Source organism: Pimephales promelas, chromosome 5 (genome assembly GCF_988280905.1).
Source record: "Pimephales promelas chromosome 5, fPimPro1.hap1.1, whole genome shotgun sequence".
NCBI classification, from domain to species: Eukaryota; Metazoa; Chordata; class Actinopteri; order Cypriniformes; family Leuciscidae; genus Pimephales; species Pimephales promelas.
Window position 1 is genome coordinate 6,078,385 of NC_142773.1, and position 136,266 is coordinate 6,214,650.

A 136,266-nucleotide genomic window follows, 5' to 3' on the forward strand; every position below is an offset into this window, starting at 1 on the left:
GACCAGAAATATGAGGAGCAGAAGCAGAAGGCCATGCCTGAGCTACAGAAAACGGACGGTATGAGTCTAACTGCAGATATGTGGACCTCTATTAATATGGATGTATATCTGGCCGTTACATGCCATTATGTAGACGACAAGGATAAGCTTGCCACAGTACTTCTCGGGGTACGGTCATTTCCTAAAGCTCACACTGCAGAGAACCTTGCAGAGGCCAAGAGGTTGCTTTTTGAAGAATGGGGTTTCCAGAACAATGTAACATCCTTGGTGAATGATGCTGCTTCAAATATGATAGCCACTGCCACAACTTGAAGATTAGGCATGTTATATGCATTGCACATGCCTTGAATTTGGTGGTCAAGAAGTCCCTTGATGCAACTCCTGGTCTGGAAGATGTCAGAACAAGAGCGCAAAGGATGTGGACTTACTTTAAGACCAGTACCACAGCAAAAGAGAGGCTAAGAGAGAAACAGGAACAAATGGGACATCCTGTGAAGAAGCTGATTCTGGAGGTTGATACACGCTGGAACAGTACCTATTTAATGCTTCAGCGTATACATGAAGAGAGAGAACCAGTAGCTACACTGAGAACTGATGTGGCTCCTCTGACATCAGAAGAATATCAGGCAATATCTGGGGCTCGCATGAAAGTGCTAAACCCATTCCAGGTGACTACCGTTGAACTTTCTGAGGAGAAGAGAGTATCTGACTCTAAGGTCATTTCCATGATGAAAATGTTGCGATATACAATAAATGAAACCCTCAAAAACTTACCAATTACTCTGCAATCCAACTGGGACAGAATCTGTCAAGAAGATTAGCAGATACATTTTCAGCTCTTGAATCAACAAGTGTTTTGACATTAGCTACACTTTTAGATCCATGAACCATTTTCAACACAATAGTACCAGAAAGCAATAATGCTTCAAAACGCTTCATTTGGCCATCACTACAAAAAGGGGCAGACACAGCAGAGAATATAAAGGAAAATGACACAAGCGACAGGTGTGGGAAATCAACTTGTAATCTGTGCGCAGCTGCACAGAATCAGCACTGATTGCCCAGGTCACAAGCTGCAGAAAATGACAGGACAAACACAGACGACAGGAAGAATCCGATGATGCACCCTGATCCGTGAAGATCAAAATGACATACAGTATATTCACAATTCAGCACAATACCATTCAATGCAAAATACACCTCAAATTATATCCAGAATGAAATTATCAAAAACATGAGTAAAATTGTAACAGAAGAGATGAGTTGCACATATTAAAAATGAAAGGCACCAAAGATCCCACTGGATGTGAGAACATTTCAATTGTGCTGCATTATATGGACAAGACACATTGTGTGGAAGAGAGCCTTGTTTCATTGGCAACGACTCAACAATTTGATGCCATGTCTCTGACCAAGTTGATCTTGTCACAACTTAAAAATAATGGATTAAGCACTGACAAAATTGTAAGCCAGTGCAATGATGGGGCAAGTGTCATGTAAGGAACAAAAGATGGAGTACAGAAACTCTTGCAAGAGGAATTACAAAAAAAAAGTCAAGTCAAGTCACCTTTACTTATGTAACAAATTTTACAATACAGATTTTTTTCAAAGCAGCTTTACAGTGATAACAGGAAAATAATGCAACAAAGTTTGTTTCGGCTGTACAGCAGATCTATAAGAGAATACTCTCATTGTTCAGCTTAAATAAGTTTGGTGTTCATTCATTTCTGTTGTAAAAACTTATTAATTTAATTAATTAATCTATACAGGCGCTCTGGAGAAAACAGTTATGTCATGGTCATCATCAAGCTCAGTTCAGTTCTCATGTAAAGGTGTCAATGAAGACAGAACAATAATATTGTTGAATATTAAGTGTCCCAAACTAAGCAAGCAAAATGCCAAACGCCAAAGGCAACAGTGGTAAGAAACCCAAACTCTATCAGGAGACAGAAAAAAAACCTTGGGAGAAACCAGGCTCAGTCTCAGCCGCAGTTATCCTCTGGCCAATGAACGAACCGTATATGATTATGATTCAGGCAGCTTTATAGGTCAAAAGTCAGATTGGATTGGCAGATTCAGAATATCATCCAGTTCTATCTGGTCAAAGATTGCAGTCACAGCGGTGTGGAGACGGGTCGTGTCGATTAGGCCTTCACAGGGGAGATTCTAGTTGGCACAATCTCTGCTGACACTTCAAGGATGCGTTGTGGTCGTGTCAAGGCGCAGGTCCACCATCTGATCTGGATCCGGCCCGGATCCGGCTGACTACAGTAAACCTCGGGACAAAGAGACTAATATTAGCGTAGATGCCATTCTTCTTATGATGTGACGAGTACATCCGGATTCACTACTTGAACTTGATGGATATACGCTGGTGCACACAGATCGCTCCATTAAGTCTGGTAAAAAGAATGGAGGAGGAGTTTGTATTTGTGATGGATAGTGTAACAACACTAGCCTGGCAAGCCAGACCTATCAAGATGTTAGTATACTGTTGTTAGTATACAATACTGTTGTATAAAGAAAATAAAAAGCAAATATGACTATCACAAAGATGTTGTGTATAAGAAAAAGACAAAGAAAGTTTGTAAAATTAACTTCAACTGTCAGAAGGACAGCTCATGAAGAACCAATCATGTACAGAAAGGAATGTTCAAATTCAGAGGAACAGTTCAGAAGAAACGTTAATAATAAAGATTGAGAAGATTTTTTGGAATACTTGATGCAGCCCGGCCTGACCCAGACTCTATCTCCAGCGGCCCCCATTTAAGTTGAGTTTGAGACCCCTGATTTAAGGACTTCATCCTTTCAGCACTGTTGATCTGCCATCATTTAAAGAGCTGATTACTACATTGTAGCCTGGCAGTTCTGTCATTACAAGGTCTACTTTAAGCTCCAAGATAGTTGATGCTGCTCTGATCACAAAACAGAAAGTAACCACTGCCATGAGTGAAGTTGAATGGATTGCAACCACAGAGGATTGTTGGACTGTACTTAAAAAGTCATTCATTGGTGTAACTGCTCACTGGATCAACCCTGAAAGTCTTGAAAGACATTCCGAAAAATGCCTGCAAAAGAAAAAAGGTCTCTCATTCTTTTGAGGGACTGGCCAGTGCTATGAATGATATCCACTCAGAGTATTGAGTCCACAAACTGTGGTTCCAACTTCCTGAAGGCTTTCAGAGTTTTTGGTGTGGAAAACAATGATATTGAGACTGAGGCAAGAAGGTGTGAAAGTGATGACACTGATTCTGAAGGCTGTGGTGAGGGAAGTGATGGTGTGGAATTCTAAGACACCTCTCGAGTCCTGGACCATGACGATGGCTTCGAATTCCAGCTACCAACACATCAAAAGTTTGCCTGCCACATACTTAACCTATTCTCAAGCGTCGATGCCCAAAAAGCTCTCTCAAATGATCACTACAAGAAACTCTACAGATCTTTCTTTGGCAATTGCCAAGCTCTTATGGAATAAAAGCAGCTGATCAGCTCTAGCAGCTGAAGCAGAAAGCAGGCTTCAGCTTTTAACGCCAAACCAAACGCGGTAGAATTAAACTTTTATGACTGTTGACAGATTTCTTCAAATTTGCAAAGAAGCAGGAGAAGGCGCACTTATATGCAATATATGCATGTTGAATATTCTTTGATTGTGCCGACTGACTGAAGTGGCACTTCAGTGTTGTGTACAAAGCACTACAATGATGTCAACCCAAAATGGTTGCCCTCAACCAATGAATCAGCCAATAGTGAGCCTGCAAAGGTGAAGTCACAGCAGAATGACACAATTCATTCATTATTTAAATAATACATTATAATTATTTAAATAAAAAATATTTAGGGACAAAAAAACCTTACCATCTGGAATCTTTTCAAGAAACATAACCTTTCATGTTACCTGCATTTCCTATAATGCGTATGTGGTACTTTGCCCAGTCTGCTCCAGGAGTTATTTGTTTTTTTACAGCCTTGCTGATACAGAGAGTTCTACCTAGGGATGCACCGATACCACTTTTTTGGAAAACGAGTACGAGTACGAGTACTTGCATTTCAGTACTCGCCGATACCGATACCGAGTACTTAATAAAAAATAAAAAAAAACATGATTTAAATATTTTTATATACAGGTTTTTAGGTCCTTGATTAAATTACTTGGGTAACACTTTATTTCGATAGTCCACTTTACTAACTATAAGTAACTTTTCAATTACATGTCAACTAACTGTCATTAGAGTATTAGTAGACTAGAGTATTAGTACGATCAGCTTAATATCTGATAACACTTTATTTATTTGGTCCCCTAACAGCCATTCAAGTATAATGGTGTGCCTGATGAAGGTCGTGAGACCGAAACGTTGTTGAATAAAAAGTTTGTGATATGCAAGTTTTGATAGTGTGGGGGATCTTCTCTTTGGCAAAAGAAAACCACTTTTCCTAAAGTAAAACACTGTCTTCTTTTCAATGAATGATATAAGCATTCTTTATAACTACTTGCATACATCATTCTTTATTCTTTCAAGCAGACATATTTATTTGTATGAATATAATTAATCATTATTAAAGCTATTAAACGAGAACTCCTTGTCAATTTTTACATTGAGCTCATTTTTTTTTTGTACATTTGGAGTGGTCAGTACACACAAAAACGTCAAGAATCGGTGTTGCCTACACTGTGTTATCGTCTTTTTAAAATCGCACCCTGTTGACTTCAATGGGACATTTTCTAAACCTGCTTTTAGCCTCTCCTTGATAACATCCTCTTACCATCCTTGTAACTTTGTTTTCGTTTTGTGTTAGTTGCAAAATTTCCGTTCCGTGTGGAACAGGAAATTGTAGCATAGTCTTTACTAGTAATTAACCGTGACGTTTAAAGGACAACTCCGTCGCAAACTGAACCTTTGGTATAATTACACATTGCTACCTAGTCAACCGTTATTTGAGATTTGTTTTCATGATTGCCGAAAGTAAATAGTTTTATCTCTAAAAACAGTTTAGCCTATAACGCTAGTATAATGCTAGTATATAGGGCATAGAGTAATGACAAATAAAAATCGCTTGTTATTACCACTAACAAGGCTCAAAATAGCCCCGCATCAACACGACAGCATAACACGGGCCCCTACATTCAAACAGAAGCATTGAGAACTTTGTCAGTGTCCATGCAGTTTAATAAGAAGATATTTTTATACACACAGTCAACTTCGCGAATACAGGAAGAAGCCATCTTTGAAAAATAGTCTCTACCAGTCGATCTACGAGCACCGATCCAAGTCCGCTGAACTGTGCAGAATCTCATATGGTCCGTTGTTTCCAGAAGAAACACAAACACAAACCGTTTACTTGTCGTCAATATGTACACGTAGCCTACTGTTCGCGCTCACCTGATCACCTTATTAACATCTCACCAGCGCACTTGGATCGGGGTTCGTAGATCGACTGGTAGAGACTATTTTTCCAAGATGGCTTCTTCCTGTATTCGCGAAATTTACTGTGTGTATAAAATATCTGCTTATTAAACTGTATGGACACTGACAAAGTTCTCAATGCTTCGGTTTGAATGTAGGGACCCTTGTTATGCTTTAATTTTAATTTTTGAATTGCGTTTTGCAGGTGGTGGAGGGAGAGAGGACACAGGTGGTGGAGGGAGAGAGGAGGACCCAGATGGTGGAGGGAGAGAGGACTCAGCATAAGGCAAAATTATAAAGAAATAACCGTCAGTAGTTGTCACTGCCAGAGAAGTGGTGGTGATAGCACCCAGCTGGTGTAGAAACACTGAAGCCAGAATTTTACCACATTTAATTAGTTAAGCTGAAATCTGACCTTTAATTTTACGTTTTGAATTGCGTTTTGCAGGTGGTGGAGGGAGAGAAGACACAGGTGGTGGAGGGAGAGAGGACACAGGAGCTGGAGGGAGAGAGGAGGACTCAGGTGGTGGAGGGAGAGAGGAATCAATAGAAGGCAAAACTAAGAAGAAAAAAAAACCTCATTAATGACCACTGGCTCATCCACCACCTCCTCCTCTGGAGGGTTTGCTTCCTCTCCAGATGGGATTGGATCCACCCCCTCCACTTCTTGTTGGTTTTCCTCCACCACCTCCTCCTCTGGAGGGTTTGTTTCCTCTCCAGATGGGATTGGATCCCCCCCCCCCCCCTCCACTTCTTGTTGGTTTTCCTCCACCACCTCCTCTTGAGATGGGTTTGGATCCACCTCCTCAGGGGCATCCTTTTGAGCAAGCAATTCTGCAAAAGGTTAATATTAAATGTTAATAACAACTGGATTAAGAATGTTAAGAAAAAGTGAAAATAAAAGTAGCTGTGTATCTGCAAGTAGCTAAGTTTTCCTATGGCTTAAAGTTGTAAATATAGAACATGACCTATACAGGTGCATCTAAGAAAATTTGAAAATAGTGAAAAAAATCCATTGTCTGTCCTACCCTGATTGGATGATTAAATCCTCAAGAAACCATTGCCAGTGTTTATACCTAATTAGCTGATCAGAGCTCTTCTCAGGTCGACAATTTACATTTTACAGCTCATGGAAATAAAAAAATCCAGCATCTCAAAATATTCCATTTAATACAATCAAGATTAAAAAACAAAAAAGGCTTGGAAGAATTTACTGGATGTGTAATGAATGTAGAATATAAAGTTTCAAGTTTTGAAATAAATAACAAAAAACAAAAATCACAACATACTACATAGACGAAGATGGATCTTTAGTTTTCCTTCTGAATGTGTACACATTGTAATTATACTAGTCGCAACATGTAAATAGGGCACAGTTGGGAGTTCTTTTGTCAATTTTGGGAGATAGGTTAGTTGGTTTTGCCACCTCAGTGAGCTATACTAAGATAGGCTAAAGGTGGGTCTGATTATGGGTGTCATGCGTTGAGAGTGAAGGCAGGCGGTGTCAATTCGTCTTGTTGTGATGTTAATGCAATGGACGAGAAGGGTATGTATAATCTTATCTCACTTTAAAGTTTTTAGGGTCACACTGTACTTGGATAGTTTTTCCACAGACTATCTATAGATGCTCAGATTACCTAACTATCTGTTGACACTGTAAACAGTGTCGATAATTATGTAGAATATAAGTTCGTATCACTGTGTTCATGTTGAAAATAACAGGAAATCTTACTGCTTAGAAGGTGCCCATAAAGATTTTTCATTTTTTTTTATAATTAAAGAAAGCTCAGCATTCCCTGGGTTCTCAAGGCAATGCATAATGTCTGCTGACATTCCCCCTTTCTTGTCCTTATGTCCCAAGAAAAGAATTGGGCAATAGTCCAAATCACTGAGTTTGGACACCTACAAGAACAATAAAAACAAGACAAATATTTGGATTATAAACAATTATGCAGTTAGTGTCACTGTAGTAATATACTGACTAGACAATGAGAATACACAGACATTGTTCTTATTATATAATGTTATGAATCACAGATCAATGTGATTTTTTAGGCTGGATCAATGATTTTAAAGTTAATGGTGATTGTTTATGCTGGACAAATGAAATCCAAGCTAACGCAAACTTTATGTTCATTAGAATGCTAAAATTGGAAACATTTCAAAATGGAGTGTACCCAGACCCTATCCACAAAGGGACACATCAAGTTTCCTGGCAGAAGGGAGGAGATTGAAATAGGTTGTGTTTATTCTAAATGTCCCTTTGCGCCACCTGGTGGTCATTTCGCCACCGACTTTGAAATACGGCTGGTTTATTTTTGCCGTGGTAGATTTACCGCGGCACTTGCCGCGGCGGTAAACGACATTCTGGTTGTCCACCTACTGTATATAAGCCCAAGCGCGTCCTGTAAAACGCGGGTGGCTGCATTTGAAAGAGCGTCTCTGACACACGATAAAGGATGTGTGTTGAATTTGCCTAATATACTCCTACGGGCAATTTAGTGATGATGGAACCTATATGGTTGTGTTTTTAGTTAGGATACTTAGCACACAGTCACATTTTAATTGATTAGGCTACCAGAGGCTAATTTAAAACTTAACGAAATTGTAGCACACACACGCTACTGATGCTGAAAGCGCCTGATTTCACGCACTTGGATTGGCTATATAAGCCCAAGCGCGTCCTGTAAAACGCGGGTGGGTTGCATCGGAGGTGGTTTAACCGAGCGTCTCTCACAGACGATAAGGGTGTTGAAAATGGCAAATAGACTCCTCTTGAAAGATAAATTATGGAAAACAGTGACCTCCTGTAGGTCGAAGGCAATCCTAATAAGCAAACATACGTCGTTGATGCTGAAAACGTCTTTAGTCTGTGCAGTCGGTCAATGTGGAGGTGAATTGATGACTGGCGAAGCCCTGAGCGTGTAATAACATCGCGGATGGTTTTACATCAGTGGCGGCTGGTGAAAATGATTGTAGGGGGGGCTGAATAAGAGGGGGGTCTGGGGGGTCTGAGGGCCATGCCCTTACCTATACCAATAAAATAACTTAAACCAGTCAATACCAATGGTCAAATAATACAATAATAATAATAATAACAGTTTTACAGTTAATGATAATGAACAAGTTGCATTATTATGCTCTGTGTGCTGACAGAAAAAGTGCAAATGCATAATATTGATAAATTATAATATAGGTAATACAAAAAATAATAGGTAATACAACAATCTAGTTTAATCAATCCCCAGCTGTAGTAATCTAGCTCAGAACTTAAAAACATCAAAAAAACAAAGCAAACACACAGGTATTAATATTCCTATAACTATTTTAATATCAAATGTGTGTGAAACAGTGTTTATGTGTGTGTGAGTGAGTGAGTGACAGAGACAGACAGGTCAATTCCCACGACTAACTTTACATTATTTCCACTCGACATCACTGGCGCTGCCATTCTGCTCTCATCTGAGGTAAAAAAAAATGTCCCGTGGTGCGCGTGCACGGTGCACTCCCCTAATCTGATACTGTGGGCGATATTTTCAGCGCCCCCAAACCATAAAATTTGACGCCGCTGATTGGCGAAATATAAACTTTTTTGCATAGCAACCGGGGAACCATTGGCTTAAATTCCAGCACTGTGGGGCTGAGCGAACTGGCGCCCTGAGAAGACAGCCTATTGGCTATACTACTACACCAACATGATAAAAGTAACGAAAGTGAATGCAAATATCATTCTGGTGAGTTCAAAACACTTTTCAAAGTAAAACCATTATTAGCATATAATTAACAGATTATTTTTCAAAATGCTAAATTATAATATATATTAAAAAAACAGACAGACAGGTCGGAGGGAGGGCGGCGCCCCAGCGCCCTCTATGGGCAAGCCGCCCCTGTTTTACATTGAAGTTGGTTGAAAGCCATGTGCGTGTCATGTGTACGGAAAAGGGTGCTATATGCGTGGGAAGAAAATGCAGAAGGACGTGACAAAACGGCCTTATATGACGCCCTGAGATGAGAACGGGTTGCCATATGTTAATGAAACAGCACAGCCAGTGTTCTCTATAACATTGTGACAGTGTTAAATGTGAGTGTTATTTTCAAATGAACACAAAATGAAGTAAATCTAAGCCATGCCTCAGGAGCGCAGGTAAGACAGTAACCATACAGTCTACTTGATTATTAAGAGTTAAACTAGTTTTCATTAGAAATAATAATTTAAAAAAAACATTGAAATGTAACCGAAATCAGGGCAGTTAATAGTGGGCAAGGATAAGCTAGCTTGTTCAGAGTTTATCTCTCTATTTTTGAGATACAGCATACAAAATTAGTGAAATAATTATTTTATAACACCTGTACTTTGGTGCTTCAAATATATGTCCGCCAATATAACTGACTTTGATATTCTGAGCTGCGCTCACGTTTAGCAGTGCTCGTCAATGTCATATGTTTAAGATGACAAATCATATCAAGGAACCTTACTAAGGTGGGCTGAGAAGGTGCGGGCGCAAATTCCAGACCAGCGTGATGCTTCAGTTGTAACAGTCAAAGAGTGCGATGTAAGTAGCTAAACATTTAAATATTTTACTTTTTTTGTTTTTGTGATAGATATGTTAAACGACCAGTAAAGTTATTCCTGTTTGCATGGCTGTACTTTAACTGTTTACATGCCTGTAATTACTAGGCTATATCGTATTTAATATAATTTTGTCTTTAATATAACTAAGATATTTGAAAATTGTGCATATTTATGCGACCCCATGTAATGTAATTCATAATTTTCAATGTGACGAGATAAAACAGTATCGATGTTCAGGTTTTAGACCCAAACCACGCGTAAGTTAGGCCTAACGTACCTGAGCCATCTTCAATAAATCGCGGTTGTACAAATTGCGCCAATAAGCAAAAGTAGTAAAACATTTTGAAATAAAAATGTGAATAGAGTTATCATTGTTTAATTACTTCCATTATCTCACAAATTGTAGCGTATATCATTATCAACAAAAGAAAATGGATTTGAAGTTTCATAGTAACTGTTACACAGGTAGCAAAGCTACAAGGGAATGAATCAGCCATCAAATTAGATGGCTAAAATACCAGAAAGAGTTGAATGTTGAAAATGCAATATGTAACGTTAGGCCTATGCAAGCTTGGTGAAACACCAAATTAACTAACTAGATACGCATGGCTGTCTAAGGCTAACACAGAGAGGTGTGCTTCATTCCCAAGAAATGCTGGTTCAGGTGGAGTTTGAGGGGAGTCTGAAATGGGTCATTTATTTGTTTATTTGTGAAGGTAAGTTAACATCTTTTTGGATAATTTCACATTTAAATCTTGATGTATTTATTTCAATCTTCAAAAGTTAAACTGTCGTTTGTCATTTTGAACTGTAATATTAGGCAACAATAAACACTAAAAAGGTATAGTTTTATTCACTGTAATGCTTTTGAACTTGATATTTAAATGTATTTGTTTCTTCCTTTAGCTTCGTCCAAGTTCAACCTGCCAAACGAAACTAAGGTTATCCTGAAAGACTCAGCCAGAGTTGATGTGGATGCAGATATTTTTGATGAATTGATGAGGTCATCGAAGGTTTCTCTCAAGGTTTTAGTTTAGGGAGAGTAAAACTAAACTTTAGTTTTAGTTTAGTTTAATTTAGGGAGAGTAATTACAGACAGAATTTTCATTTTGGGGTGAACTAACCCTTTAAATTGTTCCAAACCTGTAAGATGTGTTCATCTTCAGAACATTTTTTTTTTTTTTTTTTATGAAATCTGAGAGATTTCTGTCCCTCCAATGACAGTCTACGTAACTACCACTTCAACGCTTCAGTAAAGTTGGTAAAATAGATTGTAAAACTACCATATGAATAGATTAATCAAAATTTTCTGAAGGGACTCTATCGCTTTATATGGCAAAAATAATTAATTTAAGCTTATATTCGCATATAAACATTCATCAACTCCCGCACAACAGATATGGTAAGCTGATGCTAAAACATGTTTGGTTGACTTGTGAGAAACCAATGAGGTTAATTCTTGTGTGTCAAGCAGGTTCAGTTGGAAAAACAAGAGCCTAAATTCAGTCTGTTCATAAAAAAGTGGATTAAATTGCCCCATTCATATGGGTTAATTATCTCATTTTGAACTTTTTGAAGTGTCAAATTGTTAGATACATATATATCAATGGAGGGAAAAATCTCAAATTTTTATAAAGAAATATCTTTAATTGGTGTTCCAAATATTAAAGAAATTCTTCACGGTTTAGAACGTCGTGAGGGTCAGTAATTAATGACAGAATTAAAATTTTTGGGTGAACTAAACCTTTAAATTTTGGCACAATTCTTTTGAGCTGAGCGTGATATAGGTATACAATTACTATATTTTTCATATTTTCCACTGTATTCTGTATATGTCTTTATTCACATATTTAGTTTGAAATTACTAAATAGGGTGCATTTTTTTTCAAGACAACCATAATTTAGGACAAATTGCTAAGTACATATCTACAACACAGACAAATCTAATCAAGAATTAACACGGGAACAAAGACATTCAAGCATGTTTATTTAACACAAAATGTTTATAGTGAAATAAAACATCTGCCACTTGTGAAAGTATAAGAGTTTTGCAGCATTTTACTTGTTTTTAGCCAAAGTATATAAACTGGTTCTAATTTTTTTTTTCATGTTCCCCTTGCAACTGAGAATGAAAATACATTTGAAGTTGAAAATGTTAGACCTGTCTATTGGGCTGAGTTTCTTAGGTGGAAACAAGCTTTGTGACGCTTCTTGACCAACACAGATTGGATCAACACAGCCCTTCCTCCTTTGTGTTGGGGAAAAGAGGAGTAGTATCCAGAAGTTTTACATCATACTGGATCAGAAGGCCATACCCTGCATGACGCAGACAGCTGTTGCAGCCTTCGACGAACTCTTTAAGCAACACTTTGTGTTTGCAGTATCCTATGATGAGGCCTTGTGCAACTTCTTCACTTTCATACAAACAACTGTATATGGCATTGATGTGGGCGGTGCCAAGGAGAGTCCAAGGGTCAAGGAAATCCGAGTGAGAATTCACAACACCGAGATTTGAATACTTTTTGCTGTCTTCCTGAAACATGTTCCCATGTTACAATTGTAAAGTACATCACAGAAGTTGTTCTGCAATTTTTTTATTTTATTTCAGCATTTGAAGTTTCATCAGGGTTTGTACCCAGGGCATTCATTGCGTTTGAAATGTGGCGAACCTGGTTGTTCATCGGTGTTCTATACATATTACGGTTTTAAGAAACATTTAAGAGTGCATGGAAACTGTGTTGCTGGAGACTGTCTTAGATATTGTTAGATATACTTCAGATATTGTTGAGAGCTTGGGAAGGGATGACACTCTACCCGTTTCTAATTCACAGGAAAGTGAGGATGCTCCTGTCTCTTTCCCAACTCCGGTTGACAACAGGCGACTGTTAGACATGTGTAGCTCTATTGTTGCTCAGGTACAAGCATCTGGAGTTTCAGAAAGTACTGTTCAGTGTTTAGTTGGTTCTATGGAGGAACTTGTCGGTGATGTTCATGCTCAAGCACGTGATGCTGTTCTTAAATGCATTTCGTCTGAGGCATCTAGCCAAGCCCTGGACAAAGTTGATGAGTGTTTTCAGCAGCTTGAAAATCCTTTCTCACTCCTCAATACTGAAGCAAAGAGACAGAAACATTTTGAGAATAAATGGAAAATCGTTGAACCAGTAGAATAGGTTCTCGGCGTGCATTACGATGTCTGAAGAGACAGAACTACAGGTGTATACAGCCAAGTCCCTGTGAATGATAAATTTATGTATGTTCCCATTTTAAGAACTCTTCACCAACTCTTAACTTAGCCACTGTTTTCAGCATGTAAAGCTTCATCAAGATGGTATTAACAAAGACATTAATGATGGTTCATACTTTCAAAACCATACATTATTTAGACACAAAGAAAAAGCTCTCCAGATACAACTATATTCTGACGACTTCGAAACTGCAAATCCGCTCGAATCAAAAAAAGGGATACACAAACTTGGTTGTGTTGACTTAATTTTAAGAAATTTGACCCCCAAGCTCAATTCTGTTTTGATGAACATTTATCTTGTGGCTCTTTTTCATTCAGAGGACTTAAAAAAATATGACTTTGGTCCAATCCTCCAGCCTCTCATCGACGATGTAATAATTCTTGAGACAGAGGGGATCTGTGTACCCTTTTCAGATGCTTCCTTAAAGGGTTCTGTTATTCAGGTTACTGGTGACAATTTAGCAATACATGGACTTTTTGGTATGGTTGAGTCATTCAGTGCAACCTACTGTTGCCGATTTTGCTTAACTGACAAAAGAAAGTTGCAGTCAGTCTTCAGTGAGGATGAGTCAGACTTGATTCTCCGCACAAAGGAACTCTACTTAGAACATTGCAATGCTATACCACAAGATCCCACTCCTGTTTCAGTGTATGGTGTTAAGAGGACTTGTCCTCTCAATTCATTGCAGTTTTTTCATTCTTCAGACAATTTTGCTGTTGACATTATGCACAATTTACTTGAAGGGGTTGTACAGTACCTCTTATACCTCGTACCCCTTAAGCTCTTATTTCAGTACCTAGTTACACACTGCATGTCTGTAAGCAGCCTTATAGAACGAATACAGAGCTTTAACTATGGATACAGTGAAAGAAAGAACAGGCCAAGTGGAGTCAAAGTTAATGATGCGAGCAAGGACCTTGGCCTCAATGCCATTCAGTCGTGGTGCCTCCTTCACAATACCCCTTTGATTTTTTGATCTAGTTAACAGAGACAACAGTTATTGGAATTTGATACAACTTATAATCCAAATTGTGAATATTTTTTCTCACCAACTGTATCAGATGGTATGACTCTTTTTTTTTTGATTCATTGAAGCATTTAATTTTTGATCATCATAAACTTTTCAAGTCTATTTTTCCAGGGGGAAAAAATCTGATTCCAGAGCATCATCTGATGCTTCACTTTCCCAGGTGTATTAGGAAAATAGGTCCACTAATACATGTGTGGTGTTGGCGATGTGAGGGTAAACACAACTTCTTCAAGAGGTCTGTTAAGAATTTCAAAAATATAACCAAAACATTGGTAAAGAAACATCAGAATCAGTTGGCCTTTCATTGGGAAAATTTTTCTTTCAAAAGATTTCAGTTTGGTCCTGTTAGTGTGGTCTATACGTGCAGTCTGGAAGGTAGTTAAGTTTTAATTGAAGCTTTCAATGTGTCAACTATTTCGACAACATCTTGGGTAATACACTTCATAACTGAATACCAAGTTGGAATTTATGTTTGTTCTGCTGTAAAAAATGAAATGCCAGTTTTTAATAACATAGTTAAAGAGCCCCTAACATAGCATTTGAAATGTTCCTATTTTTGTTTTAGGAGTTCCCAAAAACAGTTTAACGTGCATGAAAGGATAAAAAACACTTTATTTGTCTTATAATCTGCATTTATTTTTAACTGATTTGCTCAACGACTCCCAAATGATTCGTTCGACGATTCATTTTCCCAAACACCTCCTTTGATTGACGCGAATATGCGGTGATTGGTCAAATGACCCAGTCAGTTGTTATTGGTAAACCGTAGGCAGAGAATGTCGGCAATGGAACGCCCATAACCAGCATTATAGCTTGTCAAGTGTTGAAAATTGTATATAGTGTTTGAACAAACGTGTCAGAAAAAGTGCACTTTCCACACGGTCCCTTACTCGCGTCTCCGTCAAGAGCAAGCTTTCCCGGCGAAACTCACATTGCGGCGGCTTTTGAGGGGCAGTGCTTATTATATAGAGCAAAGTCATATTTGGCTAAGTCGTTTAGGAGGTAATTGCCATTTTTCAATTAATGTCTGCTGAATATCAAAAACAAAACTAGCTTTACCCCGCTTAGAAGCTGCGCGGAGTGCCCACTACACCTGGGCCGGATTATCCATATGTGACACTGGGCGAGTGCCCAGGGGCACCAGCCAATGGGGGGCACTATCATTAAAACAAATACTATACCTTTAAAAAATGTCATATTTTATAAACGTATATGTATTCACTACTGTATATAGTTATATATTTGATACATATATATTTAATACATACATATTTATGCATTTAAAAAGAAAGAAATATAATTGCAATTTGGTAAGTACCCCCTACCCCTCCCCCGATATTGGTCCATTCCACAGTGACACACTGCTGCCCAATTAGCCAATCAGACTAATACAAAATGGACAGGCATCGGTTAAGCGGTTGTGCTAAGAGAAAACTTAAAAAAGAAAAACAATCACGGCACATTGCCACTATTCATAATGTACCTGCAATCGCAAGCTTTTTTATTCAGAAACTGGCGGCAGGAGCAGAAGTAATGTTAACTAGCACAGGCCCTGAAGCTAACATATGCAACGAAGCTAATGTCCGCTCAACTGAAACAGCTCAGGAAGACGCAGCAGCTAATGGGAACCAGGTGACGGAGAGCAGCGAGGATGACGCCAATATCACACCTTGGCCGGATAAGCAGCAGCAGTCGCTGGAGGATTTTACCGTCTCACTCTCAACAGACTCTGAACTATGGGGAGACATCACGGAGCATGTCAGAGAAGTGGCCATTTCTCAAGGTCCTGCAGCTTTTCAGAATAGGGCGCCAAAATACCCAGCATCCATACGGAACATTGATTTTGGAGGTAAAACGCGGTCACTTACCAATGATTTATTGCATTGTCGCCTCCCAAACAACGAGGTAGTTTCTAGAGAGTGGTTAATTTACTCAACATCAGCAGGTATGGTTTACTGCTTTGCCTGTAAACTGCTGTCCTCACAACAGAATGTTTTTACGTCCGGGTTCTGTGACTGGAAACATCCTGAGTGGATTATGGACCACGAGAAAATTGCAAACCATAGTCACAGCATGATCGCTTTATTGCTCACATCAAAAAATGTCGGCAAAGTGGACGCTTCACTCAGGCGACAGATTGATACAGAGGGGAAATACTGGAAGGAGGTCTTAAGGAGTGTTGTGGCGGTAATCAAATTGTTGAGCGAGAGAGGCCTAGCATTTAGGGGCGATGACGAACTTTTGGACTCCCCAAGTAATGGCAATTACCTTGGACTGCTGGAACTTATTGCACAGTTCAATCCTTTTTTAAAAGAACACATAGAGAAGTATGGCCAAAAGGGACGAGGGACAACATTATACCTGTCATCTACTGTGTGTGAGGAGTTCATTTGCTTAATGGGTGAGAAAGTAAAAAAAAAAAAAAAAAACGATTCCAGCAGGGAAAGTAGTGGAGAGATTCATTGGTTTTGAGCCTATTCACAGCCACACTGGAGCAAGTCTTGCTGAATCTGTAATTAAAATGGTTCAGCATCTGGGTTTAGACTTGTCAAATTGCCGGGGACAAAGTTATGACAATGCCAGTAACATGGCCGGTAAATATAACGGCCTTCAGGCGCATCTGAAAAAAGTAAATCCCCTTATTCATTACGTGCCTTGTGCTGGACATTCACTTAATCTCATCCGGGTAAACAGCATTGACAACAGCTGTAAAGAAGTGAGCGATTTTCTTTGACCTACTTCAGTCACTGTGTGCTTTTTGTGCCGCATCAACTAACCGCTGAAATCAGATATTTAACAATAAGGATGTGAAAATCAGCAGGACTCTAAAACCACTGTCTAGTACTAGATGGAGTTGTAGAGCTGACTCGACCAGTGCTTTGAGAGAAAACTATAGTGCAACAAGAGAGGCCTTGGGAAGGTTTGCAACAGATGTGGACGAGAAGGACGAAGCCAAACGCGAGGCTGCTGCGCTCTATTGTAAACTTGATAAACTGGAGACTGCGATAATGGCGAATCTATGCGATACCGTGCTGACTACCCAGACAGCAAACTTACATTGAATCAACGTGGAAACGACGTCTCTCATGACATTGAAACAACGTTGATTTGCTCATCGAATTAACGTTGAACCAACGTCAGACGCGGCATTCTTCAAAGCTAAATGAAATCGAAAATTGGTTTGCTTTCATAACGTTAAAACAACGCGTTGATTTCAAGTTGATTTTCCGTTAGTTTTGAAAGAATGACGCGTCTGACGTTGGTTCAACGTTAATTCGATGAGCAAAACAATGTCAGATCAACGTTGTTTCGATGTCATATTTCCACGTTGATTCAATGTCAGTTTGCTATCTGGGTAGAATCAAAGCCACAAGTGACACGTTGCAAAAGCGCGAAATAAACTTAGATTCTGCACAGCGACTACTGGAATCTCTGCATTTGTTTGTGGCGTCACTCAGAGATCAATTTTCTCGTTTTGAAAAGGTATCTCGGGATGTGAAGGGTGTGACACAGGTTTATCACTCCGAGACACAGCGGGTGAGAAAAAGGAAAACCTTTGCAGATGAGTTCACTGTGAATGACACGATACTAAATGTGAGTCAACGATTTAAGGTGGAAACGTATAATGTGATAATCGACAGGTTGCTCTCCTGTCTTGCGAAACGAATTGATGCATACAAGGATTTAAATGAACTCTTTGGCGTTTTGTTCGATTCTTCCGACTGCGATGGTGTGCGTGAACGCGCTGCTGCGCTCTCCTCCACGTATCCAGATGACCTGGACAAAGATTTTGGAGATGAACTTCTTCTTTGTGCGGGAAGAGAAAACCTGTTCACCAGAGGAGATGTTGCAAATTCTGCTAAACAACGGGCTACAAACTACTTTCGCAAGCGTGTTCATTGCACTCAGGCTGTTCTTAACCCTGCCCGTTACCAACTGCGAGGGCGAAATATCCTTCTCTCAACTTAAGAGAGTAAAGAATGAACTCAGGACAACAATGAGACAGTGGCGGCTGTCTGCACTTTCACTGCTGGCAATTGAATCTGAACTAGTCCAGGGATTGTACTTTAAGGATTTAATTAACGACTTTGCATGCCGAAAGTCAAGGAAAAAGGTGTTCTGTTAAAAGTAAGCCTTTATTTACCATTAATTCGGGGAAATATGTGACACTGTGGTTCTTTCATATTTGTGGAACAATCTCTTTTAACTGGTTGCTCAGCTACCGTTACTTGTAAAGTCTGGGTTCGTTAGTTAACATTAGTTAACTACATTAACAAAGATCAATAAATGTTGTATATGTGCAGTTCATATTAACTAATGTTCATCATTTCAACAGTATTTTATTTAAAACTTGTTAACATTAGTTAATGCACCGTGAACTAATAGGATCAAACAATGAACAGCTGTATTTAATTTAAAAAAAAGTAGTGAAAACATATATGGAGGGAAAATAGCCAATAAACATCCTGTTTACAATGGTATTATTATTATTTTTACTATTATAATAATAATTATATACTTTTATGTTTGAATTATTATATATATATTTTAAAATAAATGTTTAAATAAGAGTTTTCCAACATCTTAAAATTTTTCGTTTTAGGACAATCTTTAAAGTACATATTGTAAAGTACAAAAATTCATACATATTGTACCTTTTAAGCTCATCTAGTGGTATCTGGTAGCTGAAGAACGTAAACTTTGAAAAAGGTTCCAAGGTGCAAGCCTTGCAAAAGTTTGAAAAAAGTTTATCTTTGCGCAACCCTCAAAAACTCAGACCCGTGAAAAAGCAGATGGTTTAAATAGTTTTAACATTATTGAGTTAATTTATGTTTTATTTTGTATTTGCACTATATTACTGTCATGATCCTGGTATCCTTCTCTTTTACTCTGTCTCCCTCTTCTGGTCATACTCGTTACATCCTCTTACACTCTCTCATTCACACTCATTATCGCATTCATCTCTAGTCGTTTCTTACTATTCCATCTCTCCTCCCTCTTCTCCGCACCTGTTTCCCACTTTCTCTGATTCCACTCCCTATTTCTAGGCTTTCCTTTTCCGTTGTTCTTTGTCAGATTATTGCCAAATGCTGTGTGTATACCTGCTCATTTATCCAGGAGTGTTGCACCCTGTTCTGTCCTGTCCTATCTCGTCAGCTGCTAGAATTATTCTGATGACATTGTTTCCTCGCCTCTGCTTAATCCAACCTCAGCAATGAGTGGTCTTCGGTTTGGCGCTCCTGTTCTATCTCTCTACGGACCCAGCCTACTGGGATTCCTGTTTCGGCGTTTGCCGAGAATTTCTGTTTCATTAACTGAGAGACTTTCTGTTTCACTTACCAAAGACTGTCTTATGTTGAAATTTTGCCAAGCGGCCACCTGTGTTGTCTCTCCTGAACTGCTATTTAAGATTTTCAGTCCACCTCTGCGTTTGTGTCCTCTCTACACACACCTGACAATTACACTTTTACAGATGATAGAAATATGCCATTACACATGAACCACTACAGCCAGATGGTAAAGGAAGCTGGTCCTTCAAGGTCAGAATAGGGAAAAAAAGTATATGAGTATAGCTGTGTCCCAATGTGAAGGCTGCAGACTTCGAAGGATGGACTTCGAAAGCAGTATAATATAAAAACGTTGTTACTCCCGCTCATCATCGGCAGCTGTCAGTCACAGTTTCTAGGCAACAAGAACAACAATTCTCCGCAGGCTAGACCGGTCAGGGGTGCGTTTCCCGAAAGCATCTTTAGCCAAGTATGGTCGCAAGTTCCGTCATTATCAGCATAGTTCAACGAATCGGTGTTTCCCGAAACAATCATTCCAACGAACATTCGCAAACAGCATCACAAAGTTGTGTGGTTTGAGCGACAGCTCTCGACCTGTGGTTAGAGGCATCGTTTCTATATTGTATGACATTTGGAGGTAATAAATCCTTATCTTGAGCAAAATAAGCAAGCTGACATTCAGTACAACTGGTGTCTTTTATTTAGAATACATACAAATGGAATTTACGTCTTTTTGTCAAAAGATTTGAAGTAACGTGTTTGAAGAGTGCGCATTCTCAAGGTCGGACATCCAGGACTTTTACTCCTGTGCGCGCATAGCAACGCGGCAAAGGGTAAAACAAACGAGCGCCCGCCATTAAGCAAACCGAAAGCGGAAGAGTAACAAGCGGAGAATCATGCCTAAAAACTGTTGTGTTGTTAGTTGCACAAACAACAGCATAAAGAGGAGTGACCTCTCATTTTACATGATTCCTAGCGAGGCAACTGAGCCAGAAAGGGGAGAGAACGAGGTGTTAGTTCACACAGCACGAAGCTATGGCGGCCTACATCAGATTACCATTATGTTCCTCTCATTTCCTGGAAGGTATGTTGCTATCAGGATTCTTCACATGTTTCTGTAGTTACCTGTTAATGTGGTCGCCGTTTGCCCATCAGGAACATTTAGATGTTGTCACTTTGCTCCTCAAAACAGGAAAAAAGAACAACAACCCCGCGCACCCAGATTACACTCCATCCATTTTCCCACAAGCAGTACTTGGGAAAATGGTATAACGTTACACTATATCAAACATCAAAAAAGAAAAACATCAATCTGGAGTGTGACACAATAGATTAACATGTATCTAACGTTAGTTTGCACCTAGCTCAATGAACGTGGTCTGAATTTTAATTTAAAGTATCTGCGGATGCTGAGCTGTTAAAAAATTAAAGGATTCCATATTGCAGTGAGGTCATGTGCAACAATTGCTACTAGCACCTCATGTTGTCTAGCCTGGTAATACCAGACTCTGCTACTTCACTTTGCTTCGTAGACAGAGTCTGGAATGGCATAATAGAGAAGTGTTTTCTCTCTCGCAAGGGGGCACTTCTCTGAAGTTTAAAATCATTGGTTACCCATAAGCCAATCAGATACGTTTATTTATGACGTATGTTATGCTCCGACACGGCGGCATCGAGACATTATGCATCGAACTCAAATCTATAATCGAACTTCCACTGTAGACAGGGAGCGGCGCTTTTGTAAGGGCTGCAAAATGTGTGCCAACCGGGAATGAACAATTAACAAACTAGGTTATTTATATGAATTACTGAGTTGCGGCCGCCCCGCAACGTCGGCGTGCCCACTGCCCCGCTCTCACGAGTCATGACTGATTTAGCTTCCGCCGCCCCGCAGCGCCACAAGGACGAGCCCGAGCATAGACATATGGAGACCGAGCCGCTGCTCTCGCGAGTCATGAATAGGAAGTTCATTTTACTGATTTGCTGAGTCATTCGAGTCATTTCGTTTATTTAAGTGGCTTAATGTTATAATTTTAACAGCCAAATTCCCCGATCACATCCATCTACGCAATGTTGATCATATTCTGAATTAAGAAATCATAATGCAGTAAAAAATGATTTACAGGGAACATAAATAATCACTTTACCTTCCAAGTCTTACGTTCATTTGTCACGTGACATATGTAATGAACAGATTGTTCATGAATCACATATCTGGGACTAATGCAGCAGGATGTCGAAACGAAATATGGTGGATTATTATTATGATAATAATAATATGAGCGCGGATTATGCATATAGTTATGGCCAAACAGGTCTGATCCATCATTACTACAATTATTAGCCTGAAAAAAGTGGGTAGTCTAAATGCCTAAGCTTGAAGTGTTAATATTTTTCCTTGTTATAATGATTTGCAAAAATAAAAACGGCTGCATCTGTGTTGATGAGAGAATCAAAAGTGTATGCGCGTTGTGCAAGCTACATAACGGCCAAGCATGCTGGTTTTTGCTGGTATACGTTGCAAATAGAGGGGCAGAAGTGCACGCGCCGGTCCTAGCTGTAAACACTGATGATGCGAGCAAAATACCGGAGTGAACATGGCTGTAAACGACCTTTGCTTCAGTTTGAAAAACCCCGGAATGTTCTCCATAACAGAGCGATTTGCATCCCGTGTCTTGTTTCCCATTTCTGCGGTTGTTTCGGTTTTCGATTTCTCTAACCTACAATGCACACTCGGCACTTAGCGTCTACGTCACGGCTCTCAGCCCACCCTCTGTTCGTTGATTGGCCGGCTGTTTTCAGGCCGGTGGAAAACTGAAAGATAGGCCGCTATCTCAGACTCACTACAGGAGCGAAATGAAATTAGCCGAAGTAGGACGTAGTCAGGCTACATGTTGTCCCCCATATAAAATACATGTTGATTTCTAATGACAAATTTGAAAAACTAGTACTTGGGAGGTAACATTAGTACTTGGGAGGTTAACTGCTGCAAAAATGGTAATTCATGTCAAAATATAGATCTTGGAGGTACAAATTGAATCTGTAAGGCGTGAAGATACATTAAATGTTTCTGAAAAGAACAGATTATTTTGCCTGATAAATATTTTCCTTGCAAACAAAATTAACTCTACATGAAAAATACAGTCATTGCATCTACAAAGTAACTAGTTATGCAGATTTTTGTACATAATGCTTTTTTCCTCTAAATTCCTGGTAAAATATTATTTATTGTACCCAACTAGTCTACTGGTCGCTGCTTCCTAGTCATAGTTGACTATTGTGACTAGTCGTCTCAATCCTACTCAATACTTAATATGAGGCCAGTAAATGATTTAGTGCCATAACATTTCATTTGCAAAATATATACTATATTATATATTTATATAATATTATTTATTTATGTATTTATTTATTTATTTATTTCAGCACCATCCACTACATCATCGCAAAAGGAAAGGAAGTCAACTGAGACCAGCGTCCCAGAAGAGTTGCAACAAGAAGTGTCAATACCCTGCATGGAAATACAAGACCTGCAGCAGACGGAATTAGGTAATGACAAAATTAGCGATGATTCGGTCTCCACCGTCACGCCACCCGCCATTACACCACAGGTGTGTACACTACCTGAAACATCAGGACTTTCCACCCCTTTGATTCCTGGGGAACGGAAAATGTTATATAGAGAAATGGACAGTGTTTGGAGAGAAAGAGATGAGGCCATAGCAAAAGCCGAGCTGGCAGAGAAAAAACTGGAAGGCTCCACTTTATCAGCTGCTGCAGTTGAGGGAAACAAGGAAAAGTGCAAAATGATGACTGGCATCAGTTGGACAGTTTTTGAGAAATTATACCAGTTTCTTTCAACATGCCTGTCTGTGAAGTCAAAAAACATTGCAAGTATGCCACTGCGTGAGGTATTTCCAAAAGCACAGCTGTTGACTACTTTTGGAAATGGGTAAATTTAATGGACACAAACATAACGTTTCTTATCAGATGGCAGGATCGAGAAATTATATTCCGGACAATTCCACCAGTTTTCAAACTGTTTTGAGATTTTTATAGATGCCCCAAAAAATCTCAAGGCAAGGGCACAGACTTGGAGCAAATTGTTCGTCAATCCGGATTTATAAGCCGCACATATCACTTGCCTGGTGACCAGATATTGGCTGACCGTGGGTTTACATTGCACGAGGACTTTGCAGCTGAGTGTGGGGCTTTACTGTTGACACCTGCCTTCACCAAGGGGAAAAAGCAGTTATCTGCAGAGGAGGTTGAAACGTCCCGAAAGATTTCCTCGGTTCGCATTCATATAGAACGTGTCATAGAGCTACTGAAAAATAGGTACACCATTTTAAAGGGACCTCTCCCCATCTCGATGATACAAAGCCTTGCTAATGAAGCTGTGGAATCACCATTGGCCTCTATAGATAAGATAGTGAAAGTGTGTGGTGCACTCATAAATCTTGGTGAGAGTGTGGTGTAAAGGAGACACAGGAGGGAGGGAGCGAGGGGGTGGGAGGGAAGTTGGGGGTGGTGAGGGTATTGTATTTTTTTTTATTGGGGGTGGTGAGGGTATTGTATTTTTTTTATTGTCTTTATTGTACAGCACTTTGGGGAACCTTGTTGTTTTTACGAGATGATTGCATATGATAATATGTGTCTTATTTAACAACCACTTTGTAGGCGAAAAGACGCGAACACGCATGGCCTTCATCAGCTGGCCGGATACCGGAAGCATCATGGACCGAGCGAGCTGTTTTTACAGTACTTTCTACTTCATAACATTTTTTAAAATTGGGTATTATTTCCTAAGTGACCTCTGGTTTAGTGGTTTAATCTTTTAGACCTGTTTTAGTCCTGATTTAGTGGTGTACCCATTTAGACCTTGTTTAGATCAGGTTTAGACCTGGTTTTAGTCATGGTTTGATTCAAAGGATTAAAAAAAAATCCTGCACAATAATCTCTTAAGAAATACTTTTACTTTGTAATTATATTTAATAACTCTGTATCAGAGCCATGGACACTTTAAATAATAAAGCAATACTCTATGTTAACAACACAAAGCTAAAAAAAAAACATGTTTAAAAAAAATAACAAAACAGCAAATTAGCACAACACAAAACAGCAGCATAAATGGAGAATTTATAGATGTACATTAGCAGTAATGTGATTGTGGGCATACCACATAATGCAAATAGAGCAGTACAAATGGAACAGGTTATTCAGTTTACATTAGTCTTATACAGAGTTATTAAAGGGATACTCCACTTTAAAATAAAAATTCTGTCATCATATACTCCTAACAACATAACCCTCATGTTGTTTCAAACATGTATGAATTTCTTTCTTCTGCTGAACAGAAAGTAAGATATTTAGAAGAATGTCAGTAACCAGACAGTTTCTTGTCTCATTGACTTCCATAGTATATATTTTTTTCCTACTATGAAAGTCAATAGCCCCTTTCACACAGAGATCACACACGGATAATGTGACCCGGCATTTCTCACGGGATTGTTTGATTTCGGTTCATTCACACTGCCAGTGATTTGCCGGGATCTGTGAGTGCTTTCACACACATCCCGTAAAAATCCCGTATAGACTCGTGACGTCAGGATGTGACGTATAAGGTACGCGTCGAAGAGCGGAAGTGTTTGCATTGTTTTGAACAACATGGCAGCTGATCGCGCTGTAGATGTTGAACTCCAAACTTTGTTGTTTATGTACAGCATGTTTTGTGGTCAAATTACAATTCTTTTTTCGATTATTACTTCTTTTCAACGGGTTAATTCGATACGGAATACGCTGGAAGAAAAATTGGCAGCAAGTAGGAAACGAAATGAAGCAGCGAGACGTAAAGCACGGAGACGCCATCGGATGCTGAAAGCTACAGTTCTTTGTACACGGCTCATGTACATGGGTGTTTCGAAGAGAAGATTGTGGATGGTACAAAGACCTCAAGGGGCTGTCTTCTGGTCTAATGTCCTTGAAAACTTTAACGAAGATCAGTGGCGGCAGCACTTTCGAATGTCCCGGGACACGTTTGAGTTTGTTCTGCAACTTGTTGAGCTAAGCCTGAGACGCAAGCCTACTAACTGGAGAAAGCCCATTGAACCACGCCGTAGACTGGCTATTGTTTTGTGGTGGTATGCTACCCCTGGCGAGTACCGTACAATCAGTTGCCTTTTTGGTGTGGGGCTGTCCACTGTTTGTACACTGGTTCACGAAGTCACTGCAACATTGAAGAGAAAGCTTTTGAAACGTTTCATCTCCTTGCCCAAAGGAGAAGCTCTTCAAATGACTTTAAATGGGTTCGCTGAACGCGGGTATCCTTTGTGTGCTGGTGCCATAGACGGGAGCCACATCCCTATAATTGCTCCCCAAGATGATGCTGCAGCTTACTACAATCGTAAGGGATGGCATAATTTTTTTAACTACATTAAAATATCATTCCAATAAGTTCTTAAAGCTAAAACCTAAAGATGAAGTGAAAGATTTGCTGTCACCTGGTGTCTTGATTTGGCTTATTTTAGAAAGAATTTTTTTTTCCCATTCATTTCTATGGGTGCCCATTTTTGACCCAAAAACAAGATTAAGGAGTTTTTTTTCACCCACTTTACATTTTTGAATGAAAAAATAGTGTGTTCAGGAGGCAAACTTAGGAAATGTAGCCAAGTCTTGTACCTATCTAATATTTTTTGGTTTTGGTTTTACGCTTCAGCTTATATATCTCAATATTAATTACAGTCTGGTAAATTTTGAGTTTTGAAATGTAAACTCTAAAGTGTTGGCTTACTAAATATATGTTGGTTATGCGTCTATTCAGAATGACTTATAAGCAGGAACATTTTTATTTTGTGTATGTCATGCATGCATCACTTCCCAAAATTGGGGCCGATTAGTAAGGGGTTAAATATGTAATTTATGTATTATGGAACAGTACACAAATGTTATTGAAAAAGCAGGACTGAAGCACACACCAGTAAGTGTTAAACAAAGGTTTATATGCAATAAAACTTAAATATACATTAAATCAAACGATACAAAGTGTTTTAAAGTAGAGTGCAAATATAAAATAGAGTGCAAATATAAATTAGAGTGCAGATGAAAAAAAAAATGAAAAAATATATTTAAAAAAAATTAACTATATACACTATTCCTAATCCAGCTGTAGAAACGAAGACGATGACAATGGTGTGAATGTGCGGTTTTCCGTTTCCTCTGGTGTGCTCGGGATGTTTAAGTGGGCGTGGCGTGGGGGCACATAATAATGTGTGGGTGCCGGAGCTGGCATGTGGCGTAGGAGTTCACCCAAAAAGCGGTTTTGGTTCTCTTGTAGCTCACGCAGCATCGACATCTGCCTTGCCAGTTCTTCCTCTCTTGAAAGACTTGCCTCCCTCCTCAGTCGATCCTCGTATTCCCTCTGCTCTACCAAACGAACACGCTCCCTCTCTTCAAAGTCCCTGTCCATTTCAAAAAAGAGGTCCTTCACCTCTTTTACAATAGTTTGAGTCCTGGACAGGGGCTTTCTGGCCTTTTTTGCAGGAGGTGGTTGAGGTGATTCTGTGAAGACAAACCCAAAAGTTGTATTATTAACCAGGAATACACACGTGATGCATGGCAGACAAAACACAAAGTAAAAGACTGCAACCATGGGGACATTGTAAACTTGGCTTGATGAATTAACACTAATATTAGTGGACCACATTTACTATAAAGCTTATTTATTAATGCTGTTTGCAATATAAAATGGAAGAATTTCACGTTAGCGTTTTCTCTAGTGTTTTCTTCAATGGTCTCCGGACTGGAGGCAACGGAGTTCAATGAAGAAGCAGAAGAAGAGGAAAATGCCGAGGAATTGGACGGTTCTGGTGATAACTCCTCGACTGCGCCATTTCTGGAAGACGAGTCCATACTCCCCAGTAGCGCCACTGGGTTTGCCGAGTGGCTCGTTCCCCATATGCTGTAGCACAGGTCGAATAAAGGCCAGTCTAATCTCCCGCTACCGCTCTTTCCATTGTGATCATGCACTTGATGGAATTTTTTACGCAGCGTCTTAAGTTTGCTAATGATCTGTGGTTTCGATCTAGAGAAACCACGCTCGATCATTTTTTTCCGGATTCTATCGTATACCAACGCATCGCGTACAGTTCCACAAAGCTGGCAGACGATCTCAGCTTCAGCGCAAATAGAAAGGAGCTCACGGGTCTCAGCTTCATTCCAGTTCGAAGACATTTTTTCGACCTTTCTTGTATCGATGACGAGCACAAACTTTCTTCTTGAAACTAAAGCAACAGAGTCGCAGTCGCACTATAAATACGTCACTGTATTGGCACGTGCGTCGTCACTACGACACGCCCCTTACGGCATTGGTCCTGGTTTTTGTTCACACAGCGCGGCTTCCGGGACTGATTACGGCAATGTTACTAGGTCCCCAACACGGGATCAATCCCAGAATCAATGCCAGGTCGTGTTTGCGTTCACACAGAAGGCGTTCTGGCAATTTCCCTGCAATTTTCTGGGATCAACTCTCTGTGTGAATGGGGCTAATGAGACCAGAGACTGCCTGTTTACTGACATTCTTCTAAACATCTTCCTTTCTGTTCAGCAGAAAAGTGGAGTATCCCTTTAATAACAGATTAGTATCAGAGTAATGTAAACTGAATAATCTGTTCCATTTGTACTGCTCTATTTGCACTATATGGAATGTACAACCCAATTCCATAAAAGTTGGGACACTGTACAAATTGTGAATAAAAACAGAATGCAATGATGTGGAAGTTTCAAATTTCAATATTATATTTAGAATACAATATAAATGACATATCAAATGTTGAAAGTGAGACATTTTGAATTGCCATGCCAAATATTGGCTCCTTTTGGATTTCATGAGAGCTACAAATTCCAAAAAAGTTGGGACAGGTAGCAATAAGAGGCCAGAAAAGTTAGATGTACATATAAGGAACTGCTGGAGGACCAATTTGCAACTTATTATGTCAATTGGCAACATGATTGGGTATAAAAAGAGCCTCTCAGAGTGGCAGTGTCTCTCAGAAGTCAAGATGGGCAGAGGATCACCAATTCCCCCAATGCTGAGGCAAAAAATAGTGGAGCAATATCAGAAAGGAGTTTCTCAGAGAAAAATTGCAAAGAGTTTGAAGTTATCATCATCAACAGTGCATAATATCATCCAAAGATTCAGAGAATCTGGAACAATCTCTGTGCATAAGGGTAAAGGCCGGAAAACCATACTGAATGCCCGTGATCAAGTGCGTCACCGTATTTGCAGCGGAACTGCCAAATAAGGACATTGACAACCGGTCCAACACTTCGAGCAATCCGCCATTATTATTTCTCGCTCCGATTTTGTAGTCCGAGCTCAATGATGTAGAAGTTACGACAGGGTAAGTCAAAATGTTCGGTTGTTGGATGTACGTTAGTGACCTGAAGCACTTCAAGGATTCCCACTTCAACAACCTCCGCCAATATAAAGAAGGGTTTGCCGATTGACTTCGTCTGAATGAGAGGTAAATTCCTTCTATCTTTGGAGATGACGAACAGAGCATTTCGATAAGCTGTAAATATCGTTAATAAAAATAAAGTACTTTACTTTCTTAAAACACATGGTGGTCATGGTTTAGCTTTGTCTTTCTTTGTTTTTGTTTTGAAGTAACGTTACACGTCTGCAGTATTATTGTTCTTGAGTTTCATCAATTTTCATTTACGTTAGCTGCGTTGTTTTCAGATGCTTTTCTAAACGTATCATATTGTCAATACAGATTTTTTTTGTGGTAAGATTAGACCGTAGTCATTTATCTTGTCAGTGTGCTTGTTTTAACAAGAGAAATAGTCGACTTTCACTAATAACACAAAACAGTTAACTCACATACCAATATATCCATATGAAGAAGTGGTTGTCCTGCAGGTTCATCGTCATCTTTATCAACTCGCTCGCTCTGGCTCGAATATGTAAGGCTTGATGGACAAGTCTTCTGTTGTTGACATTTTATTAACGTGTGAATAAAAATGTTCTTTGAAGGTATCGTATATAATCGTATATCTCTAATCAAACTACAATAATGGCCGAACGTGGGGAGTTGAACTGACCGTGAACTCATCGACCTGGAGAGCGGGCGGGGTATGACGCATCTCCTTTTTATTTAAAGGGGACGCATTGAAACGGGTCGCTCAAAGACGCACATCAGAAAAGGGGTAGAAATAGGGGCTTGTGGAGCTATAATTATGAGGAATTCAGACCCAAGCATCGCAGTTATGTTTTATATAGACCACAACGGTATGATTTATATGTAAAAATGAATGATTTAAAAGCATGATATGTACCCTTTAAGATGGAGAAGGTATGTAGATACACATGAATTGCACTCAAGTACAATCTTGATACACTTTATTTTATGTTACACACATGTAATGCTACAAAACGTACACATTTGCCATGTGTAACTGCAGACCTTAGTAGCCTAATATAGTCAAATACTTCTTGTCACATTGTGTGGTACTACAGTAAGTACTTTCTTACATAGTTACAGTGTACCAAGTTTGTAACACGTATGTAACAGACTCGCCTTGTTACACATGTGTAACAGTAGCTGCCTATATTTGTGTAATTACAATCTGTAAGTACAGGCTGTACCATAACTTAGTTATATGGTAATTACATTTTTGTACATGTAATTACAGTTTTTATTACAAAGTAATTAACTAAGTAATTACTCTGTATCAAGGACACCATAGGCGTGTCTTAACCGAACCAGGAAAAAAAAACTCTGCACTCAATTGGATAATCAGTAGACCTACAACCAATCAGAGCAACGTAGGAAGTCAACTACTTTGCATACAGTTGTCAACTACAGAACTTAGTTATTTTAGAAGTTAAATAACGAGTGTTGCTTCTTTTACTTGGTCCTCCATGAGTGCGACCAAAGGAGAAACCACAACGACCACAGGCTTTTCATTACGTCCCATCTTCTTAGCGACCGTCAGAGCCAGCTGATAAGTTACCAGCTGAAGATTTTGCCGAATCATGTAGGAAGGACGGCAAAAATATCTTTTTGATCGACAAATGCCTTGATTGCAGTTATCTGTTTGTCTATTAAAATGAATGCGCTCTCGATTTATTTCACAACAGACGCGACAGCGGAATCTATACATCTCAATTCTCCAGCTGCAGTCATCTTTGAGGGAAACCAGCGCTCTTTGTTAACGTGATGATTACGTCCCTGAAGATCATCTGTCCATCATCGTATAAAGCCTGTCCTGGCAATTTGATTGGCCCGAACATTTTTTGCCTGATTATAATTACTCCTCAATGGATCGAGTCCAGACCGAACTTCCCGACCAAAAAAATGTTGTGGGCGGAGTTCGGGCTGGCATCCAGGCTAGTAATATTCTACTGCAAGTGGTCAATTTGCCTGCCTCCATTCCTGTTGCTCCCGTATACCTCTCCCACCAGTACAGGTACTCCCCACTGCTGCACCATCACAGCATGGCCCTCAACATCATTACGAATTGCCTCAAAGTACAGCAGGACAAGCAGTGGTCAAGAGGAAGTCTGCAGCTCCAGCCCAACAGACAGATTCTCTCCAGTCTGTCTGGCCAAGGTTGCCAGCACAGAGCCAGTTGTTCCCTCAGCATGCATCTCCACCTGCATCAAACACTGTCCCTTTGTCTTTAGCCCCAGCCCTGCCAGTAACCCTCTTGGTGTTTGTATTTTTAACCCCACAAGCCTAAGCATCCAATCGCATTACTCCTGCTTGCCCGCTTTCTTTCCCACCACCTGCCCGGAGGACTTGGAATCGGAGAGTTGACAAAAATAAATGCAGTCAGTGCCAACAGCCCCGCAACAAAGAAAGTGGCCTCAGCCAGTATTATGGGAACATATACTTTACCCAAAATGCTGGTATTTCACTTGACCAGTGGATGGAGGAGATGCGGAGGAAGAGGGCAGATAAGAAATAAACTGTTCAATATTCATCCCACATAGGTCTGGTCTGGCATTTCAAATATAATTAACATAACAGAAAAAAAACACTGTATATTTCAGTTTTTGGTGTGAGCCTGATTTTGTCTTTTATATATATTTTTAACCAGTTGATCAGAATCTTCTACCTTTATTACTTTTTTATTTGGTTTATTTATTTATTTTATATTAGTATTTTATATTTAATTATTCAATTCTTGTTTTATATGTGCCATGCTTATTGTGTGTAAGAGAGAAAGAGGTAATTAAGATGAATATTTTGTAATAATTGTTTAATATATTTAAACAGCAGCCAACATTCACTCAGAGAAGACAATTACATTGTTGCAGTTTTTTTCAATTCTAATTTATTTCATGTTTAAATTAGATTGTGTTAATGAATTGGGTATTTTTTCTCAAACAAATATGTAAAATACATACATACAAATATGAATATAGTAATAAATTTTTATCATTAATCATTCTGCTTATCAATCGTCATTATTTAATAAATCATCATTAATCATTCAAAACACAGATTTTGCAAAAACGCAGCTTAACTATTATTATTATTAATATTATTATTATTATTATAGGCCTATATATCTAATATACATTTCATGGAACTCCATTTTCATATGGGTAATAAATAAATATAAACATGTATCCATAGAATGAGAAATACATTTTTATAAAATAAGTGTTAAGGCATAAAAGCACATGAAATTTACAAATATATGTTCATTCATTAAGAAAAGATTAGAAAAGATATTGGGTGATTTCAACCTTATAAGGTGGGATTCGAACCAATGTCGTTCACGTCAGTGATTTACCTATGAAACAAATAAAATGGCAATTTTCTATAAAATATAAATACCAATCTACCAAAAATCAAACAAATGGGTCAAAGGTGGATTTATCTTTTCCCTTTCCTTTCATTTTTTCATCTTTTCCCTTTTTCTGTTCCTCAAACAGACTATTGATCCCCAGCTTACTGACAAGGAAATGGATGTGTGACTGTTTTTGTGAAAAAATGTAATTTGAATTTGAGAAGGACAAAGTGTAGTTGTGCTCATATTTCCTCATTGATAAACAGATAACCTCTATGAACACCACAACACACACACACACACACATATTTCCTTCAGTTGTGTTGGGTGAGGATCACGGTGTATCAGCTTATATCAGGTAAGATCATTTTAATCCATATGTATTTTTTTCTATATAGAATTGTTGGTTCATTCAACGAATGAAATGACTCGAAAAAATATTCGTTACTTTTGACGAACGAGTTCGAACTGGAGAGTCATGAACGCACATCACAGAACAGGAGAAGGCGAGCATTTGTGCTTACAAAACTTAAAGTTTTTTTATTTTTTATTTTCTTATTTATTTTTGAAATGACTGATCATTTCGCTAGATAAGACCCTTATTCATCATCTGGTATCATTTTTTTAAGTGAACTACTCCTTTAACTCTTGTAAATGTGAAATGTTTTTCATGTGTGTTTGAAATAAAAAAAATAAAAAAAAGCTTTTTTTTTTTTTAAAAAAAGTCACGTCAATGCAATGGCTAATTAGTTTATTCTCTAACTGCAAAGGAATCTCTTCCTCTGAACTGGTTTGTGGATAAACAGAAATACACCGGATTGTCAAATGGTTTCCATCTTTCATAAAACTAGAAGTAAGTATTTTTCTTGTCTTTAGTTCCTATTGCCCCCAAAACTTGTATAACATGAACTGCTGTCAGATGATAAATGGAGTTATCCCAAGCTCAAAATAACACTCCAGGAAACTGTATTTTGTGACAGGTTTTACAAGAACAGCAGCTACCATCTCTGTAATGTTCTGTAAGTAAGCAGTGTTTTTTTTTTTGTTTGTTTGTTTGTTTTTTTGCTTGTTGCTTTTTTCTGTTGTAATGAATATAACACAAACGAGCCCATGTTTTATTAAAATATTTTCCAAAATCTGTTCATGCTCTTAGCTCTCTTTAAAACATTTTACCTTGTTTAAATTATTTATGCAAAACCCAGATACACTAACGCATGCACTGAAGAAAAGAAGAAAAAAAACAAAAGTACTACAACTCTGTTCCAGACACAGCATTTGATGAAATTAACTGAAAAGACATGAAATCTCTCTTTTTACAAATGAGTTTGACCTTATTTCTGTCATTCATCTACAGAAGATGTTTTTGAGAATTAAAAGAGATTTAGATGTTGATGTTTTATTGAAAAAGTTTGGTGTGTCGCTTAGTTGGGAGGTTTGACTCTTTATAGTGATTTATGTTAGTTTTTTTCTCTTTGTGACAGTTTTCAATTAAACAAATATTTTTTTGCAAAGGAAACTTTAAACAAAGATGTTAGTTTATATATATATATATATATATATGTCATCATAAAGAAAAAAACTTTGACCAATGTCATCACTGCTCAAAAAAAGGTTTCTTATTATTAACCGATTTTTATCATCAACGTTTTTATTGCCAGAGATTCTGAATTTTAATTTCTAAATAAAGAGAAAATAAAATATAGAAACACACACACTAACATCAATAATCATCTTACGAATCTCAACAATGGTGGCATGCTGTAATTCAGGCTGGGAGCCTTTAGTTTTACTGTATGGTGGGTCCCAGCATGCATTGAAGCATGAAGCATGTCACCATTGTTAAAACTCATATGCTAATTCTTGTTGTGTGTGTCAAATATATTTTTCACCACAATGTATATATAAAATCACAAATCAGAATGTCTGATATGTGTTGTAGTTCTTTTGTTTAAGAGTACAGAGTTGTAGTTCTTTTGTTTCTCTTTTCTTCAGTGCATGCTTTAGTGTATCTGGGTTTTGCATAAAGAATTTAAACAAGGTATATATATATGTTTTGTTAAACACTGGCTTGCATAAAAACATCAAGAGTCAAACTGCCCAATTAAAATACACACTGATCACCATAATCACTATTATTTCCAATAAAACATCAACATCTACACGTATATTCATTGTAATTGGTAATAAGTTTAGCTGGTAATGCTGTTTGTGGAGTTGTTTAATCCTCCTCTGCTGAGATCTTCAGATATTTAAAGTTGTCTTTTATCTTCAGTATTCTCCGGAAGTTAATTGTAGTTCTTGTGTTTCTCTTTTTTTCAGTGATTCTGCTTGTTATCATTTGTTGTCTTCAATGCTCAATCATCACTCAATGTATCTGTTAATTATCTCATTAACTCTAACACTGCTTCAGTGTTTCTTTTAACACCCAGCAGGTGGTTCCCAAATAAACACAGACCGGTTTAAAATTTAACATCGGCAGAGGTGGAAAGTCCAGGGGTCAGAAAGTAAAAGTCCTGCCATATTTTTATTCCACCCACAGCAAAAACTCCAGCGTTAAATGAACTTTACTGGGAGTTATTTGGATCCAGACTCAAGAGTGTTAAAGTTAATGAGATAATTAAGTGAATAATTGAGTGATGATTGAGATATTATTGAAGACACCAGATGTTAACTAGCAGAATCACTGAAGGAGAAAATCTATATTTTAGTCACCGTTATGGTGATCAGTGTTTGCTTTAGTTGGGTAGGTTATCTTTAAATGTTTAAATGTCATTTGACCTGAATCACCAAACTTGTTTAAAGCCTATACTCTCTGATTTAAATGTATAATGATCATAACAGCATCACAGTGATTCTATAACATTAGATCCAGATTTTTCAAAATAAACCAAATGATATCTTAAACATTGTTCTGATAAATAAAAATCTTTCTTTTAGGCACACTCAGACATCAAGATACAGTGTATGAATCACAACAATTGTGACAAACAGAATATTCAATTAGGGAAAGGAAATTAATAAGACAATTCTGATCATAATTTATTCATGCAGCAATGCATGATAGGAGCCATGAATGAATTTTGATTGGTGGCACCTAGAATGCACTGCAACATGCTATATAATTGTCACCATTGTTGAGATTCACAGGCTGATTCTTGATGTCTGTGTGTGCCCATACAGTATTTAGAATATAACAGCTTTTAAGAAATCGTTTGGATTATATTTACACTTATGAATGTGTTATACTATGTAATCAAAAGGTTTAACTCTCAAAATGAGTTTTGTGACAAATGATGATTATGTCAAAACATAACCAAACCCAGCACATCAGCTTTCCTTGTTGTTCATCTGGCTGTTATAGACCATTTCACAAGATGTAAACAACACTGGTCCAGAAGCACTTCCTGTTTCAGTTTGTAACTGTTTTCTTTATTTCACATGTAAAGAAAACATCTTAAAGATGTTTGTTTAACTTTTTGATTCAGTTTTAAATGTTCTGTTGGTTGTATTTTATCCCAGCTTTTATGCAGTGTTAAAAAACTGAAACAGGAAGTGCTTCTGGACCAGTGTTGTTTACATCTTGTGAAATGGTCTATAACTCATGTACAACAGCCAAACAACACCTATAGTTAATGCTTTATGGGCTAAGAGTCCAACTAAAGCAGACACTGATCACCATAATGGTGACTTAAAAAATGTGACATTCTCCTCTAGTGATTCTGCTTGTTATCATCAGGTGTCTTCAATAATTCTCAATCATCACTCAATTATTCACTTAATCATCTCATTACCTTTAACACTTTTGAGTCTGGATCCAAATAAACTCTCAGTAAAGTTAATTTAACACTGGAGTTTTTGCTGTGGGTGGAAAATGTGGCAGTACTTTTAATGTCTGACCCCTGGACTTTCCACCTCTGAACATGGGGGAATTTACTGTGTATGACTTGCAGATTATATGTCAATTGTGCATTGTGTGAGAAACACTGAAAACGTAAGTTGTTTCCTGCTCATTAATCTTCCTCTTCTGGTGCTCTGAACTAGACAGAAGTTGTGTGGACTGCAAACCATATTTCACTGATCTCACATGAACCAGCTGTTTGTTTGTTAAATGCAGTTGAAGTAGCTTTTTTATAGTCAATCACACAACTTTTCTAGTTCATTTCAGATCATTGGAGGAAAGTAATTTATGAGTAATACAATTTTTGTCTGTTGCTCCAGAAGAGTCAGGGCATTAAGCTTCATCCCCATTTTTATTATGTGGAAAAGATGGGTTATCTTAAAAAAAATCTCTTTTTGTGTTCTTGGATTTGAGATGACATGAGGATGAGTAAATGATGAAAGAATATTCATTTCTGAGTCAACATTGTGAAAGCCTTGCAAAGGCAATTTTTATGTGTTTGTTATGTCAACTAATTCATGTTTCAAACATTAAGCTGTTTTTATGTTGTTGATTTATTTATATTTTTTTTCTCAAGGTGTCTTAACACTTAACTTGGCCGTTACATCTGTCGCACAAGAGACGACCACAATTGGTAATGTTTATTGTGTCATTTGTTGGTATTTTGGCAGTGTACAATGGGCATGTCTATCACTTTTGATTTGTTGTTTGTTTTGTAATGTTTTCATTTTCAGAAATATACTTTTCAAATGCTATTTTATGTTTGTTCTTTTGGAAATGGACATTCGATATACATTACATTACATTTAGTCATTTAGCAGACGTTTTTATCCAAATTCTTTAAATTCAGAATAGCATGAACTGAAGTGAGATTTTTAGTGATTATAAACTGAGAGCCCTTTATGCTGTTTCTTGGATATATAATCCATTAAAAAATTATAATGAACATTATATTTTAAATAAACTCCAAATTATGAGATGGCAAATAAGAATAACAAAAGTAAAAGAGCACATAGTTGTAGTGTTGGGGTCCCATATCAGGAATTTGCTTAGGGCCCCCAAACTACTAAGTCTCCCCTGACAACACGATTGCTCTGACAACCACAAAGTATTATACCAAGATGTCACACTCATATTAATATGAATGGGAGTATGTGCAAAGTGGAAAAAGGTGGAATAAGAAGTACTGCCTTTTAAATAACGCCAATTGGTAAAGTCATCACTGCAGCTGCGGTTAGATGCTGGTTTTGAGACATACTTAGGAATGTACATTAGCACAACCAGCCTGAAAAATAATCGTTTTAACATTGTTTGAACATAAACACATTTAGCTTAACATAACAACATTTGTGGGGCAGCTACTGTAATGTCAGTATTGGCTGCTGATTTTAAACATTGTTATTTAAATGTGAATATGGAAAACACAAAGTAAATTCCCCAGTGTTAAAGATCGTGGCCAAAACTGGTACTGCAATCACCTTCAAATTACTGTAAAGCGGTGTATCACCTCCCCCTCCTCGGTGTTCATATGGGAACCACCAGCAGGGTGTTAAATGTGAAATACTGAAACAGTGTTAGAGATTTAGAGAATTAAGTTATAAAAGGGATAGTTCACTTTGAAATTAATGTTTGGTATGTTTTAGCTTACCTTGAGGGCACCCAAGATGTAGGAGTCTTTGTTTCCACAGAAGTTTCAATTTTGATATTTTTTAGTTCAAACCGTTCATGTTTATAAGTCATATACAGTTGGTGGACAACCAGAATGACACTTACCGCTGCGACAACTGCCGTGGCAAAAATTAACTAGTTGTATTTCAAAGTCGTTCGCGAAATGACCACCAGGTGGAGCAAAGGGACATTTAGGGAAAGCAAAACATAATTATGTAAAAGTAGCCTAAATTTTAAATAGAATATAGCGAACTTTTATGGCAGAACATTTTATGAATCAAAAGTTAAAATAGGCCTATCTCGCAGTCAGTGAAATTAAATTGGGTGCAATCAATGATGCTAAACTATTGAGGAATGAGAATATTGAAGAGCGCTTCTCTCACGAGCGCACACTGACTGCTGAACAACCAAACTTCTGGGCATTTCTCTGTGAGAAAAGTTGTGGCAAGTGGTAGAACTTTGGTTTCAATTATTTTGATGACACTGTTTCAAATCCCGAACAAACATGGTATTTATAAAATTACCATGCATTTCCATTTTACACTAAGGAACAAATCTCATCCAACAGATTAACTTGAGTTTACATCTTCAAAAGCAGTTCTGTTAAAAAAAAAAAAGAAAATTAAATTTAATGGAATTTTATGCATAAAGATTTTTTTTAAAAAACAATCTAATGCTATAATTAGCTATATATATATATATATATATATATATATATATATATATATATATATATTATTGCAGAGTAGCACCTCTAGCAATGTTTGTGAATTTACAGTTCTGTAGGCGGACAATTATGGACAGTGATTCCCGTAAGAAAATCAGGCACGTCAGAAGTATATCTTCATCAAACTTCTCTTTAATAATACTTGTCAGGTAGTAAGTGACATCCATTTACACTCTCAGGATGGTAAGGAGAGTTATATGATGCAATCATGTTGTGTTGTGGTCTGTAGAATTTGCACGTTTAAACAACAAACAATAAAATCTGAATCAGCGGTTCTGCTCCTGTATTGAGAGATAACATGCAGCGTGTTTCAGTTACGATCCTGTTTCCAGTGGCCTTAATACATTTATTCACGGCTTTTGAAAAATGTCACAAAGAGTTTTGAACAAAATATTGAATTTTACAATTAAAGCAGAACTAAGTAACTTTTTTTACTTTAACTGAACAGCTTTGGAGTCATTGTAATGTTAATATTACTGATTTCGTGTTGAATGGTGATCATCTCGCACCCCCCTGGTGCCTGTGAGCCGCAAAACCACCCTTGCAACTTTAGGCCGGCGGCTCGCCGGCCTCAGTGTTAGGAAGTATCGTGAGATTTCAGGTCTCGCGAGGTAACGAATTGCTTTACGGCACTATACGCGCACACGCATGCGTACACGTCCCCATCCATCCAGGAGCCGGCTAGCTATAAGAAAAAGGTAACGCTAGATATTGAATTCTTCACGTTTTCGTGATGGCTGATGTAAAAGAAGAAGAAGAAAGCTCGGAAGTGTTTATCAGAGGAACAAAGAAAGAGAAAACGGACCGGCTTTTTCAGAATAGAGAGAACTGAAAGAAAGTGAAGCCTGCAAAACCGATGCTGACCTGGCCTTCTTGCTGTTGCACTTGTAAGTATCTTTATAATAAACTGTGTTTAATGTTTGTATTTCTTGTAATTGTGACCTCGGGAGTCGGGATGTTTGCTATTGTCTGTTTTTTTTTTTATTATTATGCTCGCTGTCTGTTACCGGCTTACTAGTACGTTAGATGTTAGCATTTTCATTAGCAAACAAACTTGTTTTCTGTAAGTAAGTGTTTTGTCCGTTCCTCTAGCAGGGTTTATTTGTGTTTCTCAGATCGCCTATAAATCGATATGAAATTCTACAATATATGCATTAGTTTAGCTTGTCGTCAGCCTCAGAATTAGTAACGTTATACTGTGCTGCTGACTTGATATATAATGCATAAACCGACACGAGAGCAGCTAGCTAATAATGCAACTTTTTTATATTTATTTACCCACATTTACACAAACAGAACTATAAGTAAACGAGAAATTGCATTGCAACTTCACACATGCAACTCCATCTGTGCTAGTTTGACCTTGTGTATAAATGATATGTTGATAAAAAAAATTGATACATTTTCTTTTTCCTTTTTAGCTACAAGCGTTGGCAAGTGTTATCAACTCCGAGGCACCCCAGACCACCAGTACCACCGGTCTCAAGCTTCAATAATAAAATAAACAATCTTGTAATAAACAAATTAAACGTGTTTGACTTTCTTTGGTCAATCGTTACGATAGACAACTCGGATCACCAGAAAAATGATATAAGAATGTAACGTAACATGTATTTTGATAATGCATAATCAAAGTAGCTATAGCTGTAGGCTAAACTAAAAATAAATAAATAGCGGAAATATTTCTTATAGTATTATTGATTTTTAACCATAATGTTACTGATTAGGTTTGGTAACACAATAAAAATATACACTATCTCAACATTTGAATAATATTGTTCTGAGAATCATACCTCAGTGGACATGGCTCGGGCGTCAGTTTTGTTTGAAATGTGCTGGGGACAGAGACGCATTCGGAAGGGCATTTTCAAAAGTGCTGGTGTCACGGAGCCATCGGCGTCAGCACCAGACACCATCACTCCGCCCACTCGTTCTGGTTCCCCGGACTACTAATCACCTTCACCTGCCGTCACCACCTGTCTTCACTTCCCATTCCCAATCACCAGCAACATAAAAGACTCACTCACTCAGTCCCTCATTGTCTGGTCTCGTCTATACTCGACTACAGACTCCGTACCCGCTGTATAGCATTACCGCTACTTACCCGCTTTGGAAGCCACACTCTCCGGTCCGTCTTCAACCAGTTCCCGTTCCCGGTGCCGCCCGGATCCCCTCGACTCCAGTCAGCCCCTCCGATCCATCCAGCCTCCACTCCCGGTCATCCCACCCTGCCTAGAGATAAGAGACTGCCTTTCTGTCTACATTCGCTCATTGACATAATCTGCATCCTTACTACTCACCCTGCTGTGTTCATAGACTGTTCATTCCAATAAACCCCATTGATACTTACCTGTCTGTGTTCTTCTGGTTCGAGACAGAAGACCAGACCTACAATATGCTTCAACCACCACCCAGCACTACTTCCGCGGCGAATCCGCCACCACCACCCGCCGTACCCCGGACCAGTTCATCGACGCTCGCTACAGCCACCGCGTCCACTTCTTCCGCATCTGCCTCTGTATGTCCCATGGCCCAACCAGCGCCCTTCGCAGGCGAGGAGGGGGGATGCAGCGGCTTCCTATTGCAGTGCGAGCTGTATATGGAGATGAATCCTGCCTCGTTCCCCACTGAGCGCTCCAAGGTGGCTTTTTTCATCTCTCTGCTCCGTGATCGAGCCCTGAGCTGGGCTCACGCCCTATGGAAGGATCGTGGCCCCGTCACTCAAACTTTTGCTGCCTTTACCAATCATTTCATCGAGGTCTTCTCCCAGTCTGCGCACGCCATCTCCGTGCAAGATCAATTATACCGTCTAAGGCAAGGGAGATCATCAGTTTCCTCATATGCACTCCAATTCAGAACACTCGCAGCCACCTTGGGATGGAACGAATCCGCACTCATCACCGCCTATCGGCACGGCCTCAACCCCGAGATACGTATGCAATTGGCCATTTACGATGACAACGTTGGCATCGAAAGCATCATACAGCGTTCCATCCGTATTGACCAACGCCGCACTGCATGCCAGCTAGATAGCCCTGCATACCCACCTCCTCGCCCTACAACATCTCACAGCCCTCCAGCACCCGAACCTATGGAGATTGGTTCCGCCCGTCTCCCGCTCTCTGAGAGAAATCGTCGGATCACCAATGGCCTCTGCCTGTACTGCGGCACTGCGGGACACCTGTTGGCCACATGTCCGGTTCGTCCACCACGACCCACCGTGAGTACTATGCAGTTACCCCTACCCATTGCTACAGTTAAATATACTTCTGCCACTATCACTTATCGTGACCGTTCTCTTCCAGTTCAAGCGCTGATTGATTCTGGGTCTGCTGGTAACTTCATCGCCCTGTCCACACTCCGTCGACTCAATATCCATCAAAGAGCCATTCCGCACCCCCTCCAAGTCCAGTCCATCCTAGGAAAACCCCTTGGTCGCGGGCGAATCGGACATCGTAGCCCAGACTTGAGGATGGAGATTGGCTGGTTACATCGGGAAGTCATCTCGTTTTTGGTGCTGGAGGGCTCCACGGCCGAGATCATCCTGGGACGCCCCTGGCTGGAAGCTCACTCACCCATCGTCCAATGGTCCACGGGGGAGATACTGCGGTGGGGCCAGGAATGTTTCCAGAACTGTTTCCCCATCCTTCCGAAGCCTTCTTCTCCGTCCCCCACACCAGTTATGACCGTACCTGTGTCTACCACCTCTATCGAAAGCCCCCCCGTCGAAGTCCAACCGCGACTCCCCCCACCTTACCAGGCGTTCCAGGATGTATTCGACAAACAGCTAGCGACCGTCTTACCACCTCATCGGCCATGGGACTGTGCGATCGACCTGCTGCCTGGGGCGGTGTTACCGCGAGGTAAGATCTACCCTCTGTCCATCCCCGAGCAGAAGGCCATGGAGGAGTACATCCAAGAGGCTTTAGATCAAGGATATATCCGACCGTCCACCTCCCCTGCCGCGTCCAGCTTCTTCTTTGTGGGAAAAAAGGACGGAGGCTTGCGCCCCTGCATCGATTATCGCACTCTCAACCAATCCACCGTCAAGTTCCGATATCCCCTTCCTCTGGTCCCGGCCGCTCTGGAACAACTTCGTGGCGCCAAGGTTTTTACCAAACTCGACCTCCGCAGCGCCTACAACCTAATACGGATTCGTGATGGGGACGAATGGAAGACGGCGTTCATCACCCCTGCAGGGCACTATGAGTACTGCGTGATGCCCTTCGGCCTAGCCAACTCACCAGCCGTCTTCCAGGGGTTCATGAATGAAGTGTTCCGGGATCTTCTCAACCGGTTTGTCATAATCTACATTGACGACATACTCATCTATTCACCCGACCTGTCGACCCACATCCATCATGTCCAAACCGTCCTTCACCGTCTTCGTACCCACCAGCTTTTCCTGAAACTCGAAAAGTGCGAGTTCCATCAACACACCATTCAGTTCCTGGGCTACTACATCACCCCGCAAGGTATCTCCATGGACCAGAGGAAGGTGTCCGCAGTTACCAACTGGCCACTACCCTCCACTGTGAAAGAACTCCAACGCTTCCTCGGATTCGCCAACTTCTACCGCCGCTTCATTCAGAACTTCAGCCACATTAGCTCACCGCTCACCTCTCTCCTCAAGAACGGGGCCAAGTCTCTGTCCTGGACCTCCCTCGCCACACAAGCCTTCACGGACTTGAAGAGAGCCTTCAGTTCCGCTCCTACCCTATCACTTCCTGATCCGGCGTTGCCCTTCCTCGTGGAAGTGGATGCATCCCTCACCGGGGTAGGAGCGGTTCTCTCCCAGCGGCAGGGGAATCCACCACGACTCCATCCATGCGCCTTCTACTCCAAGAAACTGTCCCCGGCGGAGCAGAACTACGACATCGGCAACCGGGAGCTATTAGCGATCAAGCTCGCCTTGGAAGAATGGAGGCACTGGCTGGAGGGAGCTCAGCATCCGTTCACCGTCATTACTGATCACCGCAACCTGGAATATCTCCGTGAGGCACGCAGACTCAGTCCTCGTCAAGCCCGCTGGTCCTTATTCTTCACTCGATTTAACTTCTCCGTCACCTACCGTCCCGGTCACAAGAATACTAAGGCTGATGCACTCTCCCGTATGTTTCAGCCGGATTCTACGCCTGCACGCCCCGAGACCATCCTCCCTCCAGCCATAGTCGTGAGCCCCATTCATTGGAGTCTGGACGACCACATCGCCGAGGCCACCCAGCGCGAACCTGCTCCGCCGGGAGGTCCGGAGGGACGGGTTTACGTGCCCTCTCGCCTACGCTTGTCCCTCCTGGACTCAGTCCACACATCCCCGGGCTCTGGACACCCAGGCAGCCATCAGACTCTCTCGCTCGTTCAACAGCGTTACTGGTGGCCCGGTATGACCCAGGATGTTTCCCGATACGTCAACGGCTGCTCAGTCTGTGCCATGGCCAAGGTACCCCGTCACCTCCCAGAGGGCAAACTGGTCCCACTTCCTATACCCACCCGGCCATGGTCCCATCTCGGGGTGGACTTTGTCACCGACCTGCCTGAATCAGACCGTCACACCTGCATCCTCGTAGTGGTCGATCGCTTTTCCAAAGCCTGCAAACTGATCCCCCTACCTGGACTGCCCACCGCTTTCGAAACCGCTGAAGCACTGTTCCAGCAAATCTTCAGGCACTTCGGCATCCCTGAAGACATCGTCTCAGACCGCGGACCCCAGTTCATCTCCCGAGTCTGGAAGGCCTTCTTCAACCTCTTGGGCGTTACCATCAGCTTGACTTCGGGGTACCACCCCCAGTCCAACGGCCAGACTGAGCGGAAGATCCAGGAAATCGGGAGATACCTGCGGTCATACTGCCACGATCAACAAGACTGCTGGAGCCGGTATCTTCCATGGGCCGAGTATGCACAGAACTCCCTCCGTCAGACTACCACCGGACTTACCCCCTTCCAGTGCATACTCGGTTACCAACCACCCCTATTCCCCTGGTCTGGCGAACCCTCCGACGTTCCAGCAGTCCACCACTGGTTCCAGACGAGCGAGAGGGTCTGGGACTCAGCTCATATTCATCTTCAGCGGGCCGTCCGGAGACACAAGAACCAGGCCGATGCTCGAAGAGCCACCACTCCACTATACCAACCTGGGCAATTGGTCTGGCTCTCGACCCGGGACATCCGTCTCCGACAGCCTTGCCGTAAGCTGAGTCCCAGATACATAGGTCCGTTCGCCATACAGAGGCAGATTAACCCCGTCACCTATCGGTTATCCCTACCGGCTCACTACCGCATTGCACCCACCTTCCATGTATCCCTTCTCAAACCCCATACTAATCCTCTCACTCCTTCCTCCCCAGGGTCTGGTGCGGCGGACGTGCCCCCCCCTCCGGTAGATCCTGAAGACAACAACATATACCGAGTCCATAACATCCTGGACTCCCGACGACGGGGCGGCCGCCTGGAGTACCTCGTCGACTGGGAGGGGTTCGGTCCGGAGGAAAGATCTTGGGTGCCCCGGGAGGATATACTGGATCCCACTCTACTCCAGGATTTCCATAATACTCACCCGGAGCGTCCAGCACCCAGAGGCCGTGGTCGTCCCCGTCGTCGGTCCTTTCCGCCAGCTGGAGCTGGCCGTGGGGGGGGGGGTACTGTCACGGAGCCATCGGCGTCAGCACCAGACACCATCACTCCGCCCACTCGTTCTGGTTCCCCGGACTACTAATCACCTTCACCTGCCGTCACCACCTGTCTTCACTTCCCATTCCCAATCACCAGCAACATAAAAGACTCACTCACTCAGTCCCTCATTGTCTGGTCTCGTCTATACTCGACTACAGACTCCGTACCCGCTGTATAGCATTACCGCTACTTACCCGCTTTGGAAGCCACACTCTCCGGTCCGTCTTCAACCAGTTCCCGTTCCCGGTGCCGCCCGGATCCCCTCGACTCCAGTCAGCCCCTCCGATCCATCCAGCCTCCACTCCCGGTCATCCCACCCTGCCTAGAGATAAGAGACTGCCTTTCTGTCTACATTCGCTCATTGACATAATCTGCATCCTTACTACTCACCCTGCTGTGTTCATAGACTGTTCATTCCAATAAACCCCATTGATACTTACCTGTCTGTGTTCTTCTGGTTCGAGACAGCTGGGTAAAGCATTCATTCTTTTTTTCTCTTTCGAGTAGGTAATGTTTTGAAAGACGATGTCCTGTAGCTTCCTGATGCACATAAATAAAAATGAGCACAATGTCCGAGTATAGTGGGTATATAGAAAATATTCGCCCTTGATATGTACAGTGGTGGTCCGTCCAGAGGTAGAATTCCGCACTCGAATAGTTTTTATTTCCCCCTCATCAAAACCAATAATGTTTATCAGTGGTTGAATTGATATAATGTTTATCAGTGGTTTTATATGTTTTGATGAGGGGGAAAAATATACGAGAGAGGAATTAGAAACTATGAGAAAAAGGGACACATTTGTGTGCATTTTGATTTGTGATTTCACCGGAAAGAATCTCCGCAACGGATTGAAGCGCGTTTCTGAGAGAAGCCAACACATTTCAGTGCTAGATCGCCTGTTATTTAACAAACAAATGAAACGAATGCTGTTAACTGGAGATGTTTTATTTGCATTGGTACATCTGTGCCGCGAGATGTTTCAAAAATGGTGGGGACAAAATCCGTTTGTTCGCCGGCTTCTCTGAAAACAAATGCACATGGCCTGCCTGAACGAGATGGGAGGGGGAGTTGACAACGAGTTTACGACAGTTTTCTCATATATATATACTCCGAAACTGTAGGGGGAGCTCGAAAGAGAAACCTGCGAGAAAACAGCAAAGAAGTTCCCTATCGAGGGAACTCAACACTGCGTCGATAAAATCGACTCTTTGGGGACGCTCCCTAAGCGTGCGCCTCTGAAGTATGAATGAAACTAATCCAATCCTGATTGGTGTTGCGTCGTGACGTAACATGTGACGGCATACCCGGAAGTATAAAAGTGACGCTGTCACAACACACACTAGCTTTCGCTCTTCAGCAAGCGCTTTATGTTGAAACTGTCTGTCTTATTTGGTGTTGTTTGTCTTATTATTGAAAGAAAGTATGGCCAGTGAACAATTCAAGAGGTGTGTGCATCCCTGCCCTCGTTTCATCACGGGTGGGGACGCACACGCTCTATGTGTGTATTGTTTGGGAGTGCAGCACGCACGGGCAGCTCTCGAGGGGGCTGCTTGTGAAATGTGTGAGGCTTTGCCTATTAGAGTGCTGCGCTCCCGGCTGGCGTGCTTTGACGAGCACGGTCAGGCTCGCGTTCCCCAGGGTTCCGGTCCCGCATATGTCGAGGCGATGCGGCGACTGAGATCCTGGGGTTCGCAGCGGGATCTGGCGGAGGAGAGTGAGAATGCTGAGGCATTTTCTCGCTCGCCATCGGCTGGTCCCGCAGCCTCTGAGAGTGGTGTGGGAGCCCGCGCTGCGGTTTCTCCTACCCGCGATCAGGTCCCGGTGCTTGAGCTGTCTACTTCTGAGGAAGGGGATGTGCTCAGCATCGATGCGGACGACCGTGATCTCAGCACGCCATCACGCGGCCTGGGTTATGAGGAGCTGGTGGAGGTTGTGACACGCGCTGTGGCCAGACTAAACATCAGCTGGCCACAACATGAGCAGGAAACGCAAGTCACCAGTAAAATGGACGAGCGTTACCTGCAGCGCAGGTCACAGCCTCACCGCCGGGGTCTGCCGTTTTTCCCTGATCTCCATAAAGAGATCTCGAGAACGTGGGAAAGACCGCATTCGTCCCGTATTTCGAGTCCCAATGTAATAGATTACAGCAATGTTATGGGGGCTCGAGATATGGGATATGGGAAGATGCCGAAGGTGGAGGAGGCTTTAGCGAGCTATCTCTCTCCCGAATCGGCGTCTTCCCTAAAGACCCCGGTGTTGCCTAGTAAGCCCTGCAGAGAGACATCTGCATTGGTGGGCAGGGCTTACATGGCGGCGGGTCGGGCTGGTTCGTGTCTGCACTCAATGGCGATTTTGCAGGCATACCAGGCCGACCTCCTGAAAGATTTGGATGAGGGGGAGGGGCCTACTCCTGAAGATGTCGCGGAGTTGAGGAAGGCCGCAGATTTGTCTCTCCGGGCCACTAGGGAAGCGGCCAGCGCTATTGGCCGCTCTATGGCGGCCATGGTGGCCACGGAGAGGCATCTGTGGCTGAACTTATCCGGTATTAAAGAAAAGGATAGGTCCTTCCTGCTGGATGCGCCGCTTTCGGCTTCTGGCCTGTTCGGCGACGCCGTTAATTCGGTTGTCGACAGGTTTCAGGAGTCGAGAAAACAATCTGCGGCGTTCCAGCAGTACCTACCCCGGAAAGCGAAGGCCAAATCTAGTAGGGGGGGGGAAAGCAATCAGCCCCAGCCATCAGCCAGCTCCTCCCACAGGGCAGAGCAGAAGGAGAGCGTTTCCTCTAGAGCCCCCCCTCCGGGGTCTTGGCAACAGAGGAAACGCTCCCAAAAACCGAAGTCCTCCAGCCAGAGGGGCGACCTGAGGGACGTCATTCAGGCTAAGAGGACTTCGGAAAAGAGGTCCTAGCCAAGGCAGGACTTCAGAGGGCTGCCCCCTCCGCAGTGAGACAACCGAGGTTGTTCTCACAACGGGGCCCTCTAGGAAAAGATGCAGGTCCGCCGTTAACAGCGCTTCGGGCCGCATCAATTTCCAGCGAAAAGACACCAGAGGCCAGCCTCGAGAGGCTGGTACCCTTAGCAGATTTTGTAGAGGGATGGTATCATCTTCCCAACATATCTCCATGGGTCCTGCAGATAATACGAGTTGGGTACAGACTGCAGTTCGCGCACCGCCCCCCCAAGTTCTCTGGGGTGGTGCTCACTGCGGTGGTCCCAGAGCAGGCTCAGGTGTTGGAACAAGAAGTACAGACTCTGCTGTCGAAAGGAGCCATAGAACGTGTTCTTCCGGTAGACAGGGAGTCCGGGTTTTACAGCCGGTACTTTATAGTTCCAAAGAAGGATGGGGGGTTAAGGCCAATTTTGGATCTCAGGGTGTTGAACCGGTCTCTGAGAAGGTTCAAATTCAGAATGTTGACCATTCCAACAATCGTGAGTCAAATCAGATCCGAGGACTGGTTTGTCACGATAGATCTGAAAGACGCCTATTTTCACATCTCCATCCTTCCTTGTCACAGGAGGTACCTGAGGTTCGCTTTCGGGGGCGAAGCATACCAATATCGGGTTCTTCCGTTCGGCCTAGCACTCTCTCCCCGCACATTTACCAAGTGTATGGACGTGGCCCTTGCTCCACTGAGACTTCAGGGGATTCGCGTATCGAATTATCTCGACGACTGGCTTATTTTGGCCCAGTCTCGGGAGATGGAAGTTCGGCATCGAGATGTCGTTCTTGGCCATATTCAAAAATTGGGGTTAAGACTCAATTTGAAGAAGAGTGTGCTAGAACCGTCCCAGGGCACGACCTTTTTGGGAGTCGTGTGGAACTCGATTACAATGCAGGCACGTATGTCTCCCGCACGTATCGAGTCAATTCTGGCAATGGTGTCCAGGGTGAGGCTAGGTCAGGCCGTCACTGTGAAACACTTTCAAAGGATGCTGGGCCTCATGGCAGCGGCATCCAACATTATTCCTCTGGGCCTCCTTCACATGAGGCCCCTCCAGTGGTGGTTGAAGACCAAGGGGTTCTCACCCAAAGGAAATCCGTTCCGTATGATCAGAGTAACGCGCAAGTGCCTTCAGTCTCTGCAAATATGGAAGAAGCCTTGGTTCCTATCCCAAGGGCCAGTGTTGGGGGTGTCATGTCGCCGGGAAACCGTTTCGACAGACGCCTCCCTTACGGGCTGGGGCGCGGTCATGGACGGCCGCTTTACCAGGGGTCTGTGGCAGGACCATCATCGCACTTGGCATATAAATTGCCTGGAGATGATGGCGGTATTCAAGGCTTTGAGGAGCTTCCTCCCAGACATCGAGGGTCGCCACGTCCTTATACGGACAGACAATACGTCAGTGGTGGCCTATCTGAACCGACAGGGGGGACTCAGATCGCGCCCTCTGTGCAAACTGGCGCATCAGATTATCCTTTGGTCCCAGGGAAAGATATTGTCAATAAGGGCAATGTATATCCCAGGGGTTCAGAATCGGGGAGCAGACATCCTGTCGAGGCAGGGGCTGAGGCCCGGGGAATGGAGACTTCATCCGGATGTGGTGAAGTCGATATGGGAGAGGTTCGGACCGATGGAAGTGGATCTGTTTGCGTCTCGAGAGACGTCCCACTGTCCACTTTGGTTCTCCCTCTCACATCCAGCCCCACTGGGGTTGGATGCCATGGTACAGGCTTGGCCGAGGCTTCGCCTGTATGCTTTCCCCCCGATCGCTCTGCTCCCAGGGGTCCTGGAGAGGGTCCGTCAAGAGGGCATCAGTCTACTTCTGGTTGCCCCGAGATGGCCGACACGAGTATGGTTCTCGGATATAATATCACTCCTCATAGCTCCGCCATGGCCGATTCCTCTGAGGAGGGATCTATTGTCTCAGGCGGAGGGCACAATCTTCCACCCTCGCCCAGAGTTGTGGAAGCTGTGGGTCTGGCCTCTGAGGGGGTTCAGTACCTAAATGCTGGCTTATCAGCTGAGGTGGTTGAAACCATACTTAGCTCTAGGGCCCCATCTACCAGGAGATTATATGGCCTCAAGTGGAAGGTGTTTCACACTTGGTGTGGAGAACGAAGGTTGGATCCAGTAAACTGCCCAGTGGCTTCAGTTCTGGAATTCCTTCAGGATCGTTTCTCTGCGGGTCTCTCCCCGTCCACTCTTAAGGTGTACGTGGCTGCCGTTTCGGCTTTCCACGCGCCAGTAGATGGTGGACCTCTGGGGAGGCACCAGTTGGTCATTAGGTTTCTCCGTGGTGCTTGGAGGATGAGGCCGGCGATCAGGTCCAGGGTGCCTGCCTGGGATCTGGCAATAGTTCTGGAAGGGTTGTCCCTCGCTCCCTTCGAACCTTTAGAGTCGGCTTCGCCTAAGGACTTAACGTTGAAAATGGTCTTTCTCTTAGCGATTACCTCTCTTAAGAGGGTGGGAGATCTCCAGGCCCTGGCGGTAACGCCAGCTTGCTTGGAGTTTGCCCCTGGCGAAGTAAAGGCCTTTTTGCACCCGAGTCCGGGCTACGTGCCTAAAGTTCCTTCGAGTACGGCTCGCTCTGTAGTCCTTCAGGCATTCCATCCTCCACCTCATGTGTCGGCGGGAGAAGAGAGGCTTCACTTGCTCTGCCCCGTCAGAGCTTTGAGTGTATACTTGGAAAAGTCTGCTTCTTGGAGAAGATCTGACCAGTTGTTAGTATGCTTTGGGTCACCTAAGAGGGGGCTCCCGGCGACCAAACAAACTATAAGTAACTGGATTGTCCAGGCTATTACTGAGGCTTACAAGGTGCGTGGGGTTCCTTCACCTTTGGCCTTAAGGGCTCACTCGACTAGAGGCATGGCTTCCTCTAGGGCCCTTCTGTCGGGAGTACCTCTGCAGGAGATTTGTGAGGCAGCCGGCTGGGCTACCCCGCATACTTTCATCAGGTTTTACAGTCTCAGCCTTCCCAGTACGCCCGGTGCACACGTACTCGGCCCTTGCTGAGTGCCTAATCAGTTTCACTCTGGGGCGGGTCTGTTCGGTGCGTGGCCTAGTGGGTACTCGTTCCCCAAAGAGTCGATTTTATCGACGCAGTGTTGAGTTCCCTCGATAGGGAACGTCTCGGGTTATGACTATAACCCTTGTTCCCTGAGAAGGGAACGAGACACTGCGTCGTGTTGCCACGCCCCCTTTTCAGACCCTTGAGCGTCTTGCTTCATCGCGAGGCTAGTGTGTGTTGTGACAGCGTCACTTTTATACTTCCGGGTATGCCGTCACATGTTACGTCACGACGCAACACCAATCAGGATTGGATTAGTTTCATTCATACTTCAGAGGCGCACGCTTAGGGAGCGTCCCCAAAGAGTCGATTTTATCGACGCAGTGTCTCGTTCCCTTCTCAGGGAACAAGGGTTATAGTCATAACCCGAGACGTTTCCAGTCTTACTGAGCGCTGCTTTAAGTATTTTTACACACCACACCAAGTGCGTATTCTAAAATCGGATTTTATTCTGGCATTAATTAGAGTTCGACAAACACAGTGTCTCGTTTGCTTGCATTTATTTTTCTCATGATAGGTAAAATAATCATCTTTTAAAACTGTAAAAGTTCTTTTTTCATGTAAAGTAGGCCTACACTCATAGGCTAATGACAAAACGTTTTCGCGCTCAATTTCTTAGTGAGTGAAGACATGGCCGGGTGGTAGAACTTATGGTTCGAACATTAAAAATGACATGGGTTCGAAGCCCGATCAAAGTTACATTTTATATTTAGGCTATTAATGCAGAGAGATTTGTAAAACTCTGTTACACCATTTAGTTTTTTGTTTATATTTAGGCTATAAATTAAAATTGCATGCATTTCCATTTTACACTAAGGAACAAATACTATCCAACCAAACGACTTTACATCTAATAATACCAAACGTAATTTCAAAAGCAGTATATATATATATATATAGCCTTTGATTCCCTATAGCCTATAGAGTTTTAGAGAATTATTTTAATCCCCACATCCTTCCCTTCACAGTAATCAATGCTATATAGGCTACTTCACCAATAGACCATAAATATATAAAATAAAGATAGCCTATGCAACAGGCATGTTTAAACGACAAACAATAAAGCCAAAACCAGCTTTTCAGTTGTGCATTAGTTCCAGGGACCTTAAAGTGGCCGCGAGGGCCGGTCTGATAAAATGTATTCATTGCAAGTTTGCCATGCGCACTTGGGGCCAAAGTGAGGGGAAGAAAAATTGTTTTTTGTTTTTTTACATATTTGATAACGAAGCGTATATTTGCACTAATTGCTAGTACTAAAGACACCCGTCACGAAATAGCCACAGTGGCGTAGATCGTAGCGTGAAGAGCTTAAAAAGCAGCTTTTGATGCGCTCGACCCGAGTTCGAATGGCGAATAAGGGTCTTATCAAGCGAAACAATCGCTCATTAAAAAAAAAAAAGAAAAACAAAGTTTAAGTTTTATACACTCAAATGGTTGCCTTGCTCTGTTCTGTGATGCGCGTTCATGACTCTCCTGTTGTAACACGTTTATCAGAATGAACAAATCTTTTTTCGTGTCATTTGGTTCATTCAACGAACGAAATGAACAAACTGACTCTGAAAAAGATTCGTTCATTTTCATGAACGAGTTGTATGTCGTGTGTTCTGTTAAGTGAAGTGACAGAGTTGCTGCTACGATCCATGCTGTCAAACTTGACGTTCTTAATGTGAATAAAATGGCAGAGAAAAAAAATATTATAAATTTGAATAAAACATGTGTCTGTAGTTGCCCAGAGATTTCCACACATGGCTAGCAGTGACGGCAAACGGATCAAGCAGGGTGAACAAATTTCTATGCTCCCTGAGGAATACTGTTGCGCACCGACGTCTACAATATTTGAAATTGTAGTTCATCTTTTTTTTTTGGTCTAATTTTTTTTTCTATTCGGTTTAAAATGTTTTTGTACATTTATCCTACATTTGGCTTTGGTTAAATTTAATTAGCCTATGTTGTAGCTACTATTTTAATTTATTTATCTGTCTTAAAAGTTTGTTATATTCTTTTTTGTTTGTTTGTTTATTTTTAACATCTGGCTCTTTACTGTCTCGTTCTTGTCAAAATTATTTGTTGAAAAAGATTACATTTCTCTCATTCTTTTCTCATTTTTTTTTTTTTTTACAAGATCTTGTGCTCTTTTTTCCCCTTTAATAATCAGATAGTAAACTTACATTTTAAAATGGAGCAATTGCTGCTGTTTTGCACAATGTCCCTTTGACAATGTCCCAAACGACTTTGAAATGTGACTAGTTTTTGCCACGGTAGACTACCAACTGCACACGTTTTGATGAAAAATATTTTCAATATTTATTAAAGAAATTAATTGACAATCATGACCTGTAAGCCCATTTAATTCTTAGTATAACAAAGTACACAAATGCTGCCGAGTAACATCGTTTAGTAACTGCAAGCCCTGAAAATGTTTTAATTTTATGATCATTTGGTTTAATTTATTACACTTATGTTTCAGTTAATAAATCTACTAACAAATTAAAATAACACAAAGTAAAAGACAAGTAACCTATTGACATCGCCTTTCTAAATTATAGAAAAACTACACAGCCTAATATCAAAGTGTGCCTACTTTGCTTAAATTTGATGCAATAATGGAGGCCTATTTTTACGTCACATTTATTTTATTTGAATTGACTTTTTTCAGTATTGTGATTATGAATTTGTTTAACTACAATGTTTAACTTGAATTTATCTGCGACCTCAGCTCTCAATGAGCAGTGGCAGATTATGTCATACAGAGAATTAATGGATACTTTAAATAAATAAACAGTTAATAAACTCACAAATAAACAGTTACCTATTTAAGCATCAAGAACGGTAAAAGATTAAAGCTGTCGGCCAACATCGGTTAATGCATGCTATAAGGAGGTCGATCTTGGGTCGTCGTGGAAGCTCCAGGTTGATGTACAGTAGTTGCATTAAACACAGAGCTAAGTAACCGTTAGAATGTGATTGCATTATCGTCATATCCGTTTGTAAAGCCTCATTGATGTAGCCTAATATGTTCCTACTGCAATGTTTTAAGTTTTCATTATTTATTCAATTTAATTTTCGTTTTGTGATTATTAAGTGATTTAACTATTAATTAATTTAGTTTCACTTGAATTAATCCGCTACCAGCTTTCAATGGCTCTGAATGAGCCGCGGCACTGCTGCAGATTACGCATTAGAGAGATAAAAGGACACTTTCAAAGTCTGTGATTGTAGCGGCTCTTAGCGGCAAAAGGCAGCAAATACACCCCAAATTGTGCAGGTTTTGAAATTTAGATTTTTCCAGTCTGATTCTGAAGTTAAATTTGTTATTTTACATTAGAATAGCTTGTAGATTAGATTAGAAGATGACATATTTGTCTATAATATAAAGTCCAGTTTGAATGTTTTGTTAATACTTAATAAAAGACAAGTTAAATAGTAAAACATAATACAATCATTTATTAGAACAATGCATTTCTTTCAAAATACATTATTTTTCATAACAGATTCTCATCCTGTTGACCCCTGCTTCAACTACAATGTGCTGGATAATGCGTGGAGAGCCACCAACAGACAATCTTACATCCCCATGTGTGACGAATCTGTCTCCTGGAGCGGCTGGTACCGTCTCTTCCTTTATGGCTTTAGTGTTCAAATCCCAGACACTTGTGTTGAGAAGTATCGCTGTAGCACTGCTGTCCCGCTGTGGATACGTGGTGGACACCCAAAAGTGGAGGATGGAGTCGTCAGTCGCGATGTCTGCGGTCACTGGGACAATTACTGCTGCTATTACGGGTCTTTTCCCATTAAAGTCAAAGCCTGTCCAGGAAATTATTATGTCTATGAGCTGGTTAGACCAACTCGCTGCAATTTTGCATACTGTTCAGGTAATTGTGTTCATACAAGCTCTTTCTACACATTCATGATATTTGTGTCTCTGTTCATTAATCATTATTCATCCATACTTTCAGATGTTAGCAGCATTAACACCAGCTCTGCAGCTGTCTTACCAGCGCCCATCTCAACTGGTAATGTAACACACTGTGTCTCTTAGGTTATTTTTCTGGCCTGATGACTGTGATGATCTCTGCACAGCAAAATCCCTAGTGTTAAATTAACACTGCAGTGTTTATATAGAGTCCACAGTCAGAGAGTGTTAAATGAAAACTGAAGCAGTGTTAAAGTTAATGAGATAATTAAGTAATTAATTCAGTATTATTGAAGACACCTAATGTTGACAAGCAGAATCACTGAAGGAAAAAATTATGTTGCCATAATGTTACATTTACTTTATTGATTATAGCAGCACTGATCTTGAAAAGCATTTTTTACTTTTACAATATAATCCAAATAATTTAATCAAACTTAATCAAATTTTTTTAAAGACATCAGCCTGTGAATCTCAACAATGATGACAATTGCAAAGCATTTTGCTGTGCATTTTGGATGCCACCAATCAAAACTCATTCATGGCTCCCATCATGCATTGCTGCATGATTAAATAATGACCTCATGTTCAGGGGTGATCTGCTTGTTACCATTGTTGGGATTCATAGGCTAATTATTGATGTCTGTATCAGAGATGGGCAGTATTTTAATTACATACATTTGACATAAGTATTTCATAACTTTTGAGTATTTTGTAATTCGTTTTTTTTCCTAACATAAAAAAATCTAATGAAATTTGTATAAGTTCTTTGAGAGACTGTATTTTAAATACTTATTTAACCCTTTCACACGTAAGTTTAAAATATTCTAACTGACCCCCCAGCGTGAGTTTTTCAAGGCGACCGTTACTTAGAATTTGCCACTTTAATGTTTCCATGGTGAGGCATCATTGCTTGTCACGTGACACACCACAACCACAACAGAGTGCAGAATGAATGATGATCTGCTTTTTTGTAATTTTTCCTTTTTTTATTAAAGATATTCACAAATGTATTAGCTATAACATGAAATACTGATATTCCGATTGTCAAATATGGGCGATCATGTTAGTTGAGCTGTATGCACAATGGGCGGCGCCATTTTATTTATTTTTTTTTCAGTTCAGAGAATCGGATCTGTTAGATTTACATCGTCAATTCCTCCACTTCTCACGAAATACATGATAGTAAGTGGCTGGTGAACTGGGAGAAGAATAGGGTCAAATGTTAAGCTACTTACACAATGTGTATCTGATAGGAATAAAACGTGTCATCTTATTATAATTGAAAGGATTATTATTGCTGCTTCCATAGACATCAGTGTGTATTTTACAAACTCAAACCCACACTAACGCAGTAACATAATGAGGCTCCATACATGCAAAACAAAGCATTGAGAACTTTGTAAGTGTACAGACTGTTTAATAAGAAGATACGTTATAAAGACAGTATGTATACAGACAGGAGCCATCTTAGAAAATAGTCTCGATAAGTCAAACCACGACCGTCGTGCTGAGTGAGCTGAACTGTATGAAGTTCAGCGAACTTCTGAACTGTATGAACGGCGTTATTGAACCATTTGCAAACCACAACCATTCAAGAAAATCTAGTCCTGCCCTACAGTTTCATTATCGCAATTCCAATTGCATGTCTTTTAAATAAACAAAGTTTTAGATTGTTAAAATGAAATAATAGTTTCCACACAAAACTTTTTCGAAACTGTATAATTAAAGCAACAGATTCTCGTGTTTTCACAACAGATTTTCATTCCACTGACCCCTGCTACCACTACACTGTGCTGGATGATCCTTGGAGAGCCAACAGCAGACAATATTACTCCTATTACAACAACTACTACTACTATAACTACAACTGCAACAACTACTACAAGTGTGACACCAATGTTATTTGGAGCGGCTGGTATCGTCTCTTCATTAACGGCCTGAACGCTCATATCCCAGACACGTGTGTTGAGAAGTACAGCTGTGGCACTGAAGTCCCACTGTGGATCCATGGTGGACACCCAACAGTTGAGGATGGAGTCGTCACTCGAGATGTCTGCGGTCACTATAACGATTACTGCTGCTATTACGGGTCTCTTCCCATTAAAGTCAAAGCCTGTCCAGGCAATTACTATGTCTATGAGCTGGTTAGACCAACTTACTGCTGTTCAACATACTGTGCAGGTAATTATAATCACATGAGCTCTTTCTACACATTCATGATATTTGTGTTTCTGTTGATTAATCATTATTCATCCAAACTTTCAGACACTGGCAGCATTAACACCAGCTCTACAACTGTCACACCAGTGACCATCGCAACTGGTAACAGAGTTTATACAGAGATTCTTAAATTGAATTTACTACCTTCTTACACCTATTTTACTACCATCACAATATTCTTACTACCAACACGGCTTCAAACTTTAACATAATTCAACCCACAAGAGCAAAAATAAGACCTGCTCCAAACAGTAGCACCCTGGCAAAAAAAGGAAATGACATTAAAGGTTAATTTAGGGAAAGTCTGATATTCACAATATTTGAAAAATATTCAATATTTTTCACTGGCAATATTTGAAAAATGCAGGATAAGTGGATAGACCCCAGCAGAGATAGAGGGGGCGTGCACCTGAGACCTGCTGTCAGACTCTCTAAAATGGAGAGTGGAGAATTCAACTGCAGTAGCCACCGTTCAACCTGAAGAGGGCCGCACTAAGACGTTTTAAATGTCAAAAAAGTTACTCGAATCAATAAACAGCACTAATAAGGCCCTATTCTTACAGATCATTAACTAAAAAAATTGGTTTAGGTTTTAGCTACCCTTTAATCAGTAAAATAGTTTCACTTCTGAAAAGCTATTGATATAGAATATAGTAACGTTAAACTAGTAACAGCGCTGTTTTGAATGCCGCTACTGCCCCTAACCAATAACTATATAAAAATAAACTTACTTTGATGTGCTGCAACAGATCCTCAGCTCTTCCATGTCCCAGAAATTGTGAGCCAAAATACCTCGAGCGGACACAGCCATCCTCCAAAAAAACGAATCTGTATGTCCATTTGTTTTTTCTTTGACGATTCATTCAGACTCTCATCAAACATAAGTACGTATGGTCCGGCATGATTTATAGCTTCAACCGTTCACTTTGGCCAAAGACAAGACCAGCTACATGATCAAATTTGGCATCACCCCCTATTTTAAGAAGCAACTGGATGAAGCTATAAATCATGCCGGACCATACGTACTTATGTTTTATACGCAAGTACGTATGGTCCGGGAACATCATGCTAAACAGGTCTCGTATGCCATCATTGGACTTGAACAAGTGGTGTTTCACTGCCAAGTCTAAACACCATAGTACTTCAGCCTGTAGCATAGCAGTGGTGGTACAGATCGACTGTATGCTGGTGGTAGGATTACTGGCAGTGGACTGCGAGGAGCAAGCAGGCAAGGTTGGGGGAGCAGTGGAGGTTGATGGCGTCGATGTAGCCGCTGGTTCAGTGTAAAACAGCGACAGCGGTAGCTGGGTGTTATGTCTTACGCGCATCCTGGCTTGGTGGCTAGTCGACTCCCTGTGGGAATTAACTGCCTTCACCCCCATCCAAGTAATATTTATCGTTTTCTTGCAAACGTAGCAAAAACCTTCTCGACTGTTTCCAACTACTGGCCTAAGCCAGTCTTTAAACCGAGCGTCCTCCAGCCAGAGGTCCGAAAACTTGCACTTGCCCATATTTATTTGGTAAACTCACGCGGAGCACAGGTTTACCGCCAAGCTAAGGTAACGTAGCTTGAACCACCCAATGTACACATCGCGTGACGTCGTTCCGTTCACTCACATCCGACCTTTCTTTTTGCTGTCTTTGCGTCCGACTCAAAATAAATTCATGTAAGTTTAAAGTTTAAATAGGCCTGCACTCGTAAATTACCCTGATTGAAAACCATTTAGACCCAGTTAGATGGGGCTTTGAAAATTTACTACCTCGTCAGATGACGTTTACTACTTTTTACTACTTTTTACTGGCCTTAATTTGGCATAATTTAAGTTACTACCTTTTACAACCCCGCGGAAACCCTGGGTAAAGTAACACATTGTGTTTCTAATAGCTTATTTTCTAAGCAAGCCGTTAATCAGCAGTTCATGCAATAGACCAGTTATCTTTCTTCTAGGTTGTAGTGCTTGCCTGTTTGTTCGTGACTCAGGCACGTTCAGGGAAAGGACACATATACAGCATTATGGGAAATCAAGGTCAATTAAAACACAACAATTATAAACCTCCAATGAATTTGTGTACTTTGTTCACTGAGGGGAATATCTTTGATGTGTTCTGTGTTTTTCTATTGTGTGTTTATAATTACAATTTGTAAACTCAGAATTTTTGGAGAGCTCCAACTTGTACCATTGGACTGCTTCAGAGTCACTTTCCCATTCATACTGTTCCCATAAAGGCATAATATTCAATCCAAGGACGTGAATATTATGCAACACTTTTTGTCAAGTTTCAGCAACACATTTTGTCTTCTTTCTTTATTTTTAATGTTTTCATTACAGTTCTCTCTGTTGACCCCTGCTACAACTACACTGTGCTGGATGATCCAAGGAGAGCCACCAGTTACACATATACCTCCTCCATGTGTGACATCTCCGTTTCCTGGAGCGGCTGGTATCGTCTGTTCTATTACGGCTTGAATGTTCAGATCCCAGACACATGTGTTGCAACATACAGGTGTGGCACTGCTGCCCCGCTGTGGATACGTGGTGGACACCCAACAATTGAGGATGGAGTCGTCACTCGAGATGTTTGCAGTCACTGGAGCAATAACTGCTGCATTTTTGGATCTTTTCCCATTAAAATCAAAGCCTGTCCAGGCAATTATTATGTCTATGAGCTGGTTAGTCCAACTTTATGCAATTCAGCATACTGTGCAGGTAATTATCTTTACATGAGTTCTTTCTACACATTCATGATTGTTGTGTTTCTGTTTATTAATCATTATTCATCCAAACTTTCAGACACTGGCAGCATCTACAACAGCTCTCCAGCTGTTACATCAGCGAGCAACTCAACTGGTAATGCAACACACTGTGTCTCCTTGGTTATTTTCTGGCCTGGTGAATGCACAGCAAAATCCCCAGTGTCAAATTAACGCCCCTTGTGTACATAAAGTCATATAAGTTCTGAAAGTTAAAATAGGATAGGTGTTTAAAGAAAGAATTCACACAAACATGTTGTTCTAAAGCCGCATGAAGTTCAGATTTGTATAGTAAATACTCTGTCACTGTAAATAGTTGCATAATTCTATTCTTTTGAATTTCAAACCAGTCTGAATAATACATTTTGAGAATCACAAGAAAATAATCCATGACAATGTAGATTTCAACTGGTGCATCTAAAGAGAAGAAAATGACACCGAAAGCATCCAATAAATGTAATTTAGTAATAACTCACTGTTTATTATATCTACATTAGCTATTTTAATTGGATGTTTGTTGATTCATTGGTATTCATATGTCATTATTTTTTTCAGCTGTTAATAACATCAGCAGCACTGACACAACAGTCACACCACAGAATACCTCAGCTGGTAATGTAGTCTGATGTTTCCTCTTTTGGATTGTGTTTTGTCTGAATAATTGTGGACCACTGAATTGAACTGGTGTGTTTGTGTGTCTATAGATAAAGATGAGCTGATGAAAATGTGTGTTTCAAACTGTTTATGGTTTCAGTTTCTTTGCTGGTCACTTCCTCACCATCTACCAGTTCTACTTCCAGTTAGACTGGACTGTATTGAAATATAATAATATCTTAATAAGAACACAGCACTTAATCTGATTCTGACTTAGCATCTCTTTTAATCTTGTTAATGTTACAGATCATTTACTGTCAGTCACTTCCTCTACATCTACCAGTCCCACTACTGAAGGTGAGCATGTTTCTGGGCTAAATGTGACTTTCAAGAGATCCTCCTTCATAATTGGTGTATTTTTAAAAAAAACACAGTAATTCAGCATTCAAGTCTGATTTATCATGTGTTATTGTTTCAGTTTCTTTACAGCCGGACACTTCCACACCAACTACCAGTTCAACATCTACAGGTGAGGATGATTCTGGACTCAGTGTGGCTGTTTAAAAGAAATCCATCAATATGGTTTTCCTCATGAAGAACACATTAGTTCATTATCCCAGTCTGGTTTAATATAGTTCCCTTTCGTGGGAACTCACGATGAGTCAATGACGCTTTGGGAACGCTCCCAGTGTGAATGCGTCAACTATGTCAACTTGTCCAATTGAAGGAATTAACATTCAGGAAGTGATAAAAGAGCATCCGGAATCTAAAGTTAAACATGTAAAGGTCAACTGCCAAGGGGGTAATCCATCGACCGGAAGTTGAAGCTGGATGGGTGCCGCCATCTTGTAGCAGAACTTCACTTGCGATAGCATTTCCATTGACTCCCATTCATTTGGGCGTCACTTTGACAGCGAATAACTTTACTTCTGAGGCCTTTGAAGACTCCATTTGTCCATTATTTATTTCTGAAGAAACACGACAATGTATAAAAATGCTCCATTTTCTTGTAGCTTATGTTATGGCCCCGTAGAAGCAGTCTTTGTGCAAGTAGGCTAACGATTGTGTCATAACCACGCAACTCTCTGTCGCACAGTAGAGAGATTACCATATGGACAGGAGGAGAAGCTTGCGGGCAATCTGGGTAACGTGGAGGACAAATGACAAAATAATTAATCAGAATACCTAGCAAAAGTGTCTCCTGCTCCTAGCTCATGAACAGCTCCTTCTCACACTGTCCACCTCTGCAAGTTTTGGAAGGGAATGATTCAGATTTCTCATGCCACAGCCACCAGAAGACAGACGGATTGCTCACATCACATCTACATTGTCAAGCTTTGTTTGAGTCAGTTTGAGTCTGCGCATTAGGAACGGAAGTCCTAAAAAATGGGCTTCACTTGTCTCAGTTGAGTTCCAGTGAGATGGCTCTGTCGACTCCTTATACTGTCTACTGCTCAACTAAAACAAACACTGATCCCCATAATGGTGACTAAAATTGTTTGTAAATAATGCTCAATCATCACTCAATCAATAACTTAAATTGCATATTAACGTTAACACTCTTCAGTGTTAATTTAACACGCAATGTTAAAATTATAACACTATTGAGTCCTTAACACTCTTGAGTTTTTGCTGTGTAGTAACATTCAGGAAACTGGACATTTGTATGTTCTTGGAATGTTAGAAATCAACATTAGTATCATGTTGAATTTTTAATCGAAAAATTACATTTAAAGAACGTTTGAGGAACATTATACATTTTAAAACATGTTCCTCTAACATCAAGAAAACTGGACATAGCGTCGGTCTTTACAGTCGTTACCTCATTGTTCCATAAAAAGATAGAGAACTGCGCCACATACTAGATCTTCGTCTGTTGAAGTGTTCGGTGCTAAAACTCAATTTCAAGATACTGACACTCAAACAGATTGTGACTCAAATCAAATCCGAGGACTGGTTTGTCACAATAGATCTAAACAACGCATACTTCCATATCTCCATCCTCCCTCAGCACAGGAGGTTCCTGAAGGTTTCTTTCAGGGGCAAAGCACACCAGTTTCAGGCACTTCCTTTCGGTCTAACCATATCACCCCACACATTCACAAAGCGCATAGATGCAGCTCTGGCCCCGAATTGCATGAAAAACTGGTTGATTCTAGGGGAATCAGAACAGTTAGCAGTTCGGCATCGAGATGTCGTCCTAGCATTTTAGGGTTGGGGTTATGGCTTAATGCCAAGAAGAATGTACTTTCTCCAGTACAGATGATCACTTTTCTTGGAGTGGTCTGAGACGTTCTGTCGCCCGCTCATGCAGCTGCTATACTGCCACAAAAGAGCTAAAGTTAGTGAATCTTAACAGAATCACTTATACGGCCGAGTAAATGACTCCTCCAGCGTTCATTTGAAAGGGCCGTAACTATAATCTCTGCAGCGGATATAAATATCCAAACTACAGTGAAACACTATTTATTAGCAGGGTAACCTAGATCATCAGTTTAAGACATTAAATATGTAAGCAAACAACACAAGAACAATTCTGTTTGAAATATAAACAAGACTTTGATTATTCTAACACATAAAACTAATATCTAACACAATCACACACACACACACACACACATTCATACGAGTTGTAGAAAGAAAGAGAGTGAGAAAAAAAATTGTTTTAAGAGTGAGATGGTGAAATCTCAAGTTTCTATACACTTATAAGACATGACCTGAACGAACCATTGTTACGAACCGTTGTGGGTCTAGGGTTGGTACCGCAACATTTATATATTGAACATACTGCTGAAAGTGGAGTGTGGTGGACAAACACATGTCAGACTCATTTTGAAGAGAAAAAATAACTGGAATTTATTTCTGTAAGCCGAAGCCATTGAGTCCAGTCAATAATAATCATAATAACAATAAGTGCCACATACAATAAATGATAGGGTGAATAAAACCAACAAACAATAAAAAGGAAAAGAACAAAAGTGGCGCCAAAAGAAAGAACACAAGATAACAAAACACTCCTTACATCTAACCTAATCTAACCAAAGAAAAATGTAGAAAATAAACCGAAATCTTCGGTGCATCCGGCACCCTAACTCACTATCTAATAAAACAAAAATACAACGGGTGGCGCTCACTTCTTACCTGGTGTTTCTAACAATTATCTGCTACGGGTACAATGTATATCGCGATATACTTGCCTATGTTCTTTTCCCCGAAAAGCAAACAAAAGCTAACAACACGAATGAATATCACCCATTCAAAAATAGATAAACATGTCGCATAAAGCACATAATGCAACTCTCATTCCGCTAGTGACCTCAAATCACTTTACAAAGAGAGAACAGAGTTTTCTACCATAAGCTACAACAAAGGAGAGACACTGGGACAATGAACGCAACATCCTTTTAACCAGCTGGGACGATCTCCAATTAGTCACCAAGCCCCGCCTTACGGATGAATGGCGTCCGACTCGGCCAATCCCAGCAACCTATAGGCAGAGATCAGGCGATAGAGACAGAGAGAGAGTAATGAGCAGCATAACGACTAACAGGTGATAAACACATCAATATACACAGAATAACAAAACGCCACACACACACGTGGAACGTAACAACCATCAATCATTAATTTAAACCTTCTATCGTTACTTTGGCGGATTGTTCAATTTTATATCAATGCAAAGTTCAGTTAAGAGTCTGGAGTGCTACTTGCATGTTATTGCGTTACTTTGGCCTTGTTTACATTGCATGGTTCAAGTGACCCAAATCCGATTTTTTTTCCTCTCATGTGCCACAGATCGGATATGACCGGTGAACGTGTAAGCAGGAAAAAAAACGCATGGATTCCGATTTTCTCAGATCGGATTCAGGCCTCATTCATATGTTGTAATAAATCGGATATGAATCGGATACGTGCATTTGCGTGTGCCATGTAAGCAGACAAATCGGATATTCCCCAGTAAATGCGAGTCATGCGTCATTAAAAAGTGTGCGATTATGGGCGCGATGGAAGAAAGGATACACACAGTGGAGCAATGCGGAGGTCTTTTGAGTGTTTGGGGTGAAGAGTGCAGGCAAAAATGCAGGGTTGTTACAGAAGACATTTCAAATGCAAAAATCGGATATAGGTCACTTTTAAAAGATGAAGTAAGCAGGTCGTCAAAAAATCGGATATAGTCAGAAAATCGGATTTGGGCATCAAGACCTGCAGTGTAAATGCAGCCTTTGGGGATTCACCAGTCTGAATGATACATTTTGAGAATCACAAGAAAATAATCCATGAGAATGCAGATCTCAACTGGTGCATCTAAAGAGAAGAAAATGGCACTGAAAGCATCCAATAAATGTAATTTAGTAATAACTCACTGTTTATTATATCTACATTAGCTATTTTAATTGGATGTTTGTTGATTCATTGGTATTCATATGTCATTATTTTTTTCAGCTGTTAATAACATCAGCAGCACTGACACAACAGTCACACCACAGAATACCTCAGCTGGTAATGTAGTCTGATGTTTCCTCTTTTGGATTGCATTTTATCTGAATGATTGTGGACCACAGAGTTGAACTGGTGTGTTTGTGTGTCTATAGATAAAGATGAGCTGATGAAAACATGTGTTTCAATCTGTTATTGTTTCAGTTACTTTTCAGCCGGTCACTTCCACAACATCTACCAGTTCTGCTTCTACGGGTGAGGATGATGTTACACTGGACTGTGTATATTGAAATGCCCTATGTAATTAATGTCTTCATGAAGAACTCAGCACTTCATCTAAATTTGACATGGGATCTCCTTTCATCTTGTTAATGTTACAGAACATTTACTATCAGTCACTTCCACAACATCTACAAGTCCCACTACTGAAGGTGAGCATGTTTCTGGGCTGAATGTGACTTTCCAAAGATCCTCCTGCATAATTAGTGTCTTCTTGAAAAAAAAACATTAATTCATCATCTGAGTCTGCTTTATCATCTGGTTATTGTTTCAGTTTCTTTACTACCGGTCACTTCCACACCATCTACCAGTTCTACTTCTACAGGTGAGGATTGTGTTAGACTGGACTGTATTGAACTGCAACCCTCCATAATTTCTTAACTAGAACACAGCACATCATCTAATTTTGACTTAGCATCTCTTTTCATCTTGTTAATGTTACAGATCATTTACTGTCAGTCACTTCCTCTACATCTACCGGTCCCACTACTGAAGGTGAGCATGTTTCTGGGCTGAATGTGACTTTCCAAAGATCCTCCTGCATAATTAGTGTCTTCTTGAAAAAAAAACATTAATTCATCATCTGAGTCTGCTTTATCATCTGGTTATTGTTTCAGTTTCTTTACTACCGGTCACTTCCACACCATCTACCAGTTCTACTTCTACAGGTGAGGATTGTGTTAGACTGGACTGTATTGAACTGCAACCCTCCATAATTTCTTAACTAGAACACAGCACATCATCTAATTTTGACTTAGCATCTCTTTTCATCTTGTTAATGTTACAGATCATTTACTGTCAGTCACTTCCTCTACATCTACCAGTCCCACTACTGAAGGTGAGCATGTTTCTGGGCTAAATGTGACTTTAAAAGATCCTCCTGCATAATTAGTGTCTTATTGAAAAACACAGTAATTCAGCATACTAGTCTGATTTATCATGCATTATTGTTTCAGTTTCTTTACAGCCGGACACTTCCACAACATCTACCAGTTCAACATCTACAGGTGAGGATGATTCAGGACTCAATCTGGCCGTTTAAAAGAAATCCATCAATATGGTTTTCCTCATTAGTTCATTTTTCACGTTCACAGAACCAACACTGAATCTTGAGCCCGATCTCGTGAAAGTTCGTATCTATAGCACAAATGTAATTTCTCGTCCCATTTATATGCCAAAACTAGTTTTTGTGTGTATATGGTACGCGTTTTTCGCGTGCATATGATACACACTTTTTGGCGTATAATAAGTACGAACTTCCCACCCCCCTTCCCCCTAAACCTACTCAGGGGGTTTTCAGTGCGTAGCATATGCATGCAAAAACCAATTTTGGTGTATAAATGCCACGAGAAATGACAAGCGTGGTATAGATATGCACTTTCATGAGACTGTGTTGGAATATTTGGAGAAGATTCTTATAACACAATTCTGTTAGCTGGGGATGAGCTGATGGAGACATGTGTTTCAATCTGTTATTGTTTCAGTTCCTTTTCAGCCGGTCACTTCCACAACATCTACCGGTTCTACATCTGCAGGTGAGGATGATGTTACACTGGACTGTATATATTGGAATGCCCTCCATAATTAATAATGCCTTCATGAAATTTGACATGGCATCTCTTTTCATCTGGTTAATGTTACAAATCATTTACTCTCAGTCACTTCCACAACATCTACCAGTCCCACTACTGAAGGTGAGCATGTTTCTGGGCTGAAAGTGACTTTCAAGAGATCCTCCTTCATAATTAGTGTCTTCTTGGAAAAAAAAAAAAAAACATTAATTCATCACGCTTTATCATCTCTTTATTTTTTCAGTTTCTTTACTGCCGGTCACTTCCACACCTTCTAGCAGTTCTACTTCCACAGGTGAGGATGATGTTAGACTGCACTGTATTGAAATGCAACCTTCCATAATGTGTTAATAAAAACACAGCACATCATCTAATTCTGACTTAGCATCTCTTTTCATCTTGTTAATGTTACAGATCATTTACTGTCAGTCACTTCCTCTACATCTACCAGTCCCACTACTGAAGGTGAGCATGTTTCTGGGCTAAATGTGACTTTCAAAAGATCTTCCTTCATAATTAGTGTTTTCTTGAAAAACACAGTAATTCAGCATACTAGTCTGATTTATCATGCACTATTGTTTCAGTTCCTTTACAGCCGGACACGTCCACAACATCTACCAGTTCAACATCTACAGGTGAGGATGATTCTGGACTCAATCTGGCCATTTAAAATAAACCCATTAACATGGTTTTCTTAATTAAGAACACAGTAGTTAATTATTCCAGTCTGGTTTAAAGAGCCCCTATCATAGCATTTGAAATGTTCCTATTTTTGTTTTGGGAGTTCCCAAAAACATTTCAACGTGCATGCAAGGATAAAAAACAATTTATTTGTCTTATAATATGCATTTATTTTTACCCGATTTGCTCAACGACTCCCAAATGATTCGTTCAACGATTCAATTTCCCAAAAACCTCCTTTGAGTGACGGAGGTGATTGGTCAATTGACCCAGTCAGTTGTTATTGGTAAACCGTAGGCAGCGATTGTCGGCAATGGAACGCCCATAACCAGCATTATAGCTTGTCAAGTGTTGAAAATTGTATATAGTGTTTGAAGAAACGTGTCAGAAAAAGTGCACTTTCCACACGGTCCCTTATTCGCGTCTCCGTCAAGAGCAAGCTTTCCCAGCGAAACTCACATTGCGGCGGCTTTTGAGGGACAGTGCTTATTATATAGAGCGAAGTCATATTTGGCTTATTCGTTTAGGAGGTATTTGCCATTTTTCAATGAATGTCTGGTGAATATCAAAAACAAAACTAACTTTACCCCACTTAGAAGCTGCGCGGAGTGTACACAACACACACAACACAATATAACTATGCATGCTACAGAAAACATAACAGCAAACATTATTAATAATACTTACAGATTGTGATTCGGAGGAGGACAAACCTGATCCATATACACTGCTTACTGAGCCCTCCTTCGGGAACAACCGGCTTGCGAATCCACATTTGAATTCATTATGTTTTTGAATGATTCATCATTAAAATGATGAGAACACAAGGTTCGGGCTATAATGTTGTGGTATCGTTGCAAATATGAACTCTAACCACTGATTCTTCACATGCTCGTCCCTGGGCAATGAAAACAAGTGGCTGAACTGTGTTTGCGATGCAGAACACAGCGTCTTCTCGACATGACACTACATAAACACACTACATAAACAGTCATTTTCAAAAATCCATGATAGGTTCTCTTTAACAAAGTTCCCTTTCAAGGGAACTCACAATGAGTCAACTACGCTTTGGGAACGCTCTCAGCGTGAATGACTCATGAAGCATCAATGTCAGCTAGTTCAATGGAAGGAATGAACATCATGGCGGATAACATCATGACCAGGAAGTGATAAAAGAGTATCCCGAATCTAAAGTTAATGAGTAAAGGTCAACTGCCCAACTAAACCAAACACCATAATGGACACTAAATTCGATTTTTATTCTTCAGTGATTCTGCTTGTTAACATCAGGTGTCTTCAATAATGGTCAATCATCACTCAATCAATAACTTAAAAAGCACATTAACTTTAACACTCTTCAGTGTTAATTTAAAGTACAAGTTCGGTATTTTACAATTAAAGCCCTGTTTTAAGATCGTCCCTGATGAAATAGAATAGTTAAGATTGTTTTTTAGACATATTCTGTGCTAACACAGAATCCAAAAATTCTTGTGACAGGAGCATCTGTCTAAAAAACAATCTTAACCATTCTATTTCATCAGGGACGATCTTAAAACAGGGCTTTAATTGTAAAATACCGAACTTGTCCTTTAACACTCAAATTTTAACACTTTTACACTATTGAGTCTTTAACACTCTTGAGTTTTTGCTGTGTAGTAACATTCATGAAACTTGACATTTTTATGTTCTTGGAATTTATCAAAATCCAAAATTACATTTAAAAATCATTTGAGGAACATTATACCTTTTAAAACATGTTCCTCTAACAAGAAGAAAACTGGACATTTTTTCACGTTCCCAGAAACAACACTGAATATTTAGAGAACGTTCTTATAACACAATTCTGTTAGCTGGGGATGAACTGATGGAAACGTGTTTCAATCTGTTATTGTTTCAGTTCCTTTTCAGCCAGTCACTTCCACAACATCTACCAGTTCTACATCTACAGGTGAGGATGATGTTACACTGGACTGTATACTGTATACTGTATATTGAAATGTCCTCCATAATTAATGTCTTCATGAAGAACTCAGCACTTCATCTAAATTTGACATGGCATCTCTTTTCACCTGGTTAATGTTACAGATAATTTACTGTCAGTCACTTCCACAACATCTACCAGTCCCACTACTGAAGGTGAGCATGTTTCTGAAAGTGACTTTCAAAAGATCCTCCTGCATAATTAGTGTCTTCTTGGGAAAAACAAACAAACAAACAAAAAAAACATTAAAGGGATACTTCACCTCTGGGAAGATGAATGTGTATTTAATATTGGTCGTTAATATAGAAGAAATATAAAAATTATTTTTGAAATTGAAGCATTCTAGACTGAGAAAAGGCAGAAAATGTATTTTTTACTCATGTGGCTGAAAGACAACAACTCCCAAAATGCACTTGCTTTGCTGCCCTTACGAGGCCACTCGCAAACCACGCCTACCGGTTACAGGTGGCAGAATCCAAAAAATGGATACAACTAGGATGCTTTGATACATCATGAGTTATTTGATACATTTCCATCGAAATGGTGCTAAATTGCATTGTACCGGGATGTACTTGTTACATTGAAGGAGGAGTGAAGCGGAGAGAATCCAAAAGCAAGCACTTTAATTAAATAAACAAACAGATAATCCAAGGCAAACTAAAAGAACATGAACTCAGAAAACAGAACTGAGGAAACAGAACTCAAAGCAGGAGCAAGAAACCACTACACGAATCAAAGACCGACAAACAAAGACTGGGGAACAGAGGTATAAATACACAGACAGACAAGCTAAACAAGGTAACAAGGGGGCGTGGCTAATCAGAAACACCTGGGGAGACTAATCAACAAAATGGGGAACAGCTGACATGGAAAGACAGGGGAACACATGACACATAAGAGCAAGATACAAAACCCACATGGGACATAGCCCCTTAAAACAAAAATAGAACAGTTCAGGAGGGTGGTCATGGGGGAGGGATGGAGGGTCAGGTCCGTGCAGGGGAGTAGGACCAGGGTATTACAAGGGCAAAGCAGGACGTGCAGGCAGCCAGGGCGGAGAAGACCCCTCGGGTGGCCAGGGTGGAGGCGAACCCTCAGGGGACCAGGGCGGAGCAGGATGAGCGGGCAGCCAAGGCGGTGAAGACCCCTCGGGCGGCCAAGGCAGTGAAGACTCCTCAGGCGGCCACGGCGGTGAAGACCATGGTGGCTCAGGAGCAAGAACAGAAACAGACACTGGCTCAGGAACAGACGAAACACACACTGCAGACACACACTCTGGCACGGGGACAGTCGACACGCACTCTGGCTCGGGGACAGACGACACACACTCTGGCTCGGAGGCAGCCATCTTCTCCGTAGACACTGGCTCGGAGAACGTGACGTGAATAGTCTCTGGATCAGTAGAAGTGATGTGAACAGTCTCTGGTTCGGCCATCCTGTCCGTAGACACTGGCTCGGAGGAAGTGACATGAACAGTCTCTGGTTCGGCCATCTTGTCCGTAGACACTGGCTCGGAGGAAGTGACGTGAAGCGTCTCTGGTTCGGCCATCTTGTCCGTAGACACTGGCTCGGAGGAAGTGACGTGAAGCGTCTCTGGCTTGGCAGAAGTGACGTGAAGTGTCTCTGGCTTGGCAGAAGTGACGTGAAGCGTCTCTGGCTGGACGGTCTCTGGCTGCTCATTCTTCTCCTCCTCCGTCTCCGGACCACCGGACTCGGGACCACCGGTGAAGGCATGGTGTGACACGGGATGAAGCTCTCCAGATATCTAGAGAGCGCCTCTCTCCAACCCAGGCCGGAGAGATCAGGGAGTTCCCTCGGGTTGACCTCCTCAGCCCCCAGCCGGTAACATAATTTAATTGCCTCGTCATCCAGGGAGCAGGAGGCAGCAAGAGGAACAAACCCCCACATAGGGTTGGGTATCGTTTGAATTTGATTCTGATTCCGATTCCGATTCCTTGTTTTGATTCCGGTTCCTAACGATTCTCGATTCCGATTCTTTTAAGAGGCAGGGTCAAAAAAGTTTAGCCAACCTTGCTAACCAACGGTCTTTCTGAAGGAAATAATCCTTTCTGAAGGAAATACTCCTTCTGTCACAAATACAAATTTTGCATTTTGCCGAGATTTCGTTATTTTTAGAAAAGTGAAGCCACACTTTGGACTGCCGACGTAAGCTACTCATGTTCGACTCGCGCGGTTATGCCAACACTTCCAGTAGACGCTTCTTCGTTGGTGTTGTTCAGCGGTTTCTTCTTCCGCTCGACGGACTCTGAATATCGAAACTAGGAATCGAAATTTTAACTTTTGAACGATTCCGGGAAAAACGAAAAGTTAGTCCCGATTCCAATCGATATTCGATTCTCGATACCCAACCCTACCCCCACGTATACTGGAATAGATCAAGGCTTTCCAGGGCAATCTGTCCAGCGAACTCCCGGTCTAGGCTGTGTAGATCAGACGAGATCCGTGCTGCTGGATTCATATTTGGTCGGTCGTTCTGTTACACTGAAGGAGGAGTGAAGTGGAGAGAATCCAAAAGCAAGCACTTTAATTAAATAGACAAACAGATAATCCAAGGCAAACTAACAGAACATGAACTCAAAAAATAGAACTTAGGAAACAGAACTCAAAGCAGGAGCAAGAAACCACTACACGAAACAACAACTGACAAACAAAGACTGGGGAACAGAGGTATAATTACACAGACAGACAAGCTAAACAAGGTAACAAGGGGGCGTGGCTAATCAGAAACACCTGGGGAGACTAATCAACAAAATGGGGAACAGCTGACATGGAAAGACAGGGGAACACATGACACACAAGAACAAGATACAAAACCCACACGTGACAGTACTAGCCTAATGTATATTGTTGTTCCTTTATCTCCCACACCTGTTTATCGTTGTATTGCGACTTGTGCAGGTAGCCGCGAACATCAGGTTCTCACCCACCCCAGCTCGAGTCTGTCTCGTTCCGGCCGTCTCTTGTTCCTCCATCTCCCGCAACTGGCTCGTACAGGTAGCCGCGAGCATCAGATTCTCGCAACAGATCTTCGAAATCCCCTTCTGCCATTTCAACTTCAAAACTACCTTCCACCATCGTGATTAACCTACTATACAAACTTTCTACACAGACCAAGAGGCAAGAGCCCGTTAGCTTAGCTTCTACAGAAAGATGGCTGACATGATCTTTACATTCTGTGAGTGAGATCCCGCCCCATATGGGCGTGGTGAAAACATGCGGAACACTGGCTGTAGTCTTTAGCCTTTGGCCCAAAAATCTTCCGATGGCGCAAAATGATGATTTTCCGATGGTAATTCAAAAATACGACTGATTTTCTACTGATACAAAGCTTAATGCTAAATCCTAAATCGCAAAAATGATGATTTTTCGCACGGTAATTCGGAAATACGACAGGTTTTCTACTGATACAAAGCTTGATGCTAAATCCTGAAGTATCCCTTTAATTCATCATCTGAGTCTGCTTCACCTGTTTATTGTTTCAGTTTCTTTACTGCCAGTCACTTCCACACCATCTACCAGTTCTACTTCTACAGGTGAGGATTGTGTTAGACTGCACTGTATTGAAATGCAACCTTCCATAATGTGTTAATAAGAACACAGCACATCATCTAATTCTGACTTAGCATCTCTTTTCATCTTGTTAATGTTACAGATCATTTACTGTCAGTCACTTCCTCTAAATCTACCAGTCCCACTACTGATGGTGAGCATGTTTCTGGGCTAAATGTGACTATCAAAAAACTATCAAAGACTATCCTGCTTAATTAGTGTCTTCTTAAAAAACACAGTAATTCAGCATACTAGCCTGATTTATCATGCATTATTGTTTCAGTTTCTTTACAGCCGGACACTTCTACAACATCTACCAGTTCAACATCTACAGGTGAGGATGATTCTGGACTCAGTCTGGCCGTTTAAAAGAAACCCATCAATATAGTTTTCCTCATGAAGAAAACAGTAGTTCATTATCCCATTCTGGTTTAACATAGTTTCCTTTCGAGGGAATTCACGATGCATCAACAATACTTTGTGAAAGCTCCCAGCGTGAATGCTTTATGAATCATCTATGTCAACTAGTCTAATGGAAGGAATGAACAACACGGCTGGGTGACGTCATGACCAGGAAGTGATAAAAGAGCATCCCGAATCTTAGTTAATGAGTAATGGTCAACTGCCCAACTAAACCAAACACTGATAATGGGTTCGAATCTACTGTGAGACACCTATGTGTCCCTGAGCAACACACTTAACCCCTAGTTGCTCCGAGGGGTGTAACCTCTGATATATATAGCAATTGTAAGTTGCTTTGCATAAAAGCATCAGTTAAATCAGAGGCGTAGGTTTGATTTTGAAATTGGTGGGGACGGGGACATCAATTTTAGAGCTGTACCGATTCACATGTTCAATTTTGATTCGAAAGCTCTCAGATCGATTGCGATTCTCGATTGCGATTTCGATTCTCTATTCCTGATATGATTCTCGATTTGACTATAATGAATATAGATGTAATACAAATCCTATATTTATATAAAAAAAGAACAGTGGACATAAGTTTACTAGTGGTTAATTAATACAAAGAAATTAAGAGCTAAAAACCTGTATATAAAAATCTTTTTATTTTAGGTACACTACACTAAATGCATAGAATGAATAGACAGGATTTTGATGCTAGATGCAAAAAAGACAGAACAGTCGCACAGCTTGATCAAACAGGATCAGGTTATTTTATGTTTAAGATAGATATAGATAAATAAATATTTAGACATTTTTTTATTACATTGATCTTACCTAAATGTTTATGTAATTTTTTGTTAAGAGTTTATGCAACAAGCTTGATTTCAATCTTTGAATTAAATTGAAAAAAGTAGCACAAATAAATAGAATAGAATAAAGACACAAATAAGATTTTGGGGTAGTTTTTTGTGGTATGTCAGAAATACCACAGAAACTGAATAAAGTAATCCAATGTAAAATAATACTGGATAGTCTTTTTAGTCCAGACTGAATTAAATACATAAGCTATTAATTCTGATTGCTTACAATTAATGCTATATTATGTTGTTATGACAACAGAATTAATGACAGACATGGCTGCGTTCACTTTAAGAACTATGGCACGGATCCGTTACTGTCTCATTATAGTGTCTGTCTGTCACACGCGTTTAATGCTAATTTAAGTCATAACCAACTGTCTTTACGAGGTTACTCACGAAGACCAGAGTTTTGACATTAATTTTGTGTGTTTTTAACTGTTAAAGCGATATAATACAGGGATAAAACTTTTGTGTCTGGCGAAAACTTTGTTTGTGAGGCGGATTTAAAGTGCACGCAGTGAAAGACATCTCTGAGTGTGCGCGAGCACGGGATGGTTGTTGCTTAATTGTTTAAACTGGTAAAACTTAAAAAGATGTGAAAATGATAAACGTTAGTTTTGCCCGATTGTGCAAGTGAATATTCCGTCATGTCCCGACTCTTGAACGCGAATGTATATCGACACCTGCTGCGCTTATCGCTTGCCTAATACAGAGAGAGAGGACAAAGCACTGCGAGCCCTTGATATGGAAAAAAATCGTTTGTGGCCGACGTTGAGAATCGATTTTGCACCAACCACGTTTTAAAAAATGATTAATAGAAAAATCTATTTTTTGCCCAGCCCTAATCAATTTATAAATATATTTTAAGTTTTGATGGAAATTATTGCTAGGGATCTATCAGTGTCACTGGATATTGGTAGGGACACGTCTCTAGCGTCCCTTCTAAATTCTATGCCCCTAAGCTAAATGAATAAATTCAAATGTAAATGTTTCTGCCAGTCAGTTCCCCTAACTGGCTGTCACAATTACACCAGAAGCCAGCCTCTAGGGGCTGGTTCTCTTGGTAGATTTTCTAGTAGTTGCTGCTGCCAAATATATCTCCAGCGGTCCAGCAGTTAGTTTTAAGAGTAGGGCTGGGCGATATATCGCACAATATTGTTATGCGCATCTAATCAGTAAAGCCGGTTCCTTGATAAGGAGTGATTAGTAGCAGAGGATAACAAAGTTGTACTGGTCTTTAAAAGTTCTTTGAATAGAGTGAAACTCACCAAATCGTTTGTTGCACGGAAAGATTCCGTCTGGAACTCAGTCAGAAAGTTAATTCTTTGTTGAGATCTTTTGTTGCTTGAAGTTTAAAGATTCAGTTTTGGAACTCAGTCAGTCACTGTTGACTCATAAGCGAAGACCAGGAGACTTGGAAGTATCTTTTTAAGCAGGGTTCTTTATTGATGTTGCATTGATGTAGCCTGCTTCGTCCAAAAATCTTAGCAAAGTCTAACGAATGGCAAAATACCTTGTGTTCATATACCTTACAAGGTGGGAGGAGTTACATAGAGGTGGATACACTCTCATACAAAGTATGACCCTTTTACAGCCCACGTGATCAAATAGTTGCGCGCGCATTTTGACAACGGAAGTGGTGTTGTTTCCCATTGACTGTAACGTGTTAGCAACTCCAAAAGTTTATTAAAATGGTTTCCCAGCTTCGAAATGTCTGGTTGTTGCGTTTACGGTTGCACTAATCAATATTCCACCAAGGGGCTTAAGTTTTATATTTCCGACAGAATCACGGCCGTTTCAGAAGAACCGTCGGCGCCTGTGGCTGCAGGCGATTAAACGTGTTGATTGGAGTGAGGACAAAATAAAAATCCGCTCGCGTAGCTTGACCGAGCTTGACACACTGATGATTCTCGCCATACTTCTGTTGCCAATATGCGCGCGCATACGTTGCCATGTCATCATTTTGTACAAATCGTAAAAGGGTCTATAGAATTCAGCTCGTCACCGGAAATTTCCCAGCCCTGATCTCATCAGCATACCAGTTATTCAGAGCCTTGAGATGCTAATCCAATCATTCTGACTAGATTGCTCAAACATAACATTATCATAGAGACAAAGGGTGGGAGTCTCAGTAATCTGACTCATTTAACAATAGATAGAAATGGGACTGGCAGAAAAGAGCCATTAAGAGTTTCAGAAATCTTGCAGATACAGATTGGCTGGATATAATCACCATCCTAACCGTACATGCTAAATTCAATGTCCAGAATATTTCTCAGTTTATATTCTATTTTACTGGAACCTAAATTAAACATTTAAATACATTTGTAATCCTACACGTTTCTGGGCTGAACATGGCTTTTAAAGGGGTGGTTTACTGCTTTTTTTCTTTGCATGACTGTGTTTATGGGGTGCAATATAACATGTATTCATGGTTTTTCTTTTTTAAAGTCTTATTTTTCATAAATTTCACCTTTATTGTAAGTTCTCCTCTGTCCTCTGAACGACCGGTTGACTTCCTGAGTCTATGAAACCACTCCCTCAGAAACAGGCAATGGGCTCAGATTGGTTAATTTGGGCCGGTGTGTTTTGATTGACTAAACTGTAGCTCACGCTGTCCAGAAGGTTACCTTTACGGGCGAAATGTGCATGTGCTACGGTCCAATGCAGAGCCGCTCTGGTCCAATGTACAGTAAATAATGGTGTCGATACTGCAGTATCAGAACCAGATTTAGACCCAGAAAGCGGCGATGAAGAGAGTCAAGCAGAACCTCCCTAAACACGGCTCTAAACGTTTCTGAATGGTAATTTGCCTATATTTTTTTTAACTTTATACATGTTTGTTTTACACAATAGCATTGAACTGACTGGCTACTAACGTTATATACACAAAAAGAGTCGGCATTGGTTTACGTTCTTGATCAAATTGAAAATAACGTCATAAAGTATATTTATACATGAAAAATACATTTAAAACATTAGTACTTATACAAAATTCAGGTCCATAAAGTTTGTATGCATTTGTCGTAGACACAAAACAGCATAACTAGTAGCAAAGTGGCTATAAAGCCAGTGCTGGCATTTTATAAAAACTAAAACACAAGGCTACGTCTGAAATTATACATGCAAATACATTTAAAATGATTAAGTCTTAGCCTACTTACAGGTTGTGGCCCAACAACTGCTGCCTCTTGTTTTAAAGTTGGAACTGCTTCATGTTTTAGTAACAGTTTCTTGTTGAATCCGGCATTGAATTCGTGGAGATTCTGGAAGCTGTCTTCCGTAAATGCGGAGGACAGAGAGCTAGATTACGATCGTCATTTTCAGGAACATAATCAAACATAAATTGTATCCATTGTTGAGGAAGTACAGCGTCCGTGGGAAGCCCGAAACACAGAAGACCTGAGACCTGACCTGAGATGAACATAACGCACTCGAAGAGCCGCAGAAATATGGCCATGCACTTTCTAGCATTTTCCGGAGGGAGGGGTTGATGTAAATGAATGGGTTAGTAACGTCTAAAACCCTGTTGTAGTCCCAATCGAGTCCTGATTCCTGATTTTTAAAAGACGATATCTCTGCTTACATTGAACTTTCAGCGCTGCAACTTTGCAGATACTGTTCATGCACCAACAGCAACATTACACACTATTTAAAATGAAAAAAGTGAAATCGCAATCAACCCCCCCTTTAAAAGATCCTCTTGCATTATTAGTGTCTTCTTGAAAAAAAACATTAATTCATCATCTGAATCTGCTTTATCATCTGTTTATTGTTTCAGTTTCTTTACTGCCGGTCACTTCCACACCATCTACCAGTTGTACTTCTACAAGTGAGGTTGACTGAATGTATCATTTAAAGGGGTCATTGGATGCAAAAATATCTTTTATATGGTGTTTGCATAGAAATGTGTCTTTCAGTGTGTGGGCACAACCACCATACAATGAAAAAAATCCATTCACTCCTCTTTTTTAATTCTCAAAAAAGCCTAAACACTCTCAATAAACAACTAGTTTGGATTTTCTGAGTCAATATGATGTCCTTTTGCTCATGCTTTGCCCACGACCGCTGACGGACTGTCCCTAATTCTGCCCTCAGCCATTTGTATACTGTCCACCAAGGAAGCACTTTATGTGTCTTGTTTTGACACGACCCACAGAAGAGAGGGGTGTGGTCAGCAGTTGCTCATTATCATTTAAAGAGACATGCAACAAAATAGGTTGCTGTGGACAAAGATGTTTTTGAGGAGGTAAAAGGGTTTTGTTTTACACAACCATTAAAGAATTTTAACCAAAGTATGTTACAAACTTTACATTAAGACCCTAAATAATCATACCAACTTGTGGAAAATGGGCATCTGATGACCCCTTTAAGAAGAACCCCCTCATAATAATTTTATTCATGAAGAACAGAGTAATTCAACATCTGAATCTGATTTATCATCTGTTTCCATATGCTATTGTTTCAGTTCCTTTTCATCTGGTCACTTCCGCAACATCTACCAGTTCTACTTCTACAGGTGAGGATTATGTTACACTGGACTGTATGTGTTGAAATGCCCTCCATAACTAATATCTTCATAAAGAACACATCACTTCATCTAAATCTGACTTGGCATCTATTTTCACCATGTAAATATTACAGATCATTTACTGACAGTCACTTCCACAACATCTACCAGTCTCACTACTGAAGGTGAGCATGTTTCTGGGCTGAAAGTGACTTTCAAAAGATGTTCCTCCATAATTTGTGTTTTCTTGAAGAACACAGCAATTCAGCATCTTATCATGTGTTATTGTTTAATGTGTAATTGTTATTGTGTTATAAAGTTCCTTTACAGAAGGACACTTCCACAACTTCTACCAGTTCTACATCTACAGGTGGGGATGATGATAGACTGGACTGTTATGTTGAATTACAACCATCCATAATGAATGTCTTCATGTCTTCATCTAAGTCTGATTTATCATGTGTTATGATTTCAGTTCCTTTACAGTCGGACACTTCCATTACTTCTATCATTTCTACTTCAGGTGAGGATGATGGTGAATTGCACTGTAATATTGAAATGCAAGCCTGCAGTTTAGTAGTAGTTCAGTAGTTCAAAAAAGTAGTAGTTCATCACCTGAGTCTGATTTTACTTGTTATTGTTTCAGTTTATTTACAGAAGAACACTTCCGCAACATCTACCAGTTCTACGTCTTCAGGTGAGAATAAAACGTCTCGGTTACGTATGTAACCCTCGTTCCCTGAGTAGGGAACGGAGACGTTACGTCAGAAGTGACGGAGATTGGGGGTTTCGCATAGAAAGCCAATCCTCTTCGAGTATTAAAACACGAGCCAATGGCATGCAATGCCTTGGGGCTGCGGAAATTTGTATAGCGTACTCCGCCCTACTCCGTGAGTATAAAAGGAGGAAGTGAACGCAACCGCAGTATGTCTTCGCTGAGGAGCCAAGACTGAACTCGGCCTCTACCCAGCGATACAGCAGAAGTGGCAGGGAGACGTAACGTCTCCGTTCCCTACTCAGGGAACGAGGGTTACATACGTAACCGAGACGTTCCCTATCGTAGTCACTTCGAGTTACGTCAGAAGTGACGGAGATTGGGGGTCTGTGCCATCACGCCATCTTCAAGCTGTCTTCCAGTGCCCTGCGAAAGACTGAACCCCCGAGCCTTACCTCTTTTTTTTTTTTTTTTTGGGGATCCGACTTTGACACAGGATTACCAAGGTACACTGGGAAACATATCCCGAAGGGGACATGCTACCAGCTGCCTACCGAAGGGAGGACTTAAGGATACACATATGGCCACATAGGAACGCATATGGAACACTGGAGTACCAACCGCAGGTGGCTACTGATTTAAACTCCAGGGGTGGCAGATGGCTTGCCAAGGGAAGACACATGCTCAGAGAGGCTTACAGTGGATAATACACATGAGACGGTTACCATGGGGAACCGTGCGCATGGAGGCACCTAGCTAGCATCCAGAGCAACGCAGTGGTGCCCGCATCGTCGGTGCTGGAGGACTCAAGACTTCAATGGAAGAACTGAGGAAATATCGCACTTATCCAGTCCGGGGAGTGGAGTGGCGAGCAAGCGAAGACACCTGAGCGGATCCAGAACTGGCCGAAACGAGTACGTGAGAGGATACCGGCTCAATTCGCAGATTATAGAATCTGGCGAAGGTGTTGGGTGTCGCCCAGCCTGCAGCTCTGCAGATGTCTGTTAGCGAGGCGCCGTGCGCTAAAGCCCAAGAGGAGGCTACACTCCGAGTGGAATGGGCCGTCACACCAAGGGGGCACGGAAGGCCTTGCTGCTGGTAAGACAAAGCAATGGCATCCACTATCCAGTGGGACAGCCGTTGCTTTGAGAGAGCCCTTCCCTTCTGGCTCCCCCCATGACAGACAAAGAGCTGGTCTGAGGTCCTGAAACACTGCGTTCTGTCGACATAGGTGCGGAGAGCACGTACCGGACAGAGCAGTGCCAAGGCTGGGTCTGCCTCCTCCAGGGGCAGCGCTTGCAGGTTCACCACCAGGTCCCGGAGGGGAGTGGTAGGAACCTTGGGCATATATCCAGGCCGGGGTCTCAGGAATACGTGAGAGTAAGCCGGCCCGAACTCCAGGCACACTTCGTCAACAGAGAGAGCGTGCAGGTCCCTTACTCTCCTGATGGATACCAATGCAATCAGGAGTGCTGTCACATAGGACAGGGCAAAAACTCTACCGACTGCAAAGGCTCCAGGGGAGGCCTCTGCAGAGCACCCAGGTCTACTGAGAGGTCCCCAGAGGGCAGGAGGGGAGGGAGGCGGATTTAGCCCCCTCACTCCCCTCAGGAACCTGATGACCAGGTCATGCTTCCCATAGACTTACCTTTCACTGCATCATGAGACGCGGCAATGGCCGCGACATAATCCAAAGGGTGGAGGGCGACAGCCTGCGCTCCAACCCCTCTTGCAGGAAGGAAGCATGACTCCGATCGAACATCTCCGGGGGTCTTCTCAGCGAGAAGAACACCAATTGACGAAGAGGTTTCACTTCAACGCATAAAGGTGTCACGTGGACGACGCTCTTGCGGAAGTGATGGTTGCCGCCACCGCAGGTGGCAGCGAACTCAAACCTGCCTCGTCCCGTCCTGGAGCCACACGTGCAGCCTCCAAGATCGGGACGAGGGTGCCACAGAGTGCCCCGTCTCTGAGAGAGTAGGTCCGGTCTCAGAGGAATAGGCCAAGGAGGTGCTGTCGCGAGGAGCAAGAGTTCGGAGAACCACGTCTTGGTGGGCCAGTAGGGGGCTACCAGCAAGACCTGCTCCTCGTCCTCCTTGATCTTGCACAACACCCGTGCAAGGAGGCTCACTGGGGGAACGCACACTTGCGTGGGCCCCGTGGCCAGCTGTGCGCCAGCGCATCCGAGCCGAGAGAGCCGCGGGTCAGAGAATAACTGGGCGCAGTGGGACGAGTCCCGAGAGGCGAACAGGTCTAACTGTGCCTCCCCGAACTGGTCCCAAATCAGCTGGACCGACTGGGGATGGAGTCGCCATTCGCCGGAGATGGGACGGGCCCGGGACAGCTCGCGGCTGCCCGGTTCCGGTCTCCAGGAATGTAACTGCACGAAGGGACCTCAGGTGCTTCTGACTCCATATCAAGAGGTGGCGGGCGAGCTGCGACAACCGGCGCGAGCGTAGACCCCCCCTGGTGGTTGATGTACGCTACTGCCGTAGTGTTGTCTGAGCGGACAAGCACATGCTGGCCCTAGAGCACGCTCGGAAGCGGTGCCGGGCGAGCCGTACTGCCAACAGCTCGAGGCAATTGACGTGCATGAGGCGCTGGGCTCCTGTCCAGGAACCGGCGGCTGCATGCCCATTGCACATGGCACCCCAACCCGTGGTAGACGCATCCGTGGAGACAACGAGATGCCTGGAAACTCGCTGAATAGGGACCCTGTCCGTAAAAAGCTGAGGTTCGACCACGGGAAGAAGGATCGGCGGCACGTCGGAGTCACTGGAACTCGGAGCGAGCCGCGATGCCATGCCCACCTCGGGACTCGATCGCGAAGCCACAGCTGAAGCGGTCTCATATGAAGCAAACCGAGCGGCGCTTTTTTTTTTCTTTTCTTTTCTTTTTCTTTTTCTTTGCCATATGCCCCAGGAGCCTCTGAAATAGTTTCAGTGGAACCGCACTCTTGCCCTCGAACTGTCGAAGACAAGCCAGCAGTGAGTGCGCGCGCTCGTTCGTGAGCTGCGCGGACATGGCGACCGAGTCTATCTCCATGCCGAGAAAAGAGATCCTCTGCACGGGGCAAAGTTTGCTCTTTTCCCGGTTGACCCGAAGGCCCAGACGGGCTAGGTGCCGTAGCACCAGGTCTCTGTGTTCACAAACCTGAGCTCGAGAGTGTGCTAGTAACAGCCAGTCGTCGAGATAGTTCAGGATGCGAACCCCGTGTTCGCGAAGGGGAACAAGGGCTGCCTCGACGATCTTCGTGAAGACGCGAGGGGACAGAGCTAACCCGAATGGGAGAACGGCGTACTGGTATGCCTGGCCCTCGAAGGCAAACCGAAGAAACGGTCTGTGTCGAGGGAGAATGGAGCCATGGAAGTACGCGTCCTTCAGGTCGATCGCTGCAAACCAATCCTGATACCGAACACATTCGAAAATGCGTTTGGCCGTGAGCATTTTGAACGGTAGTCGATGGAGAGAACGGTTCAAAATGCGCAGGTCCAGGATCGGTCGTAACCCACCGGTCTTTCTTGGGGACAATGAAGTAGGGGCTGTAAAGCCCGGACCTCACCTCGGCTGGAGGGACCGTCTCGATTGCACCCTTCGCCAGCAGGGTCGCAATCTCCGCTCTCAAGACTGGGGCATTGCCACCAACCATCGTGGAGCGAACTCCCCTGAAGCGGGGAAGAGACCGTGCGAACTGAATCGCGTAGCCGAATCCGATCGTTCTGATGACCCAGCGGGAACCCCGGGAAGCGCTAGCCAGGCTTCCAGGAAGTGAGCCAACGGGGTCATGCGAACCACAGACGTCCCCCCGGAGGGGCAGCGAGGCGGGTCGACCGGCATGCGTGCAGGAGTTACCCCGTCCGGATGCACCGTCGAAACCCGCTCCCCGACAGAAGAGACCAGGGAAGGCAGAGCGTTCCACGGGGGTCTGTTCTGCCGGGGGTTTGGCGACAGAGGGGGAAGGGATTGGCGTAGCCCGGGGACGACACACGCACCCTTCCGCGCCCTCCGAGACAGAGAGGAATGAACGGGGCGACGCACTGGACGTCGTGCGCGCTCATTCCAGTCTGTGTGCTCAATGACAGTGTCAGCTTTTCCTCAACCAGCTCAGGGAGCTAGCTAGAACAAAAGATTCTCCACCGGCCCTCCACCGGGGAAGGAGGGGCCCTGCCACCGCCTCCTGAGAAAAACCATGACACTATCACTGAGCGGCCCGCCTCAGGAACATCGCTTCGCCTGGCATCTAGCGGGGCACGCGGCCTGAGGGGGGGCTCTTTTCTTGGGACGCTTACCTGTGGCCTCCTCCGCGACGCGAACCGGCTGAAGGCTGCTGCTGGGGCCGCGTGGGAGGGAAGGGAGCCGCAGGGGGGCGTCCTCGGCGGCGAGCTGGCGGAGGCGTCCGAGCCGACGGCTGGTTGGAGGCAGCAGCTGGCCGTCGGGGCAGAGAAACCGCCTTCGTCTGCTCCTAGGCGGTCGAGAAGTGCTGGGCAAAGTCCTGGACCGCACCGCCGAACATTATGATGCTCCTGGACCACAGCGGTGGGCATCACCTGACCAAGGGAGCGAGCGACCGCCTCCGTGACCCGTTTAAGGACAAGGTAGGCGACAGGCTCGCAGCTCGCTTGGTCCGTCACCTCCTCGTGCACATTCCTGAGCAGCTAGCTCTGTAGGTGCTCATCATATGCAGGGCGGAGGCTGCCTGTCCCGCCGCTCTACAGAATCGCGCCGCCATAGACGACGAGAACCCATAGGCTTTGGAGGGGCATCTGAGAGCAACCGCCGGTTGACCGGGGGAGCCCCAGCGTACCCACAGACAGCCGCATCGCCGAGGGGAGGAAGGGCGGGGAACTAAGCACGCTTTTTTTTTTTTTTTTTTTTTTTTTTTTATTTATTTATTTATTTTTTAGTGCGTGTCAGTTCCGCATGCAACTCGGGGAAAAAAGGAAATTGGGGTTGGCCGTGGCCGTAAGGCGGCAGCGTTACCCAAAAACCAATTATTCAGCCGCGAGAGATCGGGGAGGGGCGGAGTTCCACCCCCACCCGATGCTCACGGACGCCCGAGATAGCACGGCCATCATCGCGGGATCAGACACGGCGGCGCTGACGCTCCCGAGGGAGGCAACGCGGCCGCATCCTCACTTCCCGAGGAGTCAAGCCCGCCTAGTGATGCTGTGATCGACATCGCATCATCATCTGGAGCGCTGCCCGAAGCAGCCGGTGCCACCGAAGAAGCAACCGACTGAATCGAACTAACGCTCGCTGGCTCTCGCACTGAGGCGGGAGGTGTGGCCCGAGGAATCGTCGGGGCTTATCCCACACCATCACCGTAAATCACCAGGTCCCCGGGTCGACGGGCCCCCTATGGAGGAAACCGATCGAGCGGGGGGGACCGGGACTCTCACTCAAGTGAGATCATTGAGTCTCGACCTCAGTGTAGAGATGGTCATGTTCCCACAGAAGGAAAATGAGTCATCCACGAACGCTGCTGCTGCATGCTGAAATGCCCAGGCATACAAAGCAGCGATCGTGACCATCAGATGACGACAGAAATCAATCACACCCAGAAGAGCACGGGCGAACCGTCTTTAAAAAGACGTGCGCGTGCAGCTCTTTCAATGAGAGGAGGAAATTCACTCTTTCAGCGCTGAAGCGACCAGGGAGAAGCGCAAAGTCTGGCAGACCACTGCTCAGATCGCAGGCAATGCAGAATCTCGCTGGGTACCGCCGTCACACCAACACTGAAGAGGACGCTCGTCTCGAAGAGTCTTGAACAGTGCTTTCAGGAGTGAAGAGGTTCTCTTGGCTCCGAAGCGAAAACATACTGCGGTTGCGTTCACTTCCTCCTTTTATACTCACGGAGTAGGGCGGAGTACGCTATACAAATTTCCGCAGCCCCAAGGCATTGCATGCCATTGGCTCGTGTTTTAATACTCGAAGAGGATTGGCTTTCTATGCGAAACCCCCAATCTCCGTCACTTCTGACGTAACTCGAAGTGACTACGATAGGGAACTAGACTTAAAGTGGCCTTTAAAAATAAACTCCTCAAGATTATATTTCTTCAATTTTTTTAATGGTTTTCTTGGATTGTTATATTGAAACATGACCCTCCATAATCAGTGTCATAATAAAACAATAGTTCATCGTCTGAGTCTGATTTTACATCTGTATTTTTTTTCAGTTCCTTTACAGCCAATCACTTCTGCAACTTCTACCAGTTTTACTTCTACAGGTGAGGATACTTTTAGACTGAATTTGGTCTTTTTTCTCATGGGCCTTTAGTCACGTGGACACAGTAGAACACAGTAGTTTGTCAACTGATTTAACATTTCTATCTGTTTTTCAGTTTATATACAGCATGTCACATCCACTACATCTGTCAGTCCCAGTACTACAGGTGAATGTGCTGCTGAACTGGAATTATTAGCTCAGAAATTCAGCATCTGAGTCTGATTTATAATCTGTTTCCTGTTTCATTTTTTCAGATCCTTTAAAGCTGGTCGTTTCTACAACATCTACCAGTTCTACTTCTACAGGTGAGTGACTTCCTTTCATCTTAGTCTGTTTTGGTGACAATTTTTGTCTTGTTAATGTTACACCTTATGAAACCTTTACATTTACTCACTTAGCAGGCGCCTTTATCCAAAGCGACTTACAAATGAGGATTATGTCAGTTATGTCACTATATGAATGTAATGCATCTGAGTTTGATTTGACATTTCCTTCTCTTCATGTTACATGTAATATTACAGTCTCCTAACCTAAATGAATATAGTGTGATTGTGTATCATGGATTAATGTAACATTTTTGTTATGGTCATTTAAATATGGCATGTGATGATTTTACTGTTACACCCACTGCATCAGCCAGTTTTGAAAGGAACTTCTATTTAATTCATGCTAATTTTTCTCATTCCAGGTCTGAACTTTACTCTGGATGGATGCAGGGTAAGTTGAGACGAGTTTCTTAAACTGTGATCGGAAGTTTGGAAAGAATACCATAAAACTTAAATCAAAAGCTCAATAATACAGTATGATGTCAATTCAATTCAATTCAAACAACTTTATTTATCCCCACAGGGCAATTCAGTTTTAACCTACCAGTCGTTTTATACAAAACAAGAAGACAACAATCAATCAAGCATTCATAATTATACAGTCCACATCAATGCATTATAATGTTATAATGGGGTGGGGGGAGGCAAGCAGGCAGGCAGTGTTGTTGATTCTTTGCATACAGTAAATTATGTTGAACTATTTGTTCCTTTTACATGCACCGACAATTAACCTTTATTTAGAAACCATAAAAGAAATACATTAAAATCAACAAATAATCTTTAGTGCTCTGTGATTTCAGGCCACAGGACGATGTGAAAATCTTCTTGAGCAGATAGAGAACATCACAGCTGAAGTTCTCCCTTTGACTGTAAGAAAAACATGACAAAATAGTAATTGTTTATCACTAGATCAAGATCATACTAAAATACATTTGTTTGTTTCAATATTTTCAAATAATACTAATTTTATGATCACTAAAATAGGATGTGACCAAAATTTTGGATGTAGTCCTCAACTTTTCAGAGAGGGTTTTAGTGTCATCATCAGCTGACCCAAATAAACTGGTGTCAGATGGAAACCGTTTGTTAAAAGCCAGTGAGAAGCTGGTGTCCATGCTGGTGAAGCCGACAGACACATATGCCAATGTCAGTTTTACTCTTGACACTCTAGGTAAGTAAAACAGAACTGCGGAAGTAACTACATGTACAGCCTATGTATTACTAACTTTGCAGAGCTGCACGATTTATTGTGAAAAGATTTTAAATAGACTGCAGCAATAAACATTTTTCCAGAACCTCTAGTAAATTACAGTTTATTTTGTTTAGTTATCTGTTCAGAATCGAGAATCGTGAGCTCTGTTTGAAGAAACATGTTTCTCAATTTAACCAGAATATGCAGCTCTATAAATTTGTACTCTTGTGTATAAACTAATCGTTGACTTTCTGCATGATGTTATTATTTCATGATTTCTCATTTGGCCGATTTAAAATATTGTTAGACTGAAAAATTTACACGATGTGTGTGGGTTTCTTCTAAATCAGAGGTTCAAGTCTTCATGGTTGGACCAAATGCCACCTTAAATAAAATCCCTCGACTTGAGACAAAAAATTCATCTGTGGACATTGATCTCATTGGGATCGCCAAGAACAATAGTGAAAGTATGTGAAAAGTTTTGGTATGACTCATTAAATAACTTTTACATACTTCCAATATAATATCACATGCAGTCCATGTGATTTCATGTTTCTGTCACACAGGATCAGCTGCTGTGGCTTTCATGAGTTATAACACAATGGAGAATCTACTGAAGCCAGACTTCTTCAACACATCAAATGACATGGTTAAAACCATGATGTCCACTGTGATCTCAGCTACTCTTCCCAAAACCACAAACTCTAAACTCACCAAACCAGTCAACTTCACCCTCAAACACATTAGGGTGAGTAACTTCATTTATCCCTACTTCATAATATCCTTTATATACTGTTTTAATCAATCAGGGTTTATTTTGAAAATTTACGGTAATTCAGAAAAAAAGGGATGGATGGAGAAAATAAAATGGAGGTGACCGCTGGTAGAAAGTTTCTAGGCTTAGGGCTATGTATCAGCTTCTATGTAAAACTAAAAGTTAAATAATAAATAATAACCAAATGATAAAATTAGTCAGAATAATTCAGAATGTCTCAGGTTACGACTGTAACCTATGTTCCCTCAGAACATGGAACGAGACAGTGTTGATGACGCTTTGGGGAATGCCTCAGCTGTGACAGGTGTTTGAAATCACAACAATCACACTGACCGGCGATAGCCCATGAATGATTAACGTGTGACTGGAAGTATAAAAGGGCACCTTGTAAACATAACAATCACCGGTATCCCGGGGAGCATGACTCAGCATAGTCCTTACAACCCTCGTCTCTTCTCGTCTCGTCCTCGGGCTCGTCTTCAGGGAGGCCTGATGAGGCCAACTACCTGACAACCACAATATGTGGTCGCCCACCTTCAGGGAAGCCTGAAGGGGCCTACTACTCGATCTAAACAACTAGACGCTAAGAGCCCTGAATCCGGGTGATGGTCCTAGGGCGGCCTGCTAAGGCCAGATAGTCCAGGGGCCCAGGTTTGGAGCAGCTTGATTAAGCCAGCCTCTTAAAGTCTTCTCAAGAGAGATACTAACTAACACGGACCAGAGGTTTGGGGACTGAGCTACTTGGTGGCCTGATAAGGCCAACCAGTGCTGGGGAACTGCCTATCAGGGAGGCCGGGTCGGGCCTACTACGATAACAAGTCTATTCTGCTACAACATACACTGGGCCCTACATTGTTAGACCTTACCAGGTTTTTTTTACAGTAAAATACTGGCAACACTGATCGAAATACTTAAATGAACAGGGCCTAATAGGATGACTAACTGAACACAGGTGAAGGGAATTACTAATTAGACAGAGCGGGGAAAACTAACAGGACTGAACCAAAATCACAAAGACAGAGGAAAACTAGATCACAAAACAGAACTCAAACACATTGAAAACGTGACAGTACCGGTAATTTATCCCATTTCAGATCACTAACTATTTCATTATGTATTTGTATTTTTAACTTTCAGGAATTATTTGGTTATTTAATTATTTGAATTGAACTGATATCTCACATTAAAGGTGCAATGTGTAACAAAGTTGAGTATCTATTAACAGAAATGCAATATGACATCCATAACTATGTTTTCAGTGGTGTATAAAGAACTTACTTAATTAGCCGTAATGTTTTTATTACCTTAGAATGAGACATTAATAGCTCCATAACCGAGGGAATCCCCTTCTATGAAGGTCGCCATGTTGTGACGTCATATTCCTACCGTAGCCGAACGCAAACAAACAGCGCTACAGAACGCGTTTCATCACTACCTTGAAAGAGAAGTAGCGGAAAGCTGGAAGCTAGCCTTACACTCCGTGAGTAGTGACTTTTCCCTTGTGAGTGGTGTAAAATATGTAGTTGGGATTGTTTCATGTAACTTAGTTCTCCCTCGCTGTGTTATGGGTTTGTTATGTTGGGGATAGATGTGCTGTTACGTTCGTGAGACAGCTGATGATTAGTATTCATGTCATTGACCGTAAAACAGTACGTTACAGGAATCACTAACCCGTCGATAGAGACTTTTACTAAAGTCTTTTATCACTAAAGTCGATCGCGAAGAATTTTAAAAATCAGAGAAAAAAAGCCTATTGTGTGTAGTAAATAGTATCTATGGGATGCGGAGATGACATGATTGTAACAGCGCGAGCACTTCCGACCTTTGGACTCATGCGGACGAGTCCCAGCTCAGCCACAGTAACAACTCATATTAGCCAGCTAAACTATTACTACCCTGTTAGAAAAAATATATAGCTGCTCCCTCGCTGTATTATGGGTTTGCTACAGTATGTGGGGAGAAATGTGCTGCTGGTTACGTTTGTGAGACAATCAGCTGATTATTATTTTATTAAATTATATATAAAAACCCTTGATCCTCACCTGACAATAGCTTTGTAAACAGACAGTATTCATGATGTGGTTTATAATGGACTGTGGTACAGAAACAGTGACAATGTTACACACTCTTGGCTTACTCTAGCTATTCTCTGCTGTCTCAGCCGACGAGATGTTTGTCCCGTTTTAGCAACCGTAGCTTCTTCGAAAGGGAGGGGTGAGCAGTGGACTGAGCCCTTAGTGCAAACCTGGTGCAAACTCACAACCGAACCACTAGATGTCGCTAAAAGTCACACATTGCTCCTTTAACCAACCCCTTATCCTAAACAACTGTTGGCAACCTTTGAAATAAATTACCTATTCTTTGCATCTGTTTTAGCTTTAATTTAACTAGGTTTAATCACTCTACACTAAAAAATGATGTGTTGGCTTTACTTAACATTTTTATGTAAACAGGTTCCACTGGTTCCACATAACTGGGTTTCGTTAAACAAACATAATTTGTTCATGTAACTTCAACATTATGGAAGTGATTTTTGTGTGAGCATATCAGTGAACACCCCAGACCACTCGTTGAGTTTCACATCTTTGTAAAGTAAAGTTTTATGCGTTTTTGTGAATGATTGTCCCAGTGCATCTATGCTACCATTATAAAGGTGGGGGGGTGCTAACACAGAAACTGAAAATCCTCTTGACAGCAGCATCTGTCTAAAAAACAATCCTAACCATTCTATTTAATCAGAAACGATCTTAAAACAGGGCTTTAACTGTAAAATACCGAACTTGTCCTTTAAGAGCCCAACTAAAACATACACTCATCTCCATAATGGTGACCTCATTTACCTGAAATTCCGGTTTTCTCCTTCAGTGATTCTGCTTGTTAAAGCTAGGGTACACGATTTCAAAGATTGTTCATTATTAATATCTTTGTTTATATGCTGGTTATGGTTATATAGTACAATCCTAACAATGTGAATAGAAAAAAGAATGAAAAAAATCCATTCAGTCTATTGGCTGCACAGCCGCAGAGAAGTTTACCAATGTAAGCTGTCTGGCTGGACAGCTTACATTGGTCAACTGCTCTCATCCAATCACCAGCTCCACTTGAAACTCCACCAGGCGCTCGCATCTCCAACCCAACCGCACCCGACCCTGACCCCTCCTAGCACAAGCAAGCAGCTGACAGACAGCTAGCATCAGATCAGCAATGGATAAAATATAAACGACGGCAGCAAGCGGCCACTGCTTGCCCCTACTGTAAAGGTTGGACGAAAGAGAAAGTATGTAGAGGAAAGAGCTCTCTACGGCTACGTTCACACTGCAGGGCTTAATGCTCAATTCCGATTTTTTTTTAAAAATTAAATTTTTTTGCAAGGCCGTTCACATTTTCAATTAAATGCGACATTTTGTGATCTCCTGTGTGAACGTAAAAAATGACCTAGAAGTGACCCGCATGCGCAGAAGAGTAATCAACGGTCAACGGCGTCACTTGTTGTTTGGGGAATAGTTATTTTTTTCCATATGTTGCGAGCTTTTGTTTTATTATTATTATTGCCACAGCCCATACAAACACAGACAACAATTATTTTATAGACGGGCAAAGTTTGCATGCACATAAATGTAAGATTTTCCGATCCTCACCGACCTCGTCATAAAACCCGTTTAATTGATAGTACGCGTCCTCGGCGCTCCTTGCTTTGTCGCCGGCGGCTGCGGTGCGACACTGGTGGCTGGTGTTGCCAGATTGGGTGTTTTTCCGCTACATTCTAAGGCATGTTTACATGTGCTTTAACCAGGTTTTTCGCCTGGAAGGCTCTATAGAAATCTGGCACCCTACTGTACGAAGTTAAACTGACGGAGAGCGCACGTTCACAGACACCTTGAATGAACCTGTTCACAGTAATGTTCATCAGGCAGTAATACAGTACGTTTATTTTGGGCGAACGTGACGGTTCAAAATATGAACACGTTCATGCACTGTCGTTCATTGAATGCGTTCAGGCACAACACTGGGGAAGAGACACGTCTGCAGCGGCCCATAACAGTGCAGAAACGCGTTGGAGTTAGCGTGTATTGGCTAGCTACAGGTGCGTGCAATGACGTGCGGGTCGGATATATGTGACTTGACCGTTCAGATTGAAGTCGCATTTCAAAAGATCGGATACATATCGGATTTGGACCACATACCCAAGTGGCCTGGGTCGCATTTGAAAAGATCGGATCTGTGTCGTTCAGACTGTCATGAAAAAATCAGATACAGGTCGCGTAGGGGCAAAAAAATCCAGAGCAGTGTGAACGTAGCCTAATTAGAAGACTAAAGAGTCGGACTCTAAGTAGGATAAATATAGGGTCCACCATTGACCGTTGGAGGAAGCTTCAGGGAGATCTGGGATTGAAAACCGACGCTGACACAGCTAACTTTTTGTTGAGCATGTAAACATTTATTTATACTTTTATGTTGTGACGTGTGTTGCATAAATAGCTTTTTATCAGTTTGACAACTTGTTCATGCTGCCGGTCGGCATTGGAACGTTAGCCGTGTAGCATCGCCTATCACGGGTCAAAGTAATTATATTTCTTGAAGTGCTTGAATGTATTTCAGTATGCCTAGCTTGTCATGTGTTCCTTGTCTTGCGTTGACGTGAACTCAAACGTGACATAGGGTGTGTGGTCAGGGTGTGTAGGGATCAGGGTGTGTGTGTATGCAGGGGCGGGATGGGTTTTTTAAAACTACCGATTTTTAACATTGTATACCATAGCTTTAACATCAGGTGTCTTCAATAATGCTCAATCATCACTCAATTATTCACTTAATTATCTCATTAACTTTAACACTGTTTCAGTGTTCATTTAACACTCAGCTCAGAGTTTAATTGGATGGCTTAAAATTACTTCCATGATGTTGAAGTTACATGAACAAATTATGTTTGTTTAACGAAACCCAGTTATGTGGAACCGGTGGAACCTGTTTAAATAAAAAAAAGTTAAGTAAAGCCAACACATCATTTTTTGAGTGTATTGGCGAGCCGCTACTTGAGATATCCCTAATATGCATGTCTTTTCTTTATTGTTTAGAAGCTTGTTCCCAACGGTTCTCTGTCCTGTGTGTACTGGAATATCAGTGAGTGGATTGTAGATGGTTGTTCGGTTTTAGAGTCCAACAGCAGTTACACTGTGTGTTCCTGTGTTCATCTGTCGACATTCGCTCTCATCATGCAAACCAGCCGCCCATCAGAGGTATGAAAAATAACAAGTAAAACCTCCTCAAAATATTGAAGTATTGAACACACTAGCAGAATTCAATTGTAATCTACAGTAGATGGTCAACATTTATAGGGAGCATTAATAAATAGTACAGATATGGCACTCGTGTATTTTGACATGTTTTCTCAGAGAGACTCACTGCTGGAGCTGTTGAAGGTCTTGAATTTGGTGTGTGTGCCCGTGGGACTGGTGTTCTTCAGTTTGGCGCTGTTGACCTTTGCCATTTGTCAGTGGAGTCCTGGAGTGAATAATGTGGCTCGAATCAACCTCTGCATCAGTCTTCTGTTGGCTCACCTTCTGTTCCTGCTCACACAACAGTTTGTGAGTCTCATAAACCCTCATCAGGTGAGAATGACGAAGGAGCTCTACAGCTCAGCTCAGTCTCACTGAGAATCGACTAGGGTGATTCTCCAACTATGGTACTTTTTAGACCTGGACTTTTTCAGAAAATGAAACATTTTTAATTAAAATATTACTGGCATAATTTGTTTCCCCAGTATGCCTAATTACCTGCCCTGAAGTTGGCAGTGCTGATTTTTATGAAATGATGTTTTTTTGTTGTTTTTTTTCAGACATCGCAAAATAAATTGTCATTTCCACAACCGAACAAAAACATGTGTTTTCAACAAAATATGTTGAAATATTTGTAGTTATAAATATATTGGGTTACACATCACACTTGCATGTTTCCAAATTGTAAATTCATTTATTTCTCTGAAATGCAACGGTTAAGATATTACAAAGTGAACACCAAAACAAACGCTGAACACTAAGCCACTGAAACCTTTCATTCATATTTCTGAATTTTATTATATTTTCAAATCTGATATTTTTCAACTCATATACATATACTTCACCCTTAACTGCTAAATAATCAACACCACCACCATCATTACCTTATTTTATTTTTTTTTAATGTTTTACCAAAAAAAAATATCTGTGGTTGTGGAAATGACAAGGGAAAGGCGGGTTATGGCGAAAATAACATTTCAGATATAGAACCTGTAGTAGAATCATAAATGCATTATGGAAATGCAAAAGTGAGTCATGACCTCAATGTGTAGGACAAAATGAATCTCAAGTTCTAGTTTGAAGTTTATTCTTATTTTAATTTTAAACAGGGATAGTGTATTGATGAACAACTGGCCTAACAGCACTAAAAAGATAACTCTTTCCATGTGTGACAAATTATTTGAAACAAAAACAATATCATAAACACAATCATCCTTGTGTTTTCATAAAAAATCCAAATGAAAATTTCTGTGAAAATGTGACATGTTTCACCACTCCCTGAACCAGAGCAGTGTATGTGTCACGGAACAGTTACAAAAAGTGGAGGGAGGACTCAAGTGCAGAAAAGGATGATTTATTTACAAAAGAAAACAAAACACAAAGCAAAAACCCACAAGGGGGAAAACACCATAAATGGGACATGAAACAAAACTGAACTCGAAGAACAAACACTTACTCTGAACACGACGACCATAACTGGGAAACATATGACAACGATCCGACAAGGACTGCAAACAAGAGGGGACTTAAAAAGGGAACAAATCAAGAGGGAACAGGTGGAAGAACTCAAACACTAATCAGGTAACAAGGGGGAGGGATCAAACAATAACGAGAGCACATGCTCCAACATAACAAAGACACCCAAGTGTAATACAAGACAGGACAGACACGTGACATTACCCCCTCCCTACGGAGCGGCTACCAGACGCTCCTTCAGGCGGGACAGACCAGGGCGGGACAGACAAGGGCGGGACGGGAGGGACAAAGCGTTTAGTCCTGGGTGACCCGGGCGAAAAACAAAGTCCATGGGGCGGCCAGGGCGGAGCAGATCTCTCGGGTGGCCAGGGCGGAGCAGACCCCTCGGGCGTCCAGTGTGGTGAAGAACCCTCGGGCGGCCAGGGCGGAGCAGATCTCTCGGGTGGCCAGGGCAAAGCAGACCCCTCGGGCGGCCAGGGCAAAGCAGACCCCTCGGGCGGCCAGGGCGGAGCAGAACCCTCGGGCGGCCAGGGCAAAGCAGAACCCTCGGGCGGCCAGGGCGGAGCAGACCCCTCGGGCGGCCAGGGCGGTGAAGACCCCTCGGGCGGCCAGGGTGGAGCAGAACCCTCGGGCGGCCAGGGCGGTGAAGACCCTTCGGGCGGCCAGGGCGGTGAAGACCCCTCGGGCGGCCAGGGCAGTGAAGACCCCTCGGGCGTCCAGGGCGGAGCAGAACCCTCGGGCGGCCAGGGCGGTGAAGAACCCTCGGGCGTCCAGGGCGGTGAAGAACCCTCGGGCGGCCAGGGCAGAGCAGAACCCTCGGGCGGCCAGGGCAGTGAAGACCCCTCGGGCGGCCAGAGCGGTGAAGACCCCTCGGGCGGCCAGGGCGGTGAAGACCCCTCGGGCGGCCAGGGCGGTGAAGACCCCTCGGGCGGCCAGGGCGGAGATGCATTTTGGGCAGCAGACACCGGCTCGGGAACAGACACCGGTTCGGGAACAGGCAGTGGCTCAGGAACAGGCACTGGCTCTGCCTCCGGCTCTGGAACAGCAGCCACTGACTCAGGAACTGCCGACACCGGTTCAGGAACAGCCACTAAAACAGAAATGGTCACAAGGACAGATACAAATACAGAAGCAAACACTGGGTCCGGAACCGACAGGGGCTCCAGCTCTGGAACCGGCACTGGCTCTGCCTCCGGCTCCGGCTCTGGAACAAGCACTGGCTCTGCCCCCGGCTCTGGAACAGGCACTGGCTCTGCCCCCAACTCTGGAACAGGCACTGGCTCTGCCCCCGGCTCTGGAACAGGCACTGGCTCTGCCCCCAACTCTGGAACAGGCACTGGCTCTGCCCCCGGCTCTGGAACAGGCACTGGCTCTGCCCCCGGCTCTGGAACAGGCACTGGCTCTGCCCCCGGCTCTGGAACAGGCACTGGCTCTGCCAGTGGGACGTGGACAGTCTCTCGCTGGGCAGACGGGACGTGTACAGTCTCTCGCTGGGCAGACGGGACGTGGACAGTCTCTCGCTGGGCAGACGGGACGTGGACAGTCTCTCGCTGGGCAGACGGGACGTGGACAGTCTCTCGCTGGGCAGACGGGACGTGGACAGTCTCTCGCTGGGCAGACGGGACGTGGACAGTCTCTCGCTGGGCAGACGGGACGTGGACAGTCTCTCGCTGGGCAGACGGGCGTTTCCTCCTTTTCCGTCCGTGACCGCGAGAAGTTGGCTCTGAGCTGTTCCTCACTGGCCCAGGATCGAAGGGGGGCCAGGATGGAGAGTGATGTTGAACCTCTTCTCGACCACCTCCTCCTCCTCTACGACCTCCCCGGGTCCCACGAAAAATGACCAGGCGGGTCCCCTGAAAAACTCTCCTCTCCCGCTCCGTAGCTGGGGAAGAGAAGTTCGAAAACCCACCGCTGGAACCAGGGTTTGACGAAGTCCTTCTGTCACCACAGATAGAGGAGAATTGGGTCAATCCAAATGTAGCGATAGTGTAGTCCGGGCAATCCAAGTCATTGTCGTCCATGCAAGCATCATAATCCAACCACTCAAAATCCTTGTCATCCATACTGCTGAGTCCTCAAATGGTCGGATCGTTCTGTCACGGAACAGTTACAAAAAGTGGAGGGAGGACTCAAGTGCAGAAAAGGATGATTTATTTACAAAAGAAAACAAAACACAAAGCAAAAACCCACAAGGGGGAAAACACCATAAATGGGACATGAAACAAAACTGAACTCGAAGAACAAACACTTACTCTGAACACGACGACCATAACTGGGAAACATATGACAACGATCCGACAAGGACTGCAAACAAGAGGGGACTTAAAAAGGGAACAAATCAAGAGGGAACAGGTGGAAGAACTCAAACACTAATCAGGTAACAAGGGGGAGGGATCAAACAATAACGAGAGCACATGCTCCAACATAACAAAGACACCCAAGTGTAATGGGCTATATGCACGCATTAGTTCCGCATTTGACGTAAGGATGCTCGTCCATTTCCGGTTGTGTAGATTAAAGCGGAGGAAAACCGGAGAAAACGGGATTATGGCAGAGTCTTCAATATTTACTGTCCTCCCGTCTTTGAAACGAAACGTACATACGTTTAGATGTAATTTTATATATAGTTATGTTTATTTAATATAATTTTAAAAAGAAGGATAAACACAACGAGGGGTGTCTGTTTTATCTGTTTTTGTGACTAACGTTTCATTAGTATAACCATGGAGTATAAAATTCAATATAAATTCTCGGTATTGCATTGGACTCTATGATCGGCGGAAGTTATCGAGCATCCCTAATGCTTCACCGGAAATAACGCCGTGCATAGAGCCCATACAAGACAAGACAGGACAGACACGTGACAGTATGGGCCAAGGTTCCCTCACAGATGAACAGGTGAACCCAATGTTCAACATGTTTAAAATATGCCAAATTGAAAAGAAATACAAGAAAGTATATATATTATATTTGGGCTATAATTCATTCTTTCTGTTTGAATTTAAAATCACCCATTTTTTTATCCAAGGTTCACTCGCAGTCAATTTCGGTCTCACACTAATGGATCCAACATCACGTGACGTTTCGTACAACAATAAAATATCTCAATTTAAAACATTCTCATGACATTATATGTAAAGTTTGTGTTTATACACTCTATTTTTAGTACTATAGGCAAACTACTTTGCTTTTAAAGCACATACAATGTCCTTGACAAGCCAACTGTCTTTATCACTTCCATGGAGACAGATGTGGAAATGACGGTTGTGGAAATGATATTTTTCCCCCTTTCCCTCTAATATCTCATGTTTGACTAGCCTGTTAGTGCTAGTTTTAGAGTTAGCATTAAATAATCTCAAATATCACCTGATGAAATTGTAAAAATCCTGAAATGTTTCTGTCGGAATGAATTATGAGGGGTTCAGAAATGACATACAATTAACATACTCGCAGTATTTCTCATATTTACCTTGATATATCTCCAATTTATTAACTTCTGCTGGGACCATTCTTTCATTCAGCCATGTGGGTTCCTCTGGCGTGTCAGCTAACTTGGTTACTGAGTATACAAATCTAGAACACTGAGCCTGGGATTGCATTTAATGCAGAGGTGTGGAAATGACAGTGAACCCAAGGGACAAGTGTTCAATAAGTTTAAAATATGTCAAATTGAAAATAAATATGTATAAAATTATCAGATTTGAATGAATTTGATTATAATGCATACTTTCTGTTTGAATTTAAAATTATATCAGTATTGGATTTGAAGTGAGGTAAGGTTGAAGACCCAAAGTCTGGCCTAGGGACAGAGGCAAAATAGTAAAAAACGCATATAAAATGCATCCTATTTTATATAAAACAACAGAATTGAACATTGGTTTTTTATAAATATATAGGTTCCCCTACACATGTAGTAAGTGTGAAAAAAAAAAGTGGAAATGTTTTTTAGTTTTTTTAATATCTGTCAAGGACAGAAAAAGTACCATAGTTGGAGAATCACCCCATAACCGTCTTTCATGATCTCCAGGTGTTGTGTGCCGTGATATCAGGAGTGCTGCACTTCCTCTTTCTCTCCGGCTTTGTGTGGATGTTAATTGAAGCTGTGCTGCTCTTCATCTGTGTGAAGAACCTATCACAGATCAGGTCCTCAAAGAGGGCTGTACTTAGCAGTCGATTCCTGTGTGTGATTGGCTATGTGGTTGGTCTGGTTGTGGTGGGTGTGTCTGCTGTGGTGGATCCTAAAGGCTACGGAAGCGAAGAGTGAGTTTAGTTTGAGTAACTCAGAGATATTCATCCATGTTTGTTCATTGATATTTTTTGACTGTATCTTCCTCCAAACAGCTGCTGGATTAAAATGGATAAAGGTTTTTTCTGGAGTTTTCTGGGACCTGTTGCGGTCATAATTGCCGTAAGCACATTTCTTATTTCTTTTAACTCATGGCTTTGTATGAAAATGAAAACACTGATTAATGACTAATTACCTTTTTTTCTCTTACTGTGCAGTTAAATATGATTCTTTTCATCAACATCATCATCAGTCTGAACTTGACTTTGAAAAATCGGAACCCTGAAGTTTCACAGATGAAACAAACCAAGTAACAAACAATCTGATTTAAAATAACAAATTGTCAATAAAGACACATTAAATGTTTTTCTTTCTCTTTCTCTGCAGGACTATGACATTTAAAACACTGGCTCAGTTTGTGGTTCTTGGGTGCTCCTGGATTCTGGGTTTCTTCACTAACGGCAGGAAGGAGCTGGAGATCCTCTTCCTGATCTTGAACTCCCAGCAGGGAACCTTCATCTTCTTGGTCTATTGTGTCCTCAATAATGAGGTCAGACATCATGTTACTCTACCAGAGAATCTTCTTTGGTTCACACAATTCATATGAGTTACATCTTATTTTCACACCTGAGAGACTACAGCACTGTTCCAAAACCCAGCAAACGGCCATTTTAGGCCATATAGTAGGGGTGTAACGGTACATGTATTCGTATTGAACCGTTTTGGTTCGAGGCTTCCGGTTCGGTACGCATACAAACCGAACGATTGCTTGGACCATTTTTCCTGCCGGCAAAATTCGTGCTGACGCGGCCAACACAACGTTGCGCAACATCAAATGGCAAGGGTAATGAAAGCAGAACGAAACTGCGCTACTCGTTATGTGCTTCACAGATCATTTATCAGTTCGGACCAGCAACATCTGTGCAGCGCGAGCCGATCTCGATCAAGCAACACTGTTACTACACAGCGCTAAGAGATCCGGTAAAGAACACATTTAAATTCACCACTGAGGTAATAACATCGCTGCGAGATCTAGTGAGATGCATTCACATTTCTCCGTTATTAACCGTAGATCTCCATTAGATCAAACAGCGCTGTCATGGAAACCAGGAGAACACATTGTGCCGTGAATGAACTAGTAATACTTCATCCACAGACCAGCAACATTCACCATGGATTTAATATAGTAACACTAACTGGAACCAGTTTGGCTGGAATGGTGAAATGCTTTCAAGTACTTCACACATCTTTTTCCAGCACTTCAAAATTCAAATATTATATAAATAAATATATATTTAAATGTTATTTTTAATGTGATGACCAAAACATTATTTGTTCATCCTTCAAAGATGACCCCCATTTATAAACCTGAAAGTTTCAAGATCTAGGAAAACTTACACTTATTTAAAAATATTTTTTCTTTAAACAAATAGGAAATTTCTCTGGCATTTCTTTCTTTCTTCTGTATCGAAAACGTACCGAACCGTGACTTTAAAACCGAGGTACGTACCGAACCGTGATTTTTGTGTACCGTTACACCCCTACCATATAGGCACACTTCCAAACGAAAATCTGTTCCAAAACAATTCAAGCCACTCCATCCCTTGATTATAGTAATAATTTGTCTTGTTAAATAACCCGATTCGACTGACTTTCTGTTCTTGTGCAGGTCAGACAACAGTACAGGAATTGGTGGAGAGCTGTCCTTCCAAACAGAGTCAGCAAAAATGTCCAGATGAGATATGAGACAAAGGCCATAAATCCCTATAAAGAATAATTAAAAAAAAAACAGTAGGGTAAACAGTAAACAAGTTGTCCAGGTTATGTCAATGTAAATCACCAACTCTTGTTTTCTTGTTATTTAAATGAGTGAGATCTTGAGAAATTCCTTATTCGAGCAATTTGAACAGTGCATTTCAATTTAATGTCAAACAACAACCTGTAGCATGTATGTTCCGTGTTTCCCCTTTTATTGTGTGTTTGGTTTTGTCCTGTGACCTAGCTTTCCTTTGTTTAACTAATGTAAAATCAGCATTATTCTTTTCACTCAAAATCATATTTTTTTCATTGTATGAACTCTGATTATTTTATTTTGAAAATATTGTTTGATTTCATTGTATTGTCTTTTGATTTAATCACACTGGTTGGTATAGTTTGAGTTTATATACGATTTGGTAATGAAGTGTACTGCCCCTTTAAGAGACACTTAACTTTGCCTCTCAGTTCAGGCTAAGCTATTCTAAGATGAGGACGTCTCGTGGCTCACAGAGACAAAGATGAAGTTTTGAGAGAAGCTACAGAATGCATGTTTCTAGATATTAATTCTTCGATTTGTCCAGCTCTTCATTGTTGAGAAAATGAAGAGCCAGCTATAGACCAGCCATAGAAGTGTGGTGTCCATTTGTTGTACACACACAACGCAGAGTCAACAGTTACATTAGTCTCTTTAATTAGTCATTTCATTCACCTGTGTCTTGTTAATTATTAGTTCCCTTTGTTTGGTCATGCTTATAAGCCGTCAGTTTTCAGTTAGTTTGTCGGTTTGTCTGTTCTCGTGAACGTTAGTATGTGTTTTACAATATTACACTAAAACAATATTGTCATTACACAATATGTAAGGTAACACTATCATACAATATTGTTATCAAAGTCTATCTCCTAGTATTATTCCTCATCTTCATGTGTTTCATACCACGTACCGTGACAGCAGAACCGACCAATACCGTATCTTCATCAGCCCAACTCCGAACATAACGCCAGAGACCAGCCAACCACCACCACCAGTGAACGACATGACAGAGATGTTGTTTGAGGCCACCGCAGAAATTAGAGACTGGCCACCCGCAAGAGATGAGCCCGTACCGAGGATAAGGACAGAGTGCTTCATTGCCTCGGAGCCTGGACCACCAACAGTCTGACCAGATGCTCGAACCAGCAACACTGTACGTCACTGAGAGAGTGATTGTGGAGTTCAAGGGCTGGGAGGATAGCCCCACCCACAACCCTACTGCTATGGAAATGTGTATGTTGAACTCTGGTAAATGTTCTGATGAGCTTAAGGACTTGTTTAAGGTAGACTTGATAGATCTTTTTTGGAGAGGTGATTCCCTATCCCTTGTATCTCCAGCAGCCCTTTATTTACAGAGTTCCTTGTATCTCCAGCGCCCCCCTGCATCTCCGGTGTCCCCCGAATGCCCACACAGCCTCCCTCTCCCGCCGGAACAGGCTTTTTCAGCCTGTTCCTCAGCCCCACCATCACTCCTGGCCTTCAGCCCTTCTGCATCTCCCACATGACAGGTGGAGATGCCAAATGTCTTCAGGCCATCAGCTCCATCTAACACAGAGGATCCCGTCTCCACCTCGAGCATCTGTGCCCATCGCTGCATCGCTGGCTCTGTCTGGATAACCCTTCCCCCCGGCTCTGCCTTCGTCCTTGGTCCCACCGGTTCAGCCTCTGTCCTCTGGTTTCCCAGCTACATCTCAGACTCCCATCGCCACAGCTGCACCATGGCCTCCAGTACCATCAGCAGCACATTGCACTAGATACGGTGCGAGGACACACCTTTTTGGGAGGAGGCGTATTCCTCCTCTGAACCTACTCCTTTCATTGTGTATTTGGTTCTGTCCTGTGCTAGTTTTCCTTAGTTTTTTTAGTCAATTCATTCACCTGTGTCTTGTTAATCAACTTATTAGTTCCCTTTGTTCAGCCATGCTTATAAGCTTTCAGTTCTCCCTTAGGGGGCTTTCACACTGGCAGTTTAGTTCGGAACGTGGCACGGTTCACCTGAAAAATTAGCTAATGTGAACGCTGTCATGGGACCCGGGTGCGCACTGGGGTACCGAACCCGAGACTACCTGGTGGAGGTAGGTCTGAGTTCGGTTGCTCCCAAACCGTGGCACGGTTCGTGTGAATGTGAAAGCAGCACGGACTCGGGTGCGCACCTGTTCAGGAAGTAAAGTGTTGATTATAATATATTTAGTTAAATAAAACAAGTTAGGGATGATAGTGTTGATGATTTACCTTGGATACAAGCAAGAGTGAGCCTGCAGTGTATTTGTGCATTGCACGTGGAATCAGAGCAACACATTTGTAAATCCACTGTCTCCTCAAAAGAGTCCATTTGCAAGCAGCAGAAGCCCACCTTATGTGACACATGCACAGCAAACCTGTATTTTTCACTCAACTGCGCATAATAACAGCAAATTAATAAAACACAATATTGACCCGCGTTCTGTTTTCTGTCATGCGCCATTGCACGTTTGTGATGACGTAAGATGCACGCAAACGCACCAGGGTTCGATAGAATCAAGTTGAGTGTGAAACCAGACCAACGCTGCGGAAGGGGCGCCGGGAACAAACGCGCACGGGCTCGTACCGCAGCAAATGATCCCAGTGTAAAAGCCCCCTTAGTGTCTGTCGGTTCATGATAATGTTAGTGTGTGTTTTACTCCTGCATTTATTCCCTGTTTCCAGAATATTGTTATTAAAGTCCATCTCTTAGTAATATTCCTTGTCTTCGTGTGCTTTATACCATGTACTCTGACACTTAGTACAAGGACAGTTCATATTCATAAACATTTCTGTCAATATGCCAGAATTAGCCTAAAGGCTATTTTTCATCTGCAGTCCCTAGACAGTTGGTAAGAGTCACCCTAAAAAAAGATTACATAGTACATAGCACTAAAAAAAATTAAAATACATTCAGTAAAATATTTATGTTAGAATATGTAACCTAAACACATCAAAACAACAATCGGACAAACATCACGTAAAAACATGACAAACACATAAGTTAAAAAGTCAACAGTGTGCATCAAGAGCATGTGTAGAAATAGGTTAATGTTGGCAGCTCTGATGATCAATAAGCCATTTCCTTAACTGAATTTTAAATGAACTATACACGTTTATATTTCTGATAGTTATGGGGGTGAGATTCCACTCAGCACCAGCTTCAACAGATACACTTTTCCTAAAGGGAATGATACAATCTCCCCTAGCTGAACCTCTGGTCCTGCAGTAATCAGCTGTTCGGGTATTGACAAACTGTTGGAGGGGAGGGGAAGATAAACCATGAATAATTTTATAAATAAGACATAGATTTGAGTATTTAGCCATATTATACCAACTGAGCAATCTATATTTTTGTAATATTGGACAGTGATGAGAAATATGTGGTTTCTTATCCAGAGTTTTAACAGTTCGTTTGTAGAGTGATTGCAGAGGTTTCAAAGATGTACTACTAGCTTGTGCCCAAACGGGTAAACAGTAAGTGATGTGTGAGAAAATCATAGAATGCATGTACATTTTTGCTGCCTGTGTGGACATTTGATGACGAATGTGTCTAAAGTTACTGAGACTATATTTAATTCGATTACAGACCATTTTTACATGTGATGAGAATGATAACTTTGAATCAATTAAATATTTGTATTCTGACACAATCTGCAATTTTTCCCCAGAAACAAAAATATCTGGCTCAACACTTAAGTTTTTGTGGGACTTAGTAAAAAACATTGCTACTGTTTTTGATATATTCAGCTGCAGGCAGGAGTGTTTCAACCAAGCTGTGATGCTATCCATGGAGTTATTGAGCTTCTCAACCACCTGAGCGATATTCCTACCGTGTGCATAGATTATGGTGTCATCAGCATCCATCTGTACAAAAACATCAGGACAAGCAAGTGGGAGGTCATTTATATAAATGGAGAATAACAGAGGCCCTAAATTAGATCCCTGAGGAAGATCGGTGGACAGACTCAAGGCCGCCAATTTAGATGATTGAACTCTGACATGTTGGGAACGGTCAGTGAGATAAGACTCAAGAATTAAGTAATGGAATTAAAATAAATGTAACTAAAGTATAATTAATTCACACAAATTTATAATCAACTTTCTATATTTAATGATATTTCAAACATATTTGCTATATAAAAAAGAAAAAAAGGGCCATTTCCACTGCATCTGGATGTTGCTGTTTTTCCTAATTCATGCACATATTTTTACTCTCCCATCCTCCACCTGATAGGTAGACATTGCACTGTCTGTGCGCGATTTTTTTTTTAAAGCGTTTTTTAAAAGCATACACATCATCATATTTACGATATACATGTATAAAAATCACAAGATTATATCGGTACTCCTTAAACTGATGCTTTGATTTATTCCTGACATTGACAACTCTGTCTTAGTGGCGTTTTGCGGACGGGCATCGTGGCGGCCATCTTTTCAGGTCCTGTCAAGGTAGGACTCATCTCTTCACGCTTGATAATTTCCACTGGGTAAATCTTATACCTATTTGTACTTGAAGGTGAAACCAAGGTTTTGTGTATTTTATTTGTTAATCAGTTTATGTATTTTATAAAAGCCCTTAAAGTGATGAAAAATAAGAATACAATACATATTTTTGTTTTAAAGAAGAAAATTATTTACAAAACAAAACAAAAAAGAAAAACACAAAAAACCTACCCCTATTTTTTCTTGTCGTATTTCTTATATATATATATATATATATATATATATATATATATATATATGTGAAATACAACTTATCTATATATCTTATATATATATATCTTATATATAAGATACCATGTTTCACCGGTCCTTTTCGTGTGAACGTCTTTGAAATATTGCAAAGTATCGCTGCAAAGTATAGCCTAATATATAGGCTACATTAGGGCAAATCTTTTTTAGATACACTTCTATAATGCCTGGTTATCAGAATTGTTTTAAAGTTGTTTTGTAAAATCTCTAATCATTTCGTTTATATGAATTTTAGTTGAACAATGTCATAAAAAGTGGAAATACCTGAGGGACACTTTCAAATGAGAGAAAAATGAAGAGAAAGAAGTCAGGTTCAGGGACTCCAGGAGGCAGTCGCAGGTGGAAATATACTGTATGTCCATCCTCAACATCCTGGAGCCATACATCACAAACAGAGACACCTCTAGCAATTTAACTATATCTTGTGATGAAGATTTAATGTAGTGGCTCTCCTTGAGTCTATGGTAACACCAGTAGAGGTAGTGTAGAATACGTCAACCTCAATGTTAAAGTGCTGCTACATCTGTTTTAATTGTGTATTAAGTGCTGCTCTATCTGTTTAAAGAATAGAAATGTAAGATTTACATGTTAAATGAAAGGCAATAGTTATATATATATATATATATATATATATATATATATATATATATATATATAAAACTTTTTTTTTTAAATTACATTTTCTGATTTGTCTCCCCACAGACATCAGATGAGAGCACACAGTCCCTGACCCAAACCCAGGCCAATACCTCACAGCAGGGATCTCCTGACCCCCCTAATGTGCCACCACTCTTTCACTCTATGAAAAGTGATCATTAAAATAATTATTAAAAGTATTAATAATCTTTTCCATCTTTTCCAGTCATTCATTTTACTCTTTTGATTTAGACTAAATGAAGAGTTCAGATGCAAAAGCCTCTAAATGCCATTTGAAATTTTCTTCTTTAATTATGCTTTTTATCAAACTTGTATATTTAAGTTCAGTAATTTCACTTAAATAACAATTAATAGGTAATTATCATTGCCATTTAATTGAAATTACTGAACTTAAATATACAAGTTTGATAAAATTCGCCATTAAAGAAGAAAATTTCAAATGGCATTTAGAGGCTTTTGCATCTGAACTCTTTAAATATTTTATGTGTATATTATGTGTAGCTTGTTAGTAAAAGGAAATATGCTCATTTTCTAAGGTTATGGGTGGCTCTTAAAGGAACACTCCGACTTTTTGGGACTTTAGCCTATTCACCTTACCCCCCAGAGTTAGATAAGTCCATACATACCTTTTTCATCTCCGTGCGTGGTATAAGTCTGTTTGACGCACCCACCGCTAGCCTAGCTTAGCACAAAGACTGGATGTGAATGGTTGCAGCTTTCATACTAATCCAAATGAGTGGCAAAACAATGCAAACGTTTTCCTATTTACATGTTGTGATTTGTATAGTCACAGAATGTACAAATAACAAAGTCAAATGAGACACAGACATCTTTTAACCTTATAAAACCTGGGAACTATTCTCTGAAGGCGAAGCACTGCTACTTTGACGGAGTAATAACCGCATCACCTGAGACACGCCGTGGTGAGGAGTGGAGAGTTCGCTCAGTGTTTGGGTAACAGAGTCAGCAATTTATAAATAGTAAAAGCGTAGTTTAGTCATGGGTTTTCGCTCTATTATAAATAGCTGCGACAGTAAACAGGGGAGGTAATACCATGTTTCACAGAATTCCAACTAAAAATGCTGACTGGATGAAGAAATGGCTAACTTACTCTGGATATTTATCCAAACACACCTAAATAGATTATCAAGGGACATTATGTTTGCTCGGTACATTTCAATGGACGACTATTTTGAAAAAATGGAATTTGCCACACGGACCATAATGTGCTGAAGGATACGGCTATCCCATCTATAGCACAGACAGGACAAGTGGATCACCTGCGGCTGAGGTAAGTGTTCCGTTATGTTTTTAGATGACCTACTGTAACAATGCCATAAGCCAGATCTAATGTAACGTTAGTGACACTATTATATGATTAGGGTATGAATATGTTTTTATCTTGATGCGGTTGGAAAAAAAACTAGCGCGTTCACCGTGTTGAACTTGCACCCTGCGCGGCGCGCCTAGTAGCCTAAATTTGACATAACCATGGAAATAACGAACTTGAGCGTGCAAAAGGGTACGATAGGCTGTGAGTTCATTGTGCAAAAACAATTTGTGCTATTACTTTCCCCTTATTCTATCCTATAGTAATGCAATACTGTATATTATATACTGTTGAATACATTTGGTTCAGCTAATAAATTGCATTTAAAACATATTGATTCCTGTAATAATAAATATTTATTCATGTGATATTTATAAATCTGGGTGCGTTTTTGGTTGGAAATCAATGAAACATGGTACTGTATTACCTGGTCTCCCCTGTTTATTGTCACAGCTCATACAATAAAGCAAACACCCATGATAAACTATGCTTTTCTATCTAACGTTAGTAATTGCTGACTCTTTATTCCAACGCTGAGCGAAGCGAACTCTCTGCTTCTCGTCACGGTGCGTCTCAGGTGATTGTTATCACTCTGCCCAAGTAGCAGTGCTTCGCCTTCAGAATTATTTATACGGTTAAAAGATGTCTGTGTCTCATATGGCCTTGATATTTGCACACTCTGTGACTATACAAACCACAACATGTAAATAGGAAAACGTTTGCGTTATTTTGTCACTCATTTGGATTAGTATGAAAGCTGCAACCATTCACATCCAGTCTTTGTGCTAAGCTAGGCTAGCGGTGGGTGCGTCAAACAGACTTATAGCACGCGCGGAGATGAAAAAGGTATGTATGGACTTATCTAACTCTGGGGGGTAAGGTGAATAGGCTAAAGTCCCAAAAAATCGGAGTGTTCCTTTAAAAGAGCCTTTTTTGATTGGTGATGGTATTGGATGGTACTGATGGGAGTGGTCCTGATGGTGGTGAGAGTAATTAAGAGGCATTAGATGACAGAATGCTGCCATGCAACTTCATCCGCTGGAGAGGAAAAGTAGTTGGTGTACCTTTGCCTTATCTCCAGTCCTTCCCTAGAGGCATTGTTGCTGCCTGCTTGCTGGATGGGCTGCATGGCAAACTGTGGCTCTGATGGCAGGGGGGCACAAATTCCTTCCTCTTCATTAGCATCCTCATAGCATAGAAAATTGTGAAGGATGCAAGTAGCCTTCACCACGGCATCTGCCACTTTTGGTGAGACACCAAGCACTCTGTGGTAGAGTCTCCATTGGGCAGCAAGTATCCCAAATGTGCACTCCACCATCCACCTTGCACGGGAAAGACGGTAATTAAACACACGCAGGATACTTTCATCAGTGCACAATAGTGAGACAGCGGTTTAAAAGCTTACTTCACCAGCAAAGCTGCATACTTTCAGACTCAGGCATTAAAGGACAACTCCGGCGCAAAATGAACCTTTGGTCTAATTACACATTGCTACCTAGTCAACCGTTATCTGAGATTTGTTTTCATGATTGCCGAATGTAAATAGTTTTATCTCTTAAAAAAGTTTAGCCTATAACGCTAGTATAATGCTAGTATATAGTATATAGTATATATAATAAAAATCGCTTGTTATTACCACTAACAAGGCTCAAAATAGCCCCACACCAACACGACAGCATAACAAGGGTCCCTACATTCAAACCGAAGCATTGAGAACTTTGTCAGTGTCCATACAGTTTAATAAGAAGATATTTTATAGACACAGTCAACTTCGCGAATACAGGAAGAAGCCATCTTTGAAAAATAGTCCCTATCAGTCGATCTACGAGCGCCGATCCAAGTGCGCTGAACTGTGCAGAATCTCATATGGTCCGTTGTTTCCAGAAGAAACACAAACACAAACCGTTTACTTCTCTTCAATATGTACACGTAGCCTACTGTTCGCGCTCACCTTATCACCTTATTCACATCTCACCAGCGCACTTGGATCGGCGTTCATAGATCGACTGGTCGAGACTATTTTTCCAAGATGGCTTCTTCCTGTATTCGCGAAGTTGACTGTGTGTATAAAATATCTGCTTATTAAACTGTATGGACACTGACAAAGTTCTCAATGCTTCGGTTTGAATGTAGAGACCCTTATTATGCTGTCGTGTTAGTGTGTGGCTATTTTGAGCCTTTTTAGTGGTAATAACAAGCGATTTTTATTTGTCATTACTCTATGCCTTATATACTAGCATTATACTAGCGTTATAGGCTAAACTGTTTTTAGAGATAAAACTATTTACATTCGGCAATCATGAAAACAAATCTCAGATAACGGTTGACTAGGTAACAATGTGTAATTAGACTTAAGGTTCATTTAGCGCCGGAGTTGTCCTTTAAGCAGGAACTTAAGGATTCTTCTCAGTACAGGATACTTTCTAGCTCAGCAGTATCACTCTGGGCTTCAAATGGAGAGCAGAGTTAACAGCTTTTCACAAAACAAGTAAGCAGGGGTTGAGGCCACTTCTCAGCAAAAGCACACCACACTCGCGTTCACTTCAAATCCACAGCCATGAATCAAGGTATAGAAATAAGGCAAAACCACTGCAATTCACTATAGGGCTGATCCGAGGCCAAAATCCATTAACTACACTCTCGTGGGGGATAGTCAATCTTCCGTTCTCCTCAACACATAGCATCCCCAACAGTCAGATTTTCATTCACTACAGTCTCTTCATGTCGTTCAAATACTCATAAGATGAAATCAATTCACTTATCTTTCCTTCTCCATTCACATCGCAGATTCCATCGATAAATCAGTCCAGCAGATTCCCACAGACGAACTCTGATCCAGCAGACTTCAATGGGCGGCCTGCACACCCAACGTCCCCGAGCAAGCTTGTGCCCAAAACTATTCCAAGAAAACCAGCGCACTTGAAACCTCTCTGAATAGCCCTTTTATCCTCGGTTGGTGAAGCAGGAAGCCTGTAGCTGTGTCCCAATGTGAAGGCGGCGTCCTTCGAAGGACCCAGCCTAACCAGCCTTCTAAGGACACTCCGGCCCTGTCCCAATTCTCACACTAAGCCCTAAGGCCTTCTTCAAAGTGCACTTAGCGGAGTAAGTGTGCAAGGGCCGAAGCTGTGAAGAGCAGAATTAGGACAGTTTTGCCCACATCACTTCCGTTGTGATCAGATGTGTAATGGCGCTGGCCGCAGTTGCGATTTTCGCAGTTTGTCTGCTAAAGTTGATCACAACTCAACACCACTGTCTTATCGGAGGAATAAGGAACCATAGGAGAAGAAGGCTTCTACACCGGATCCAAACATGTATGCCAGGGGTGCCCAATCCTGCTCCTGGCGATCGACTGTCCTGCACAGTTCATCTCAAACCCTAATCAAACACACCTGAAGTAGCCAATTAAGGTCTTTAGGATCACATTCAGGTGTGTTTGATTAGGGTTGGAGATGAACTGTGCAGGACAGTCGATCGCCAGGAGCAGGATTGGGCACCCCTGATGTATGCTGATTCCCGACCAACAGGTAAATTAACTTTATTTTACATTTCAATGTACCGTTCATTTGGCTAATGTGTGTCCTGCTAATAATAGTTGTAACATGATACAATACGTTGAGTGAAATATAAAACATTAAATTAAGAGGTCAGATGTAAAAGCCTCTAAGTGCCATTTGAAAATTTCTTCTAGAATGATCATTTATCAACACCTTATATTAAAGTTCAGTAATTTCACTTACAGTTTTTTTCAATTGCTAACATCCTTTTGTCCAATCTGTAATCACATTTTCAAAACTGGCACAACATTTGTCTTTTGTGACCATACCATTAACACAATTCATGTTGTTTTCATACAAAATGCTGTCAATTAACCCGTTTCTAGAATGCCTATATCTTCTTTACATATAAGTATACCTGATACCAAAATCATGGATCTTTATAGTCTTTTTTACAAATGCTTTAACGCAGCTTGCCAGAAATAGATTTCCACGACGCATGCGCGAGAACTGCGATCTCCTTACACTACTTCAGATCGCAATTCTCGCGCATGCGTCGTGGAAATATAAGGAAGTCTCGTTTCTGGCCTACAAGGAAGAAAAGGAATAGTCGAATAAACTCGTTATTTTTGTTTGTTTTTTCGCACAAAAAGTATTCGCATCGCTTGATAAACTTATAGTTGAGCCACGGTAGTCACTTGGGATATTTAAACATTTTCTTCATTGACTTTCTGGGCCGTCAAGAGGCAGTCCCTTAGGAGCCAATGTGGTAGTTATACAGCTTTCAAATTTAATCAAAAATATCTTCATTTGTGTTCCGAAGACGAACGAAGGTCTTACGGGGTTGGTACAGCATGGGGGTGAGTAATTAATGACTTAATTTTCATTTTTGGGTGAACTAACCCTTTAATTCCAGTCAGTTTTTGGAGTTGTTGCTGTTGCAGTTATACCTTCTTTTTTCAGCTATTACAGCTTGTATGCTAGGTAATAAGATAATTGCTAACAATGCAGATGTAATGTATTGCCCCATTCGGCAACAATAATGGACTTTCATTTATAACTTCAACTTAAATCTGTCAACGAAGCTTTCAATCAGTGCATTTAAATAGCTAGTTTTTAAAAGTTATGTATGCACATGTAGACGAAAGACCTGCACTCCAGCGGGACCCAACTCAACAGAAAGAATGAGGCGCGGTATCCCGGTATCTGATGGCCGAGTGCGGGCGCAGACGTTAACGCACTTGTGTGTGTGCTGTTTCCGGGAGAATAAAACGATTCGCGGGACTCTCGCAAAATATAAATCTACTGAACATCTCAAAACTAGTAAATTGTCATATATCGGTTGCACAAAAGCAACAAGAACCACTAAAACAAAATAAAAACTATTTACAGGCCAGAGTCTATCTATTTATATCATGTTTGCAGCGTTTAACAATGTAGCCAATCACAGACATATGTGTTGATTTCTTGAATGCATTGGCCAATCGGAAGCATTTAAGATGGAATCTCCTCACGGCTCAAAATTGACTTTTTGTTCAGTGCTGAATTCTGCATATTGGCAAATCGATATTACGAATGATTCATTGTGCAGCCAGTTTCATTGCTAATAACAGATGTCAGCTTTTTAGGAATTATTAAGGGAGAAATCCGAATCTTTAAAAACAAACGATAAAGTTATATTTACATATTAACAGTAGCTTAGGCTGTGTAATCTAGTGTGTGTGAACCTTTTTATAAAAAAAACACAAGTGCATTTCGAACAAGTTAATTGAGTACATCATATTCTCACTATAGTAATTAATTACAAACTATAATAAACACATTTTCTAAATAGGCCTGTGATTGTATACATCGGACATTTTATGAAATAGTACCATTAGTTACAAATAAAGTTTAAAATATTTGCATATTTCATTACCCTTTCTGAAATACTTTTTTTTTGGTCATTTATCATTTCATGTTAAAATAATATACAGATGCACTACCTATTCTTCAAAATACAGCTGATATAGCCTATTGGTAGCATTCATAGCACAACAATAACATCATAAACATTTTTAAACATAAATGTTTAAAAATGTTTATGATGTTATTGTTGTGCTTGTTTTATTACTCAGGAAGAGACAAAGCTGTGTGCAAGATTTCTTCCATAAAAAGGACGTCACCGCTTGCACGCCCCACATGGCCGCTGGACTTACTGATAGCATTCTGAACATGATGTGATGAGACCTCTTTCTATTGTAGAGCTTTCGTGAGATGATCAACGTGTTCAAATTAGTAACAAAGTCTCTAAACATTTTTTTGCACTGTTTATGTTGGACTTTGCTCCTTTCAACAACTTAATGCCTTCATATTAATGTATTTTTTGCGCTGTGTTTGGCAGAATTTATGTGAAATTAATGTTACATGATGCACTAAAGTGTTCCTTGCATTTTAATTCTGGCACTTTATTTTTTATACTGGGAATTTTTAATGTATTTAAAAAAAAAAATGAATAAAAGTTTTAAATACTAATGGTAGAAGTTGTACTTATTATTTATTGGAAATTTTCCCAATTCAAATCAGCTAATCCAAAAAATATGCATTAGATTAATCGAAACAATAATCGTTAGATTAGTCGACTAATCGAAGAAATAATCGATAGATTAATCGACAACAAAAATAATCGTTAGATGCAGCCCTAGTGTACTGTATAGCAAGAGACAACATACAATGTGATGTAGACGAGAACATGTGGCCAAATGCTGAATCGTATCGATTAGAACAGGACTTTTTTTCTGTGATGTTTTTTTTTATTTTTTGCACACTTTATACCAAAGGCCATGTATGTTTTTCTTTTTTTTTGTTTCGTTTTGTTGATCACTGACAGCAATTTCATATAGACCATTTCACAAGATGTAAACAACACTGGTCCAGAAGCACTTCCTGTTTCAGTTTTTTTACACTACATAAAAGCTGGGATAAAATACAACCAACAGAACATTTAAAACTGAATCAAAAAGTTAAACAAACATCTTTAAGATGTTTTCTTTACATGTGAAATAAAGAAAACAGCTACAAACTGAAACAGGAAGTGCTTCTGGACCAGTGTTGTTTACATCTTGTGAAATGGTCTATTGCTAATAAAGCCTTCACTGCAGTAATTCTGTCACTTACTGTTTTTTATTCAGTTGTACAAGTATTGATGACTCCTTCATATTTAGATATTATGTTGTACACATAATATCTATCTAATGAACCATGAAGTCATGGAAAATGGATTTCATACTGTATGTTCTATACAGATAGAACTGAAACATGACAAGTAATGCAGTTTTTGTAATGCCACCAACTGTTAGTATTTTGACAGTCATTGCACTATGATTGACTATGTGTTCATGTTGGATAGAAAATGAGTGCTAGTGTTTTGACCGAATGATTCAATTTTGAAGCAGGTTTACAGTGTTTTGATAGAGTTAGTTTATATAGAAAAAGATTTTTAGCGTTTTGAAATGTACAGTTTGTATTTATTTAACAAACTGTGGTTTCGGTCAGAAAATGAACTATTTGGCTAATTGTGTGATGTAGGTGTGTTGCTGTGTTAAGAGTTTAGAAAAAATATTTTAAGAATTGGCAAACGCTTCTCAGCAATTGAAAAAAACTGTAAATGGCAATGAAGATTGCCTATTAATTGTCATTTAAGTGAAATTACTGAACTTTAATATACGGGTTGATAAAAATGATCATTCTAGAAGAAAATTTCAAATGGCACTTAGAGGCTTTTGCATATGAACTCTTCAAATTCTAAAATGAATAAATAATTTTTCATGGTGATCTGTATTCCTGTCATTTAATATATATATATATATATATATATATATTGTGCCTTTTTAAGTTTGGTAGACTGATCAGGCATGGCAGGCTGAATCATACCATGCCAGTTCTTCTGGCATATTTCGATGTTGAGAGAGACCTTCGACCCGACTACCGCCTTTCAAGAAAATCAATGAATAACTTGATGGATATTCTACACAGGCACCAAGACCACGACTGGGGATCTTATTTGGAAGTCCTAATATTTGTGTACTGGATTGGCCATGGACTGTCTTACAGAGTCACTGCACGGGCGTTCTCTGTGCCAAAATCCACAGAATTGCTCAGAAAATAATGGACATTGCAGGTAAAGTGATTTGCTATCCACGTCATGACCAGCTTGAAGAAGTTGGCCAGCGATTTGGACGCAATAGATGGATGCCATATTCGGATCAAGCCTCCAAATCGTAAACAAAGAGGACTATTTTAATTACAAACAATTCTATTCCATCCAAATGCAAGCCATCTGTGACTCTCAGGGACGATTCCTTAACATCTTTGTGGTTTTCCTGGCTCTGTACATGATACCCGTGTTATAATAAACAGACCACTTTATGTCAATGCTGAGTACCCCCCACCTGCCTTTTTCCTTCTTGGTGATGGGGGATATCCCTGCATACAGTCCCCCATAACCATCATCACACCCTACAAACTGCCACTTCAAGGAAGGATCGAGGAACGCTTCAATCAAAGCCATTCACGTGCGCGTTCAATTATTGAACGAGCCTTTGGTATGATGAAGGCATGCTGGAGGGAAACACTCTTCAAAGCCTTAGAAGTAACAGTTGGCTTCTGCACACAGGTGGTCACTGCCTGTGCATTTTTACATAATGTATGCCGTACCCATGGTGATGTCCTGGAACCAGAGCCAGCTGATGATGGCCCACCACAACCACCAACAGCAGAATCTGCACAGGAGAGAAGTGGCAACTAGCTCCGGGCCCAACTCGCTGCACATGTATCAGTACCCCTTATGTTCAAGGGCACCTTTTGGAACATGACTACATAATTTAATTCAAAGTACCTCATACCTCAACACACACATTGTTGTCACGTGAATTGTTTTATTGCAGTTTTGTGTATATATTTTTGCAAAAAGAAAAAATATAGTCAATAACTTTTCATCTGCAAGTACCAAATGTGTTTGTTCTATTTATACATCTGTGGTTATAAGCCAACACTTGTACCTGGTGGTATTGTTCTGCATTTAGGGGTGTAAATCGGGGCTTTCATGATGATTCGATACGATACCGATTTCTTAAACCAACGATTCGATTATTTTCGATACTTCAAAATTCCGCACGATTTTTACATGATATGAAGTTTCAAATAAATCAACAAAAAATGTATATTTTGCCTTTTATTGAGAATACAGAAACAATATTCTATTCACAGTGTGCATGTTGTGCTCAAAGCACTGCAAATAGAACAGCAAATGTACTGCATCAGTTACTGCATCTAGGCCTACAGTTACAATAAAGTGTCATCAGATAAATTGTAATTAGAACAAAATAAAAATAATTAAGTCTAATGCTTACAGTTAGGGCTGGATGATTAATCGAAAAATAATCGAAACCAAAATTCAGAGCCTATAACCGACGTAATTTTACCATGTAGTTTTTTTTCTTTCGTTTTTTTAATCCTATTAATATTTCCGCCCACTGTGTGTTAATGTACTTTTCCTTTAAAACATATTACCACGCGCGACTGCGCACCGTTACATAGTCAACGCATCGGTACGCGTCCGCGAGGCTATGCATCGCTACGCTTTGGCCGCCATTATGCGTCGATGCGTAGCCTAATGTGTCGTCCTAGTTTTTGATACGCGACGCACTGATGCACGCAATACTATGCGTTATTGGTGGGGGCGACATTGCAAGAATTGTACATTAATTCAAATATATTATGTTAACAGAAAAAGACGGTTTGAATACAATGGCGGGCGAGGAGGAAAAATTATGCGAACTTATACGCGTTCATCCGCAATGTAACAATGTAACACTGTAAAAATGAATATGCTTTATCTAATCAATAAAATTGTGGCAACAGATTACAAGCAATGTTATTTATTAAATAGAACAAATTAGAATTTAGTAATAGTTAATCAAATTAACATTCTAATTAATTCTAATTTGTACAATTGAATTAATAATATTGCTTGTAATATGTTGCCACAATTTTATTGATTAGATAAAGCATGTTATTTTTTTCAGTGAGTGCACGTTCTCTTTTTCATTGCTTCTGGGCTATTTTATTGAGCAGGTCTGCTATCAATTATTTTTATTCCCACCTGGATAGGGTCGCATCAGGTTCTCCTGTAAGGGAAATGCCTCATCCCCCAGGAAAAAAAAAGGACTGGGCGTTGTGGTGCCCGGTAAGACACCATCAGCAGGTAGATTGAGCTTTCCCTCTGCCAGTTTGGATCCAAACGCACTGCGGCCCAAGACACCTCCATCGCTCTCACGCCCGAATGCGCCAACATCGATGTAAATAAATCTATAGTTCGCATCAGCAGCTGCCATAAGGATAATAGAAAAAAACCCTTTGTAATTGTAGAAGTCGCTGCCTGATCGTGGTGGTGCTCTGATACGAACATGCTTCCCGTCAATCGCTCCGACACATAGGGGAAACTGCCACTGTCTCCAAAAGTCCTCCGCTATGTCCTGCCACTGACTGCGCGAAGGAAAGGCCATGAACTCCCCCTGAAGGGCATCCCAGATGGCACAACACATCTCATCTACAATGCCCGAAACAGTGCTGGTGCCCATTTTGTAGCTTGCAGAGAGTGCCTGCAGGCTGATGCCTGTCGTAAGGTACCGCAAAGTCACTGCAAGCCTTTGCGAAGCTCCAATCGGGTTGCGGTGATTTTGGTGAGTGTCCGGGAGAAAGCGGACGACTTGTGAGAGCAGTTGATCGAATTTTGGCGCCAACATCCTAAAATACTGGAAATGTCTCTCCTCGTCCAGGCTTCGCATGGGAAGCACCAGAGACACAAACTCCCCATCCTGATCTCTTTTATGATTTAAAGGGCGAACATACCACCGCCTATCTCTGCGCTTTCTTTGTTGCTGCCTAAGTAAAATCCACAATATGCACTCCTCTTCAGTTGCCATTTTAATCTGACGTGACCCGATTCTACTACTGCTACATAATGGGGTCCCTGGATGCAAAACGAAGCATTGAGAACTTTGTAAGTGTACAAGACCGTTTAATAAGAAGATACTTTATAAAGACAGTTCACTTCGTGTATACAGATAGGAGCCATCCCAGATAGCAAACTGACATTGAATCAACGTGGAAATATGACATCGAAACAACGTTGATCTAACATTGTTTTGCTCATCGAATTAACGTTGAACCAACGTCAGTCTTTCAAAACTTCTTTCAAAACTAACGGAAAATCAACTTGAAATCAACGCGTTGTTTCAACGTTATGAAAGCAAACCAATTTTCGATTTTCATTTAGCTTTGAAGAATGCCGCGTCTGACGTTGGTTCAACGTTAATTCGATGAGCAAAATCAACGTTGTTTCAATGTCATGAGAGACGTCGTTTCCAAGTTGATTCAATGTCAGTTTGCTGTCTGGGATCTTAGAAAATACTCTTGATAAGTCGATCCCGGAACGCCGTTCATTCAGTTCAGAAGTTTGCTGAACTTAATACAGTTCAGCTCACTCAGCACGACGTTCGTGGTTTGACTTGTCGTGACTGTTTTCCAAAGATGGCGCCGCCTGTATACACGAAGTGAACTGTCTTTATAAAGTATCTTCTTATTAAACGGTCTGTACACTTACAAAGTTCTCAATGCTTCGTTTTGCATGTATGGACCCTCATTATGTTACTGTGTGAGTGTGGGGCTATTTTGAGCCTTGTTAGTGGTATAAACTAGCGATTTATTTTTACTTAGTAAATGCCCCCAGTACTAGCACTATACGCTAAACAGTTTTTAGAGATAAAACTCTTTACATTCGATTATCATGAAAACAAATCTCAGAGAACAGTTGACTAGGTACCGATGTTTTATTTGACCAAAGGTTCATTTTGCACCGGAGTTCTCCTTTAACACTGCAAGATATGACACATAAGGAAAATACTTTAGAAAACATATTTCGGGATACTCAAAAAATGCAGTTAAAACCTGTTAAAAACAGTTCAAATTTGTAGAAATAGCTTGCATGACAGCACTTCAAAAACACATAAAATTTAAACCTCATTCACATAAGTATTTTTTTTTAAATTGTTGTGGGCTTTATAGGGCGAGTGAAATTTCTTATAAAATTTACTACAGCAAATATTACAAGAAGGTTGTTGTCTTACCTCCAAGCCACACTGTCACACTGGTTTTTGGCCCCAGTAAATAAGTAGTCATTCTCAGACTGCGCTAGAGTAGGCTAGCTGCCTTCCTGATTATTCATTTGATCAAAGTGAGTAAACAGCTATGGAGACAGAATTGGCTATTGTCATTTTTTAAATATATTTTACTGGAGGACATGGAAGCAGGGGCGTAGCAAGAATTTTATTTTTGTCGGGGCCCATCTTTAAATGAGATGGGCCCCCACAACAATATCGTCGCTGCCCGACGATATTTATTACCAATCTTTATTTTTGTTGTTTTTGTGCACAAAAAGTTTTCTCGTCGTTTGATAAACTTAAGATTGAGCCCCTGTAGTCACTTGGACTATTTTAACGATGTCCTTTAAATGACTTTTCGAGGACAGCAAGTCATTCCCTCAAGAAGCCTCCCAGACAGCAAACTGACATTGAATCAACGTGGAAACGACGTCTCTCATGACATTGAAACAACGTTGATTTTGCTCATCGAATTAACGTTGAACCAACGTCGGACGCGGCATTCTTCAAAGCTAAATGAAAATCGAAAATTGGTTTGCTTTCATAACGTTGAAACAACGCGTTGATTTCAAGTTGATTTTCCGTTAGTTTTGAAAGAATGACGCGTCTGACGTTGGTTCAACGTTAATTCGATGAGCAAAACTATGTCAGATCAACGTTGTTTCAATGTCATATTTCCACGTTGATTCAATGTCAGTTTGCTATCTGGGCTATGGACTAATAGGCTACAGGAGTGATCTTAATATCTTAAATATCCTAATTTGTGTTCTGAAGATGAACGAAGGTCTTACGGGGTTGAAACAACATGAGGGTGAGTAAATACTGACATACTTCATTTTTGGGTGAACTAACCCTTTAAAATGCCCAACTTTACAGCAGAAAAAAACATGTTTAGGCTACAGCCTGGAGCAAAAAGTGGCTTTGGTCTATAGAGCTCATTTTTCCGTTCATGACAACTGTGAGGAGGGTGAATTTTTTTTTACAACTCATCTGTTTAAATTATATTTAAGCCTTAAAATTCTGCATAATTAAGGGCGTGGCCACTTGAGTGACAGGTGGATTCTTACTGCCGCTTTCACTGCTAGTCGTTTGTCTGCTATAGCGTCACCCTCAGCTGTGTTTGTGCTTTTTCCGGGATTATTTCATACAATTCAATACATGTATTATACCTTCGCCCGTGCACGCCATTGGATTCCGTCGTGTTGAGTATGGAGAGAACAACCAGCGCCGTGTTTCCAGCTGTTTCCCTCGCATGGACTAATGGATGTCTGATGATTTCAGTGCTTTCTCTCCGTCCATGCAATAGATGCACATGAATGAGCGCGGATTTCTAGTTAATTTACTTGAAGTTCTGAGGTAATATCTTTGGTTTTACCCATCTGAGAAACTGAGAGACGGCCAAAATCAGATTGTAAAATGGACTGAAGCTCTTTACGAACTTGACGTGAGATGCCGCCTGACATTGTGTGCTTGCCTTGAATCACTGTCACATGCACAAGCTTAGAGCAATATTGTAAGAAATTAATAATTTTTTTTAATATAGGCTATATTTTTATATATGTTTTTTATATAATGTAGGAACTTCACAGCCTACTTCATTAAGTATTCATGTAAATGTGAAGTACTTTTTCTCCTTACAGGACAGCAACACTACGCATTGTTAGTACATTAAACTAGACTAAAGTAGGTAATCCTATAGTTTAAATGTATCAACCTTGCAAACACTCAGATACCATTACAAAAATAAACAATGTCCAGAGCCGTGAATTTTATTTTATTTACACATTTAAAATTGCATAAAATAATAAATGATCAATAATAATGTACAGAAATGTATTTTTTCATTTTCGCTTTTCCACAAGACAAATGAAGCCACACAATGGTGACGAATGAGTAAATGGGAAAAAAAACAACTTGTGGCTTTTAACTCTGGTTTCTCTGCCATTTGATTAAAACAATACTTTCACGTTTAAATGTGAATTTGCCGTCCACCACCAAACTCTCGGCCGCCCTTTTTTTTTTTTTACAATAAAAATGCTGTCATCACCAGCGCAATGACTTATGGGGTAGGATAGGTTGCTTAGGATCCATTTATGTACCCTCTCTTTCACGAGGAAAAAAAGGGTGCATTTGGTGTCGCTTTTGAATCAGGGTAGCCTTCGTCGCGCTGCAATGATGCAACCGGCCTTCGTATACGTCCATCAGAGGATGCATAACTGAATTGGGACAGCCTTCACCCCACCTCGATGACTCAAACGGCCTTCAAATGCGACCTTCGGAGGGTGCAGCCTTTGAATTGGGACGTCCTTTGTCGCGCCGCTGTGATGCAATCTGCCTTCAAATACGGCTAATCAGCCTTCAAATACGGCCAAGTGTCCTTCAAATATGGCCTTCGGAGGATGCACCCTTCACTTTGGGACACAGTCAAGGGGGTAATCCATCAGCCAGAAGTTGAAGCCTCGCGGGGAGCCACCATTGTAGCAGAACTTCACATGCTGTTAGCATCCCATTGACTCCCATTCATTTTGGCGTCATTTTGACAGCTAATAACTTTGCATCTGAATTGTCCAAAGACTTAATTTGTCCATTATTTATTTCTAAAGAAACACGAAAATGTATAAAACACTACATCACTTTGTATCTTACGTCATGGCCACGGCCGCATTAACCATAGGGCTAGGCGGGGCTTAAGCCCCGGGGCCCAAGCAAGGAGGGGGCCCGTGATTGGCTGTGGAGCAGATACTGCAAGCCATCTGATTACCAAAGCCTTACCACGCAATAACGTCCCCCACAAATTATCCCTGTTATTTAGTTGCACTTTGCCTTATTCCATGCATTATCATGGAATCATTATCATAAATAGAGACGTTCGCAAAGACCCGCCTTTGTTAGTATGTGACGGGCCACGAGCCAGGCGGGTCTCACGAGTCACGCATATCATGTTCTCATGCGCTCACGCAGTGAAAAATACATCGCGGGGCAAAGACTAACGTTACACCGAGTGATTACGAGAGAGAGTTCAGAGCAGCTTACTGATGATATGAAACAATGTCTCAACTTTCAAATATTGTCATTTAAGTAATTTAAACAATACCGTTTTCAAGTTCATATCCACCGACGTTACTGACAGCTTTGTTGTCGGACAAAGTTGCTTATTCGGCGTTATGATTGGCCAGGCCACCTGTCAATCAAACCCCCGTGGGCAGCAGGGCAAAATTGAAACGTCAGGTTTTAATTTGATATGACAAATACATTTATTCTATATTTAACTTGTGAACGATCGACCTGCTGCTGCAAGTAGGCCTATAGATGATTGCTGCAGGCTGCGCCTTAGAATACATCAATCAATAAATCGCCTTTACTCTTCACTTCATTCTAGTCTATTCTTAAAACACAGTGTCATCATCGACCCCACAAACTTTCGGTAAGTTTGAATATTAACTTGATGGATGTATAATTTTGCTTTTTGTGTTTGATTAAACTCTATATTCGCCTAAAGGACTGGCGATAATACCGGGTTGCATATCCGGTAGAAATATTTAAATTTTGCTGCGCATCGATGTAAGTTTATCATTTAAACGCGTTTTTAAACATTGTGGTTTGGATACCATTTATTTCAAACTGCTCAGGCACAGTGAGCAGCGGGAGAGAATTCATTTTGTAAATGCTGGTTTTGAGACCATGGTGAACTTGAGACGGTTTTGCACAGTGACAGACGCTGAAAGTGACAGACGCTGCTAATGCTGTCGCCATGTGTGTCAATAATGTTAATCAAACATCAGAAAGAAAGTAATTTAACGTTACTGTATTTGACTGAATTACTTTTGCAAAATTAACAAGAATGAATGTTGAATTTATAGTGAAAACCATGTAGGCTATTGTATATTTGATTACTTTATATAATATAATATTATTCAGTGCTTAAAGTCAATTTATTGTGCCTTTGTTCTATTTTAATTTGTGACTCTTGTCATCAGTAAGCTTGAGATTATTTTCTTAAGCTACTATTATTTTTTGGTGATATTGAAATTGGTCACAATAATTATGAAATTTTAGTCGCAATACATTTTGATATGATAAAAAAAATTGTGTTAAAAGTAACATAACTTAACTGTGAAGTATATCATAGATGGATAAAATGACGTATAATAACATTTAGCTCATGTAGTTGGTGACCTAACGTGGTGGGGGGGCCCTGCAGTAACTCATAGCCCCGGGGCCCAGTGAGCTCTTAATACGGCCCTGGTCATGGCGTATCTTACGTCATATGGTGGGGAACCGAGAACTAGTGTTTTTGAAAAAATACCGGAACCGTGCAAAATTCCTAAGTTTCAGTTCCTAAAACTGTTCTGGTGCGATATGAGGGCGAAGTCCTGGGAGTAGATTATCCTTTAGCGTCTCACCTCAAGGCGCAGACAGAGAGAGAGTGAGTAGAGCTGCATGACTAATCTTTAAAAGATTTCGATTCAAACACCTACGCCGTCTTATTCCTAAATGACAAAAACTTCACCACTGAAGTTGCGATTTGCTTGCTCTCACACGTGCTGCATTTATAGTACACACACACACACGCGCGCGCCGATCACGTACATTCAAATCTGTTTGCGCTGAGAGAGAGAAAGCAGTTGTTGACATGAAACTGCTTTATAATCACACAGTATCAATATTTATGTTACACATATTCAAATGATTAACGTTACAGAAGTAGTGAGATTATAGTTTGAGTAGGCTAAACATTGACGGTATCAAAACGCAGTTCGTAACTTTTTTGTGTTCAGAATTTACAAAATGTATACAATGAGCGAGTGCATCATGAATGCTTTTTTTCAAACCGTGTTTTTGTCTTATATTGAATCACTACGTAAAGCCCGTAATAAGCGTTAATACTCCAAATTGTTTAGACTGGATGGCGGATCACAGCCGCTGCGGAGTAGCCCATTGCCTGCGTGACTCGTCATGGACATAAACAGAGAGAAGTAGCTCCGGCAACTATGTTCTTCCGCAAGACGCATGCACTGCAGTTTTGTTTATTAACTGCTATTTAGGGCCGATTTATCCAGTAATAATGCAATAATTGAAGTCTTTATGAATCAATAATTCAAACCGTTTTAAAAAATAATCTGTTCTACACACATATGTGTGTTAAAGCATATTCTACCCCTTCTGAGAGAGTATCACTGTTGGAGATACAATAAGAGGTCCTAAATTATTCTAGAGAATGCAGAATTTTTTAATTTCCTTTTTATTTTTTTGCAAAGATTGATTAATAATATGTTGAATTTGTTTACATTACCAGTCTGTTAAACTCATTTTTCAAGTACTATAAGAAATAAACACAAAAGGGATTGTGGATTTTTCTCTTACTAATATTTTTAATTGAATGGGAACCGGAACCGGAATCATTTGGCGGAACCGGAATCGGAACCGGAAAATTTCTCACGATTCCCAACCCTACCGTAGATGCCGTTTTTGTGAAAAATAGGCTAACGGTTGCGTCATCACTATGCAACTTTCTGTCGCACAATAGAGACATTACCGTATAGACAGAAGGAGAAGCTCGCAGGCAATCTTTTACTGTCTATGAGGCAATCTGGGGAACATGGAGGCATAAAGTCGAGGGAGAAGCCTTTTACTGTCTATGGGAGAAGCCCATAGATAAAGAGTCCATAAAAGCAACGGGACAAAATATTTCAACAACGTTTTGGCTTGGCAGAGCTACTAGAAGATTTACAACAGTCAGACTGTATTCACGCTCGATTTTGAGCCTGCGCAGTCGCCCAGACATCAGACAGGAAGTGCAAAAATTGGGCTTCAGTCTTCTCCGTTGAAATCAATGGGGTCGCTCTGTCCATTTCTTTTACTGTCTATGGACACAGCTCGTGTGAACCACCGCTCCTTTCTCTCTCGCACCTGCAGTGCATTAGCGCTTATCAGGCAGGTCAATATTTCTGCCATACCCGGAACCGGAGTGGGATGTGTCGCACACTAATCGTTCCCTCTGGAAACTCATGGCACATGAAGAGGGTTCCGCTCACTGAGGGTCTTTGTCAATTATTTCATTTCTGGAGATGAAATGAAATAATTAAATTATAAAATGTATTATTTTGTTTTAATTATTCTGATTTCTTTTAATTATTTTTATTTCTTCTATGTAAAGCACTTTGATTACCATTGTGTATGAAATGTGCTATATGAATAAACTTGCCTTGCCTTGCCAATCAAAAATGCATCCAAACTTGAGTGTTTTTAATTGTGATCAATCGCAATTAATTACAGAAAAAATATATAATTAATCTAGTTAATATATTGGACTGATTGATTGCACTATAAGTTTAATTAACAAATATCATTACTTTTGTTTTGAATTAAAGTTATGTTACAGTTTTCGTTGTATGCTGAGGTGAGGCAGTACATTGAGCGTGGAGTTTACCAAGAGAACGCTGACAGGGACCGCAAGAGAATTGTCAGGCATTCTTCTAAGAAGTTATTGTGCAGGGGAAGTAGAAAAAAAAATATCATTGCCTTTTAATGGATTATGTATTCTGTAATTTACTGTATCCGCTATGTTCCCTTATGATAAAACAATTCATTTTACATATTTTTTTTCCTTTAGTACAGAACATGGTTTAAATATTGTGTGTTGCGTTCACTCACATTACCTTTTTATGTCTCTAATACAGATGGACATATTTATTTTAAAACTGCAAACGGGCCAAAACGTCTGGTTGTCATGGATGAGAAGGAGAAACGATTCCTTCGGGACTGCCATGACAACCAGGTGGGCATCAAGGGAGAACAAGGACATTTAACAAGATTGCAAGCGCATACTATTGGCAAGGCGTCTTTACGGACAAGTGGGTAAGATATTTGAAGACTCAAACTCCTGGCCCACAAGATGGTTTCAAACAGCCCATCAAGTGTAAATAATTAACTCATGGGTACATTAGAGGCCAGAACATATTATATTTATATTCTAATCTACTACATACTTATGCTGTGGCCATGTGTGTTAAGTTGTGTCCTTAAGATCCTACGTTGAGTTTGAGACTCCTGATCTAGTAGTACAAAATAATGTGTTTCTTTTGTTTGCGATGTTACAACCAAATATTTTATATTTTAGATTGTCCATTATCCACAGTGTCAGCTTGATGATACTATTAAAACAGTGGCTCCTGTGTTGCACCCTATTAAGGTCACTACACCCTGGAATGTCGTAGGAATAGACTTGATGGGACCATTTCCAACAAGTCATCAGGGGAATATGTATGTCCTTACAACGACTGACCTCTTCACCAAATGGGTTTTTGCCAAATCCCTGAAGTGTAAGACCGCAGTTGAGGTGGCTATTGGGGTCTTACAAGCATTTAATCCATATGGACTGGTTGAAAGAATAATCACAGACCAGGGGAGGGAGTTTGTGAACCAGGTAAAGGGAGAGTGGCAAAATAAAAGGCTGGACGAGGATCAATATTGGTCCAGCATTAGCTCGCTGGCACCACTTATCCATAGGGTACGCCAAAATGAGCGAACAAGTGATTTTTTTATACTAATACTATTTTAACAACCTGGGGACCAAAAACACGTCCCGACGTTTTGATCGTTTTTTTGTTTTTTTTTTCACATAGCTGCAACATAGACTTAAAATACTCCATCATTAATGGTCATATAAATAAAATCAATACATGATTATAAACTATAGAGGGTCTTCTTTTTTGTGTACACTCTTATTAACATTAAAACCTTGTGTTTTTGTAAAATAACTCAAATAAACAGGGTGCGCTTAAAGCTCACTCTTTCTCCACAAAAATCTTTCTGAAACGCACCCAAAAAATGAACTGTAACTCATTAAATACTTGTCACAGAGACGAGAAAGATTTCTCTTTATGAAGCTGAAATTCTCTTCTTTTAAATGAAGACTATCCTATGTCTGCAGGCTGATAGTCATGTTTGTTATTTATTTTTCTGATGAAAGTGTGTTGCCTTTAACAGTTAAACATTTTAATAGTATAATGAACAAATACAAAAAACGAAAGTATAAGCCAGCAGCCCCTCATTGATGACTGCTGTAACGTATCATATTCACCACGGGGAAAAAAGCATAGGGCTTTTGGGGGTCGAGGAGGGAAAGAAATTAACTTGTGGTTGAATATATTTTAGTTTACGCAGTTCGCTACCGATGCGGATACTACCAGTAATAGTACGAGCTCTGTACGCGCATCCAATCAAACAACGAGAAAATACAGACGTAATTATATGCCTGCTAGATGGCCCTGCTGCAGTCAAAGTGAAATCTGATTGGCTGATTACATCTGACTGATTATCTGATTGGTTAAAGAAACGGTTATATTGCCATTCATTTTAAGCTACAGGCGCCTGCACTGTAGATTCTGAAGGCCTCCAGGCAGATTTATTTGACCCTGGCAACGCATGATGGCTGAAATATAATTGGATACAAGCTCTAACATAAAAATACACAACTGGAAGCAGCGCAACCAAGAGAAAAAGCTATGAAATTAAGAGAATGAACTATTGGGAATACTCATTCATGGAAAAAATATATTAAAGTGCAAGTCAGTGATTCTGAGGCCACTGATGAGTTTACATACATGGCTAAATACCTGTTGCCTAGGCTAAGAATTTGTCAAGATTTAACAGTAATTAGCTAGAAAACTAATTAGCAACATTTTCGATTTTGTCAGTGATCACTTATGCTGCCTAACCTAGGTTAACGTTAAACATTACACTTACACAAAAATACACGTTACACAAAAATATTCTTTAATTATAACTAACAGTTAGCTAGCTAACATTATAGCTACATACCACTTTGTTGATGACTTGTATGACCAGTGGGACTCGGTAAGCTTAAAGGAGAAGTTCACTTTAAAAAAAAAACTTTTGCTGATAATTTACTCAACCCCATGTCATCCAAGATGTCCATGTCTTTCTTTCTTTAGTCGAAAAGAAATTTAGATTTTTGATGAAAACATTCCAGGATTTTTCTCCATATAATGGATTTTCAGTGGGAACCAAACGGTTCAAGGTCCAAATAAGAGTTTCAGTGCAGCTTCAAAGGGCTTTAAACGACACTGACCTTCCCTGAGCTGTTGCATTTCTCCTTGACCTTCCCTGAGCTGTCGCATTTCTCCTTGACCTTCCCTTGGCTGTTGCATTTCTCCTTGACCTTCTCTAAGCTTTTGCATTTCTCTTTGACCTTCCCTGAGCTGTCGCATTTCTCCTTGACCTTCTCTATACTGTTGTGAATCATCTGTAAATATACAGTATAAGCATTATTCAGTGATGTAGTGTAAAGTGAATCCAACTGTTTCATTATCTGAAATACACTTGTATATAATTGGCATGGATAACCATAACTTCCCTAACTATTTCTCTGATCTACATAAGTGCAGTTTAAGATGTTTTGAATGACAAAGACAAATGAGGATAAGAAATAGCTTTAATGTTGGCGTGCAGTAGATTATTGTCAATAAGTAAACATAATTTAATGCACAATGAATTAACTGAACAAACAAGAACAAATAAATGTTAGTATTAAATAAAATTCACAAACATTACTTTTGTAAAAATATATTGTTTACTCAATGTGTTGATGTTAGATAACACATTATATGTTATTTTATATTATATATATAATATATTATTGTAATGTTATTAGTTTGTTATTATGTTATATTTTTAAGTAATGCTATTGAATGGTATCTTATTGTATTGTTACCATACTATACAGGAGACAAAACGTGTTTTATTTCACTTGACTGTAACTTACTTTTATTTGATCCAAAACTGCATTCATATTTAATAGCCTGAATTTAGGAGCCTAAATTCATATTGCTTTTTATTTCTCATGTAACGTAGACTAACCATGTTCCGTACAGCAACGATGTTCCGTACAGATGAGCTTTTACCGCCAATCGCTGAATAAATACTTCCGGGTTATACACATTATATATATCTGTGTCATCGTCATTTATCCCTCTTTCATCTCCCATAAAGATAGAGACACGCCAGCCATTTGTTCCTGTGATATTTCAGTAAGTTTGCATGGTGCGCCCACTACGCTTAAAAATGGCCGGTGGGCAAGCTTACACTTCATACAGTTGCGTGGGTGGGGAGACAACTAGAGCAGCGAAAATGTACACTACGATTCAATTTAACTTTTCACAGTATTACAGTCTTTATGAAATGAATATTATGTTATCACAAATTGTTAAATTTATGACTTTTTTGTTAACTAAGAAATGGGAACTTAATTTTTAAACGATTGTGGGCGATGACTGTTTGGCTCCACTATGAGGCAGCAGAAAGGCAGCACGTCTGTTTACCCATCATCCTGCGTGCAGTGATGATGTTTATATTCATAAAGGGTTAATTAGGTTAATGTTAACATAACGTGTTACATGAATTGAATATTTTAACATTATTTAACAAATTAAACATTAACTTAATCGACTGTGATGTTATTTCATAGCCAACTTTTCATAAAATCTAACTTGTGTTATTTAACAGTTGGATATGAACAATGATAGGATATTCACACATATTTAATAAGACTTCATACATCAAATGATATAAATTGTTTTTATTTACACAGTTGTAATGATATATAATTTGAAGTTAAAGAGTACAAATATTAACACATGATTATTTCCAAAGGAAAGTTAACATAACTTTAAACCAAAGATGTCAGGAAAGAAAATGCAGTATGCGAAAGCGCTCTTAGTGCAGGCAGTAGAGGAAGTGAGAGCAGGGCTTGAGGGCCACAGCAAAAAAATACGGCATTCCCCACACCACTCTACAAACTACAAACAACCCTCATCCCAATTCAGCCCCTCCTCATATATATATATTTTTTTTAAAATATATGAGGCCCTCTATGTGACGCATGACACATTTGGATGAAAAGCCACAGCTCATCTACAACTGCGACGAGACTGGATTTGGGGACAAGTCTCGGTCCAGGGAAAAGGTCCTGTGCCAGACCGGGAGGAAACATGTATACCAGCAGCAGAACACGACCAGGGAGCACATCACGGTCCACTGCTGTGTGAATTGACCCCGGCTGCCTTCCGAGTAACGCATATAGGCTGGATGGGCCCCCCAACGCTCTCTATGGGATCCAGGATAAGGGATACATGGATTCGGAGCTATTCCTGAAATGGCTACACCATAAGGTTGCCGCGGTGAGGAAAATTTCCCACCGGTTAATCGACGTGTGACAACAACGTAAAAAGTGAAAATCGGCAAACTGTGGGATATAAATAAGAACCATAAAACGTTTATTAACGAATAAGAAAATAAAATAGGCCTTAATAAATTACACAAAGTTTAAATAAGATAAAACCCATTAAAAAGAGACGAATATAAAATAAAAACTTCAAAAAGGACCTTAGCCTACATAAATGACATACATTCACTTTCGAAATAAGCATCACTTGCAATTCAGCGTCAATTGCTGGAATGGACAAAAAAAACAACAACTCGCTGACAATAAACTTTTATTTATAGACAGAACTTTTATTAGCATAACAAACGAATAAAACATAGACAGAACTTTTATTAGCATAACGAACAAATAAAAATAACCCCATGCATAGGCTGAAAAAAAGTGAAAATCGGCAAACTGTGGGCCCAAACAAAGAAGAACCATAAAACGTTTATTAACGAATAAGAAAACAAAATAGGCCTAAATAAATTACACAAATAAGATAAAACCAAATAAAAAGAGACGAATATAAAATAAAAACTTAAAAAAGGACCTTAGCCTACATAAATGACAGCACTCTAAAAAAAAAAGTAAAACACTATAAATTGGCATTTATTAACATCGCTTGCAGTCTAGAGTCAAAGAACATGACAGTTGAGACAAAGACCGACTTCATGACAAAGACAGTCTTGCAGTCAAGAACATTTAGACTGAGTCTACATGTTCTTTGCCAGAAAACCGAGCATGTTGACCATCTCTGGCTTATGAGATCTTTTGGGGGTGACTATGTTCCCCATCGTGCTGAACACCCTCTCGGATGCACAGCTTGTTGCACACACGCAAATATGGCTCTTGGCACGCACTGCGCAGTTCATTTTTAATTATAATGTATGCTCTCTTCTGAACTAAATAATTGAAAATCATTATTTTTAATTAATTCAAATAAATATTTTAGCAAAAACGAATACTTTAAGAAAAAGTCACGACATTGCGGTGTCACAGTGGGAAAGTGATGTCAACGGTGATGGGGCTTAAAACCGGTAACACCGTCAACACCGTCTATCGCGGCAAGCCTACTACACCATTTTATTCATTATGCACCTAAGGAGAGACCACTAGTGTTAATCATGGACCAACACGAGACGCATCTATCAATAAATGTCATTGTGTACTGTAGAGAAAATAAGGTTGAAATTCTCTGCCTACCTGCCCACACCACACACGTCCTTCAGCCCCTTGATATTGCGGTCTTCAACCCGCTGAAGACGGCCTTCTCCATCATGGCTTCCAGGCTGGGTCTGGTTCGAGGGGATCTTGTGGTAGGGAAGAAGCAGTTCTCTTCTCTCCTCAAAACGGTTTACCCCACTGCTGTGACAGCCCAAACCATCAAGGCTGGGTTCCGCAAGGCTGGGATCTTTCCTTTGTCCAGGGCTGCAGTAGACACAACCCAGATAATTTTAACATTAATACAATGATAAATCATCCTCTAAGCTACATGCTTTTCTTTTTAAGTTTGCTAATGAGTCTTACAAATGTTTTACTTTCTTAGGTGGTGAGACTGCTTCCATCTGCAGATCAATCCAGCACTCACGCCACTCTTACAGCCACACCACCCAGCACTCATGCCGCTTTCTATTAGTCTTTGTGTGCGTCGCAGTCTCTTCTAGCTCTCTCTATTGCAAAAATAAACCACAGCACTGAATAATAGTCGAAGTGAACTTTATTATACTAATGATACTACTGTGTGTGTGTGTTTTCAGCTCCACCAGATTCTGTAAAACAAAAAACTAATAAAAATGAAAAGATGAGATGGCAGCATGTTACACATTATCAATGCCAGTGTGGAGAACATTCACAACAAACAACACTCAAATTCAGCTTCATATATAAGCTGGTGCATTTTCAGCTTCGTAGCAGCATGTTTTTTTGGATGGACATCCTTTTTAGGGCGGGGGTTAGGTTGTCCAAGGAGGCCTGGTCTGTGTCTTTCTCCTGTTGGTGGTTGATTGGCAGATTCTATTGCACTCACAATCATCTACTCAAACACTGAGGGGCTTGCAGAGACAACCTGCCGCCTATGCCTGCACTCCCCTAACAGGTCTGGTGTGCCCTTTATTTCATGTGGGCACATGCTCACACACAGGTGATATGTATCTGTGACTCACTCTCTTTCCTGTTTCTCTCCCTCTCTCTTTTGTGAGACCTCTCCCTCCTGGGTCTCTCCCTCTGTCTCAGTGAGGTTGGAGGTTGTCATCTGTGGTGTGATAAATGGCAGGAGAAAGGACATAATCTGGGCATAACACCAGGGCCTCTTCTGAGAGTTAGCAGCCCCACTTACCCGCCTGGACTGGTCCTCCCTCCAATGTCGAACATAGGCATCATGGAGGTCCCTCCACTTTTTTTTTACATCCTCCACTGAGAAGCACAGACAATGTTCAGCATATTTTAATTCATGAATTAATTAATACAACGCCACTGGCCCCACGCAGTTCTCTCATTTCTCTCCTTTTTATACAATGATATATAGATATTCTTAATAATTATTAAAAATATTTAATATATATTTATTTATAACATATTTATATTTATTTATAACATTTTAGAAAGACATTTTTTATTTCATTTTAAAGCTGCAGTCCACCATTTTTCCTCTTTGTCGCCATCTCTTGAACCTCGGCGCGACGTGGATGAATCCAATGTTATGAGGAGAGTCTGGCAGGAGATGTTTTGATGGATATTGGCATTCAGAATCACAGATTGTTATTTTTGGAAGTATGACCAACATAATAATTTTAACAAATGTCATGGAAAATGTCATATGGACAAGTAAGCATCCACTTTTGTTCTGGTTCTGACTTTGCAGTAAATCGCGCTGATTAAATCTAACAAGCGCTTATAAGTGATCAAATCAAATCAAAGTTTATTTATAGAGCACCTTTTTACAACAACAGGTGTTTACCAAAGTGCTGTACATACAGATAACAAACAACAAAAGCAAAGAAAAAGATAACAAGTAACTCTCATAACGTGTAGTTTGTGTTATATGCAGTACTATACAAATAAGTTTAGATGTGATTTAAAAACTGCAAGTGACGGTGCCTGCCTAATATACAAAGGTAAATTATTCCAAAGTTTCGGGGCCACCACTGCAAAGGCACGATCACCTCTGCTCTTTAATCTTGCTTTGGGCGAAACCAAAAGCAGCTACCCAGCAGATCTAAGTGCTCTGGATGGAACATATGGCTGCAATAGATCTGAGAGGTATTTTGGAGCAGTATTATTTAATGATTTAAAAACAAAGAGTAAAATCTTAAAATCAATTCTAAAGCGAATTGGCAACCAGTGGATGTAAGCTAGTGTACAGTAGGTGTAATATGATCCTGTTTGCGTGTCCTTGTTAATAGACGTGCAGCCACATTTTGTACCCTCTGCAAACGTGTTATGGTGCATTCACACCAGACACGAATAGCGCGTCAGGCGCGAATGATTTCAATGTTAAGTCATTAGGTGTGTTCGACATCGCCTGCGGCTGGATGCAACCGATCGGCGAGAATAGCCGCGTGCAGGCGGGGAGGAGCTGCAAACGGAGATATAAAGCCGGGCACGTTGTGGCTCCCGTAGTTTGCTGCAATTACGTCAGTCATGGCAGATCACGTGGTGTTTGCTTTCTTTATCGCAGATGAACTGGAAGCGATAGAAATTCCATTATTATTGCATGAAATTGAGCACAATGAGCAACGAAAGTGAGTAAAGGTTAAATGTGTAAGGAGTATCTTTTTAAACAATTTATAGACACATGATCAATTTACTTGTCAAGTTACTATACCAATAGCTGACAAATGTTGAATAAATACTGTATCGATACAGTCTTTACAATTCTGCACTGTAGTCTTTGCAATGTATTACTAATGTAATGGGTGGGTTTTGTAATCAATAGCTACTGTTGCTTGCCTTTTATTAATAATAATAATTATTATTATTATGGTATGAATAGAAAATTACTCATTCTGACAAAAAATAATGGAGTGTTTCTCAAATTTCAACACTTATCTATACACCAATTATTTCATTAAAATCCCCATTCAACATAAAACACTGATAATAGAAGTTTGACTACACGTGTGTTCAATTAGGCTACATGCATATACTGAATGCAATTCCTCTTCTTATATAGAATGGTTCCAAAAATAGACAATTTTGTGGAGGATGTTGTCCCTCTCTACAGTCCCTCAGAATTTAGAGGTCATTTCAGGCTCACCAAAGAACAAGTGGAGGTTTGTATTGGTTAATATAAAATTAACAATTACCAGTGTGTTAGCATGTTGTCTTGATAACCTATTTTTCTACCTTTGCAGGATGTCATAACTACCCTTGGTCCTGTTTATATGAATTCACAACAGACCAAACTTCCACTCACAAACAGTGTTCTTGCCTGCCTTTGGACATTGGCAAATCAGGAGTCATATCGTGGGGTGGCAGATAGATTCAACATGTCAAAATCCACTCTTGCCAAGCATCTCCATGAGTTTTGTTTTAATGTGAACAAATACTTGGCCCACCACATTTTCTGGCCCAGAGGTCAAAGGCTGGAGATGTCAAAGTTAGGGTTTGACGCAGCAGGTTTCCCCAACACAGTATGTGCAGTGGATGGGTGTCACATTCCTATAATGAGACCCCACTGTGATAATCTCCTAGCATACATGAATAGGAAACAGTTTCATTCTGTAAATTTAACTGGGTTTTGTGACAGTCAGCGACGTTTCTGTCACATCAGTGTGGGTCACCCTGGTAGTTGGCATGATGCCAGAGCATTTCGTTTAACAGAAGTTTGTCGTCTTCTTGAAGAAGATCCTCATTCCCTTGTTCCACAGGGAATGCACATAATTGGGGATTCTGCCTACCCTTTGTTGCCTCAACTTATGAGGCCTTATAGAGACAATGGCCACTTGTCTGCTAGGCAAAGAAACTTTAACAGAAAGCTCAATGCAGCGCGTGTGGTCATTGAGCATGCATTTGGCATTCTAAAATCTAAGTTTAGGAGGCTCCATTGCCTGCAAATGAGAAGCATTTCTAATATCAGTTCAGCAGTCTCAGCATGCTGCATTTTGTATAAACCCGTCCGCGCTCTCAGGTCAGATGATCAACTGCTCCTGACTGTGCCTAAAACTAAGCGTAAGCTCAGAGGGGACCGTGCCTTTGCCGTGTCTGCCCCGAAACTATGGAATGATCTGCCTTTGCATGTTAAACAGGCCTCTTCCTTACCTGTTTTTAAAAAACTTCTTAAAACCCATCTTTTCTCTTTGGCTTTTGACACCTAGCAAGATGTCGACTCCATGAATTTTTTGTTACTAATGATGAATGTAGGGTTTTTAATTGTATGTTTATGTTTTCTGTACAGCACTTTGGTCAACTTAGGTTGTGGTAAAGTGCTAAACAAATAAAGTTGGTATGGTAATCTTTGT

The 136,266-nt window shown here is 41.0% G+C and overlaps 2 protein-coding genes, 1 long non-coding RNA gene and 1 pseudogene across 4 annotated transcripts; all 4 read left to right on the forward strand.

Annotated features, from left to right (window-relative positions):
• The first annotated feature begins 32,634 nt into the window (after positions 1 to 32,634).
• Positions 32,635 to 65,519, forward strand: LOC148981326 (uncharacterized). Its single transcript, XM_089130741.1, has 14 exons — positions 32,635 to 32,697; positions 33,110 to 33,192; positions 33,320 to 33,358; positions 36,815 to 36,871; positions 54,802 to 55,182; positions 55,267 to 55,323; positions 56,982 to 57,407; positions 57,492 to 57,548; positions 59,777 to 60,295; positions 60,754 to 60,810; positions 61,099 to 61,149; positions 61,271 to 61,321; positions 65,236 to 65,292; positions 65,434 to 65,519. The coding sequence occupies exons 2-14, from the start codon at positions 33,165 to 33,167 to the stop codon at positions 65,517 to 65,519; spliced, it is 1,866 nt and encodes a 621-aa protein (XP_088986867.1). The 5' UTR covers positions 32,635 to 32,697; positions 33,110 to 33,164.
• A 604-nt stretch (positions 65,520 to 66,123) lies between these two features.
• LOC148981327 (uncharacterized) lies at positions 66,124 to 67,043 on the forward strand. Its single transcript, XR_016168447.1, has 4 exons — positions 66,124 to 66,176; positions 66,296 to 66,346; positions 66,465 to 66,515; positions 66,993 to 67,043. It is a non-coding gene; the product is annotated as an uncharacterized LOC148981327 (long non-coding RNA).
• A 111-nt stretch (positions 67,044 to 67,154) lies between these two features.
• Positions 67,155 to 101,835, forward strand: LOC120469721 (adhesion G protein-coupled receptor E4). Of its 2 annotated transcripts, XM_089130836.1 has the most exons (30): positions 67,155 to 67,202; positions 67,324 to 67,374; positions 67,494 to 67,544; positions 67,664 to 67,714; positions 69,658 to 69,708; positions 69,846 to 69,896; positions 73,245 to 73,295; positions 73,415 to 73,465; positions 73,595 to 73,645; positions 78,358 to 78,408; positions 79,045 to 79,095; positions 79,221 to 79,271; positions 79,406 to 79,456; positions 79,562 to 79,609; positions 79,733 to 79,783; positions 85,978 to 86,028; positions 86,143 to 86,193; positions 86,282 to 86,332; positions 86,716 to 86,744; positions 87,154 to 87,222; positions 87,338 to 87,524; positions 87,896 to 88,012; positions 88,112 to 88,293; positions 93,393 to 93,554; positions 93,711 to 93,926; positions 99,097 to 99,329; positions 99,411 to 99,477; positions 99,573 to 99,664; positions 99,742 to 99,904; positions 101,024 to 101,835. In XM_089130836.1, exons 21-30 carry the CDS (start codon positions 87,467 to 87,469, stop codon positions 101,129 to 101,131), a joined length of 1,398 nt encoding a protein of 465 aa, XP_088986962.1. In that variant the 5' UTR covers positions 67,155 to 67,202; positions 67,324 to 67,374; positions 67,494 to 67,544; positions 67,664 to 67,714; positions 69,658 to 69,708; positions 69,846 to 69,896; positions 73,245 to 73,295; positions 73,415 to 73,465; positions 73,595 to 73,645; positions 78,358 to 78,408; positions 79,045 to 79,095; positions 79,221 to 79,271; positions 79,406 to 79,456; positions 79,562 to 79,609; positions 79,733 to 79,783; positions 85,978 to 86,028; positions 86,143 to 86,193; positions 86,282 to 86,332; positions 86,716 to 86,744; positions 87,154 to 87,222; positions 87,338 to 87,466; the 3' UTR covers positions 101,132 to 101,835. The 2 variants fall into 2 exon arrangements, with proteins under 2 accessions (XP_088986962.1, XP_088986963.1); XM_089130837.1 differs by lacking the exons at positions 99,411 to 99,477; positions 99,573 to 99,664; positions 99,742 to 99,904; positions 101,024 to 101,835 and having other exon boundaries at positions 99,097 to 99,333.
• Positions 101,836 to 102,146: 311 nt separating this feature from the next.
• On the forward strand, positions 102,147 to 103,859 carry LOC148981328 (uncharacterized; annotated as a pseudogene).
• Positions 103,860 to 136,266: the final 32,407 nt, after the last annotated feature.

What these genes read in the sequence shown, in the direction of transcription:
- LOC148981326 (XM_089130741.1), top strand. Translation starts at nt 33,165, where the DNA reads ATGGTTTCCATCTTTCATAAAACTAGAA. An exon ending in ACAAGAGACGACCACAATTG is followed by an intron (nt 36,872 to 54,801) that starts GTAATGTTTATT and finishes TTTTCATAACAG; the next exon opens with ATTCTCATCCTGTTGACCCC. An exon ending in ACCACAGAATACCTCAGCTG is followed by an intron (nt 60,811 to 61,098) that starts GTAATGTAGTCT and finishes TTAATGTTACAG; the next exon opens with ATCATTTACTGTCAGTCACT.
- LOC120469721 (XM_089130836.1), top strand. Translation starts at nt 87,467, where the DNA reads ATGCTGGTGAAGCCGACAGACACATATGCCAATGTCAGTTTTACTCTT. An exon ending in TCACCCTCAAACACATTAGG is followed by an intron (nt 88,294 to 93,392) that starts GTGAGTAACTTC and finishes TTTATTGTTTAG; the next exon opens with AAGCTTGTTCCCAACGGTTC. An exon ending in GTCTCATAAACCCTCATCAG is followed by an intron (nt 93,927 to 99,096) that starts GTGAGAATGACG and finishes CATGATCTCCAG; the next exon opens with GTGTTGTGTGCCGTGATATC.